Raw genomic sequence first — 105,051 nt, 5'->3', positions numbered from 1 at the left:
CAATAGTGGGAAAACGTGAACATCACAAATTAATTTAAAAGGGAAAAAAATTGATCAGTCATTTTAGAAAAATCTTAGAAGGACCACAAAAAAATTATGAAAAGGGCCAACATGCAACGAATTAACAAAAACAACATAAATTTTTGTTTTACTATTGAAGAGTGCTGGCTAAAAAATACTTTTAAGGATCAAATTGTAATTTCTTTTAACAATTCCGTCCCTTACTAACAGATAGAATAATATTTAAACATTTTAAATATCAGGAGACTAAATACAATATTGAAAATTTAAGAACTGACTAGCATAATATGATAAACCTCAGAAAATGATAGTTAGGAGTGTGCAAAACCGACCCAAACCGGAAAATCAAATCAATTAAATTTTTTTGGTTCGCTTCGGTTTCATATGATAATAAAAATTCAAATGCTCAATTCGGTTTGGTTATAACCTTGAAAATCTTTAGTTAAGTTTTAACATAAACTAAACCAAGAATTACAAAACCAAACCAAAAAAACTTACCGAACCGACCAGCTCGGTTAGAAAAATTATACTCTCTAAATTTTTTGGTTTGGTTCGGTTTGCGAAAATAGAAAAATTTCAGTTCGGTTTGAACCGAATGCACATCCCTAATGATTGTAATTAACCCCAAAAAATATGGAATTTTCTTTAAACTATTTCTAAGAGGAAAACATTAAAAATTTGAGAATTGAATGGTAGGATTATTAAAATATTCAAAGGAATAAAGAACACTTCAATTCAAGTTGTACCAAAATGATTTCAATGTTTCTGAGTTTAGCAAGAACCAAGAACAATTTGCCTGTGTATGGAACAATTGGACTAAATACAGAATCTAATGATAAAAACATAGTGAGCATCAAGCAACAAAATTAGTGCAGCAATGTCTCTAACTCATGTAAGTGACCCTAAATTTTGACATGTACATGATTAATGCTGAAGAACCTTAAGATGTAAAAATTATACATAGTCCTTCAAAAACTGGTGAATGCATACGAATTCAATGATCAATGAGAGCTTTTTTGGAATCCGATGTAGCTATATCTTCACTCAATTCACGTCCGCTGGTCTCGAATGGGAAGAACAGAATGCAGACAACTGTAATAGCAATTACGACCTCAAACAGAATAACAGCTGCCTTAAAATGGCAGTTGCTCACCAATGCAACTGCTACAAGAGGGCATACCATCCCACCAATTCTACCGACAGCATTTGCAGCTCCAGCCCCAGTTGACCTAATCGAGGTTGGATATAACTGGAAAAGAAATATAAGTATTAGATAGATTCAAATTAAAAACTGCGACATTTGATCTGGGTTATATACCTAAAGCTACCTCACAAAGAAGAAATGACGGCATAAAACAGTAGTAAAAATTCAACAGGAAGAAACAACTTGCAGCAGTTATCACGAATGTTATAGTTGTTCTTTGTACGATGCAAAGAAACAGCTCAAACCATAATTATGACTGATAAAGAGAGTGATAATGCAAAAGTGTAATGGAATGAACTTTAAAAAGGATTAAATGTCACAACTTCAGTTTTTTCTTATTTATAGATTGCTGCATTGTGTGTCAGGTTTTCATGGTAATTTTGATTAGAAAACTCGATGATGCCCATGGGAGTGAAAATAAAAACTAAAAAGAATTAAAAGTGAGAATTTTTAACAGGCATGACTGTTTCATAGAATTAGTTCCTTTAATATGTAGAGATTTAAACAATTCAGAGGCTTACTTCTGGAGCATATATGCAGGCAACAGTGAAGGTTCCCATGAAGAACATGCGTGCACCAAACAACAATCCTGTTGTTAAAATATTGGACTGAGGTGAAACTAGAGGTAAAAGTAAAATCCAAGCTGAGATGAACATGATTGCCATAGAGAGTTTGCGGCCATATCTATCCACCATTATAGCTGATAAAAGAAGCCCTGGAAGCTCTGCAGTCGATGAAAGTCAAAGTAGCCACTGGTTATAATAATACAGATAATTACCATAAAAACTAGTACACTTCAAATTGAGTTTCAAAATGGAAAAAGGGGAAATGCAGAACCTGCAAAACTAGTGATAAGCACATCAGTATAGAGGCTTTTATCCTGCAGATTTTCCGAATGTAAGATAGTCGAGCCGCATTTGCTTTGAATAGTACTTAATTTGGAGGTCAGCAGTATGATGCCATAATATGAGAATACATTTCCAAAGAACAAGACCCACAGGAGAAGCGTTGTTTGTATTAGATTTGGCGAAAAAAGAAGACCAAAAGATGAGATGCTTGATTTTAGGGTTGAGATCTTTTCTCTATCAATAAAGAGTAGAGGTTTATATTCTAATGCAGAAAAATCTGCAGCCTCTTTGATTCTCCCTAAAGAAACAAGCACACCAGGGGGGAGTTCCTTCTGGTTAACCAACGACATCTTCTCCAGAATCTGATGTGCTTGAGTTGTTCTTCCATTAAGGCATAGATATCTTGGGGACTCGGGTGCAAGACGGTAAAATAGCAGTAATGTAAATGATGGTATAGAAGACAGTGCAAGTAACCATCTCCAATTTAGTCTCAGCATCACAATCTGCAATAATAATGTAGAACATTAAAATTTTGATAAAAGGTCTTCAGTCTTTCTTTCACTGAGGATGATATCAACCATTCCAAGTAGTAAACATTTAATTATTTTGAACATCAGATGTACTGCTTCATGCTACCGTGTTCTTCCTAAGAGGGAAGCAGGCATAAATGTTTTCTGATCTGTGATGTTTAATCACCTTAATCTTGTCAGATCATTTAACATCTTCTCATAAATAACAAAATCATGTCATTCCCCAGATCCCTGTCCTCATAATATACAGTATTTAATGGTGTAGAAAGAAACTTAAAAACTATTAACTAGCTCAGGTGAAATTATCATTCTGAGAATGGATCGGAGATACAATTTCAAAGTTACAACAGTCAAAAGTCTACGGACACAGCAATGTAGAAATGTAGCAGAAAATTAATGCATGGTAAAAGGATTGAAATTACAATCAGAGAAAGACTTTAAATGAAAATTAACTTAATGAAGGATTTGGAAGAATTTGTTTTTCAAATGTGTAGAAGATTAACTAGTCCCAATGGATTTAGTTTGGTCATCGTGTGTGCTTCATGCAGAATATAGCAAGCAACTCACAGAATCTGACATTCTGCAACATGGCTCTAGCAATCATTTTACTTTAGAACATTAAGTATTTATTTACTTTTGTTTGCGGTTTGCCTTGTCAATGAATTGCAAAATTTCAACTCTTCTTGAATTCTATTTGATAGTTGTTTTCAGAAAAAAATTACTATAAGGATGACAAACAAATTAATCACTTTTTATTAGCTTATCATTCTTCTTCCCTTGCATGCAAAATTGTAAAGGCATGCTGCTTTTCCTATTGCCTAAAGAAAATATCTTATATTGAGATGCTAGAAGTACTTGGAAAAGTTTTGAAATATTATTTAAGATACTGACAAGCTACGGCTACGCGTGCATAAAACACTTCAATTTGAGCGTACATCATGCATCTGCCTATACTCAATAGCACTAATAAACTCCCCTACCAAAATCCAAGATTTTCACTAAATGAAAGTAGAAGAAGTTAGCTCATGCAAATCCACCAATCATATGGGAAGTCATGCAAAGTAACATACCGCAACAATATTCGCAATGACAAAGTAAATTCTGATTCATCAAGAAAAAGCACCTACACAAGGGGACCAAGACAAGTCCCCTGCAAATAAATTGAAGTAATTCAACCATTTTCAAGATGTTACTTTTCTGAAAGAACTTAAAAGGATAAACTGCAAAACAGAATATTCGAAAAACATATGAATGCCTTCTTTTTTTTTTTTTTTTTTTTGACAAATACTGGAAACTGGATCTCAAAGCAGAATTTTATGTCAACTCTTTAAAATAATTCATCAAATTGAAATTCTTTTTAGCCTATAATCTGGTAATCAACAATGTAAAGCCCGCATCTTTAAAACAAACACTTAGTAAAACAAATAGAATTTTAGACTGAAAAAGAAACAAGATTCTAACATATATGCCAGATTAAGAAACGAACGAGGGCACTACAGAGAGATAATGATGAACAATGTCTAGTTTAAGGTTGTAAACCAGAGTCAATAGAGATTAAAAGTTTCTCCTTTAGAAAGTGGCGATGTTCTCTTCATGAAAAACCACATGAAAGAAAATTCAAAGATTGAAGGCATAGGCAAAAAGGGGTAGGGGATTGGAGAACTATAACTCAATTCAACTCAAGTAAGCCTTAGTTCCCAAGTTAACTGGGATCAGCCATATGGATTCTCCTTTTCCATTCCAAATGAATTGTGCATAGTGCATGACTGGTGTGGCTAAAAATTGCTCAGATACAGTAAAAATAAGTCCACACAAGAAACATATACAGACTAGTAACGCAGAAGTAAGTGTTGATTAAATTATCAAAGTTATACCTGAATCACATTCCGAACCTTTATAAATTTACCTAGTAGCCAAAGTTGTGTTGGTTGAGTAAAGTTACTCTTTTATTCACAATAGGAGTGACATAGAACTTTTCATAAAAACACGATGATATTTTGATTTTTCAATTTACAGCATAATATATCTAGCAAACAGCATATCTAAATATCAGCAGTAGTTATACAATAACACATACCCATGCTAGCGAGGCCTCAAATAAAATTCCAAGAGTCCAGAAAGTTGAAAAGATAACCATCCACTTGCCTCTATGTGAAGTGGGAAGAAACTCAAGAAACCAAGATAAGAATACATGTGTACCACCCAGGCCAAAACCAACCAGACAACGGAGAACCACTAATGTTAAGTAATTTGGGGAGAAAGCACTTATAAATCCAGCTCCACTAGTAATCATTGTTATGCTTAAAATACCTTTCCTGAAGAAGTGTTTGAAGAGTGCTAGACATATTAAGAAAAAGACTAAGCACAGGTTGCCAATACACAAGTAGAACATACAAAAAGAGAGACGGTGATGGGATAATGCAAAAGCGCAAAATATAGCAAAGATTATCATCAATGCGGCCTGAATCAAGCAAAATGCTCAACTGATAGCTGGCCAGAATATACTATATCATACTGTTCTTGTCCTAGTTAACATCTAATTCCAAACCAACCTTAGCTCTTCTTTTTCCTTCAATCAACATATGGGCCACATTTAGAGATCTAGGTCAGTTTGGATTCAAAAGAGGCTAAATCAATAATGTATAATCGAATTGAGGATACAAATTAATGTTCTGTAACTAAATTCAAATTTAACTGCAAAATTCAGTTACTAAAAGTATGATTGATAATCATTCTAGCAACTAGCAGGCAAATTATACTCATATTCATTGTCTCAATAAAAGAAACCAGTACAAGTATGCATTTTACATCTTTAATATAAACAATCAATTCAAAGATAAGACTATGAACGATATATTCAAAGGCAGACATCAATGCAATAGTTAAAATCACACAGAATTCTCCTATTTTGCAATGTGATAACAAGAAAAACAACAGAAATGAACAAACAATTCTAATTCTAAAAGAAAAACTTGCCTTCTTCCAAAGTTATCTGAGACAAAACCCCATGTATAAGCTCCAAAAAGCATACCACCAAAAACAACAATACTCAAAAGGCTCTCTTCACCAGAGGAAAGTTCCCATTTGAGCTTAACAGCAGGACCCACAAACGAAAGAATCATAACCTCCATAGCTTCTGCAAACCATCCAAGTCCAGCATAAACCAGAACTAAACCTTGAAATTTCCCGAACCCAACAGCATTCAGTGCTTCATCAAGGCTGTATGCAAGGCCTTGCCTCTCGCTTCCCATCTGAAGAGAAACCCATTAGTCGTTTGACATTAATAGTCAAGAAAAACAGTGTATTTAAGAAGAATAAATATATAAGGATGACGAAAGGTAATACCTTTATATGAAATTTTGTTGTTATTATTGTTGACGATGATGGTTGTATGGTACAGATTTGAGTGAGTTTTTGAAAAGGGTAGACATCAAAATTGTAAAGAAGGATTAAGAGTGTCAGTGTGGGGATTGCATGTAGTGATGGCGTGTTTGGAAGTTGAAAACAATAGCAAGCAAACTGTATTTCTTTGCAACCACGAGAGTTTTTTTTTTCTTTTTTTAATGAACAATCACGAGTTTCAGCGTCTCTTAGAAATACTAGTCTCGCACGTGGCTCGTAACATGACTCGTCAATTCATGTATTATTATTTTAAAATAAAATTAAAAAAATCAAATTAATTTTTTTTATAAATTTACATATAATTAAAAAAAACAAGGATTTGGATAATATTAATTGTGTTGCTAGTATAGTCAAATTAAAAGATTGATATTTCTATTAATTTAGAAAAGATTAGCTATTTTTTCTATACTCAATTAGTTTTCCTCTATTATGATACAATTTTATTTTAACTAAAACTCTAATTACAATAATTTTTTAGTAATCAATTAAATAACTAATTTGTTAATGACTATAAAACCGTTATTTAATATAGATTAGAAAGGGTTATTCCGTAAATTTTTTTGTCCGCTCTCCCATCCGTACTTTTATATATAGTATAGATAAAATGATGCTTTACGTTTTTTATTAAACAATGGGTCCCACACGTCCCTGAACTTTTTTTTATTAAAACAAAAATTATATTCAAATTTGAAAATAAAAATGTATAATATTTCTCAGCAATAGTTGCAACAATTAACATAATTTAAAAAGGAGGATATAAAAATTTCGTAGCCATTTAATAGATCATCCAATTATACATTCGCTTAACATGTAAAAATTTACAAGAATTAAACAACGATGATAAGCGAACGGTATCAATAATTATAACTTCTATTTCTGTCGGCATATTCTTCTTGCATTGTGCTACAGAGATCACATTTAAATTTAATATAATAATTCACACCAAACTCTCCTCAAATTTAAAAGGCTTAATTCCTTAAAAAAAAAACCTCATCTTACACTTTTTTTTTCGTTTATACCCTGACTTGTAAAAACACCATTTGTACCCAATTTTGGGTGTTTATGTTCATCCATATCCGAAAGCATTAAATTGTATTATTTTTATTTGGAAAAGAGTTTAAAACATACTTTTTTCTATTTTTAAAAATACAAATAAATCCTTAAACTTAAAAAATAATCAAATACATTCAAATAATTAATTAATTTTTTTAATTTTATAAAATAAAAAAAATAAAAAAAGATATTATTGTTTTTAATTTTTTTGGCGGAAATATTTTAAAAAAAATAAAAAAAAAATTGGAAATATTTTTTAAAAAAATTATTATTATTTTTAAATTTTTGAAGAATATATTTTTGTACTATCAATAACATTAATATCTAATTAGTATATAAGTTAAAAATGAAGGATTGTTTTAAACTCTTTTTCAAATGAAAAGAGTACAATTTAATGTTTTTGGGTAGAGATGAAACATAAAAACTCAAAATTGGGTACAAATGGTGTTTTTACAAGGTTAGGGTATAAACGAACAAAAATGCAAGGTGGGGGTTTTTCAAGGAATTAAGCTAATTTAAAATTGAAATCGACCAAAAATCTTCTTTAAGCGAAACCAAACGGTTATAAAAAAATTTAAAATTGAACCAAGCCAAAAATATTTTATTTGTTAATTTTATTCGGTTGAGTTTAAATCAATTAAAAATCTGAGAAAATCTGTTTTAATTTCTTTTTTCAAATAAATTATCAAAAAAATATTCAATCATTCGATTAATTTCAGTTTTTTTTTTGAGAATCAAAATTGCATTTTATTAACGAACTAAATCAGAAACAAGTTCATTGACCGGAAAAGGAACACTTCCGTCAAAAATGCGATTGCTATAAATGAAACCAGACCGAATAAAAAAAATGTAGAGACTCACACCCAACAGACCTTTGATTTAGCCGAACTAAACGGACCAAAATTATCGGTTCGATCGGTTACCTCGTTCGGCTCGAAATTCTGCTAACCCCCAACCAACAAATGACCGTTTGCTAAATGTTTATCCACAATATATGTGGCCAATGAATAATACACCATTTCTCTCCATTTCTTCTCTTCCCCGACACAGTCCTTTTCCTTTCCTCCATCTCCATGGCCACCACCACCATCGCTCCCTCTCACCTCACCTCCACCTTCACTCAAAACCTATCTTTTAACCCTCCGTCACGCACACCCATCTCCTTGCCTCATCGTTCATTCCCCAAGAAATGCCAGTTTGCCACTCTTTCAACTCCTAAACTTGCCTCTCCCCCAAGAATTGCATGCAAGGCGGCGGAAGTATCAGTGAGTGAGCAGTCTCCCAGCTCCGGTGAGAATTGGGTTCCTGTAGTTCCACTGGCTGCTCTGCCTAAAGGAGAAAGAAGAGTCATAATTCAAGACGGGGAGACTATTTTGTTGCTTTGGTATAAAGATCAGGTTTTTGCTGTTGAGAATAGGTCTCCTGCTGAAGGTGCTTATAGTGAAGGTTTCCTTAATGCCAAGCTTACCCAGGTTTTGTTTTTGCTTAATCATAATTGTGCCACGTATGCTTATCAGTAAAATTGTCTAGTGATGGTTTGTCTATTTCTGTGAAGTATGGTTAACTTTTGATTGTAATAGTATTTGCTCTGCACAAATTCTGAAACTTTAACGTTTGCATAAGAAAATAGTTGTTGAAGTTGTAGTCTGTGGGTTATGAAGAATCATTAAGACACAGTTGATTAAAGAGAATGTGTGACAATGTGGGGATTTATAGCTTATTTATGGTTGAATTGTGATTGGGAGACTGGATTTAGAGGGAAAAATATGTATGGTTATGGCAAATAGAGGTGCTGGACTTGCCCTATTTTGACAAGAATGGTTACTCTGTTCCTGAAATCCCCTTTATTGGCAAAGAGTTTTTCTTTGTCGAAATTGTGATGATTGAACATTTGGACTTGTACACGCAAAAATTACGAAGTTGAAGGTTTTAAATCTTAATGTACGGCTTCTTAAGTCTCAGATGCCGAATAGTTTTCTTATGTACACAATTCTGCAATATAGTAACTCATACAGTCTAAGAATGTGCTTTTATTTGTCTTATGAAGGTCGACGGATGCCATTGGGAGTCTTGAGTATTCATTCTGACTGCAAATAAGTGGATAGTGTAACTAGCATCTTTGGTTCTTGGAAAATTGAAATCGTTTTCCTTTAAGATACCACATTTGACAAATTAACGCTTATATGCAGCAAGCGTGTGTGAAACATCCATAATTTGTATCAAAATTGATTTCGTTAATGGTTTTTTGTTTAAATCAAGAAGCCTATACTTGTAGTTATATATTATGCTTTTAGAATGAGTTAAATGCATATGTTGCTTCATGTTGTGTCGGATCGAGCAGTAGACTTGCTCTTGATGTTATTTTGTGTTGAATAAAGGAATCGATACTTTTTTCTGTTCTTTTTCACAGGATGGCTGCATAGTTTGCCCAACAACTGACAGCACTTTTGATCTTCGGACTGGTGCAACCAAAGAATGGTACCCGAAGAATCCTGTGCTGAGAGCTCTCACGCCTCCTTTGAAGGCACTCTATGTTTATCCTATTAAAACCGATGAAGAAAATATTTACATCAGCATGAAAGGAGGTCTAAAAGATGATGCATCTGCAGAAATAGTCTTCAGTGGGAAGGCTAAACCAGGTGTTACTGCAAGTGATGTTAATGTGGATGAGGTAATTACTTTAATTTGTTTTGCTAAACACCTATCATATGAAATGCTTCCAAGTGATGAAAGGAAGCTACATTTTTGCTGAATTTGCATGTTCTGTGACCGTCTTTTAGGTGAGAATGGTAGTCGACGAGAATTCTGAGGGGTTTGGCTTTATCCGCAAGAATGAAGTAATAAATGGGAAGGCAGCTGTAATTGGTTTCTTGTTGTTATTAGATTTTGAACTCTTGACAGGTAAAGGTATTCTCAAAGGAGTGGGTTTCTTGGACTTCCTCTATAGTATAACTAATTCTTTCAACTAGAGGCTCACATTTCTTTTTTCAAGATCGAGAAGACCTCCGGGATCATACAAAGGTAATTTTTGTATTTGATTATAATATATGTGGATGTATAATCTCTTTTTTCTTATTTAATTGTATATTGTTCACACACAAAAGACGAGTTCATTCATGTTTACTTTCTTTATCTATTAAATTAAGCAATCTGTGCAATTAGTATCAAATTTAACTGATAAATAGATACTGCTAAATTCAACTAAGCGCCATATTGTGTGATCTGCATCCTTTAAAACTTTTTTTAGTTAAACTTGTCATCAAGCTGTGTGTCAGCTGAGTTGCTAAATGGAGTTTTTCTCTAAGTTGATCTTGGCCAATCAGCTTTTAGAGAGGGGGAGACTACCCTTGTCATGTCACCCTTTGTCGCACAGAAACTTGTTGAGTGCTATGTTTCGACATTTCATTTTCATTTCGAAAATATTTCTGAAACTCCAAAACTTTATATTTATAACCTATTTTTTTAAAAAATATCGTTTCTTTGTTTCTCATTTTCCATTTATGCATTTTTTTTTCCGTTTCTGTGACCCTCATTTGTAATTAGAAGACTTGATTAGCTGCGAATAAGCTTTCCCGACTCATCAAATCAAGTAGACAGACTTCATTGTGGAGGATAGATATCTTAACATTAGTCTTTATTTAGCTACTACTGGGATGCCTATTCCTTTAATTTGCATCCATATTATAGTGTTTCTGCTAGTTTGTTTCATGATCAAATGATTTTCAAATTCAGTAGGAATTAATGTGGTTTACAATTATTGTGCAATTATAGTATAATCCACCAGAACTTCTTATATAGACTATATTTACCACTACATATATGTGAACAGGGTTAGTATGCATTTAGATATTAGTATAATAAAAATACTTCAGTCAGCTACCACACACGTACTAATATGAATTCATTTAAATGGGATTAGTTATTTTTAAATAAAATTTATTTGACTCCATAAAATCATTTTAAACTTACTTTTACTCTAGACAAATTTAGTTGACAAAATTTATTAAACTTTATTAATTTTTATTTTTAATAAATTGTTTAATTTGATTCGGATAAAAATTTCATTTTCCATGAAATATACACTTTAATTTGTAAAATAATGCAGCTATCTCCATATTTGAAACCAAACAAATAATTATATAGAAAATGCCATTTAATTAATTAATTTAATATTGACATTTTCAGCATTGGGGCTGAGAAATATATTCGGCCGGCTGAACTAATGACTTCTGATCGGTTCGATAAAAAATTTGGATTTGCTCGGTTCAGTTTTAGGATTTTAAAATTTCAATTTTTAATTGTAAGTTTATTTGAGATTTGAATTATTCAAATTAACTAAACTTAATAAATAAATTAAATATTTATTTTTCCATTGATTTCTCGTTGTATTTTTATCGATTTTAACCAAATCAACGGATTCACTGACAAATTCAATTCGGTTTGATTTAATTTTTTTAAGTCGATTTGGTATTGGTTAATATTTAGTGTTCAATCGGTTCAATTTTAAGCGTTTGGTCGATATGCTAGTTCGATTTTGGGGGTTTCCGTTCTATTTCTACCCGAACTGACTACATGCTTACCTTTAATGAGGGCTGTAAATGAACTATGTCGGGATGAGTTTTGAAGCGTTTATGTTTGACTTGATACATGAATGAAATGTTCATGTTTAGATCGTTCATCCGAGTTTTGAATAAGGTGTTCATGTTCAGTTTATGAATTTTTTATAATGTTCATATCCGGTTCATGTTCAGCTCTTGTTCGTTTGTTTAGCTATTAAATATACGACCTTGCGAATAAGCATGTGAACATACTAAACGAACTTGTTTCATGAGCTCCTTGTTTAGCAGCTAGACGAATACGAGCTAGTTCAAATATTTTATATTTAATTTAATTACGATTAGCTAGTTTGTAAACTATTGATCGAGTTCTTATAGGAGCTAGTTATTGGTTCTTATATTTGCTTGGACCAAATTTGTACATTTATATCTTACATCAATCTTATCCGAGCTTGTATTAAACCTTTAATTTTTTACATAGATCTTACACATTATTTATAAGTAATTAAATTTTAATATAGATTCAAACAATTTTGACTCGTAACATAAATTTAATATATTAGATGATAAAATTTAGTCTCAAGCTGGGCATGCACTGAGCGTGAACTTCTAGTGAAAAAGGACGAAGTCCGTTTCGAAATTGTCCGAGTCCGGCCTATAAAAAATATAAAACATAAATAATGATATAATAATTATAAGAATTAATTTCATATTATTTTTAATAACTATATTATTTATATTATGCAATTAAGCCTATATTAAAACTGAATAAAATTAAAAAAAAAATTCACATAATTTAATCTTTAAATGTCATATCTTAATTTAGTAATAAACTATAAATTAATTATGATCATAAATTTATTTATTTAACTAAATTTTTTGTCACTAAATCTAAAGCTTAATACTATTTTCAATTGGATTATTTTAGACTAAAAAATTAATTTCAGATTAATATAGTATTATGTTTTAATAATAATAATAATAATAATAATAATAATAATAATAATTATTATTATTATTATTATTATTATTATTATTATAAGAACCTAGCACTATTATTTTACTGCACCTTTTAAAGGATTGAAAAAATATAACTATAAAAAGGTGTTTTTTTTTTGTCCGAAGATATAAAAACTTTCATTAATAGAAAACGACTTAATTTTTTTTTGAAACTAGCAGCACCAATTGTACTAGCGAATTGTTACAAAAATTACTCTTGATTTATGAATAGTTTAATTAATATAATTAGTTCTTTATGCATGCTTTCATCTTTTTTTACACTTCACAATTTATGAATTGTTTAATTAATATGTTGAAAAACCGTTTGTGCAATTTTTATTATTATCAATGAAAAATTTAGTCTTTAACAATGAAAACAATTATTTTCTCTAAAATATTTGAGCAATCTCACTTTGTTTCTATAAATGTAATTTGACAATTAGTAATAAATATTTTTCATTTCTCTAGTCAAATAGGTTTTTCTTTGTAAGGAGAATCTTATTATGTTTTCAATTTCAAAAGCACCATTTATGACCAAATTGTGCACATAATTTTTGGGGCCGAATGGAATTTTCTTTAAAAGATACACAAGAATTCATAATTATTTTGACAATTAGATCATTTAAAATTGTACAAGCTGCCAAATAATTTCTTCAAAGAAGATACTCTCTCCATTTTTTTTAGTTATCACTTTAAGCAATTATATTTTTTTATCAATAATTGTCTTTTTAAAAATTTAAAATAATATTAACTATTATTTTTCAAATTTATCCCTTTTATAATTAATGAATCTATGACTCAATTTATAAAAACATTTATTATATAGTACGGTATATGAGTATTTACTCTCATAATTTAAGATAAAACTCCACTTTTTTAATATGTAGGACAATTATTGCTAAATAGACAACTAAAAAAAATGGAGGGAGTAATATATTCTTAAATGGTACTCCATCCGTCCCACTTAAAAAGGGACATATCCCTTTTACACATAGATTAAGAAAATAAAATTTACTTTTGATTTTTCTTATTTTACTTCTATTAATTATTGTCTTGTAGTTTGTGTGTAGAGTATTAGATTTAATTATAGAAAGAAAAAATGGGGATATAAAAGAGAATTCCTTGTAAAATGTCACAAAAATCATAATTTGATCTTTTTATGTGGGATAAAAAAAATTGAAGTATGTCCCTTCTTAAACGGGATGGTTCTGAGAAAATATTTTTTCAGAATAAATGGACCTAATCTCATTAAAATCTTTAAAGAGATTAGATTGCGCAATGAATGGACCTAAATTCATTAAAATCCTTAAATGAGTAGCTTGCGCAATAAATGGACCGACAAGTGATTATAATAACTCAAACTCAGGATAGTGAAATGAAAACAAAAGAAAAGAAAGACATAACTTTTTAAATTAAATGGAATACTTCATTTTGGGGAGTCAATTGACCAATTCAGCTTGGAAGCTAAATTAAACTTAGATTCATAAAAGAGAGACGGTGCGATAGACTATCTAGATTCCAATTTCTCAATTCCGAATTGCAAATAAAAAAATTAAAAAGAAAATTAGCTATAGCACGTGACATGAACAAATATATCCTAAATAGACTTCTCAGTGTATTAATTGTAAACAAACTTTAGAATTTTATTTATAATCTTTATATTTTTAATTGTTCATTTAGCTAATTTTATTTATCTACAAATACTTGTCCATTTAGAAATTTAATATTAGTTACTGTTTGCGTGTAAATAATACATCATTCGAATTTTTAAATTTATATATAGGTTCCGTGCAGTTTTGACGCTTCAATCGGATCGTCAAAAAATGGGTCAAAAATCACAAGATGTAATTCGGAAGTTATGTCCGGATACAGATTCATCCGGAAACCTAAGTCCAAGTGGGATCGATTCGCTAATTTAATAATCTTTGTTAATTTTATTTTGTAATTTCATTTCACTATCATTTTATTATATGCAACACCACCGTCTAAAAAAACTAAAATATAAATAAAGATTATCAATCGGAAATATAATCATATTACTGTTCAGTTTGCAATTTTGGAAATCATAAATTGTGTGGACATATTTTATATAAAATATAGAAACTAAAAATGTAACTTTATAAATATATTAAATGTATTGAAAGATGCCAACAAAAATTGCCATGTAAATGGTTGTAAGGTTGTAGGAAAAACTTTATTTATATTTAATTATGTACTTTTAAGGTTGCCATGTAAATTGCCATGTAAATGGTTGTAAGGTTTGATCGACTTGCCTCTCCAAAGCCGTCACTTCACTTGGAAGAATAGGAATTCGAAATCAAAGCTGGACAGATGCTTCACTTCGTCTTCTTTTCTAGCTACATGGCAGAATTCGGCATTGCAAGCTCTTCCTAGATCACACTCGGATCACACTCCAATTATCTTTAAATCTGAGGTGGTTTCAGATTGGGGGCCTAAGCCGTTTAAGTCGATTAACGCTTGGTGGGAACATCATGATTTTCCTTCTTTTATCTCCACGTCTTGGAATAATATTTCAAATAAGTTTCCTATTGCTGATTTGGTTGTGAAACTTAGAGAGTTGCATCTCAGAATTAAAGTGTGGAACAAGGAAGTTTTTGGCGACTTGAATTTGCGTCTATCAAATGTGGAACAGGCAATTCACGAGTTAGATGTTTCTTCGGATTTTAATGATCTCACAGATTTGGATTTATCTCGGTTGGCAATTCTTCGTGCGGAGAATGATCTTATTTCTAAACAGCTGGAGTCGTTATGGCATCAAAAATCTCGCCTTAAGTGGAATCTTTCGGGAGATAGAAATGCAAATTTTTTCCACACGACGGCATCGGTCCATTCAAAGATCAACCACATCTCTGAACTCTCAATTAATGGCACTCAATTCTCAACTGTTTCGGCAATAAAAGATCAGGTTCATGTCTTCTATAAACTGCTGTATAAACGCCCCTTTTATATTGAGTTTTCTCTTGATTTCCTGTCGGTGCTCACCTTGTCTGATCAACAAGCTGATTCGTTGGTGACTGGGTTCTCTAAGGAGGAGGTTTATCGGACTTTGATGGGTCAAGATGACAACAAAGCTCCGGGGCCTGATGGGTTCAATAATTTTTCTATAAGAAAGCTTGGTCCGTTTTGAAGCCAGATATTTTGTCTTTGTTCAAGCAATTTCAGCAGACGGGAGAAATCCCTAAAGGTATCAATACGGCTTTTTTGGTGCTTATTCCAAAGTTCAGTGGAGCTTCGTATCTTTCTGACTTCAGACCTATTAGTCTTATCAATGGAGTTCTTAAGCTGCTTAGCAAAGTTTTGGCGAATCGTTTATCTCCTCTGATGCCAGTCATAATCTCTGCAAACCAGTTTGGGTTTATTAAGGGCCGTAATATTCACGATTGCCATATGATAGCTTCAGAGATTCTCCACTTAGCTAATCGCCGCAGGGACCAACTTTTTCTTATTAAGATGGATTTCAAGACAGCTTTTGATAGCATTTCTTGGAATTTTATTCTTAAGATCATGGCCAGAATGAATTTCCCTAAGACTTGGATTGACTGGATTTCTTCGCTCTTCCTCTCTTCTCAACTTTCGGTTTTAGTGAATGGCTCTCCGACTCAAAACTTTTTTATGGGCAAAGGTGTCAGACAAGGAGATCTTTTATCTCCTATGTTGTTTGTTTTAGCGGCAGAGGGTCTTAAAGCAATGATTGATAAAGCTATCTCTCTAGCTTTACTTGATGGTGTTCACATTGATGGATACTCAGAGCCGGCTTCTATTCTCCAATTTGCGGATGACACATTGATTTTTGTTCCTAAAGATTTAAGTATGATTGAAAATCTTCTCCGGATACTTCGTTGTTTTGAATTAGTCTCTGGTCTTCAGATTAATTTCAAAAAGAGCTCCATTCTAGGGGTTAACGTTGATGAAACTTCTTTACAATCGGCAGCCTGCATCCTGAATTGTCCTATCGACAGTTTTCCAATCATGTATCTCGGCTTGCCCCTTGCTTTGAGACCGGTTAAAGCAGCTTTATGGAAGCCCGTAGTCTCCAATTTCAATGCCCAGCTAGCTTCTTGGAAGGGTAATTTGCTTTCCCCTGCTGGCCGTTTGATTCTCGTCAAGTCAGTTTCGAGCAGTCTCCCGGTTTACTATATGTGTTCTTTTTATATTCCTAGATCAGTCATGGTTTTGCTTGATAGATGCATGAAAAGATTCTTGTGGTGTGGATCTTCTGATGGCAAAGGTTTATGCAAAGTATCTTGGTCTAAGGTGTGTCTTCCCTACTCGGACGGAGGGCTGAACATTACTCCTTTTATTATAAAAAACAAGAGTCGTTTATATAAATGGATTTGGAAGTTGATCGCTCCAAATAGTTTGCTGTGGTTTTCGGTTGTTTGCCATAGTTGTTCTCTTCAATCTTGGCATTGCCTTCAGGAGAGGAATTATTCTTCTCTTTCCCATTCTTGGAGAGGAATTTTTAAGGCTTGCGTAAAGGATTCTTCTCAATGGGACAGCTTCTCATCTGCAGTTATTTTCAGAGTCGGAAGTGGAGAAACGATTAAGTTCTGGGACGACATGTGGTTGGGGAATCAATGCCTGAAGGATCGGTTTCCTTTCCTGTATAGAAACGGCAGATATAAACAGCACAGGGTGACGGATTTTCTGGGTTCTAGAGCTGCTGTCTTCCCGCCTTCGTCTTGGAACCGGCGTCTGCGTGTCGGTGAACAGGAAGAGCTGAATTCGCTGCTTCTGGACCTCCAGTCAGTTACGATTTCGGCAGCAAGAGATGAAGCTGCCTGGCAAAAATATGGGACGGTTTTTACGGTGAAATCAATGTCAACTAAGCTTCAGGAAGCTATGGGAAGCTTGGGTCCGCAGATTAACAGAGGTATTTTTATTCCTTCTATTTGGAATCAGAAAATTCCTCCGTGAATTCAATTTTTTATGTGGTTGGTGGCATGGGATCGTCTTTCTTGTAATGCTTCGTTGGTGGCGAGAGGTATTCTAGATCGATCTCTTATTGGGTGCTCGGTTTGTAATCATGATGAATCTGCAACTCACATTTTGTTGCATTGCACTTTTACTTGGAAAACTTGGAATTTCTTCTTTTCAAGGTGCAACATTAATTGGGTTACTCCGGCTTCAGTTAAAAGTTTTTTTATCTTCTGGAATGACTGTGCTCTATCTGCAAGGAATTTTGGAAGCTTATTTGGTTCTACTGTGTTTGGGATCTTTGGAAGGCAAGGAACATACGTGTTTTCAAAGGGGAATCTACTCAAATAGAGGCTTTAGTTCATTTGGCTATTACTAGAGCTGTTATGTATTTTTCCTCTTTTCATCCTCAATTTCCGTATTCGGGGAATGATGTCTTTAGATGTTTGGATTGTTTTGTAAAATTTAACTGAGGCCTCTTGCTCGGTGTTCCTTTGCCTTCCACTTCTTGTGATTGTGCTAATAAATTATCATTTATCAAAAAAAAATTATGTACTTTTAACCGAAAAACTACAAAATGGAAACAGATTTTTCAAGTCTATGAACCTTTTTAGACAAAAGGTAGAAATAAGCCCTTCAATTTTGATAAAAGAATATTATGTTTATAAAACTCTAATTCGGATTAACTTACATTTATAAAATTGGTGCAAATAAGCCCTTACTCTTACAAAAAATAAACGGAATTAGTTTAAATGGTTGATTTCCATCGATTTTATAAATTTAGGAGTCAGATGGCACTGAGATAAAAAAATTAAAGGATTAATTACATATAAAATCACCACCTTTACACGAAATTGCAAAAATAACACGACCTTTAAAACGTGGCAATTCAGGGCACCACCTTTCATTGCTTTTCAAAAATAACACGCGCACATTTTTAGTGGCATTTTTGCTGACGTGGTGTCACGACCCGATTCTCGGCATCGAGACCGGCGCTAGGGAATGGGAGTGGTTGCTCCGAAACCCGTAGCAAGCCTTAAAAATACATTAAAATCACTTAAAATTTTTCGCGGAATTCAAATCATTTTTGAACATTTTAAAATCGCAGTTTAAAACGTTCTCATAAAAATTACCATTTAAAAACATGCACATAATTTTCTCTTTAATTATTGCATTTTAGTTTTCAAAACCATTTCTCTATGGTTTATCATGCATCTCATTATGCATACCACCTTACTATGGTAATTACTGCATTTCACTATGCAGGCCATTTCTCTAATGGACTTAACTGCATTTCATTATGCAGACCATTTCATTATGGATTTTACTGCATTTCATTATGCAGATGCGCTTGCCGCATTTTATACTCGTGCAGTCGCTCGGACTTTCGCACAGCATTCACATATTACATTATATCAGAGTTTAAGCGTTATAATAAAATATAAAGCATAATCAAGTCCAACGACTACTAAGGTATCACCGTTCATTATTCTAGCTACTGCAACTCTAGACACATAAAGGAAAGTCATTCTCACTTATTCAAGCTAGGGATTTCCGGAACAAGAAATTGGAAATCCACACGTCAAACTACTCGCCTGTAAAAATATTAAATTCAACGGGGTCAGTTATAAAAACTGGTGAATGCGTACAACATGTACTAATAAACATTAATATGAAAGCAATGCATTCCAGATTACCGATTCATATGAAACCCTAAACCATGATTCATGTTCCTATATGCTTTCAAAACAGGAAACATAAATATTCCATTTTTTTTTTCCATTCCATTCGGGTTAACCTTTTATTTTTCTTTGGCCGTATTTATTTTCTCTTTTTGTACTTTTAGCCAGTCAAATCCGATTATTTTTATTTTACGTATTTGAAAGTCCCAGACTCTTCTTACAATACAACGGATTTCGGCAGTACATAAATACTGTCGCCAATTTCACTTTTTTTTTAATAAAAGGTTCAACCTCTCAGATCTCGGCAGTTTGCTGACTGCCTTTGGTCGTCTATATTCCGTTGCCTCTGAAGATCTGCCATATGTCTAGGCCGTCGCCTGACTTCCAGACCGTCGTCCAGATTTCCATATACCATTTTCACATGCAACCATTCTAAATGCAATACCGGTGATCACACAGCACTATTGCCGCCCAATAGTAAGCACGTTTCAATGAATCTAAATCGGTTTCAAAACTATGTATATAGTTCATGCGATTTAAATTCAAAATAAAATAAAGCATTTGCAAATCATGTAAAGCAGTTCGCAATATTTTTAATACTAATATTTAGCAGTATAAGTTGTAAACACACTCACAGTACTCGCTTATTCCAAATATATAAAAATACCACCCGTCGAATATCAAAACCTTTGCTCGCCGGTTTCCGCGACAAAACTCGCTGGATCTAATTTAGAGATTAAAACATTAATAAATGTAATAACTCTAAATTCTAGGATATACTCTAGACCGACTCAACCATATAAACCACATAATCACAAACCAAATTTGATTCCGACTATCTATATCCGCGTCATCGTATTTCTATACGATACACCACGTAGTTTATTTATTTCAATAAATAATCATAGAATTATAATTCCATATAATTCTATCACACATTCAATTCACATAATTTTCTAAAATACACTTTTAGAAAATCTCATCAAACATATCACAATTCACAAATATCCAAAAATATTTTTCCGTAAAATATTTTTGACCCGGGGCTCGGCCCCCCCCCCCCCCTTATTTTCTGCCAAAAACATTTCGGCACTAACTGCTGCCAAATGAGTTTAGGACTGAGCCAACATGCTCTATCCCCTCTACTCATACTCCGGTCACCGTATTCCGGTGGTTTTGGCCGGAAAACTCAAAAACGCTTAAAACGCTTAAAAATTCATTTTAAGCCATTTTAACACCGAAATTCACCAAAATCATTTTCAAATACATTTTTAATTTTTATCTTGTAAAAACAGCAGCCCAATATTTTTAAAATAATATTTTCCTTTATTTTAACCATTAAAACCGAAATATCAATTAGTAATCAAAACCGATTATTAATCCGTCAAAACACCACACAAAAATCATTTAAACTCCACAAATAATTATCAAACATATTTCATAATTTTTTTTATAAATAATTTCTGCCCAGAAATTAAAATGACAGTTTTACCCTTTTTAGAACAATTTTGGCCGAATAGAGTTATTAAAAATTAAACCCAATTATTAAACCGCTAAAAATTAACCATTATACATTTAATTAACATCAACCACAAATATAACTCATCCATGAACAAAATTATTTCCAGAAATTAAAAATCCCTTTATTTACCATTTTTAAGCTATTTTTAAGCTTTAAAACAATTAAAAATCGAAACCCAACTAATTAAATTAACACCCGAATTAATTAACATTTTTAATCCACAAAAATTTCACTTTTAAGCATATATAAATATCATCATTTAGATCAGCCCAGAAATTTAAATAAATAATTTAATTTTCACGGAAAAATTATTTTAAAACCGAAACCCATTAAACTAGCAATTAAAACCAACTAATTATTCATCAAACATCAAATATAAACCATCCTATGCATGTTTCTAACACTTAACCAACATCAGCAACTAAAAGTAAGGTTTTGAGCTTGAAATTATACCTCAAACGAACATGCAAACACACACACACGATCTACGCAATATTTCCGACGATTTTCGTGAAGAAAGTTTTGAGAGAAAATAAAAGTGTAAGGTTTTGTGTTGGGAGCTATGGAGTATTCGGCACCCACAAAATGAAGAAGATGAAATAGAGACTTGGGCACCAAGTTTAGCTTAGGAAAATATCTAGATATTTATTTGGAGTTTCAATTATTTACAAGTTTGCCATTATGGCATTCTTGTAAATAATTCGAACTCTAGGGGCAAAATAAACTCAACTTTACCAAATATTCAAAAACATTAAATCATATCATATGGGCTGAGTTAAAATATTTTTGGGCCTTTAAAAATATTTAAAATAATTATTTTTACGGTTTTTAGTGAAAAATCACAAAATTCACTTTTAACACGTAAAATTGCCAAAAATCACATTTAAGGCAAACACATAGAAAATCACATTTTCACCCTTATAAATTCATCACGTGAATTTATTCACTATTTTCGAGGTCCTAATTAATTAAAATCGGACACACACGAAAATAAACGCTAAAAATTCTACGGGGTATTACATTCACCCCTCCTTATAAGAAATTCGTCCTCGAATTTCAAAACAAACTATTACCTTGAGCAAACAAGTGGGGATATCGTTTCCGCATATCCGCCTCTGTTTCCCACGTACATTCCTCAATTGTACGGCTCCTCCAGAGCACTTTTACCATAGGTATTTCCTTACTACGGAGTTTCCTAATCTGGGTATCCACAATTTCTACAGGTTCCTCCTCATAAGATAGTTCTTCATCTATCTCAACCTCCTGAGGTTGAATAAGTCTATGAGGGTCAGGAATATACTTCCTAAGCATCGACACGTGAAACACTGGATGTACCTGCGACATCTCAGACGGTAATGCTAACTTATAAGCTACCTTTCCTATTCGCTCAACTACCTCGTAAGGCCCTGCATATCTCGGCGCTAGCTTTCCTTTCTTTCCAAATCGGATTACACCTTTCATAGGTGATATTTTAAGAAACACAAAATCTCCGACTTGAAATTCTATATCCTTTCTCCTCACATCAGCATAGCTCTTTTGCCGACTAAATGCAGTTTATAATCGTTGCTTAATCAACGGAACTTTCTCAGACGTAATCTGAACTATTTCAGCTCCTGTCAACTTTCTCTCTCCAACTTCTTCCCAACAAATTGGAGATCTACACTTACGTCCCTACAACGCCTCATACGGTGCCATCTCAATACTGGAATGATAACTATTGTTATATGAAAACTCTACTAACGGTAGATACTCATCCCAATGGCCTCCGAAATCTAAAACACACATTCTTAACATATCCTCCAAAGTCTGGATGGTCCTTTCAGACTGTCCATCCGTTTGGGGATGAAACGCTGTACTAAAATCTAAGCGCGTTCCTAAAGCCTCTTGCAGACTTTGCCAAAATCGGGATGTAAAAACTGATCCTCGATCTGACACAATTGACACAGGAACTCCATGTAAACTGACCACTTTCTCAATATAAATCTGTGCCAACTTTGCTGCCGTATAGGTAACCTTGATCGGAATGAAATGAGCCGACTTTGTCATTCGATCAACGATAACCCATATCGAATCAAAACCATGTTGCGACTTAGGCAATCCAACGACAAAATCCATGGTTATTCTTTCCCATTTCCATTCTGGTATTGGTAATTGTTGCAAAAATCCAAATGGTCTCTGATGTTCCAACTTCACCTGTTGGCATATCGGACACTTAGCAACAAATTCTGCTATATCCCTTTTCATACCATTCCACCAATACATCTCCTTAACATCGTGATACATCTTGGTAGAACCAGGATGAACACTATACTTAGATCCATGTGCCTCCATCATAATTCTCTGTTTCAATTCCTCTACATTTGGCACGCACACCCTTGTACCAAATTTCAGAATACCACTTTTCAAATTATACTCAGAGTTCATTCCATTTTGAACTTCTGCAATAACATGCTTTAGTTGAGGATCCGTTGTCTGAAGTTCCTTAATCTGATCATTCAATGTAGGTTTAATCGTCATTTGAGCTAACAAACTCCCCAAATACGAAACCTCTAATTGAACTCCTTGATCAAACAACGAATGCACTTCTCTAATCATTGGTCTCTTCTCAACTAAAGTAACACAATCCTTAAGTGTTGCGCATGCTCCTCCTCTGTGCGCGAATAAATCAAGATATCATCTATGAACACTATCACGAATTGATCTAGAAACGGTTTAAAAATCCGATTCATCAAATCCATGAAAGCCGCTGGTGCATTTGTCAATCCAAATGACATCACCAAAAATTCATAATGACCGTATCTTGTTCTGAATGCAGTCTTTGGAATATCATCATTTCTGATCTTCAACTGATGATAACCTGACCTCAGATCAATCTTCGAAAAGTACCTCGCTCCTTGCAATTGATCGAATAAATCGTCAATTCTGGGTAAAGGATACTTATTCTTGATTGTGACCTTATTGAGCTGTCTGTAATCTATACAGAGTCTCATAGATCCATCCTTCTTCTTAACAAACAACACAGGTGCTCCCCAAGGTGAGACACTTGGTCGTATAAATCCACGATCAATCAATTCTCCTAATTGATCCTTCAACTCCTTTAGTTCTGCTGGTGCCATACGATACGGAGGTATCGATATTGGACTTGTACCAGGAACTAGATCAATACAGAATTCAATCTCTCGATCTGGTGGTAATCCAGGTAACTCTTCTGGAAACACATCAGAATACTCCGAAACTACTGGTACATCATTCACATTTCCAACTTCCTTCTGAATATCTCGTACCAGAGCTAAAAATCCTTGACATCCTTTACTTAACATCTTTCTCGCTTTCAAAGCCGAGACTAAACTCTTTGGGGTTTCCAATTTCTCTCCCCGAATAGAGATAAGTTCAGTTCCAGGTGCATGGAACGTCACTATCTTTTCTCTACAATCCACATTTGCATAATGTTGCGACAACCAATCCATTCCTAGGATGACGTCGAATTCCAAGACATTGAGCAACAACAAATCCGCAAGCAATTCTCGCTCTCCAATTAACACAGGACACGACGGATAAACTACAGTAACGTCTATGCTTTCGCCTACAGGTGTAGCTACTAACAATGGGTTTTGCAAAATCACAGGTTGAATTCCTAATTTTAATGCAAAACTCGACGATACAAATGAATGCGTAGCACCGGGATCAAATAAAATTGATGCATCATGCGAAGATATTGAAAATATACCTTGCACTACCGCATTCGACGCATTCGCCTCTTGAGGATTGATCGCAAAAACTCTAGCCTGTCCTCCGCTAGCAGTTGCTCCAGATCCTCGTCCGCCTGTGGTCCTTCCTCCACCACGATTACCAAAACCATATCCTCTTCCACGTTGTCCATTAAACATATTCTGGTTCTGTGCCTGCCCAGACACTGCAGGATATACAGGTCTAGGTTGTTGAAACACTGGTTGAACAACACTAGCACTTGAACCTTGTGGTCCAGACATAGGGCATTCTCTTGAGAAATGACCTTGCTGCCCACACGTGTAACAACCTCTCGTCATAAAGCATACCCCAAAATGCTTCTTCCCACAAGTATTACATAGTGGTACTGTTCCTCCTGAACTTCGTCCACTAGAACTTGATCCAGACATACTGAACCTCCTATCTTTCTTTCCCTTCTTAAATCCTTTACGATATGGTCCAGTGAACCTGTTCGTATTCGAACTAGCAGTTCCTTCTCTTACGAGCTCACCAGTAACATTGATCTTTCCAAATTGGATCAAAGTACTTTCCATCTGACGTGCACTATCGATGATTTGCACCAAATCCTTACTAACATCAGATAGCAATCCAATATATTCGGGTCCTAGCCCCTTAATAAACCTTGAATTCACCCTATCTCTATCCAACATTAGATCAGGTGTGAATCGACTCAATCTTGTGAACTCTGTCACATATTCCTGCACCGTCTTTCCTATCTTATTCAGATTCAACAACTTCTCTCGATGATTCTCCGTTACTGATAACGGCAGAAAGAATTCCTTAAATCGAGTGACAAATTCATTTCAAGTCATCTCTCCCATACTTGGTTGAATATGCCTTTGAAACCAATCCTTCGCAGATCCTTTTACTGACATCTCCACCATCAGTATAGACTGTCTTTCACTAGCATTAAGACGTCTAGCATTCATCTCTACTTCATCTAAGAAATCTAATGCATCGTTTGATCCATCAAACTTCATGGGCTTGAGCCTCATGTAAGCCATAACGAGATCACGATCAACATTAGCACCAACTCTCTGCTGTTGATAATCCAACTGCTCTCTGTGCATATTCTGCACTTCCGCTTGATTCGTTTGCATGGCTGCTATGCCAGCTAAAAATTGTTCGAAATCAAAGCCCGGAATATTAAAATTAGGCCCACGGCCTCTACCACGACCTCGACCACGTCCACGTCCACGACCTTCGCCTGCTGCGGGTATCGCATCGTTATGAACGGACTCCTCATCATGAACATTCTCCTCTTGAATGTTTTCCTCATGCTGATCAGCCATTCTGATCAAAGCACGTCGTCTATTAAAAATCTATCTAAACGTTCTAATCGTATACTATCAGGCTCTACTTACTCCTAACAAGCATACAGACTCGATCCTAGAGCACAGCTGGGAATATTTAAAACAAATGATGACTTAACAAATGACATGACAGAAACTTATATGTTGCAGTAGACTCTATATATATTAATTTCCTAGGTTCACATTCCAAACGGTATTTTACAATGATACCACCTTTCACATATTAGTAATGGTTTAAGATTATAAACCATCACTTTGATATCAAACTCGACAATGGCCCGTTTTTCGACCATTGCTCTGATACCACCTTTGTCACGACCCGATTCTCGGCATCGAGACCGGCGCTAGGGAATGGGAGTGGTTGCTCCGAAACCCGTAGCAAGCCTTAAAAATACATTAAAATCACTTAAAATTTTTCGCGGAATTCAAATCATTTTTGAACATTTTAAAATCGCAGTTTAAAACGTTCTCATAAAAATTACCATTTAAAAACATGCACATAATTTTCTCTTTAATTATTGCATTTTAGTTTTCAAAACCATTTCTCTATGGTTTATCATGCATCTCATTATGCATACCACCTTACTATGGTAATTACTGCATTTCACTATGCAGGCCATTTCTCTAATGGACTTAACTGCATTTCATTATGCAGACCATTTCATTATGGATTTTACTGCATTTCATTATGCAGATGCGCTTGCCGCATTTTATACTCGTGCAGTCGCTCGGACTTTCGCACAACATTCACATATTACATTATATCAGAGTTTAAGCGTTATAATAAAATATAAAGCATAATCAAGTCCAACGACTACTAAGGTATCACCGTTCATTATTCTAGCTACTGCAACTCTAGACACATAAAGGAAAGTCATTCTCACTTATTCAAGCTAGGGATTTCCGGAACAAGAAATTGGAAATCCACACGTCAAACTACTCGCCTGTAAAAATATTAAATTCAACGGGGTCAGTTATAAAAACTGGTGAATGCGTACAACATGTACTAATAAACATTAATATGAAAGCAATGCATTCCAGATTACCGATTCATATGAAACCCTAAACCATGATTCATGTTCCTATATGCTTTCAAAACAGGAAACATAAATATTCCATTTTTTTTTTCCATTCCATTCGGGTTAACCTTTTATTTTTCTTTGGCCGTATTTATTTTCTCTTTTTGTACTTTTAGCCAGTCAAATCCGATTATTTTTATTTTACGTATTTGAAAGTCCCAGACTCTTCTTACAATACAACGGATTTCGGCAGTACATAAATACTGTCGCCAATTTCACTTTTTTTTTTAATAAAAGGTTCAACCTCTCAGATCTCGGCAGTTTGCTGACTGCCTTTGGTCGTCTATATTCCGTTGCCTCTGAAGATCTGCCATATGTCTAGGCCGTCGCCTGACTTCCAGACCGTCGTCCAGATTTCCACATACCATTTTCACATGCAACCATTCTAAATGCAATACCGGTGATCACACAGCACTATTGCCGCCCAATAGTAAGCACGTTTCAATGAATCTAAATCGGTTTCAAAACTATGTATATAGTTCATGCGATTTAAATTCAAAATAAAATAAAGCATTTGCAAATCATGTAAAGCAGTTCGCAATATTTTTAATACTAATATTTAGCAGTATAAGTTGTAAACACACTCACAGTACTCGCTTATTCCAAATATATAAAAATACCACCCGTCGAATATCAAAACCTTTGCTCGCCGGTTTCCGCGACAAAACTCGCTGGATCTAATTTAGAGATTAAAACATTAATAAATGTAATAACTCTAAATTCTAGGATATACTCTAGACCGACTCAACCATATAAACCACATAATCACAAACCAAATTTGATTCCGACTATCTATATCCGCGTCATCGTATTTCTATACGATACACCACGTAGTTTATTTATTTCAATAAATAATCATAGAATTATAATTCCATATAATTCTATCACACATTCAATTCACATAATTTTCTAAAATACACTTTTAGAAAATCTCATCAAACATATCACAATTCACAAATATCCAAAAATATTTTTCCGTAAAATATTTTTGACCCGGGGCTCGGCCCCCCCTTATTTTCTGCCAAAAACATTTCGGCACTAACTGCTGCCAAATGAGTTTAGGACTGAGCCAACATGCTCTATCCCCTCTACTCATACTCCGGTCACCGTATTCCGGTGGTTTTGGCCGGAAAACTCAAAAACGCTTAAAACGCTTAAAAATTCATTTTAAGCCATTTTAACACCGAAATTCACCAAAATCATTTTCAAATACATTTTTAATTTTTATCTTGTAAAAACAGCAGCCCAATATTTTTAAAATAATATTTTCCTTTATTTTAACCATTAAAACCGAAATATCAATTAGTAATCAAAACCGATTATTAATCCGTCAAAACACCACACAAAAATCATTTAAACTCCACAAATAATTATCAAACATATTTCATAATTTTTTTTATAAATAATTTCTGCCCAGAAATTAAAATGACAGTTTTACCCTTTTTAGAACAATTTTGGCCGAATAGAGTTATTAAAAATTAAACCCAATTATTAAACCGCTAAAAATTAACCATTATACATTTAATTAACATCAACCACAAATATAACTCATCCATGAACAAAATTATTTCCAGAAATTAAAAATCCCTTTATTTACCATTTTTAAGCTATTTTTAAGCTTTAAAACAATTAAAAATCGAAACCCAACTAATTAAATTAACACCCGAATTAATTAACATTTTTAATCCACAAAAATTTCACTTTTAAGCATATATAAATATCATCATTTAGATCAGCCCAGAAATTTAAATAAATAATTTAATTTTCACGGAAAAATTATTTTAAAACCGAAACCCATTAAACTAGCAATTAAAACCAACTAATTATTCATCAAACATCAAATATAAACCATCCTATGCATGTTTCTAACACTTAACCAACATCAGCAACTAAAAGTAAGGTTTTGAGCTTGAAATTATACCTCAAACGAACATGCAAACACACACACACGATCTACGCAATATTTCCGACGATTTTCGTGAAGAAAGTTTTGAGAGAAAATAAAAGTGTAAGGTTTTGTGTTGGGAGCTATGGAGTATTCGGCACCCACAAAATGAAGAAGATGAAATAGAGACTTGGGCACCAAGTTTAGCTTAGGAAAATATCTAGATATTTATTTGGAGTTTCAATTATTTACAAGTTTGCCATTATGGCATTCTTGTAAATAATTCGAACTCTAGGGGCAAAATAAACTCAACTTTACCAAATATTCAAAAACATTAAATCATATCATATGGGCTGAGTTAAAATATTTTTGGGCCTTTAAAAATATTTAAAATAATTATTTTTACGGTTTTTAGTGAAAAATCACAAAATTCACTTTTAACACGTAAAATTGCCAAAAATCACATTTAAGGCAAACACATAGCAAATCACATTTTCACCCTTATAAATTCATCACGTGAATTTATTCACTATTTTCGAGGTCCTAATTAATTAAAATCGGACACACACGAAAATAAACGCTAAAAATTCTACGGGGTATTACACGTGGCGTGACACGTGGCACTCTCATCAGGCATCCAAGTCAGCAAAATTTTATCAAAAAACGTGCCCATGTTGTTTTTGAAAAGAAATGAAAGGTGATGCCTTGAATTGACACGTTTTAAAAGTCGTGTTATTTTTAAAAATTCGTGTAAAGGTGGTGATTTTATATGTAATTAACCCAAAATTAAAATATATTACTTTTTTTTATAAAACTTTAGAGAGATATGTAAAAAATATATTCAAATGTGTATTTACAGTGTTTTTATTGTGTATTTATGTTATAGTATATTTCTTGTGTATCTATGTTTTATGGTGTTTTTCTAGTGTATTTATAGTGTATTTGCAGGGCTTATGGTGTATTTGCAGTGTTTTTATGTTATACATTATAAAAACACTATAGATACATCATATATACACCATAGATACACTATAAAAATACCATGGTTACACTAAACAACACCATATATACACTATAAAAAAACTCCATAATTACACTAAACAACACCATAAATACACTATAAAAACACCATAATTACATTAAAAAAAGAATAAAAAAAACAAAAAAAAAACACCACAAGAAAATCTATCAAAAAGAGTAGAATTAGTAAAAAGTGAAAAAATATATTTTAGAAATAAACAAAGGTATATTTTTGGTAAAAACAAAAGGCATGACCTGTAAATATATTTATAAACAAGAGTTAATTACATATAAAATCATGACCTTTGCACCTATTTTCAAAAATAACATAACATGTAAAACGTGTCAATCACAAACACCACCTTTCATTTCTTTTAATAAATAACATCGACAATTTTTAATAGCATTTTTACGGACGTGGCATGACACGTGGCAGACACATCGGATGTCCAAATCTCCAAAATTTTACCGAAAAATATGTCCATAATAAATTGAAAAATAATGAAAGGTGGTGTCTATGATTGACACGTTTTAGAGGTCATGTGTTTTTGTAACTTGGTGTAAAGGTCATGATTTAATATGTAATTAACCCTAAAAATAATGTAAACTTGAAAATTAAATATAAAATAGTGTACTATAGAAAATTTTCTCTTTTTTTAATTGCTAATAATTTTTTTAGAACCGCTAGACAACCTGGTTGGACTTAACTTTAATTGAAAACTGATTATTTATGAAGTCCAATTAGATATAAATAATATATAAAGAAGATCAAATTAAACTACATTTACCGATTTAATCAAAAAGTCTAATTAAATTAATTTTATTTTAAAGTTCAATTTAATTTAATTTAATCTTGAAATATGCTTATTTCTCAATCATTTAAGTTATAAGTGTTTATACATTGAAGATATTAAACATACATTTAAATTATAAGAGCATTCACAGTCGTTAAACTGTTTTTGAGATTTATAGTCATGCCACATCAGCTTTTCATTAAACTCATATTTATTATACAATCTTTACAATAGTTAGACTTAAAAAAATAAATTAATAAGGGTCCCATATTTTTATTTATTATATTAAATATAATTTAAAGAATAAAATAAAAAATAAAATAGAGGAGTGAGTCTTTATTGCATCAACCACTCAATAAATATTGAGCACTCACAATGGAAAGTGCTCAATACCAACCGGTTATTGAGTTTTAAACACTTTCTATTGTGGATGCTCTCACTTCTAACAAAACTCTATAGTTTTGCATTCTATTCTTTTTTATTATTCAAAATATGTTTTATTTTTTTCTTTTGAAGAAAAATTACTTTTTATATTTGAAACAATTTAAATTAGAATTTTAATTAAATCTCTACTATAAAATCTATTGTATATGTTCATATTAATGGAAATTTTAAAGATGCTTTGATACTAAAAAAATATTATACTCTAAATTATATTTAAAATTCGGCACAAAAATATTATTAGCAATTAAAATTTATTTATTGAAATAATTCGTAATTAATTATATTTGAAATTATGAATTACTCATTACATTTATGTATACTCATTATATGTGAAATAATTTTTATTTTTAATTAAATTTATAAAAGGTGTCGATACGCTCTTGAATAAAACTACGCCCTTAAACTTCATCTGAAAGAATATTTAAAGCTTTAAATTTTAATCCGGTTAAATATATAAAATCATTGCAAATCGGCCTTTTAGACTAGCGCCGGTTATTATTTTGTTAGGGTAAGGGCTTAGTTGCACAATTTTATAAATTTAGGAGCCGAGTTGAACTGAGTTAGATTTTCGAGACATAAATATCGTTTCATTAAAAGCTAAAGGGCTTATTTGTGCCTTTTTTTAACTTTTTATTTCTAATTGAGAAAGAAAAAAGATTCATTTTTTGCCCTCTTAACTCTATACAAAATATCATTAAGGTCAAGTTTATAGTTTTAGAAAAACACTATGAACTTGATAGTTTGCCTCGTTTTGCCCATTTAGTTTTATATTGTCGAATAATTATCTGCCACATTGGCTTCATTTTGTGTGTATATATATAGTAGATACTCTAATAATTAATACTAAATAAATTAATAATTCTAATAATTAATAAAATTTTAGGGAACCGATTTTAATATTACGTCGTATGAAGTATTTAATAAATTAATGATTCTAATAAATAATAAAATTTCAATCTGCTATGCATATTAATTATTAGTGGGTCAATTGTAGTCTAATTTTTTTTACCGCCTCATTTGAGCAAATAAAATGAGGCAAAATACTAAATTTGTGGTTTTTTTTTTCCAAAGTTATGAATTTGATCTTAATAGATCTTTTGTGTCAAGTTTGGGGAGGAAAATGGATTGTTGTTGAATTGAAAAGCATGTGCGTAAAACTATATATGGAAGTCAATTTCTCCAATTTCAAAGCAAAAAAGTGGATTCCAAATTCATATTTCTATTTGATTCAAGTGGGAGTGGAAGACCATTTCAAAAGCTCGTCCCCTATCATCCAAATATTTACTTTTTCCCCTTCTATATTCGTCGTATTAATAAAAATCAACCTATCATTTCACTTTCAAGTTGCATAATCTTAGTATTCAAGCATTTGGATTTCGGAAAATTAAATTTGACTCAATAATTTTGCAACATTTTGTTTTAAAATAATACGAAATTATTTTATTTACTATTATTTTTAAGAATATAATGTCAAAACAAAAAAATTGTCAATTACTCTATTCATCCAAAATTAATAGATAATATGTACTTTTAAATTATAATAAATAATCATTTAGTGCTTATCAATGATAAAAAACAACAAATTAACGATGAATTCTTACAGCATACTAAAATTCTGTCGCTAAATTTGTCATTTCTCGACGGATAAGCAATACATTTTTCTGTTGCTAAATCGCCGACGGATTAATGATGATATGCATAGCTAATTCAACGGAAAACTTCCTGCCAAACATTACCGGCGGATTTTAGCGATGGATCCGTCGCCATTTCGACGGGAAATTTCCTGCTAAAAATTATCGATAGATATTAGCGGCGGGTCGCTATTTTGATGGAAATATAGGCGCCAAATTTTTAAGCCAAAATAAGCTACAGATTTAGAAATATGTCGCTAATTAGCGACATATTACTTGTTTGTCGCTAATCCGGTCAAAATTAACGACAAATTACTAAATCTTTCGCTTATTAGCGACAAATTTTTAAAACCGTCGCTAATTAGCAACAAATTTCTAAAACCGTCGCTAATTTTTGACCGGAGTAGCGACGGATTTTGAAATACGTCGCTAAAAATTAATTAATTTAAATTAATTTTTTAAATTAATAATTATTAATAAAAAAGTAATTACTTGAAAAAAATTTAAAAAAAATTATTTACAATATAAATATTTAAAATGCGGGAGTAATTAAAATTGATATTAAATAATAGTTCAAATTAATAGTCTTTATAATTTAATAAAAAATCTATTTTTTTAAATTAAAAAAAATTGTCGATAATCCTTCGCTAAATAGTCGAGAATTTTTGAAAAATCAATATCTCAACCGTAGCTAATCAATTTATTGTTGTCGCTAATCTGTCGCTAAATTAGCAACATAACTTTTTTCTCGTCACTAACTGTTTAGCGACTTCGTCTGTCGGTAATTCGTCGCTAAACTAGTTTAGCGATAAATTTAAGCCTTTTTTTCGTCGCTAAAAAGTTGTTTTCTAATATTGATATGTGATGAATTGTCATATATATATATATATATATATATATATATATATATATATATATATATATATATATATATGGATCTAAGAGTGATGTGAGGAATCTACTGGCAGGTAAGATTTGGTTGCTGCTTCTCTTTGAGTTGGTAGATGAATATGTAGATAAGACAAGAAGATGGATTCAGGTTCTTAGGCCCATAATCTCCTCTGATGCTATGTTAGTAAGGGTAATTTTATGAATGTTAAGCAAGTAAGTAAATAAAGCGTAAAAAATTTAGAAGTATCATCGTTACCCCTTTCACAGACCTTTCATCGATGCCCTCTTTTCTTTAACAATGTGAGACTTTTACAGTGCTCCATCATTAATCCTCCTCCGAGAAGACAGTTAATAGATGAATGTATCTCAGTAAATTTAATCACAAAAGTAAGCGTACATAGAAATCAAATGCTCAATTAGTGGGACTAGGAGGACTATTTGTATGACCAAAAGGGGCAGCAAAGCTAACAGTTGAAGTTGAAAGGGAGAACGGGAGTCCGGAAGGAGGTTTGGAAGGTATAAAAAAGAAAATCAAAACACTTTTTACGGTGGTGGATATGCTACTAGCCTACAATGTCATACTAGGAAGATCGATGTTGTACAACACCGCAGCTGTCACTTGCATCAAATACTTATCCATGAAGATAACCTCAGATAAAGGGGTAGTGGTAGTCTAAGGGAGGCAAGATATGGCTAGACAATGCTATATGGTGTCGATGTGGACGTATCAGAAGCTTTAGCTATCGAAACTATTGAGATACCAAACTCTGATGAAGGGAAACTAGAACCACATGAAAAGTTAGAAAAAGTAGAGGTAGCAGGGGTGACCCCGAGATCAGTTATAATAGGAGCTGACCTCTTAGACTCGGCCAAATCATAAATCACCAACACGTTAATTAAAAACGAGATAGAGTTTGTCAACACTCCAGGCGAGATAGAGGAAGTGGACCCATCCATCATCTCACACAAACTGAATGTGGTTCCAAACTTTAAACTAGTGAAGCAGAAGAAGAGAGCAGTTGCTGTAAATAGACAAATAGCTATCACAAAAGAAGTAAACATGCTCCTAATAGCCGGGTTCATACGAAGAATATACTATCCGGAATGGCTATCAAATGTACTCCCTCCGTCCCGTTTAAGAAGTCCCATATTCTATTTTGGGATGTCCCATTTAAAAAGTCTCATTACTATTTTTAGAATATTTTTGCATTGAATACCCTATTTTACCCTTATTTTAGTTATCTTAAAAGAACTCTATGGAAAATTCCACTATCATTAATAGGGGCAAAACATGAAAAAACATGAAAAGACAAGAATAATTAATGTTTTCTTAATCTGTGTGTAAAGTCAAATGGGACTTCTAAAGTGGGACGAAGGGAGTAGTTCTTATAAGAAAACCAAATGGAAATGGAGATTATGCATCAACTTCACGGACCTAAACAAAGCATGCCTGAAAGACAATTACCCACTACTAAACATAGACCAGCTAGTAAACTCGACCAACAGATATGAGGTATATTCGTTCATAGATGCCGCCCAGGGGTATCATCAAATCCCCATGCATAAGGAGGACCATGAGAATACACGTGTCATAACCGACGGTGGAACATACTGCTACAAACAAGTGCCATTTGGATTAAATATTGCGGGTGTTACATATTAAAGGCTGGTGAATTTTGTTTTCAAGGATCAAATAGGTCGAAATATGGAAGTATACGTAGATGACATCATTATAAAATCAGGAAGATCATGCGAAGGACCTATAAGAGGTGTTCCAAAAGTTAAAAAAGTTCAAACTCAATCTAAACCCGGATAAATATGCATTCAGAGTACCAACCTATAAGTTTTTGGGCTATCTCATCTTCTAGAAAGGAATTGAGGAAAACCCAAAAAAGATATAGGCTATCATAGGTACGCAACCACCCAAGTCTGCTCGACAGGTACAAAAGTTGAACGCGAGAGTTACAGCGTCGGTACGTTTTATGTCATGCTCGATGAAGAGATGTCTTTCTTTTATCAAAACCTTAAGAAATGCCAAAACTTTCGAGTGTAATAGTGAATGCCAAAAAGCATTTGAGGAATTAAAATCATTCCTCAGTTCTCGACCATTACTCAGCAGACTAGAAACAGGTGACGTATTATACTTATATTTATCTTATATCAACAAAATTGTGGCCTCGGTCCTAGTCAAATAAGAAGAAGGAGAACAAAAACCAATCTACTACACCAATAAAGTGTTGAAAAGTCCCGAGCTAAGATACAACAAGATAGAAAAAATTATATTTGCACTGATATTGACAATTGACAAGTTGAAAAGATACTTCCAAGCACATGTAATTATTGTACAAACTAACCAACCACTAAAAAAAGGTTCTAGGAAGACCAGAAACCTAAGGAAGACTAGTCAACTTTTCGGTCATGTTGGGAGTATATGACATCAAGTATGAACCGAGACCATCTTTGAAGGCACAACTCATAGTAGATTTTATTGCCGAGACAACAACGCACGATCAGTCAGAGATAGTGGACAAAAGCATCATTGAGTGGATATTGCAAGTAGATGGGGCGTCAATGCAGCAGGTGATAGGAGTAGAATACTCCTAGTATTTAGATAGTTTTCGCATCGCTTTATTGCGTTTTGACATGTGTTTTTAGGTGTTTCGATACCTTATTATGTGTGTTGGCGTTTCAGGTGATTTGGAGTGTTTGCGGAACTATTTGGGCTAAAAAGAGTGAAGAATTAAAGAAATATCAAAGTCGGAAACTAAAGCAAAGAGTTAAAGAGAAATCAAGTTTTTAAAGCATGTCTTGGAAGAGAAGTTCATGAGCGAAAGAGAAGCTGAGAAGCAAAAGAAACATGTGTAATTTAACACATGTCTCGATCAAGACATGGTGCTTCTCGACCAAGACATGAAGGACCATTTTGCACGAAGGGTCATCAAAGGAGCTTCTCGATCGAGAAGCTCAACTTAAATGAGCTTCTCGACCAAGACATGGGAAAAAAAGCTGAAGACGAAATTTGTTTGAAGAAAGAGCTTTAAGTGGCCCACTTCCCTTTTTAGCCCAACATCTCTTGTACTAGGGTGTTTTTATTTCCCTTTTTATCCAGACTATATAAGACACTTTATATTTTAGGTTAAGGATCATTCACTTTTGTAGACAACAATTTTGAATCAATCAATTTCATTCCTTTTGCTCTCTATTTTAGGATAGAATCTATATAGTTCTTGGTGTTCTTCAATTATTTTTCCAGATTTTGCTATATTGGGAAACTTATTAAATACAAGTATTGATCTTTTAATTCAAGCTTCATTATCTTGTTCATGTGTTTTAAGTTCAATTATTACTCCAAGGTATTTATTCTTTACTCTATGCCCAATCTTTACTATTGCTTAATTAGTTATGCCATGATGATGATTAGTAGCTAAACCCCTTGTTTGGGGGTTGTTATGATTGCCATGATTGATTAGATAGGTGATTAGGGTGAGGGTTTATGGGTGATGTTGGTTGTTGTGCTTCTTGAGCTTAATGCTTAGAATAGGTTGGCCTCTTATTCTTTGCTATGTGGTTTAATTAGGAGGACGAGAGTTAACTAATTAGACTATACCTAGGGGAGTACATGCTATAGACCTAGATGCATTAGCATGATCTAGGGCTATTTTGGTTGTGGAGTTTGCTTGATTAGTTGGCTTTATTAACTCTCTTGAAATCTATGAGCACGAGAGTGGATTAGATTTCGGGATTGTTAATCAAGTTTCGACTTTTTCAATTCCGGCTTGAGAGAGCGGAATTGGTTCCGTAGAATAGCTTGACCCGACCTTAGTTCCCATCACCTTAACCCAAACTACTTAGATATGACTTTGGCATGACTAGCAACCTCTAAACGCTTTACCCTTTTGTTCAAATCGCGTGTTAATTAGTTGATTGTTGATTGTTGATTAATTGTTTTTAGTTAAGTAGCGTGTTTAATTAATAGTTGTTTGCAAGTTATTTTACGTGAAAATTCAACCATTTTGTGTTTTCGCTAGACGAATTGAATTGTAACCAAATTTCATTCTCATCAATTGCTCCTAACACACTCTCCGTGGGATCGACATCCGACTTCCGGATTTCTACAAGTTGGGTTAATTCTCAACAGCAGGTTCTAGAGCCGGAATTATACTGACCGGCCCACACGCCATGAAAATAAAACACTCGATGAACTTAAACTTTTCGGCAACAAACAACGCCACCGAGTATGAAGCTCTGATAGCCGGCCTAAGGATGGAAAAGGTAGTAAAGGCAGATTGTGTGCCATTAGCGGCGGTGGGGAATATTTTGCACAGAATAGCATCAAACTCATCCAAAAGCACCATTTTGTTGTAAAACTTGGTCATGTGATTCTCCGAACATCCAGTTCCATCAAAGTTGTCGTGATTAGGCATTTTAAATCTTTCTAACAGATTCTCTGTTAACACGATCGTGGATAGAGGTGATCGTCCTCCTGACCAGCTTTCCATGGTGGTGCGCCTTGCCACACTGTTCTTGATCGCCTCCTTCATTGCTTCGGCTATTAGCTTCTGCATCTCCTAGAGGGCGAGCCCATTGGTCATATCACTCAATCGTCTTTTCCATGTCACTGTGATTGTGGGTTGGTTCCTTCTCTAGTTGGACGGTTGTCTAAATCCCTCACTCCGTGTTCCTAATTTGCCCCCTTCAATTACCCCTTTTTTCAGTTCTCTTGCAACGATGAGTATCAAATCTTTCCTTGCTCCTGTGGTCCTCTCTACTCAGTTTATTCCTGTTATTTCTAATTGGGCGGACCTGACTTCCATATTTTTAGATAGAGATGTCAAAACATATGTTGCTTTTCTAATCTTTAGGACCACACTCTCTTGGAAGCTTTTTAGAGCCGTTTCAATGGTTTTGTTCATTACTTTTTAGAATGTTGATTCAATATTTTTCTCAACGCTCGTCCCCGGCTTTTCATAACCTTAGAACGATACAACCGATTTGGCTACAACAGTTTTGCGGATTGGCGTATACGGGTTGGGAAGTTGGTATTAGTGGATCCTTCAATGCTGTTGGTGGTGTATCTCTCTGCCCTAGCAGTAGTGGGGGATTCTCTTTGGCTATCGTGGGTGGAGAGTTTTTGTTAGTTTCACGCATCCTCAAATCCGATCAATAATATATTTTTTTTGGAAATTTTTCGCTCGCACAAATGGCACCAAATGATGGATTTAAGACTGATGTGAGAAATCTGCAAGTAGTTAGGATTCGGTGCCTCTCTCTTTGAGTTGGTAGACAAATCTGTAGATAAGATAAGAAGGCGGTTTCGGGTCCTTAGGCTCAAAATCCCCTCCAATACTTAAGCTAGTAAGGGTAAATCTATGAATGTTAAACAAGTAAGTAAATAAAGCATAAAATACTGAAAAGTGACACCGTTGCCTATTTAGAGACCTTTTATCGATGTCCTCTTTTTTTAACGATGTGGGATTATTCCAGTGTTCCATCAGTTTTAGTAAAATACATTAAACTAAAAAAAGATAAAAAAGGCCATATGACTAAAAAAGGCCAAATCTTTCATGGTTTTCGTTTTAATAATGTCTAGTTACGCGATTTTGCTGATGTGACGCCTACGTGGCGCTGATTTGGCATATGCCACACACCAGCGACACATAAGTAAGATCGCATAGTTGGACATAATTGAAACAAAATCATGCGTTTCAGGACAAATTGGATAAAATTGAAAATGTTTGAACTTTTATAAAATTTTCATAAAAGATTTGGCCTCTTTTGGTCATTTAGCCTAAAAAAACAAGTTAATTTAACTTATATTTATTTATGAAATAACATTTTTTACTCATATAATACTTATGTTTTGTAAAAGTTCTATCAACTTAGGGCGAAGAAAATATATATTACCATATTATTGAAATATAATAGTCAGGCCCGGCCCTAGGGCTAGGCCACTAAGTACTAGGGCCTCAACATTATGAGGGTCTCATAATTTTTGTGCCCACTTTACATTTTATTACACTCCTATAAAAAAATGTTATCAGCGTAATATATAAAAAACCTATGATAATGTCAACATAAATTTTATTAAATGGTATCAAATCTTGATAAATTTTATAAGCCAATGAAATATACTAAAGGGCCTTAAATTTTGCCAAAGTGTTAAACTAATATAATAGAAATTTCCTTAATAAACTTTGTTGCTTTTTTAAATATTTTTCTATATATATTTTTTAACTCAACTATTTTTAAACATACTTTTAAGTTAATTATCCTTTTTCTAAACAATTGTTTATAGTTAATTATTATTTTTATTCTTAATTAATAATTTGGCTTGTTACAAATTCTTATAGTAAGGTAAATTAATAAGTTTTTAGACAATAGAAATAATTGATTAAGTTTTTAATTATATTTTTGTGTTATTTTGGTCATTTTTTATTTAATTTAATTTTCAATTACATTAAATAAATGATTTGTTTAGTATTTTTTCAATCCAATATTGATGATATTATAGTTTCATTACAAGTTGGTTTTTAAAAATATATTTTTATTAAATTATCTTTTTTTAGCTTATGTTCATAAAAAAATGATAACAAGTCCGTTCAAGATTTTTTTTAATTTTAAAGAGTATTAATATTTTATAATTATAATTAAATTTTGAAATTTTTATGTATTTATTAGTATATTTATTTACATGCAATATATTTTTATTACTTATAATATAAAAACTTATCTATTATTATATTAAAAATAATTAATATGTAATTTATATTTATTTAACCGTCTAGGACCTCAATTCATCTAAGGCCGGTCCTGATAATAGTAGTTTTTTTTGTGATTATATAGTACTATTTATTTCAAAAAAATTATCTAATGGAATAATCTTGTATTCATAATTTACCATACATTGATATAAAATTATTTTATTAATTTTTTTTTCTTGAATATGTATTATCAATGTAGAAAATAAAATATTATGTTATTACATTAAAAATGTATAATAAGGCGGTACTAAAATATTAAGATCATATTATTTTTTACTTTGAAATAAATAACATGGGTCAATTCTTCCGATTCTCATATTTTATAGTACTAGTTTCGCATTACGTGCTATGCACGTGACTCGTAACGTAACTCGTCAATGAATATATTAGTAAATTTATTATAATTATATCAATTTTTTATTTATAATTAATATTAAATTAGTTAAGAATTTTTGTAAAAGTAAATATAATATATTCGGTTATTAATTTTTTTCCATACTGAATTTATTCTTCTTTTGATTTTATAATAACCATAATTAAATAATTAATTTTATTTTATTAATAATATCTTTAAAAATAATAAGATAGAAATTAAATAATATTATATTGATCAAATACAGTATTTTAATTTTGTAATTTAATCAAACTAAAAGATAGGTATTCCTACTAATTTGGAGACAATTTAATTATTTTTTACATACTAAAAACTAAATTGGAGATAATTTAGCTACCTATTCTAATTAGAACTTTAATTACAATAGTGATTAATTAAATAACCAATTAGTTAATGACAATAAAATTTTTATTTAGTAGTAAACTATAAAGGATTATTCAGTAAATTTGCCTGTCCCTCCCCCAATCCGTGCTTTTATATATAGTATAGATGTATATGACCTCTTGACAACTGTTATTACTTTTAGGCTTAACCCATCTAGAGGCTCTTGTACTTTACACTTCTTTTCCGTAGGTCTTTATACTTCATTTTTTGTATTATCTGGTCCTTCTATTTACCTATTTTTAATTTTCAGGTCCTTTTTAAGTTTTTTCCAATCTCTCTACTTACAATTTTTTTTTCTCCAGTCCCTATACTTACAATCTTTTTTTCCTCCAATCACACAAAAGGGCTAGAAAAATTATAAAAAAAACCTGAAAAATAAAAATAGGTAAATAGAGGGACCAGATAATACAAAAATAAAGTATAAAGACCTACCAAAATAAAGTATAAAGTACAGGGGTCTTTAGATGGATTTGACCTTACTTTTATCCTAAACATAGGCAAATGCATGCTGTGACCCGAATTTGAAATTTACTGTGATGCTACAATTTTGATTTAATTAACTTGCTTGGAATTTTTAATTATTGATAAGCGGTCAGAGCTTATCTCTCTTAGAGGAGAAAAAACCTTTCTATATAGAAAAAGTAGATTTTCATCGGTTTTCATCTCGTTTATTTAATACTTTTTCTTATTTTTCAAATAAATTGTTCTTTTTTTTGGAGGTTTGTGGTTTTGAATTGCCGTTTTGCTTGTATAAATTCTTGGATTATTCGAAATTTTTCTGCCCTTATTCAAGCTTTAAATTCAAAATTTTATTTTCATCGTTTAAGGTATATTAGTAGCTGAACAAGAAATCAGTAGAATTTAAAAGAAAGGAATTGGTGTTAGAGAAATTTTAACATTTATATTTTTAAATTTTTACTATTGTTTTGTTTTTTTGTAGATTCATCATAGCGTTTTAGTAATTGTGATCTACTATGTATTTCGATGTTTAGGTTCTAATACTGGTTTTTTCATTAATATATTAAACTGCTGTTCAAAAATAAAATTAAATAAAGAAACAATCCCGATTCATTTTCTTTGGATTTTCAGACTGGACATAAAAGGAAATATGAAGAGAGAGAACGGGACCATTTCATGACATCATGCATTAGGTAATGATCTTCTCTTTATCCACAAATCATAGATACTGTTTGGTAGAGGATGCATCACTAAGAAGGTTGACCAAAGACTGTATAACAATGAGCAACCATTTAAATATTAATTTATTTAATATTTTATCAAATAAGTTTTTATATTTATTAATTTTATTAGATAATTTTTATGCAATTAACTCATATTTTTAAAGTCATCAAAACTGATATATTTGATTTAGTTAATAAAAGCTACAAAAATTTAAAAGATTCATTAAACCTCCTACAAACAAGTCGGTATCTTCAAAAACCTTAATATTTTATTTTTGTTAATATTTTAGTCCTTCTGTATATTTTTACTATTAGTCAACTAAGTAAAAAATTTAATTCAGAGAATTAAAAATTTTAGATTACTTCTTATACATATAACTAAAATAAATATAAATATAAATTTTTATTTTTATTTTTATGAGATTTAAATAATTATAAAAAATTAAAATTACGAGAATTATAAATTAAAAGTAAAAAATATTTAAAAGTGAAGAACGGAATTACAATTGATTTTTAATTAAATCCTTTGACTTTATTAGTCGACTAACACCAATATCATACATATGGGTCTTTCTAATTTGTTGTTTTCGTTCAATGTCACTTAGAAATGTGTCATTTTTTTTATATTTATTTTAAAGATTAATACCATAAAAATTCACCAACTTTACACGTTTTCTCATTTTAACACGCTGTTTAAAAATCGTCATTTTCATACACGAACTATCAATTTTCCCAATTCCATACACCGTTTAAACATCCGATGAAAATTACTGAGTTGGCAACCGGTAGTAACATGTCATAACGAACCAAATAGTGACACATCAGCAATTTTCGCCGGATTTTGGAACGGTACATGGATTAGGAAAAAAAATGGTAGTTGGTGTTGAAAATGACAATTTTTAAACGACATAATTAAAATGAAAAAACGTGTAAAATTGGTGAATTTTTATAACATTACCCTTTATTTTAACATGTCAAGTGAAAGTATCATATTATATTAGATCATATGGTGTTATAAAGCTGGCTTTTTTTTTTACCTTTAAAAATTTAACTTAACTTTTACAGTTGTAAATTTATCTCAGTTTGACCAGTTTGTTGGAAATCTATCCAATTCTCCAAAATCGATTTAATATTTTTTTAAATTAATTTACCCATATTATTTGAATCTCAATTGACAATTCTTTTTTTCTAATTTTTTTAAAACATTTAGTTTCCATGCAAGTATAATTAAATTAATTTTAAAAATTTAGATATGTTTTCAATTAATTGATCAAATTTAAACTGATTTAAATTTTTTGAGAGGTTTTCTTTTAATGAAATTAAAAACATTTTGTATTATTTTAACAATTTTTGTCATATGCTATTATTATTTTCTCTCATAAATGGACATGAAAGTAGTATTCGATCATTATTAAACATAAAGTTAGTTTTGAATCACCATTTTCAATACTCTCTTGCAATTTACTTCATAAAAGCAATAATAAACCGGTGGCCGAGCCATTTACGGGACAATCCATGCGCCTGTCTTGACCGGAATTGGTCGAAGACGTAAATTCTTAACGAAAAAATATAATTTTTTTTTCTATTTTAATTAATATGAAAAAATTGTTGATCGAAATTTCTTTATTTATAATCATCTTTCAATTAAATTTTCTAACTACGCCGTGAGTGAATCTGTCTTTTTTTTTCTTCTAATCATATCATTAAATTCTCCTACTATATTTGCAATACCATAACACGTTTTATTAATTATGGGCAAGACTCAAACTCTAGTTAATAAACTAATTATACGCCAACTTTACATTAATTACACTCGCATCCCACGTATAAACCGTAGGCTTCTACAACATACCGACTTATCTTCACCAATAGAACCGCCCACTTGTTTACCCTTCTCCACTTTTAAAAATATTATTTTGACCCTTGAAAATTTTGACTTTGTAATATTTCCCCTTTTGACTTTCCCATTCCTCAACCTATAAATACCTTCCACTTGTTTTCTTCTCTTCATCATCCAACACAATCAAGTTGTCAAAGAAGAAAAATATGAGTAATCCTAACACCGATGATCAGCAGAAGAAATACAAAGGCGTTCGCCGCCGAAAATGGGGGAAGTTTGTGTCGGAGATTCGTGTTCCGGGCACGCAAGAGCGCCTCTGGTTAGGTTCGTATTCTACTGCTGAAGCTGCTGCTGTTGCTCACGATGTAGCTTCTTACTGCTTAAAATCAGGAGATGATGGCCGGTTGAATTTTCCGTTGATGCTTCCGGCGACTGTTAGAGCTGATATGTCTCCTCGGTCCATACAGAGAGCTGCATCGGATGCTGGCATGGCCATTGATGCACAGATGATTTTGAACAACGCTTCGAGTCAGAATGATGAATGCAGCCGATCTGTTGAGGATTATGGGAACTGGAGCGGAGGTGATCAGTCTAGAGATGGTGAAGAGGGTTTAAACATTTCTGTTGAAGATTATTTATAGTTAATTACATTACATTTTTCTCATAAAAATGCTGTGTGTATATATACATATCATTAAATTATTACAAAAATGATAAACTTAGCTCTACAAGTTATGATTCTATCACCGTATTTTGGTTTTGGAATTGAGAGAAATTGAAAGAGTGTATGCGAGGTCATAAAATGACAGAAATGAAACTATTTAAATCTTTTAACTATTCTAAATTTTAGTTAGGCTTATTGGCACCAAAAATCAGAAACTTTAGCGTGTTTGGCATATTTAACACAAACTTTCAATTTTGGCAATTTCAAACATAAACTTCCAATTTTTTGCAATTCGAGCTACCGACTTAAATTCCGATCTGAGACTGCCTACGTGGATGTCGGAGCTGCCATGTTGTACCTATTTTCTCCACGTATTAAACTCACCGTTTTAGTGAAAAAAGCTTAAAAGAAAAACGACACCGTTTAGCACATTTACCCTAACTTAATTTTACCATTTTCTTTCTCTCAAACTTTACCCTAGCCGTTTTTCTTCTCCTCGATTTTTTTTCTTCTGAAACTGAAAGGCCATTTCCTTTCCTTTTCTTCAATGTCGGACCGTAAACGATTGTTTGGCACAGCTAGGGATTTTGACGTAGGATCTATTGCAAGAGGCACAAATGAAACATTCTCGTACGCCTCTTCTGCAAGCTCAATTCCTATTAAGGAATGTCAACATGAAACGAGAGCTATGTGTTACGTTTCATATACTGATAAGGACCCAGGCAGGAGATTTTGGAAATGCCCATACAGACGAGTAAGTAAATTTTTTTGAAGTTATTAAATCTGTTGTAGTGAAATATTTGATGATTGCGACTTTGTGAAATATTTGTTTGCTTACATATGAATTGGTTTTTGCTTCTTGTAGTTTGATGATTGCGACTTTATGGAATGGGTTGATCCAGAAACTCCAAAGTATTTGCAAAAGCTACTTGTGAAGTTGATGGACAACAAAGAGAAGTTAGAAGGGGAACTGACATTGTCAAAGCAAAATGAAAGAGATTTGGTGAACAAAGCTGAAGCTGGTGCAGCGATAGCCAGAGCCTCTAGAGATATTGTGAGCACCATGTCAATTCAAATTAAGGAAGCTGAAAAGACGGCAGTTGATTTGCAGAGAACAAAAGTGGAGCTTGTGGAAATGAATACATTTCTTGATAAGAAGGTGGATAATTTGAATGAAGTGAAAGTCAAATTAGTTCGGGAAAAGAAGAAATTAAAGGGCAAAGTGAAAAAACTGAGAATGACTTGTTGGTTTTTTGCCATAATGTTGGCTGTGTTCATGATTATCACTGCGAGAATGGCATTTTAACATCTTTGTTTATTGATGTAGTCTATTGTTGTTGTTAGTGGCTTAATTAAGTGTGTTTGTGATGTATTTTGAACTTATTTTGGCTTTTGATGTAGTTTGAACTTCTTTTGACTTGTGATGTAATTTAGTTTGAAGATTGTTATGTTATTTGGGTGGTTTGTGATTCAGATATATCTTGTCTCATTTTATGTTGTATGTTTCTGAACTTTAGCTATGGAAGTGTAGGAGGTGTGAGTTAGTTTCAGTCTGGTGTCTGAATGTCAACACTGAAATATCTGTTAGGTTTAATATCTGTTTTAATATTGACACTGCAGTGGTTGTTCTCATAATAACCATAACCATTACTGCCATTATCCTTATTTTTCAGATCATGTTTTAATGTTGATACTGCAGTGGTTGTTCCCAGGAAAAAGGAAACTCCTGCATGAACACATTATATAATGACATATAAAACAAGACAGATACAACATCTAAAAATGTAAAGGCACGCTGCTATAAACAAGCATTAGTTAATTAATTACAACTATAAGTTAATAACATTCAATAGCCAAAACAACACCTTGTTCATTTGAATGCCTATGGCAATTCAATAGCCAAAACAACAGCCTGTTCATCTAAAACAGTTCTGTATCTACAAACTACTTTTGTATTAACAAGTTGTTCCTCTACAACTATAAGTTAATCACATGCAAAAGCAAGTTGCTGTATTACCAAGCTGTTCATATACAGCTACAAATTACAGCATATCAAAAGCAAAAAAGTAGTCTTCTTTTGTCTCTTTTCCAGCAGCAATTAATGGACGTTAGTGTTGCTCTCTTGTGAACCAACCACTCCTCGACCACCTCGACCACTTCTGCCTCCCCTGGCACCTCTACCACTTTTACCTCCTCTAGCTGTGACATTAGAAGCAATACTTGATGCTGTAGGCCTAGCATATGACGGTGTTCCAGTGATGGAGGATGAAGCGTTGCTTTGATTGTAATCACGTGCACGTGAATTTGATTGTGGAACCTGAAAATCAAACGCATTTCACAATATCAATACAAATACCAAACAGCTAAATACAAGAGGGTAATATTTGCTATTATAATCAAATCAGGTGCGTATATTGCTATTATTTCATACCCTCAAATATATATTTCTGGTGTCCTCAAATATTCTGACACCATACCCCTGTCTAACCTATATAAAAATGGCGGAAGATTCAAAATTCAGGTTATGACACACGATTTAATGCTGTTTTAAAATTCAAGTTGGAAACTATTAGTTCTCAACGTTTGTATATTACAACCATTAATTATAGCCCATCTTTTCATAGCTTCTTTGCACTGATTTGCACTTTCAAATCTCATACCAAGCTTCAAGTTGAACTCTTTAGGATCGCAATTAGGATCATATACAACCTTTCTTTTCTTCTTTTTAGTTTTTAGCTCACCAAGCTCATCATCGCTGCTATTTGAGTCCACATCACCATCAGAATCATCATAATCACTTTTATATCCACTTTCTAGATCACCACAATCTGTAGCATCTCTCACATTCTCAACCAGTACATTTGTTTCCCTGTAAGTAACTACAGACCCTTCCCCTTCAGCACGCACCCCTTCCCCTTCAGCAAGCACAGTCCTTTCCCCTTCAACATACAATCGAAAAAATCCTAACCATCCTTCTTTGCCTATAAACTGCAACATTTCCATTAGATCACTCTCTTTTTGTAATTCTCTAAACACAGAAGATAGTTTCACACCAGGAACTTGATAATATAATTTGAACTTACTATATCCTAACTTCTTAATGTCATCTTCAAAATTCAGCAACTTAACCCTATCAATATTAAATCCATCATTGTACTTAACTTCACCCTTGAAGTATATCGATTGACCATCAATTTTAACAAAGTAGCCATTGAAATTGTAATACACAGCAAAATTAGAAATCTCTGTTACCTGGGGAAAATTTGAAGTCTCCATTTGTTTCAAACTAACAACCAGCAAAACCAACACCAAGAACGGCAGTAGAAAACTCTAAAAGCGAACCAACATAATTGTGGAAGAGAAGAACTCCTGGTTTGCCCTAATCACAGAAGAGAAGAGAAGACCTAATTGCAGGTTTGCGTTTTCAATTTATGGTTTGCCCTAGTCATAGAAGAGAAGAACAAGTATAAGAAAAGTCTGGTTTAAGTTTTCATCAACAAGGAGAAGAAAAACGGCTAGGGTAAAGTTTGAGAGAAAGAAGATGGTAAAATTAAGTTAGGGTAAATGTGCTAAAGTACGGTGTCGTTTTTCTTTTAAGCTTTTTTCACTAAAACGGTGAGTTTAATACGTGGAGAAAATAGGTACAACATGGCAGCTCCGACATCCACGTAGGCAGTCTCAGATCGGAATTTAAGTCGGTAGCTCGAATTGCAAAAAATTGAAAGTTTATGTTTGAAATTGCCAAAATTGAAAGTTTGTGTTAAATATGCCAAACACGCTAAAGTTTCTGATTTTTGGTGCCAATAAGCCTTTTTAGTTAATACTAGTAGTTTGTTTGCACTGAAATATTTTAACTGCGCGGATCTTAGAATTTTTTATGGATTCATTATGATCTAATTAACTTTGAAGTTTGAACTAACTTTTGACCAAAAAATAATAATGATAACAAACAGTAATTAAACTAATCTAAGCTGAATTATACTCCCTTGGATAGGCAACTTAAGACAAATACGAAAATAAAAAAATTTATATTCTTTGTATAAAATGATTTAATACATAAAAAAAACCATATTTATCCTTATTTAATATCATGTCAACTTGTCTTTTTGTGATTTTTATTGTCTTTTCAAGATATTCCTAATTAATGCGAGAATTGTAGACACCTATTTCCTAGACAGGTAAAAAAGTGATAAGAGACTGAAACATACAATAACGATTTCTAGAGAAATTCGTCCGGGTGACAAGCTATCGATTTATTTGTTTGAATCTAAGCAGACGTGATCAGTGTATAACTGCGAACTTGCGGGGTTAAAACATAATTAGTCGTAAATAGCCTATTAAAATCCAAATAGATTATAGTCTACCTCTAAAAAATTGGACTAATTGAAATAGAAGTTTATGAGTAATTTGCAAGTTTGACGGACTAAAATTAACTATGCTCAAATCCGTAAGGTTCTAGAAGTCGTTTTTAACACTTTCGGGCACCAAAAATGACACTTAAACGTACTTTACTTAGCCAACAAGCATTGATATTAATTTAATTAAAATAAATAAAAGTTTAGTCTAATCCTAATACTAATAGACCTATCACTTCACACTTTTTCACCTATCTACAACTCTAGCTAATAAAAATCTAAACCGATACACACTTTAGTAAACCCTAGGTCCATCCAACCCCTATAAATAGAACTCCTAATCAGCCGAGCCAGAGGTGGCACTAGGGGGAAAAATTCAGCACCAGAAAAAGTACACCAAACTCTAGAAATTCATTGGTTGGCCGAATCCTTGTACACACACACACACGAATACCAGTTTTTCAAACAAGCTAGAAACGCTTTAATCACTTAAGAATATAGTGCTGCATATTGATCCGAAGCTGGAGTCCACATCCGGATCACCAGAAAACAAACCAGGGACTTAGAACGGTACTTCTAACGACCCATGACATCCCTTTATCACTCTTTACGTTGTCTTATTTATAATTGCTGAAATTTGTGTATTTAGTATGCATGTTTAGCTTGTTTGACAACTTTTTCCATGAAATTGCTATAATTTCCGTGGCTGCTAATTTCAATATTCTTGCCATGATTGCCATGAAAAATGATTAGAAACATATATTAAACTGATTTTAAAATGCATTACACGTCATATCCAGATTTCATTCAATTTCGATGCTTAGAATGCATGCTAGGTTCAAATTACCATAATTACCATGTTTTTGTATTTTTACTTGTTTTGCCATGATAGCCATAAAATCATCTTAGAAACTCATATTTTAGGATGTTTAATTCACTTTTAAACATTATATTTCAATTCCAATATATTTAGAGTGTTTTCCTTGTGCGTTTGACGTGCTTTTGAGTTGTTTTGCATGTTTCCCGAGCCAAAACGACGAATACGAGTCTTTCAAACAAGCTAGAAACGTTTTAATCACTCAAGAACAAAGTGTTGCATATCGATCCGAAGCTGGATATCATATCCGGATCACCAGAAAACGAGGTAGGGACTTAGAACGGTACTTCTAACGACCCATAACATCCCTTTATCACTTTTTTTGTTCTATTTATAACTGTTGAATTCTGTTTATTTAGCTTGTTTGATCACTTTTGCCATGAAATTGTTATAATCTCCATAACTGCTAATTTCAATATTCTTGCCATGGTTGCCATGAAAACTGATTATAAACATATGTTAGGTTCAAATTAACATAATTGTCATGTTTTTATACTCTTAGTTGTTTTGCCATGATAGCCATAAAATCATCTTAGAAACTCATAATTTCCTTTGATTTTCCTTTTCCTTTCTTTCTCATTTCTGTAATTCCTTCACTATAAAAACCTGTGACAGAGAGAGCATAAATACATCACATTAATCAAACCCTAAACCACATGAACCAGACAACAAGAGTAAAAATAAATCTTTCTCACTCTAAATTTCTGTTTTGTTCCTTCGTTATATTTTCTTCTTCACAATGCAAGAACACAGAAAGAACGGAAGACGAACAGACAATCGAAGAAACAATGGTGGTGTGAAAAGGAGAGTTGGAGAAGAAAGAGAGGGAAGGAAGTGTATGTCAGAACGAAGATGAAAGAGAGAGAAAAGTTACCGAGCGGTTACTTTTTATTTTATTTTAAAAGTTAAGAAGTCAACCTGCAACTCTGAGGGAGGAACTGCTGATTCTGACAGAGGAGAGGTCACGTGGGTCGACAGGTGGCGAGGAAAATGCATGCAAACGATTTAATCGTTGGTGGCGCCGCGATTTTGGTTTTTATTTGTCAGGAGGGCCGTGAGTGGCGCCGCCATAAAGGTCAGGGGGTTTAGGGAAGATTTTGAAAGGTCAGGGGGTTTAGGGAAGCTCAGTGCAAAGGTCGAGGACCGTCCATGATTATTAGCCCTCATGCTGTATCACCATTGAGAAAACCTTATTGATTGGAGGTAAAGGCTCAGTCATCAGTATCTGAGCTCTGTATCTGAGCTCTGGTTTGTGCAAAGTTTTCATTCAGTCCTCTTAAGAACTTGATCACTTGATCATTTGAGATTCTATCTTTCATAACAGTCAAAACTCCACAGGAGCATCTTGGATTGCAGGAACAGGTAGGCATAGCCCTAAGATTCATTAACTCATCCCATAAAGTTTTCAATTGAGTGTAATACTCAGTGATTGTGAGTGCATTCTGATGCAAATAATAAATTTCTTCTTGTAAATTCCAAAATCTATAAATGTCTCCCTGAGGGAATCTATCTCTCAGGTCATTCCATATATCTAAAGCAGAATCTAAACCAGAGACACTATCAGCAATTGTATAACTCACTGATCTAAAAATCCATGACATCACCATAGTGTTACATCTTTCCCATACCTCATACATTTGATCATTCTTGTCAGGAGCTAGAATTGATCCATCAACAAATTTGTATTTGTTCTTCGATAACAGAGCCATTCTCATAGCTCTATGCCATTTGTGATAATTTCCTCCTTCAAGTAATACAGAAACTAGCACCAGTGAGGGATTCTCTCCTGGATGTAAGAAAAAAGGGCCCGACATTGATTCTTCATTTCTGTGATTCATATTCGCCATTAAAGCAGCTTCAATCTGATCTTTCTTGTGAACTTGAATTCTGTTTGGTAACTAAGAAAATTTTGATGTTTGGAAACTGAGAAAATTTGATAAGAAAAACAACTATTTCAACATAAGAAGAGCAGAGAAAATCTCAAAGCTCTGATACCATAATAGAAACTAGAAAATCTATCTCTTTATTAATAAAAATCAATCTGTTACAACCTAATGCACACTTTATATTTATAGTGATGCATTCGAACTAAAACTAGCTAAAACAAGAAAGTAACTGCTATAGTCCACATCAACAAATTGCACACACACAATGTACATGACTCTATCTCTCAATCCACGAGCAACTACAGAATTGATGACATGGCTATTCTGAACCTTTGATCTTGGATGAAAGAAACACAAAATGAGCTGATCTTCACCACTGATTCAATAGCTTTCAGAAGAAATAAACTGCAGAATAACAGAATTCAGTAACTTGAATTCTATTATGATGTCAGGTCAGCAACATGCATAAGAGCATGCATAGAACAGTTGTATAAGCTCAGCATAAATCCAGTAGACTGTGATAAAATTCATGAAGAAAAATAACTGATATATATAAGACTTGTATCTAAATATAAATTTAATGCTAAACTGACTAAAGAAATGGACCACCGCCAATGAATAAACTGATTTACAAAATTATAAGAAAAATAAATATGGTTTATTTTTCAAATATACCATAATGTTAAAATCGTGGATCAATTGTTTATTAGACGTGTGTCAAATATACCAACAATTCATTTAGAGTATAAAAATATCACCGTTTTGGCATAATTTATATTATTTATAAAGATTCAAATCATGCTCCGAAGAAACCATGAATATATTTAACACACGTCGAATGAATGATGGAGTAAACCAACACGATTTTTAAAAAGTGTTGTATTTGACAAATAGACTATAGTTATATATGTATAAAAGTATTTTATCAAACTAGTTTCGCATTACATGCTATTCACGTGGCTCGTAACGTAATTCGTCAATGAACATATTAGTAAATTTAGTATAATTATATCAATTTTTTATTTATAATTAATATTAATTAGTTAAGAATTTTTGTGAAAGTAAATATAATATATTCGGTTATAAATTTTTTTCCATACTGAATTTATTCTTCTTTAATTTTATAATAACCATAATTAAATAATTAACTTAATTTTATTAATTTTATTAATTTCTATCTTTAAAAATAATAAGATAGAAATTTAAATAATAATATATTGATCAAATACAATATTTTAATTTTGTAGTTCAATCAAACTAAAAGATAGGTATTCCTACTAATCTGGAGACAATTTAGTTATTTTTTACATACGAAAAACTAAATTGGAGATAATTTAGCTACCCATTCTAATTAGGGCTTTAATTACAATAGTAATTAATTAAATAACTAATTAGTTAATGACTATAAAACCTTTATTTAGAAGTAAACTGAAAATGATTATTCAGTAAATTTGTCTGTCCCCCCCTTATCCGTGCTTTTATATATAGTATAGATATCAAGTTAAATGTTTTTCAAAAACATCAAAATTGATATTTTGAAAGTCTAAACGATGAAATTTGGTTGAAAAGTGAAAATAATCAATTAGATTCAATTTTTAATAAATAAAATAAATTATCCAAAATCATAGATTCAATCCTCTTCATTTTAAGGGAAAAAAAGTATAAGTATTCGGTGGAGAAGGATTCGATAAATATTTTCTATTATATACTTTCTGTTTTATTTAAAAAAAAAAATTCTAACTGCATGTTAAGAAGATTTAGTAACTTGATTTTTATATTATATTAAATGTATCATATATTTGAAAGATAAAAAATATTATATAAATAAAAATTATCATCTAGAATGTGACTTATTGAAAAAAGCATTTACTCATTATAAAATAATTACTATAAAAGTATAAAATAATTATAAAAATACTATGTAGGTTTTGTCTTTACAATGATACTTTTTGTTTAACCGAGATAGATAATTTTATGGCTTAACCCATTTTGAAGCCCCTGTACTTTACATCTTTTTTTCCGTATGTCCGTATACTTCATTTTTGTATTATCTGATCCTTCTACTTACCTATTTTTGATTTTCATATCCTTTTTGAGTTTTTTTTCAGTCCCTATATTTATAATTGTTTTTTCTCCAGTCCCTTTATTTATAATCTTTTTTTCCTCCAGTCACGCAAAATGACTGAAAAAAACTCAAAAAGGACCTGAAAAATAAAAATAGGTACATAGAGGGATCAAATAACACAAAAAAAAAGTATAAGGACCTACAGAAAAAAAAATGTAAAGTACAGTGGCCTATAAATGGGTTTGACCTAATTTTATTGATAATGTTGAAGTGGAAGTATCTCACATTGGTTGTGTGTGAATGGATATGTGTTTAAATATTAGTTGGGCGCCTACACTTAACACCAATTGATTTTAAGATGAAATGTAACACAAAATATATATACCATAGCAACTACAAAACGAAGTAAATACATTGAAATGCCACGTTAAATTGTCTTCTTAAGCACTGTAGGTATTTTGGACGATTTGAGCCCGGTTGTGTGCAGCCTTGTTGTATCGTCGAGAGACATGTTGGAATGTGGTGCATAAGAAGGTTCGTTGTATATGCGAAATGTCATCAAAAATACCATGGTAAGCAGCAATATAGCACTACTTGGAATTAAAAATGTCGATCAAACCACATCACCACCATTCTTCTATCTCCGCCGCCCCTCATCAAGCCCGCTTGCCTGCGCCGCTCATCAAGCTCTTTTTTTTGCCAGCACTCCTTAAGTCACTTGTCGTCGCTGCTCATCTCCACGCCACTGCTCCTCAAGCCATTTGTATGTATAGATCTAAAATTCATTGTATTATGATTTATAATTTCACGTTCCAAATTCTAATTCTTGATTACTAATTATTTATAATTTGCTGTTTGTTTTTAATATTTTTTACTGCAAAAAAGATGCAGAGAAGATGATAGCTATTGCAGCTTTAATATTTTTTAGGCTTAATACATGTGCGTGTCCCTGCACTTTTCATTTTTTGCACATAAGGTCCCTACACTCCAGCATATCTATTATAAAGCCCTACACTTCTGAAATCAGTCGCCCGTGGTCCCTGACACCAAGCGAGTGCTAACGCCGTTACAAACTTCCGTCCACCTATTTACATGTCAAATACAGCCCTTATGTGGCAGATGACATGGCAGAAGCGTATTTTTTTGAGTCTCCTCTTCTCCTCTCCAAACCTGACCCCTCTGAGTGTCCATTCCCTGTCCGGTCCCGTAGTGAGCTTCCAACACCAATACACGAGCTAATTATGGAAGGTAGTAGTGGCGATGGGGTTGTTCTGTGTGATTGTGGAACTCCGGCGCGAGTTCAGACCTCAACCACTGAGAAAAATCCAGGCGGAGGTTCTATTGCTGCCCAAAACCAAATGTAAGCTTTTATTTTTGGTTTATTTTGATCTCAGTGTTAAATTGGGGTTGTTATTATTTAGGGTTGTTGTTACTTTAGGGTTGTTATTAGTTTAGGGTTTTGAGCTCAGTGTAAAATTAGGGTTGTCATAAATTAGGGTTTTTATTGCAAATTAGGGTTTGTACATTGCTGATTTTTGTACATTACTGATTTGGTTGTTATTAGTTTAGGGTTTTGAGCTCAGTGTAAAATTAGGGTTGTCATAAATTAGGGTTTTTATTGCAAATTAGGGTTTGTACATTGCTGATTTTTGTACATTACTGATTTGGTTGTGTCATATGCATCTATGATACTTGATTGCAGAATCCAGATTGTAAGTTCTTTCAGTGGATTGACAAAGGTTTAGATGGCTACGCACATACGGTGGTCACTAACTTGAAGATGGAGGTGACTCATTTGCAAAACGAACGTAATGCAGTTCTTCTACAAGCTGGTGAAGTCAGAGCTCATTTGGCAGCTAAGGTGTTGGAGAATAGTTCACTGAAGGGAGAAGTTGATGCCCTAAAGGAGATTGTTGACATGTACAAACATGAGAACCAAATTCTGAAGGAAGAAATGGGGCTGGAAATGATGGAGGTGGAGACATTGAAGGAGAGGATTGAGGAAGTGCAGTTGCACCATGCACAAGCTAAGAAAATCAAAACAAAGCTGACCTATGGATTGTATGGATGTGGGGTAGTTACTGCTGGGGCAGTTCTTTATGCATTATATTGCTAGGCCTTGATCTTTAAGCTGGGGCAGTTCTAGTTTCATTTTGGTAGCTAATGTATTGTATTTTGTGAAACTGCTCTTATTTTGCTAGGATTTGTAAGACTGTTGATGTTCTCTTTTTGCTAACATTTGTAAGAATATTGATGTCATTGCAATGGTAATCTTATTCTAGTGTTAATTTGAATTGGTATATTGTTAGTATGTTTGCTTGACTTTTGCATGAAAAAGGGCCCTTTGATTTTGCAATAGAAATGCATGAAAATGACCTATAGTTTTGCAAGTATTCTGCATTGAAAATGACCTGTAAATATGAACTTGTTTAGCTTGAAAAACACCTGCATTGCACAACAGAAGGTTGCTTTCTATTGAACTTTAATAATACACATGTATTGCACAAAAATATAGCTTTTACTGAAAGGGTAAAGTAATTACATTGTTTAGATCCTTTCTATACAAAAAGTGTTTTCAAAAGCAAATCAATGCTTTACTAAGGGCCATATGGAAATGTTATCAACACATTTCACAAAAGTTATCAACAAGGGCATTTAAAACACTGCCCTATACCAAAAACACTGCCCTATACCAAAAACACTGCCCTATACAAAAACTGTCCAAAAAAATAAACACTGCCCAGTACCAAAAATTTCCCTACTAGAAACAAAAGATGCTTCCCATTCATTGAGTTTGCCTTATCCTCGACCTTAGCTTTGCACGTGCAGCAACAGTGGTGGAGGCATCTACCTGCAACCAAACAAATAAATGACATATTAAATATTGCATCTAACCCAATTATGCCTATCTCAACCAAATACAAACAGAAACTTACACCTCAACCAAACCATCAAGTGTAATGAAAATATTAAACTTACAGAAGGTTGATTCCTTTTTCTTTTTCTGCTTGTGTTTTGCTGTGAAGGTGTTGCCTCTGGTTGGCTTGCCTGTGGTTGCTTCTTCTTATTCTGCCTTGGCTTATACTGAAACCATAAACAAAAAGTTATCAAATAGTTTAACAATCAATCTTATATAAGCTGAGTGTTTGAGAATTACCTGAGTGTTTGTTCCTTTTTGAGGGCAGCTCCTGTAATTATGTCCAGTTCCCTTGCATATTCCACATGTCATAACTCTCCCATGAAGTGAAAGCTTGGCTTTCTTCTTTACTTCAAATGGTTCTTTTCGCCTATTCTTTTTGGGTCTTCCAGGTAGTTTTTTGAAGGGTGGTGGCTCTATTGTTCCCTTCTCACTCTGAAGCCAGTGCTGCTTTCCAGGAACTGGCTGGATGGTATAAGCATAAGCTTTCATATATGTGTCTCTGCTGTAATAAGCATGTACATAGGCCTCTGGATTGCCACGCTTGGCATATATAGCAGTGACACTATGCTTGCAAGGGATCCCAGTCAAGTCCCATTCCCTGCAAGTGCAGGTCCTCTTGACAAGGTCCACTGTATGCTTGTTCCTTCTATCTTGAAGCCATGCCACCTCAAATCCATCATCCCCATTACATTCCACCTCCCACTCAAAGGACAGTAGCTTATTCTTTTCAATAACTTGTAGGGCTCTTGGTGAAATATCTGAAATCCAGCCCCTTATGGAATCTCTCTTGTTCCACAACCTGTTCATCACCTTGATCCTTATATCCTCCAGCATACTAATAATAGACTTACACCTAGGCTCCAAAATCCAACCATTAAATGTCTCTGCTAGGTTGTTATCAACCACATCACATTTAATTGATGTGTCAAAGTACACCTTGCACCATGTCTCAATGTCATAACTTAAAGCATCCTTTGCTATATCCTTCCCTAAAGTCCCTAGGTGTTTAAGTCTGACTTTCAAATCTGATCCTATAGTTGCTTTTGCACAACTCCAAAATGCCTTCTTTCTCTCATCACCCCTCCATTTTTTGGCCCAGTTAGCATATACATGCCTGGCACATCTTCTGTGTTCTGCCTTGGGTAGTATGTCTTTCAAAGCACTTTCAAGACCCTGCACATACAGAAACAGAAGAATACAACATTTCAGTCCAAACACTTGCCACAATCACAAAGCACATACAAAACAGAAGGTAGCAAAACAATATCATACCTTTTGCATATCTGATATGACTGCAAATCCTTCTCCATCTTCAAGTTCTAGATCATATTGAATCATCCTCATAAACCAACTCCAGTTGTCTTTGTTCTCAACCAACACCACTCCCCAAGCTATTGGAAACATTTGGTTGTTTCCATCTCTACCCACAGCTATCAGTAACTGCCCTTTACAAATCCCCTTTAAAAAACACCCATCTATGCCTATTACTTTCCTACAACCCTGAAGCCACCCCTTTTTGCAGGCAGCAAAGCACACATAAAACCTATGGAATTCTTGTTTTCCCTCAGGGTTTTCAGAAGTGGATTTGACAAAACAATGTGTGCCTGGGTTGGTATGGCAGATAATCTCAGCATAGTCATTTAGCATGGCATATTCCTCCCTATAAAAACCCATCAATTCAGCTATAATTTTGGTCTTTGCATGCCTACACACATTCAAACTAACACTCTGCTTTAGTTCACTCCTGACAATGGACCTAAAGTCACTAAGTTTGATATAGTGTTGGTTGGTCACCATGGTCTTGTACCTCTTAGCTAAGAAATTACTGTCACAAAATGACACTCTATTGCTTCTAGTACATCTATGGTCAGGTTTGTAGGTCTTAATGGTCCAGTTGTGGTCTGCATTATGAGGGCTTACTTGTATCAACCATGGACAGCCAACAATGCATTTAGCCCTCACTCTTTGTTGATCATTCTTCACATAACTAATGCACATCCCTTTCATCACTGCATACCTGGCTATTGCATCTCTAACCTCAGCTAAGTTACTGAAAAACATGCCTACTGCAAACTGAGGAATTTCAGTAGTGGTATCAAACTGCACCCGTATACTCACCTCCCTCTGTGAGTCATCACCATACTCATCTTCATTCTCACTAAACTGGCTACCTACATCAGAACTACTGTAATACACACTCTCATTCTCATAAGTTAAGTCTGCCGAGTCACTATCTCCCTCTTCATCCCCAGCCACCTCTATCCTAGGTTCAGGTACCTCCCTTTCACCCTCACCCTCATCCATAACCCCAGAATCCTCATCAATCTGATCCCCAGCCACCTCATCAATGTTATCCCCAGCCACCTCATCAATGTTATCTCCAGCACCTAGTACATCAATGTCATCCCCTGCCCTAGCATTTGCCAAACCTGCTAAATCCTGCCTAGATTCTAAGACATTTTTCCAAGCCTCCTGTAATTCTACCTCATCATCATCACTATGATCTTCTATATCTATGCAAATATCATCAAAAGTCAAGTCTTCCCCAAGATCTATTACCTGTGCAGTTTGCACACTGCCACTAGCTTCACAACCCCCCTCTCTGCTAGATTGTATGCCCTGAGAATCTAATATTTTTGAATAATCAACATAGACAAAAAATTTGTTCTCTTTGTTGTCTAGAAGCAGTTTCCAAAAGGGAAGGACACATCTGTCATTCTCAAATTTTGTAAACTCTATCCTATCAGATTTCAAATATAAATCCCCCTTTTCTATCTCAAAGTAATGCAGATATGACAGTATGTTAAAATATGAAAGTTTGTCTAAGCTAAACATGGGATCACCTATCTCCTGAATCCCTCCCACATAAGCTAAAGTACCCTCATTCATCTGTATTCTACCCCCATAAAATAAAATCATTTGGACAATCTTTGCCTCCAACCTGTCATTACCTAGATAGACAAACAAATAATATAAATACAAGCTCAAACACAGGAGCAAAAATGTAACCATAACAGACTAAAATGGCAGACAAAAATGAAAACAAACACATACTTTAACTTACAAAAAGCAGACAAAAAAGGCAGAGAAAAATTGGTCTCATACAACCACTAATGCATACTTTAGCAACAGAAATGGGGACCAGCAATAAGAGCAAAGAAAATATAAAAATATTAACCTAGGTGATGTCAATTGGGACCAGCAATAATAGCAATAAAAATCTAAAAAATTAACCTAGCAGACAACAATGGGGACCACCAATAAGAATCAAAGAAAATCTAAACAATTAACCTAACACACAGCAGTGGGGACCATTTGCATAACAAGCATTTCGCAGGTTACAAATTAACCTAAGAATCAGAAAAATTTAACCCATTCACATTTAACCTAACAACCAGCAAATAATCAAAATACAAAAACCCATCAACCCAAACGCTTTCAATTGCGAAAACTAACCTGGTGCGACCTCAATAACGTTTCCTTTGTCCTTTTCTTTTCCAGAAATCGCAGTAACTTTTTTCCTTGCACTCTTTTTTTTCATCTTCACGTCGATTAGGGTTCTTCTATTGCTAACTGTTTATCAATTTCCTTGCAACCTTCACCAGCAAATGAATCTTCAATTTTGTTTTTCTTCAGGGTGAGGGTTAGATTTAGGGAAAATCAGTTTCTATCTAAGATGAATTAGGGCAAAATCTAAACAATTAATTTTGTTTTTCACTTGAAGCGTTTTTCACTTTGGGTTAAATGAGATAGCTGATGTGCCTAAGTGATGTGGCAACTGTATGATGAGGTGGACGAATGGGTTTGCTTAAGATTCGCAGATAACAGTCCGTGAAAGACACTCGCCATCTTCTGTTAACTGAGGGACCACGGGCGACTGATTTCAGAAGTGTAGGGCTTTATAATAGATATGCTGGAGTGTAGGGACCTTATGTGCAAAAAATGAAAAGTGCAGGGACACGCACATGTATTAAGCCTATTTTTTAAGCAATTTTATATTCGTATTACATATGAATTCTATACAAAATTACAGAATTATATACGTATGCAATTCGGATTTTATACAACATGTGTAATGAATATACAAAATCGTATTTTCGTATATATAGTTTTTAAATAATTGCATTTTTGTAATTAATTTTAAAATATTGTATTTTTAAAAAAAGGAAAAGTTTCTATAGTAGTTTTATAAATATTTTTTATTTTTCTAGTATTTATTTAAACACCTCAGAATAAAATTATCAAATAAAATCAAAATATATATTAGGAAAAGGTCGAATATATTTTTAGGATAACGTAAGGTTGCAAGTGAGGCTCTATAGACCGAGTCAGATTGGCCAAGTTTAAGGTTGAAATATGCAATCATATAATCTGTCATCTGAACTCAAAAAAAAAAAAAATATAATCTGTCATCTTCATACATTTAATGATGCAATGAGGCCCTTGATGATTACAGTTGAGCCGACCTCAACATCCAATATTTACTCAAGATATTGATGTAGGTGAGGCCCTCGATCAATTACTATTTAATTTTGGTACAACTTCTCAGTTACTTGATATTTGGATTTTGTTAAGGCATGAAATTAATTTAAGTAATTTGCAAAAAATACTTATATTTTTTAACTTATCAGTGATGCGTATTTCATTTTTGAATTTTTTCTATTTTCTTGTACTATTATTTTCAATTACATTCTCAATCAAATTTAACTTATTAATATTTTTAATATCCTTATTTAAAACTCTATATACCTTATTCTCTTTCTTCCTTTTTTCTTTCCTTTTTCTTCTTATTCTCTTTATTCCCCCTCTTCCTCTTTCTGTTCTTGCCCCTATTATTTTATTTTTGTTCTTTTATTTCATTTCAATAGAATTTTTAAAAAAAAATTATCCAATATTTCTATAATTAATTTAATATTTTCGATCTACAACAAACAATCAAAAATACGAAATAAATAAGGAATTTCCGATAAAAAAAATCGATCGTATTCGTCTTAAAGAATCATGAAATTTCTCGCCATCACCACCACCATATCCTCTTATTATGAATCTTTTTCTTCTTCCTCTTTCTATTTTTTATCTGTTAATTATCAATGTACTGATGATTATGTTCATATGTTTGAAACCATAATCAACTGTTTGAAACTGTTTTTAGATAAATGCTGCAAATTGTGTTTTTGGAATCTTTTTGAAACTATTTGAAATCCTTTTGCAAATTATTTGAAACCCTTTTATAAACTGTATATTAGAAACCATTTAAAACTCTTTTATAAACTGTATTTTCAAAAGGATTGTCAAAGTTTTATTTAACAATTGATTTAGAAACTGTTTTTATAAACTATTGAAAAATATTGTTTAGAAGTTGTTGAAACTAATCTAATTTTTATAGAGACTGTTTGAAACTGTTTTTTGGTAATCATTTTAAATTGTATGAAACTTTTGCAAACTGGTGGAGACCTGATGGAACACTAGAAAACTCAAAGTCCCATATTGCTAAGAAATACAAGGCAACGCGGAAAGCCAATAAAAGGTAACGGTCTCACCACTTTAGCATCTACGTTCATCAGATAATATACCTTATACTCAAACCATACTAACTTAAGCATCGGAGTGTACCCAAGGCTAGAAGCCCATGGCCTATTTGTGTTGCTACCTTTTGTGAAGTTTTCTAAAATAAGCAAAAATGATGAATGAAGGCTCTGCTCATTTCATTGCGTTCTCAAAGTATACATACACAAGATACATCCATGGTTAAAGGAATTTACAAGGGAAATATCAAATACTTATATTCTATATTAAATAATGATTGTAGAGAATCTTGCAATCATTCCTTAACTGTAATGATTGTAGCATGATTAGTGGGATAACTATCTTCTTGATTTGTTGAGTCATAATGAGCCGTTGTTGTTTCCTTAACATGCCCCCTCAAACTGGCGTGGGTGGAAGAACAGACACCCAGTTTGTCACGAAAAAACTGAAAGACCTGCTTAATGAGAGGTTTGGTGAAGATATCAGCTAGTTGGACTGATGTTGAGACATATCGAGTAACAAGCTGTCCCATGGCCACTTTCTCACGAACAAAATGGTAGTCTAGTTCGATGTGTTAGGAGCGACCATGAAACATAGGATTAACGGACATATGTAATGCACTGATGTTGTCACAAAATAGTTGAGGAGATTGAGGAAGCGATACGCCGACGTCTCGGAGAATAAAACTGAGCCAAGTAAGTTCGGCAGCTGTCGATGCCATAGACCGATACTCGGCTTCTGAACTTGAGCGAGAAACTGTTGGATGTTTCTTCGAACACCAAGAGATACAATTAGCTCATAAGAAAACACAAAATCCTGTAGTGCTTCTTCGAGTTATTTGACAGCCTGCCCAATCCGAGTCGCTAAACGCATATAGTGAATCTGGGCTTTGAGAAATATATCGAAGGCCAAAATGTTGGGTACCTTTTAAATACCGTAGGATACGCTTTACCGCTTTAAGATGAATTAAAGTAGGATTCACAAAAAATTGACAAACCCGATTGACGGCATGAACAATATCTGGGCGAGTGATTGTGAGGTACTGCAAGGCCCCTACAATGCTACGGTAAAGAGTGGCATCCACAAGCTCAGAGTCACTAGAAGTTGGTTTTTCTTTTGTGGTCATTGGCGTGGCAAAGGGTGCACTTTCCAGCATCTTTGTTCTATGAAGCAAATCAGTAATATACTTCTGTTGACCAAGAAAAACACCACCTGGGAACTGTTTTATCTCCACACCAAGAAAATAGTGAAGAGATCCAAGATCTTTAACGGCAAACTCATGACTGAGTTTTTGAATAAGCTCTTGAAGAAAGATTTCATTATTTCCAGTTAAGAGAATATCGTCTACGTAAATAAGTAGAACAACTGTAATATCACTTGTTCGAAGCACAAATAATGAAGGATCAGACTTACTGCAGTAAAAACCCAACTGAAGGAGATATTGAGAAAGCCGATCAAACCACGCGCGAGGTGCTTGTTTTAGCCCGTAAAGAGATTTTTTAAGAAGGCAAACATGATCTGACTTAGTTTTATCAACGAACCCAGAAGGTTGTTCCATGTACACAGTTTCTTTGTGATTTCCATGAAGAAAAGCGTTCTTAACATCGAGTTGCTTCATGTTCCAATTAAACGAAAGAGAGATAGCAATAACCAAACGAATTGTAGTTGGCTTTACAACGGGGCTGAAAGTTTCGTCATAATCAAGTCCAGAAACTTGAGTAAACCCTTTAGCAACTAACCTTGCTTTGAAACGATCGATGCTGCCATCTTTCTTTGTTTTAACTTTGTAAACCCATTTCGATCCGACAATATTAATATCAGGTGGTCGTGGAACAAGTTGCCAAGTATTGTTATCTCTTAGTGCTTGTAATTTATCATGCATAGCTTCTACCCAACGTGGATCTTGTAGCGCAGTCTTGATAGTTTTTGGTTCATGAGGCAGAGAAGCTGATGATGCTTTTGTGGCAAGAGTGGCATAATCGTGCAAATAGGAAGGTGGCCTTCGAGTTCGAGGTGGTAGAGAAATGCCAAATCCTTCAGAACAAGTGATATCTTCATTCTTTAGATTGTTGGTTCCTGAATTAGAGCTGACATGTTCACCCAAGACTTGTGAATTTGGCTCAGCTGATGAAGTAACGTGCTGATCTTCAAGAATGGCATTGTTATTGTTAAAATCATTTTCAGATTCTCTAGCAGGTTGGTCGACAGAGTAGTTTGTTGGAGACGATTGTGGAATGATTGTTGTCTCCAAAAGTATATTTTGATCAGCTGGATTAATTTCACAAGTTAGAGATCCTTGATCATTGTGAGAATTTCCTGCAACAGAATTGTCAGCACAACAAAAAGGAAAATTTGTAATTTCACATATTTCTTTATTTGCGGAGATCAATTCCATGGATGATTTTACCCACTCATCAGCCTGCGGATATTCAATAAATATGCAAGAGTTTGGTTTTCTTTCAACCTTTGTAGGTTTAAAAGGAAATACATCCTCATCAAAGACTACATGGCGGGATATGTAAACTCTCCTTGATTTGGGTTCTAAGCATCTGTAACCTTTATGAATAGGGCTGTATCTGATAAACACACATGGATACGTCTTTTTCATAACTTTAGAGCCAGGTTGATGCCTTAGCGAAGGGAAGCAGAGACACCCAAAAACCCGTAAACCATGGTAATCTGGATGATGATTGTATAGTCGGAAAAAAGAAGTGTCATCCTTGATAGCAGAAGAAGGAAGCCGATTAATGAAAAATACAAAAGTGAGGAAGGCTTCAACCCATAACGATAACGGGATATTTGCATGAAACATCATGGTGAGTGCGGTTTCTACTATGTGTCGATGTTTTCTTTCGGCTACTCCATTCTGTTGCGGTGTTCCTGGACATGAAACATGGAGCTCAATGCCACTATTCTGAATATGATCAAGAAATTGGTTAGATCCAAACTCACCACCACCACCACCGTCACATTGAAATATCTTTATTTTTCGATCAAATTGATTTTCAACTAATTTTTGAAATTTAATAAATTGATCGATAAAATCAAATTTTCTTTTTAACGGATACAGCCACGTAAATCTACTAAAATCATCAATGAAAACTGCATAGTAGCGAAAATTTTGTTTGGAGGCAATAGGGGATGGTCCCCAAAGATCACAGTGTATCTTTTCAAGAATAAATTTTGAAGCTTTATTATTTCTTTTAAATGGAAGTTTGCAACTTTTTCCTTCTTGACAACTAATACAGACATTGGTTTTAATCCAACTTGAAAAACCAATAACATTTTTCTCCTTTAGCAGAGATAATAACTTTGTATTAGGATGTCCGAGTCGTTGATACCAAATCGACGATGAAGTATTGTTGCTCCTTATTGCACTCAAAGCTTCATGAAAAACACCATCAAGAGCGTATAATTGTGTCACGACCCAAAACTATTGAGCCGCAACCGGCGCTAGGGAACGGGAGTGTTAGCTCCGGAACCCGTAGCAAGCCTAAATCACAATTAATTTTTTGCAAATAATAAATGAATACATTAAACATTAACCAACGGAAGCGACACATTTATATATATCACATAATCAAACATATACACTAACTGTTTCAAAACCTCGCGGGCTCTAGTTACCGTACTATGTACGAACTGGCCTCGCGGTACTATATACATCAGTTAGTGTCTCGAAGCATCTCACCGGCATCTGGGCCGTGGATCATATACTAAGCACGTAGCCTATCAAAAAGCATTTAAACAATGACAACAGTTAATATATACAATCAAAAATGAACTGCTATCTAGGCTACTATTCTATTGACGCAGGACTACTACTGCAGCATTCACAGAAGTCATAAACTAACATATACAGATGACTTCTGCACTTCAAAATTGGCTTCTAGCTAGGTCCACAAACTAAGCACCTGTAAGACATCAAAGGTGAGGGGTCAGTATTTGGGGAAATACTGAGTGAGTTTGCATTTACTAACGGTATTATTATAGAAATATAGCATCGCATTTTAAATCAACATTAATACAAAAATACATATGAACAAGTACTCGATCCTTTCGAAACTAAAATCCTGAAACATAACGTAACTCACTATTATTCAAATCATACTGATTCCAATAGTCTGACCCGGGAGCGTTCACGTTCAACCACGTCAGTCAGAACATATCTCTTAATCCCAAAGTGGCACTAGATACGGGGCTCAGGTTACTCTAACCGAGTTCACTCTCGTGGGGCTCAGGTTATTTTAACCGAGTTCACTCTCGTATCAAATTCATATTTTAACTTTCATAATCATATCATCCATGCATATCAGATCGTACCTCATAGTCAGACACGCTAGACTGACACATTACTGGTGATCACACAGCCTATTGACACCCAATAGGTAGCTAGTTTCGTTGGATCGTATACTAGGTCCTTGTACGTAAAAACTCATTCAAAACATATAACATATCAATAATTCAAATATATATAGTGCGATGCATATCAACAACATATAGATAATAATACCAAAATTGTATCAATTGATAATACACGAAAGTAAAATGCAACTCACAGTGACCGCAATCCAAGAAATGATATGATCGATCTGATAGTACGCTCTCGCTAATCCGCTTCTATTGACTCCACTACTCGCTGACACGTCTGATAAATTGTAAATGATTAGACGTGTACCTTATACTTTAATACATTTAATACTTTTAAGTTCTAGGGTTTAGTTCTATTTTTAGCGTTATTTATGATCTCATTATTTCTTAATCAAAACTACGATATCTTGAACTCTGTTTCTCATGTTCGAGAAACGCATAATATCCTTAACATTTTTCGTTATCATAGCTCACGTAAAACGTCGAGCTGAAACTTCACTTTTTAATTTATCGGGGTCCTTAATCGTTTTTAGGGTTTAGTATTCAAAAATGTTGAAATCCCACTCAATTAGGGCTAAAAGCCCAATTAGGTCCCTGCGGACCCACTGTGTGCGCTCGCACACTTCATTGTGCGTCCGCACACTAGGTAGTGTGCGTTCGCACACCACAAGTGTGCGTTCGCACACTTGTTCAAGTGTGCGTCCGCACACTTCGGTGTGCGATCGCACACCGAGTGCAGCTCACGCACAGCCCCCGGAAACGTCGTTTCCGGGCTTCCCGTCGTGCTATCACTTGCCATACACACCAAACACTTCGTTTCCGACAAAACCCGTATTTTAGTTTTTCCAAAAACGCTAAAACCGAGCCTAAATCGATAATTCCAAATTCTAAACTAAAACAGCCTATAAACTTGCTTTTAGCACCAAAAATCCGAAAATTTACCTTGAAATAAAGCTCAAGATCAGTAGAGGATTGAATTCCGGAGAGATGGCCGCGAAAATCGCTTGAATCGGACGTCGAATGGCGAAACGGCGGCGAAACGATGTAATCGGCGATAACCTTTCCCTTTCTCTCGATCCTTCCTCTGCTTCTTCATTTCATATTTCCTTTCTTTATATTTCTTGGCTAAAGTGCCACTTTAATCCTTGTTCTTTTTGTTTCTTATCATTTATCCTTTAAACTTTTCTATCGTACAATTTAGTCCATAGCTAAATCGTTAAACTCTTCTATTACGATTTATACGTATTATTTATATCCGATAAATAATACGAAACTCGATATTAACACTTTCCCGTCAAGCTCCAATATTTCTATTTTCGATACAAAGTGGCTAAATTACCAGTTTGGTTCCTATACTTTATTTTAGACTTTTCTTAACATTTATTTCCTGAAACCGACCTACCTGAAATTTATTTATCTTAATTTATCAAAATCTTTCCGATTTCGCCACTCTAGCTAATCTAAACTGAACACGTGGTCCAATTAGATAATTATACATTTTGGGGTATTACAAATTGCCCCTTCTTATGACCTTTCGCGATTATCCTCTTGTTTGGATCCTTAACAACAAAATCAGATGAGGTAAATTCAAAAGTACATGAATTATCAGCTGTAAATTTACCAATTGAAATTAAGTTTTTGGTTAAATCTGGAACCACAAGGACATTTTTCAGTTTAATATTTCCTTCTTTAGTGGATATACGAGTATCACCAACATGTGATATATGCAAACCATTTCCATCCCCAACATATATCATGCCATTCCCTTCATAGCTCTTTGGAGAAGATAACATACCTGGATCATTTATCATGTGGGTGGTAGCACCTGAATCCACATACAAGGATGGATCATGATCGTTGCCCAATGTAAAAGCAGCAAGTGCTTGAGGAAATTCTTTGGATTGATACGAGTAATCGAACATGTACCAACAATCAAGAGCAAGATGGTTAGTTTTACCACATATTTGGCATGGATGCTTGTTGTTGTCGTTCTGTTGTTGTGGTTGTTCTCGGACGTTTCCGTCTTGCCTCTGTTTGTAGCCTGAATTGTTGCTGAACTGGTTTCGATTTTGATTTGGTTTGGCTGCTGCAGATTGTGCTCCATTGTAGCGACCAGCTGGAGTGAAAACCTCTTCCGCGAGAATTGAATCTGCCACCTCCTCTTCCACCGCGTCCACGGCCTCCTCTGTGGCTGAAGAAGGCTTGAGCGTGCTCTGTGTACCTTTTCTCATCTTCTCGATTTGACACTAAAGTTTTGATCATGTCCTTGAAGAGCCAATACAAATTGTTGAAAGGATGGCATTGGAGGTTTGCTTAGCATTGCAGTTCAGAAATCCATGTATTGGTTTCCAAGGCCACTTGCAAATTGGAGGGCTTTGTCAATGTCAGCAGCAGGTTTCTGAATTGCAGCAAGGTTGTCACAAATGTTTTTGAACTCTTTGAGATATTGGTCAATTGAACGGGTTGCATTCTTGATTCCCATCAAGAGACGCTTCAAGTTGCTTTCTTTTTCTATTGTAATGGGGAGTAGGAGCTGCTCAAGGGTCGTCCATACACCAAAGGCTGTCCTTGCTTCGTTGACAAGACTCAGAACATCTTCATTCATGGTTCCTAGCAGCCATGAAGTAAGGAGTCCATCATAGGTGTTGGCTCTAATACCATGTGAATTTTTCTAAAATAAGCAAAAATGATGAATGAAGGCTCTGCTCATTTCATTGCATTCTCAAAGTACGTATATATACACAAGATACATCCATGGTTAATGGAATTTACAAGGAAAATATCAAATACTTATATTCTATATTAAGTAATGATTGTAGAGAATCTTGCAATCATTCCTTAACTGTAATGATTGCAGCATGATTAGTAGGATCACTATCTTCTTGATTTGTTGAGTCAAAATGAGCCGTTGTTGTTTCCTTAACACCTTTATCCCTGAAAATCAACCTGATGTGAACCTTATGTGAACATGATGTGAATTTATATCAACTGAACTATTTAAATTCAGTTTTTAATAAAATTTATCTTATGTACAATTTTAACTGACATTTTATAATGGGAGAATTTTTAGATTGTGTGTAATATAAAAATTAAATATCTCTTTTAAGTGAAATGTGTTTGAACTAAATTTTTAATAAACGTATTATAAAATTAAAGTAAATCTACTCAATTAGTAAAAAAATGGAAATGCAAATACGAAAAATACCAAAATACTTTCATAACTATTTCAAAAATATGAAAATAAAACTAGTAAAACGTATAATTAAATTATCACAATCACATGGCTTTTAATTTTTTTTAAATTTGTATTCATACAAGTTGATTAAAAAGAATCTAAAACAATCAAATTCTTTAAAAATCAAGAAATCAAAACTATGTCCCACACCCAATTACTACATTAGCAACAATTTGCTAACAAATGTTAAATTCCGTTCTCAATAAGACCTTGCTTTCTTAGCTTTGAAGCTCACTGCACCGATTAAGGTAAAAAAAGGCTCGCCGAGAAAGTCACGCGCCATCTTCAAGTCATTAGCATGTTAGCCATCGACAAGACGCTGTGAAACTCCAGCTTGATAATCAATTGGGAAAATATGTTTTCAGTTCCAAAATTATCGAACACCGTCATTTTTTCTGCTATTGCGTTTGTGTAAGAGAGAAAGGCAGAACAAAGAGCGACAAATTGTGCGTGTCGAACCTCCGCCAGACATTTAAACCATCGCTTTGAATCTGAATATCTTAACGGCCGGACCTTCACTTGACCATCGCTGGACGCCGCTGGATCTCCATGGAAATTTTGCCGGACGCCACTGGACCTCCATGTAATTATGCCCAAGACAATTGCAGCATTTAAGATTAACAGACCCAATTTCTTCTTCTCTGGCAATGTTGGAGAAGGGGGCATAATGTCCAATTTTATTATAAAAACAACCAATTTGCGAAAAGTTTTTTTTAATGAGGGATTACGGTCAATATAAAATTCTTGAGGTAAAAACAGTAGAAAAGACCTCTTTTAGGGAATTTATTTAAATTATCCAATTTTTGTCTTCGTTACTGTAGCTTTTGGTTGGAAATAGAAAGATGTATTGGTATTTCCCCCCTTTTAACCACAAGGCTCTTGAATTACACCAAAATTTAAAAAACTGAATCAAGATATCATTTTTTTAGTGATAGAACTATTTGCTATCAGGAAAATGCATTCATTAACTTCTAATTCATTAAGGGCCAATTTTATGAACCCAAAAAGCGAATAACACCCTACCACTACATATATTTTTCCGTCCAATTTGAAAATTTTCTTAAATATATGTTATGTCTTCTTACATGTAATTTGCAGAGCATATTAACTATTAATTCCATTGACTTTAGAGTTTATTAAGTGTATTCGAGTCCTTTTCAAGGCCATCATCAGCTTATAAAATTTGATTCCATTTACATCAAACATTTCTCAGGTCAAATTTATCATCACTGAATTTGAAATCATCAAACTTTAATTTTATTTCAAAAAAAAAAAATCGATCTAATTTTGATGATGTGGCCATTTGAAAAAGAATATTTAAATAGTTTATTTCACTTTGATAATTCGATTATATGCTATGGCCTATGAGCTATTTTTTTTTATAAATAATAATTATATTAAAAGCAACAAGAAGTGACAAAATGAAAATCTCTACACTTTCGCACAAATGGCACACTCAAGATGGCACACTAAAGACTACAGAATATAAATTTGGCAAAACAGAAACAAGTCACTGACTAGAATACAATGTAAGCTTGTATTTATTTTTCAATAAATATATAATTTGATAATATTTGTCAACATGACTTATATTTTTAAATTTTAAAATATTTTAAAAAAAGATACCGAATTTTAATTAATTTTTGTATGGTCATCAAAATTTATTTTTTCATTCAAAACGACATTTCCAATCTAATTTTGATGATGTGACAATTCGAATTAGAATAATTAGATAGTATTTTTTACGTTAATAATTCACTTATACGTCATGTAAGTTGATTTTAAATAAAATATACAATTTGATAATGTTTGTCAATGTGAAAATATTTTTAAAGTAGATGGCCACATAAGTAAAATAAGATCGGAAAAACCTTAAAGAAATAAAAATTAAAGTTTGGTGACCTTAAAGAAACAAATTAAAATTCAGTTTCCTTTTAAAATAACTTGAAAGTTTAGGTACCTAAAAAGTATTTGACCAGATATATCTCTCTATATATACACATTACTTACCAATTCGAAAAACCAAAACAAAAACTTGAGAACAAATTATGGCAAATTACCGAGTTTTGGTAGTTTTAGTGCTTATATCAGTTCTATTAGATGCAGCTCTGGCTCAAACAAAACCTGGTTGCCCTAATCATTGTGGGGACGTCACTATTCCATACCCATTCGGTGTTGGAGAAGGGTGTTACCTTGATCAAAGCTTCCAAATAAGCTGCAACTCCTCCTCCAACAAACCCTACTTACATCAACATACCAATGCGACTGTTCTTGATATTTCAGTCGAAAGCGGAGAGCTTAGGGTTTTATCACAAATGGTGTCCGAATGTTACGACGATTCGTATCAGACCAATTGGATTCTGCTTAATTTCTCTCCTTTCACAGTTTCTAGCACCAGAAATAAAATGGTCGCCGTAGGATGTGATACTGTTGCTGCTGTCAGCGGATTGGAGTTTTATAACGTCACCGGTTGTTTTTCTCTGTGTTCTAATCTGAGTGATGTTAATAGTTCTTGCATTGGTAAAGGTTGCTGTGAAACAACCATATCTCAAGGTAATATTGACTTTCAATTAGTTTTGCATACCATATTTTAATTAGTTTGATCGGGTTTTTTTTATACTGTTTACATTTTGAAAATCGGATTTTGATAAATTTAGTTGTTTGGTGATCTCTCTAATTTTTAGTTTTTTTTATATTCTTATTCAGGTATCAATATAGATTAAATTGTTTTAAAAATTTATTTTTATTTACTATATATATACTCCCTTCGTTTCGTTTAAAAAAGGACATATCTCAATTTCTTTTGTCCCATATAAGAAGGCTAAATTATGATTTTTGTATCATTTTATAAGAATTTTTTTTAATAGGTATAATTCATTGATGAAGAGTAACTTACAAATGGAAAGTCATAACAAGAGTAATATATGATCTTTTAAAGTTTGATGTAAAATACAAACAAACAATCCAAGATACAAACAAAAAAATAAATTGAAATAAAACAAATCTAGACATCGATTCCGCATAAGAGGACCGAAGGAGAATTTGAAAGCAGAGCGGGTATTTCGATTTGTCCTTCCGATTTAACTGGCGAACCGCTCGATCCGTTGAAGTCTAGTATTTCCTTCCTCATTTTCAATGAGATTCTAAGAAGTTAGAATAATAACCTTCCAAAAAATTTAAATCTACAGAAAATTGACTATAAAACTTGAACGACCCCTAAAAATTCTTGAGAGATCTAAGAAAACAAACCACAAAAAACATAAAATCATAAATTCTCATTCAAGAAAAAACATTAAGATCCATTTCGGATAAACTATCAAAAAGGAGGCGATTTCCGATTGAAATCGGATAATCACCTTCTCACACCCGTCAAAAGATGAAGTAGTGAAGAAGTTTCTTCAAGAGAAGTGAGAGTAAAGTTTTTAGATATAGAAGAATTATAAAGAATATTCTCTTATATCTTTATTTTCTCAACCTATAATTAAAACTAATAGTCACACACACAAATTATAAAATAATAATTAATAGGGATAAAATAAAAAATTAAGAATAATTATTGTCTTTTTAATCTATGTGAAAAAAAATATGTCATTTTTTAAATGGAACAGAGGGAGTATATGTATTAAGTTTTGTTTTCTTTTATTTAACAGTAAAAATAATGTGATCCACACATGCCCTCAACTATGTAAAATACATGTAAGCTCTTTTAAAAATAAAATAAAAGGATATTTGTAAGAAAATCATTTTCATATGAAGACATAAAAAAAATCTTAGACATCAAATTGGTATGGTTTTTTGAAATAAAATGTAAATAAATGAATTATTATATCATTGCGTGCTGAACTTTCTAAAAAGAGCATTTAAGAGACTCATTTAATGATAATAAATTTGTAATAAGTCATGAGTCTTCTTAGGGTTTAAAAGAGTTTGTCTCCCACTGTAAACATTTAGAAATAGGTAAAATGTACATGTTTACTAAACATACACAACTGTTAAAGTATGCAATACACACTCATTTAAGTACATAGCTATATATAAACAGAAAAATTCTTGTCATTTATGTTAATCTTAATGTTGGTTGTGGGGGAAAAACTGTGAACAGGAAATACAGAAATTGCTATCGTGACCAATAGTTATCAAAACTACACAAACGTATCGACATTCAGTCCATGCAGTTACGCATTCGTGGTTGAGCAGGGAAACTACACTTTCTCTTTTACCGATTTGTTGAATTTGAAAAATGGAAAAGAATTTCCGGTGATTCTCGATTGGGGGGTTGGAAATATAACGTGTGAAAAAGCTCAAAGAAACAAAGAAAAGTATGCGTGTAAAGAGAACAGTGAGTGTTTTGATCCTGATAATGCTTATGGATATCGGTGCATCTGTTCTGTAGGTTATCAAGGGAATCCCTATCTACCACATGGTTGCCAAGGTACGCGAATTATATCTGAAAAGTTATATATATATATGCTATATATACAATAAATATTTTAATATTATTTTAGCTTTTTTGGGAACAAAAATATTTTAAAAAAATTAAATTTAACCATATTAATTGACCTTCGCAATCAAAAGAGGTAACAGATAAATAATAATAATAATAATAATAATAATAATAATAATAATAATTATAAATTTGATCAAACATCTCTAGAAAAATATATTTGATTTTTTTTAAAAAAAAATTATCCAAACTATTGGGTATTCCGTTGAAAATATTGGGTTTAGTTGGAATTGCTCAAAGAATTTTTTAATTATGAATAATCTGACATTTTCAACTCTAGAATTTAAAACATCATTATAATACAGAAATAGTTTTTTTTTTTTTTATAAATAAAAATATATTAAAAGTTACAAAGTGTGGTAGTAATACAAAAATAGTTTGAAGAAACTATTATCAATCACACACACCTGTGTGTAGTCAATCCAGATAGCATAGCTGACCTTTTGTTTTGTGTGGGTGCAACGTGTGTGATTAGTTGAAAGAAATATTCTAATTTAATAATCAATAAAGCTCAAACATAAAATAAAGGCCTAATGTCTTAAAAAACCCCGACCTTTTAGCCCCTTTTCAATCATACCCTGACGTTGAAAATTTGTCAATTTTACCCTATTTTGCATTTTTGTTTTTCAATTGTACCCTGAAAAATTAAATTAACGTCTTTTGCGTTTGGAAATTTGTTTAAAACATTCTTCATGTCTCGCATATATTGATTGTATATTTTTAAAATTTATTTAAATTTAGTTAAATTAATTAAAAATTTAAATTAGTGTTAATTTGATTATGGTTTTTAGTTAGTTTTTAAAAATAAAGGAATTATTTGTATTTTTTTGAATAAAAAAGAATTTAATTTCATGTTTAGACTTAATTAATTGAATGATTTCATTATTTAAGTAAAAAAAATTAACAAAAATTAAAAATTAGGGTACAATTGAAAACGGAAAATTCAAAAGTGGGTAAAATTGACAAATTTTCAACGTCGGGGTGGAATTGAAAAAAAGTTTAAAGGTGAGGGTTTTTTGAGTGATTAGGCCTTCTTAATTTAAACCGCTATAACCCTTCATAAACTGAAATAAAATATCAATTGTATATAAGAATTAATCATAGAATCACAATTTTTTAAAAATAAATTCTGAAAATAAGCATAATTTGAAAATATGATCAAAGTTGGGGATATAATAAAAAATCATATACCTAAAAAAATTAACATAATTAATTAAATCAATTATTTAATATATAATTATGATTCTATATATGAAATGTGGGTTGAGTACTAACTCAATTGCAGTTAGTGTATTAATATTCAAAATTAGAAATGAAAACTGGAATTCCAACCAAATTCCATTTTGGATACCAAAATTAATTAGCTATACTGTAATTACATAGCCTATAGACAATACTTATTTATTTTCAATGATATTCTGTTTGTAGGTGTAAGTATAGGCATCCTTATCCTTCTTTTGGCTGTATCTTGGCTATACTTTGTATTAAGAAAAAGGAGACTTCTTCACCTTAAAGAAAAATACTTTCAAGAAAATGGTGGTTATTTGTTCATGCAAAAGAATTCTGGTCAAAACTCTACCAAAGCAGCAAAAATATACACTGAAAATGATCTGAAAAAAGCAACAGATAACTTCCATGAAAGTCAAATTTTAGGTAAAGGTGGACAAGGCATAGTCTACAAAGGTACATTACCAGATAATCAAATAGTTGCTGTCAAGAAATCAAAAATTGGAGATGACACCCAAGTCGAAGGGTTCATTAATGAAGTTATGATTTTATCCCAAATCAATCATAGAAATATAGTCAAACTATTGGGTTGTTGCTTGGAGACTCAAGTCCCGTTGCTCGTTTATGAGTTCGTGACGAACGGAACCCTATTTGATCATATTCATAGTGATAATGGTACCAACGGGAGAATTTTAATTCCTTGGGAAACACGTTTAAGAATTGCAACTGAAGTCGCGGAAGCACTTTCTTACATGCATTCGGCTGCTTCTACTCCTATTATTCATCGCGATATTAAGTCTGCAAACATACTTTTAGACAAGAATTACACTGCAAAGGTATCTGATTTCGGAGCTTCGAAGTTGATTCCTTTAGACAAAAGTGAGTTGACAACACTAGTGCAAGGAACTTTTGGATATTTAGATCCTGAGTACTTTTATTCGAGCCAGTTGACCGAAAAGAGCGATGTTTATAGTTTTGGAGTTGTTCTTATAGAGCTATTAACAAGAAAGAAGCCGATATCTTTTACAAGAATAGAAGAAGAGAGGAATTTGGCAATGTATTTTGTTACTTCAATTCAAGAAAATCGATTGCTTCAAGTTGTCGATTATCTATTAATAAATGAGAAGAATAATGAGGACATAAAGAGAGTGGCAATGCTGGCAAAAAGGTGTGTAAGTGTAAGAGGAGATGAAAGGCCTAAAATGAAGGATGTGGCAATTGAATTAAGAGGATTATGTTCAACAGAAAATCATCCATGGGAGAAAAATGATTTATTATGTGAACAAGAAACTCAAGGCTTGCTTCCAAATTCATCTAAAAACGCTATTGATGCTATGAATGATAGTATAGTAAAATCTGTCATTTTCGAAATTGGAAGAGGCCGTTGATTGTCTTTTGACATCAATATGTTGTTTATCCTGGATAAATATTGTTGTTTAAAGTAATTAAGTTTTTATTTAAACTATCAATTTTTTTAGGGTTAATTACATATAAAATCACCACCTTTACACGAATTTTCAAAAATAACACGACCTTCAAAACCTGTCAATTCAGGGCATCACCTTTCATTTCTTTTCAAAAACAACATGGGCACGTTTTTTGATAAAATTTTGCTGACTTGGACACTCGATAAGAGTGCCACGTGTCACGCCACGTCAGCAAAAATGCCATTAAAAATGTGCCCGTGTTATTTTTGAAAAAAAATGAAAGGTGATGCCCTGATTTGCCACATTTTAAAGGTCGTGTTATTTTTGCAATTTCGTGTAAAGGTGATGATTTTATATGTAATTAACCCATTTTTTTATTATACATTTAGTTCAAATGAAATCTACAAAAATTATATGAAATTCATTAGGAAGCAAATATATGTGTATTTGATTTACACAGAATTTCATTTAGTATTTCTATTTTTTATTTTTGCATATAAATTAGTGACATTGATTGACGGAAATCGAATTACAGAATAAGTACTATAAATCGAGGGGTTAATTACATATAAAATCACCAACTTTAAACGAATTCTAAAAAATAACACGACCTTTAAAACGTGTCAATTGAGGGCATAACCTTTCGTTTCTTTTCAAAAACAACATGGGCACGTTTTTAGATAAAATTTTGCTGACTTGGACATCCAATGGGAGTGCCATGTGTCATGCCACGTCAGTAAAAACACCACTAAAAATGTGTGTGTGTTGTTTTTGAAAAGGAATGAAAGGTGGTGCCCTACATTGCCACGTTTTAAAGGTTGTGTTATTTTTGCAATTTCGTGTAAAGGTGGTACTTTTATATATAATTAACCTTAAACCGAGTCATATAGGATCTATTCATCCGAGTGAATCCAAGTACTCGCCCAAGGCGAAAGCCCAAAAATAATAGCACCCGAATCCTAGAGTCTTTGTCGTGACTGAAGATTGCTCAAGGGATTCACTCGAATCCCATAGGATTCGGTAAGATCGCAAATTAAGTCCAAAGTGCGTCAACAGAGACCTGATTACACGGAAATAGAATAATATTTAAAAGACCAGATCTTATGAAATCACTTTCCTATTTGGAAATACGTTTCTATCTGGGAAAATAAACCTAATTAGGAAAACACTCCTAAATACTTTTTGAAATATGGAATCTTTTTCCTATTCAAACATATATAACTAAATCAGAATCACTTTCCTCTTCCAACTCTTAAAGGTATTTATCATGCTCTATATAAAGACATGAGGTATGCTTATAATCACAACTGAATTCAATACACAAATATGTTACTTGAGACTAAACTGACTTAAGCATCGGAGTGTTAATCGGACAACTACCGTCCGGTTGACCATCTATTATATTTTGCAGGTTTAATCTACGATCGAGAGGACATAATCCATAAATTTCCACCGTCTGTGGGAAAGAGTATTTTACTCCTATCACGCACAGCCAAAATGTGCGGGGGCACATTCAGAGTGTGCGGGCGCACACTATTTTGATAAACTATGATGAGATTAGCTTAAACATTATAAGTTATATTTCGTTTGTAGAGTTTAGACTTGAAAAGTCTATTCTTAATATGTGTGCGACGTTTTGATTATGTCTAGATGCAACGACTGTCGATCCGATGAGTTAAGATACCGAGGTGTTTGACTAGTAGACTATTAGGAGCATATGTTTTGGGAGCGGGTTCTGTGAGTTTACTTTGTGGATTTTACTTTTGAATATTTATATTTAAACTGTTTTTAAATAACAAATCGCACTAATATATCTCAACCATGAAAGATCTATTGGAACAAACTTCCTATTAGTTGTCAATAGGACTGTGTGATCACTAGTACAAGACTGTGTGTGATATAGAGGTCAGTTAAGTCATTGGGGTTTGGAAGTGCTAGCGACCCTAACTTAACAGTCTGAGATGGCCGAACGGTTACAGTCATAGGTAACACTGTGATGGCAGTTTCACGATTACGGTTCAAACACCGGCTTAGACGACAGTGATTTAGTTTACGGTCTAAGGCCCATGTTGTGTAGGTTAAGACCCATAGAATAGTATGTTTTGTAGGGTTTCATATGGATCAAGTAATTGGTAATATTTTATATATAAGAATGTTTTATATATATGTGATTTGAATATTCAAATGTAAATGTGCAGACTCACTTAAAAATATTTATATTTCTGACCCTCCCTAATGTTTTCCCTTTCAGGTTATCAAGTACGAGGTCGGACTTCCACTATAATTTAGAAAGTCGTCGTTTGTATCTGTAGAGCTGCAAGGGTTGTACATGGTTTGATTTGACTGGTTTATCATTGATATTTTAATTCAAACCAACTATACTGGTTTGAAAAATTTCTAAACCAAAATCAAACCACACATTATAAACCAACAAAATTGGTTTGGTTTGGTCTGATAATTTTGTATTTGAAACCAGTTTAAACTATCATTGAAAAATTATTTATTTAACTAAGATAAAAAAAATATAAAAGTTTAAAACTATTTATTCATCATAAAAATAAATGTTATATTTATATAACAAACTATAATAATGATTAGTAAATAAAAAAATTATTTTATAAATTTTTAATAATATAAATTTTTATATTTTATTAATATAATGTCTTAATATTATAGAAATATAATATTAAGATATTAGATGATAAATATACAAATAGTTATTTCATTAGAAGATATTTAAATATATTATAGCGATGAAAATTACATTTTTAAGTTATAATATTTATAATTTTAACAAAAATATGTACTTATGTATATATATTGGTCTGTTTTGATTTATGTTGGTTTATAATTTTTGAAACCGCAAATCAGACCAATAATTACTGTTTTTTTATTTTGTAAACCAAAATCAAACCAACAATCTTCTAAACAGCAATATATGGTTTGGTTTGGTTGAATTGGTTTGACTTGGTTGGTTTGAATTGTTTCTGTACAGCCCTAGCTGCAAGTAGTTGGGTATCGGGAAGTCTGTCTTTCTGTGTACAGTAGTTCAAACTATTTTGATAAACTCTGATTTGAACTACAATATAAGATATATGTTTTAAAAAGCTGAGTGTTTTCTAAAATGCTTAGACCAGTTGTTTGAGTTGTACACTAGTTTTATGTTTATAGCATTTTAGCATTGTATTGGAAACATAGCAGGTACGCCATAAGAGATTGATGTTTGCGCTCTGATTTCTTAAAATATAATAATGATTTTGTGAACGCGTTTTCAATAAAGGTTTTAAAGTGTTTGAGCAAAGAGGTTGCGAACCTTTTTATGTTTTAAACGCAAAAGATTTGTAAAGGTTTTTAGACTTGCTACAGGTTTTGCTCGAGTTTCAGGTGGAAATCGGGTCGTAAAACTGCAGTTAGCGGATCACTATCTAAAGAAGCCACATGGAATTGTAGAAGATGTGCTAATCAAGATTAAAAAATTCATATTCTCTGTGGATTTTGTTGTCCTTGACTATGAGATGGACAAAGACTGTTCAATGATTTTAGGCCGGCCACACTGACAGGCCCTTATTGATGTACATGCGGGCAAGTTGACTTTGAGGATTAGTAATGAGAGTGTTGAGTTTGACATGAAGAAGATCACACGCTATCCTAGTGATGAAGAGGAGTGCATGCAGATTAACATGGTGGATAAGATAGTGCAAGAACAGTTGGAGGAAGACATTTCCATGTTGAATTCTGATCTAGACCATGAAAATGGTCTAATTTGCAACCTTGATGTGATGTATGACTGTCCTATGACTTCCCAAGATCATTGTATGCAAGAGTTTGAGTTAAAAGGGCAGGTGGGAACGCATACTCTTACTTGTGTGAACGGACAACTAGTCTCTATGGCTGAAAATGACAAAATCAGGGAAGAACCGATCATCGAACCGTTGATCAAGGACAAGAACATAATTTCTTTTTCTTCTTCTTCTTTTTCTTTTTCTTCCTCTTCAACTTCTTCAGTAAAACCACCAAAGGTGGAACTCAAGCCTCTCCCATCACATCTCTGCTATGCATTTCTGGGAGTTGACAACATATTGCCTATCATCACAGCAACAAATTCGCAAGGAAGCAAGAGCAGAGCGTCATTGATGTGGTCAAGGGACATGTCTTGGCCATAGGTTGGCAGATTCCTGATATTTTAGGGATTAGCCCTTCAGTAGTGATGCATTAAACAAATCACGAGGATGAGCTTAAGGCATCAACACAGAGACAAAGACGGATAAATCCCAACATGAAGGAAATGGTTCACTGTTAGCAATTTTACTTACCAACTTGTAAATAGTGGACTATAAATCCGGATTATCGTACCCACAAGGATGAGAGGTTCAAAGTGAGTGAATTGGATTTTGATCTTCAATTCGTTTAGCAAGAGAATAAGTGTTTTTCTTAATTAACCAATCAACCAACTACTAAAAACTTATGCTAATCTAGGAATTAACAAATTACTAATTTAAAGAAACGAGTAAACACTATAATAATTAACGAAATTCAAGTGATAAAGAGGTTTGGGAGCTAATAATCCTCCTAGGTCATGCAATCAAGGGTATCGGGTTTAGGGTTCTAAACGAGGACCGAGTGTTCTAGACCGCAACTCCCGCTCTCTCGAGCCTCAAAGAGCTACAAAACCGCGACTAAACGAGCTTAACCTACTCTCGTAGCACTAAACGCAAATAGAGGCAATTAACAAATAATTCACAACTCATAGGCCACCTAATTACTAACCCACTCTCATGGTGTTACTAATTAAGTCTCTAATTAATCAAATCCAACTAATAAACCCTCTCTCAAGGTGAGAATTAATTTAAGAACAATACTTAGGTAGCTAATCTAAGCAAGCTTTAGGCTCCTTAATTAGAACAATCAACACAACCCCAAAACCCTAACCCAATCATACACAACTAAGATTCAAATTAACCCCCAAACATGGGGTTTAGCCAACCATGGTGAAGATAACAAGAATTACTAATTTATCAACAAACATTAAACATCTATTGCTATTCATAATGAGTAAAAGACAATTACCTTAAGTAGAGCTTGTGTGTAAATAAGAGTATTCACTAGATAATGAAGCTTGAAATAATAATAAGACTTGTAGTAGAAGAAAAATCATAAAGAAAACTAAAATCTGGAAATTACTTCTCAAGAACAATAAAAACAATTGTAGATCTCTACAAAAGAAAATAAAAAGTACTATATTAGGATTGAGGCTAAAAGTGTAGAATGTTTTACCCTAAAAACATAAAAGGCTTTATATAGCCAAGCCAAAAGGGGCTAAATGACAAATCCACTAGTACAAAGGTTTGGCCAAAAGGGAAAAATGGGCCCACTAGCACACGGACCCAAAAAGATTTTTTCTCCAGGTTTTTCTTCATGTCTCGATAGAGAAGCCTTTGTAAGAAAGCTTCTCGATCGAGACCCTATTTTTAGCATGCTCTCGGCTTCTTTTGTAACACTGGTCTCTATCGAGAAGCTCATCTGAACATGCTTCTCGATCGAGACATGCACAAAAGTTTGTCTTGAAAGAGACACTATTTCTGCTGCGCAACGACTGACTTCAAAACTTCATAACTCTTTGTAGACACCTCCAAATGAGCTGATTCTTGAACCATTGGAAAGATTAGGATGTCTACTTTAACGTTCATGAAGAACACAAATTCATTTGAAGCTTCTAGCTAGTCCATATTCGTCAATTAGTGCAGCGGGGTCAGATTTTCAGGTTTGCAAATGTGCTTTCGGCATCTCTTTACTTCGGAAACCTTCGGAATGCTCAAATTAAACCAAAAACTCATTGATTTCCATGTATTTAACCTGAAATACTAAAACACACAATAAGACCTATAATAGCTCAATTATAACAATAAAAGCATATTAGAAAGACCAAAACTGATATAGAAAATAGGAGTATTTCTACTCCTATCAAACCTCCTCACACTAAACCCTTGCTTGTCCCCAAGCAAGAAATGAAACTTACTTAAGAATACATGCTAACTAATGAACTAATATTTGAACATGTATCAAACACCCATTCCAACCAATGAATACTCGAACAAATGCTTCAAGAACCAACAACTAAGAGTGACGCAAACAAATGAGGAATGCAATTTCAATGACATGATCCAATGACATTAAGACTACAATCACGCAAGCACTTTATCAAACAAGTTACATCACGAGGTTGCTATCATATGCGGGACATGTAACTATCACAAGCTAACATGGCCAAAGCATGGCATAGTTCTTTAAGTTTCAAGCAATGGCACAATCCTCTCTAGATTTCACTCGCTCAAAAGATCAAGGTGTAAAAGAACGCATGCAAAGTCACCATAAGCTTGCTCATAGTCCGGACTCCACTACTTAGTTCGGTTTCCGACAATTATCATATGGACTTTATTGGGTTGTAATGGGGTTAAGGGTTAGGGTAGGTAGAAAGGTAAAATGTTGCTTAACAAATAACTTGATGACTAACTCACAAAATATTTCAAATTGATCTAACTTGGAATTTTGCACAATGTGAACATTTTCTTCTCTTTTTTTTTCATGCCTCTATTTATTCTTTTGTATTCAATTTTTTTTTTCTTTTTCTCTTTTTTTCTAAACTTTCTTTATTCTTTCTTTGTTTTTATTTTCTTTCTTTTGTACTAAGGCATTTTGTTCACTTTTCTTTTTCTTTCCATCAAGTTAAGATCAAGTGTTTCTACATTAAATTCAATCAAGTCAAATGTGGTGTTCAAAGAGGTAAATTGTTGAAAGGTTGAATGTGTGAAAATGTGGGTTAAAACAAGAAAAGTCTTTGGTTCAAGTTTGTGTTATCTAGGGGTAAAAGGGTAGGTTTTTTAAGTGGTTTAAGGAAATGTGTAATCCTAATTGCCATACTCATCTAATTGTCAAAAATTCAACAATGCAATCTTGAACGGACACCGAGCAAGTTCTAGGACTAAGTATGCAAAACACAACAAGAAATGTAGGCTCAAAATATTCAATCAATGAAAGAAATGTGTGTTTTTGCCATGTACTAGAAGCTACATCAACTATGTCAAGCATGCCCAAATTTTGAAAATTACACAATTTTATGACATACATATCATGAATCCGCATCAAGCTAAATCGAGCATGCATCGAGGGTTAAAATTGCTCACTAGTGAGTTCACCCTAATCCTATCGAATCATGTCATACAATTGGCATTTCATTAGACAAGCATCACCCAAAATTGTTAACTCGATAAGCATCATTCTAAGCATTCATTAACCGGAAAATCGACAATTGATACGGTTCAAACATTTTATTCAACTTAGATAACATGCTCACAAAATTAAGCAAAGACTTCATGCACTAAAGGCACCAAATTCCCAACCTAAAATAACACAAACATCCTAAAACAATCTAAACACAAACGAGATTCAACTTTCCAACCCTCCTCACACTATTTCTAAGCAATGCCCTCAATGCTAAGAAATAAAACATATATGAAAATTGCATGAGTTTGGGTTAGAGAATCAAATCTTTTCCAATTAAACGCAAAATAACATAAATGAAATACTAAAAATAAATAACAAAAAATAAATGACAAGAAAGAAAAAAAAATCGAAAGCAAAAAATCTAACCTCTCGGGATTGCCTCCCGAGTGCGCTTTAGTTGGAGTCCAAAGCTAGACTCTTCGCGTAAAATTGTTAAAAATACAATCTAACATGCGGAAGACGTCTTGGTAGCATTTTCTCCCTCTTGTTTCTTGTTGGCTCCTTCAAATACAACTCCAATAATATAGAGTATGCTTGTACTCTATAACAAAGAACATGAGGAGTATGAAGCATCTTCATATATTTGATATTATTTCCGTCATACTCGGAATCAAACCCCTCCAAGAATGGATCTTTGTAATCAAAGGATTTGCAGATTTCCTCGTAGAGTACCGTAATATCAAATTTCTCCCCACTTTTATCATTTACGCTCTTGGTACAAGTAATTGGCTTGGAAATTGGAGTTTTAAGTTCAACATCCTCACACCTTTCTCTTTCTATCTCTATGTGAACCCTTGTGGGAGGATGTTCTACTAAAACATCATCATCTTTCAAATCTATGGCCATAGCATGTTGTGTTGGAGGAGCTTCAATTGCGGCTAGTAATCCTTCTTGGTTTGTCTCTTGCAAATCACTAGCTAACCGAGCAACTTGTATCTCTAGGTTATGAAGATGTGTAGATTGAATTTCATGATGTACCTCCATTCTATCTAACAACTCCATGATCTTGTCGATTTTTCTAGATTCATCAAACATTTCATCTTGTTGAAAACCATGTGATTGTTGTGGTTCATTGCTAAAATTGGAATTGAGGTCCCATTGGTTTTGATGTGGGTGATAGCTTGAATCGAAGTTCAAGTTTTCATTGAAGTTCTCCCAATTGTTGTCCCAACCATAATTCGGAGGGTTGTGCCACCTCGGATCATACATGTCGGAACAAGGGTCACTATCTTGCCATTGATCACCCACACAATTAACATGGTCATTCCAATTATAGAGTGTAGGACACTCGGCTCCGGTACGACTAAAATCCCCATAAATCTCACAATTCGGATCCCACGCCATTACTTTTTCCCCAATAGATTCACAATAAAACTAATATTTGAAGATAAACCAACAAACACGCAAATTTCCTGCACAACCACAAACAAGAACACCGAGCGTAAACCACGAAAAAATAAAAATTACAAATAAAAATAAAAACCGAAAATAAGGCTAACTCGACCGAATTTCAAAATACTTTCAATCAATTAAACACAACCTCATCCCCGGCAACGGCGCCAAAAACTTGTTAGCAATTTTACTTACCAACTTGTAAATAGTGGACTATAAGTCCGGATTATCGTACCCACAAGGATGAGAGGTTCAAAGTGAGTGAATTGGATTTTGATCTTCAATTCGTTTAGCAAGAGAATAAGTGTTTTTCTTAATTAACCAATCAACCAACTACTAAAAACTTATGCTAATCTAGGAATTAACAAATTACTAATTTAAAGAAACGAGTAAACACTATAATAATTAACGAAATTCAAGTGATAAAGAGGTTTGGGAGCTAATAATCCTCCTAGGTCATGCAATCAAGGGTATCGGGTTTAGGGTTCTAAACGAGGACCGAGTGTTCTAGACCGCAACTCCCGCTCTCTCGAGCCTCAAAGAGCTACAAAACCGCGACTAAACGAGCTTAACCTACTCTCGTAGCACTAAACGCAAATAGAGGCAATTAACAAATAATTCACAACTCATAGGCCACCTAATTACTAACCCAATCTCATGGTGTTACTAATTAAGTCTCTAATTAATCAAATCCAACTAATAAACCCTCTCTCAAGGTGAGAATTAATTTAAGAACAATACTTAGGTAGCTAATCTAAGCAAGCTTTAGGCTCCTTAATTAGAACAATCAACACAACCCCAAAACCCTAACCCAATCATACACAACTAAGATTCAAATTAACCCCCAAACATGGGGTTTAGCCAACCATGGTGAAGATAACAAGAATTACTAATTTATCAACAAACATTAAACATCTATTGCTATTCATAATGAGTAAAAGACAATTACCTTAAGTAGAGCTTGTGTGTAAATAAGAGTATTCACTAGATAATGAAGCTTGAAATAATAATAAGACTTGTAGTAGAAGAAAAATCATAAAGAAAACTAAAATCTGGAAATTACTTCTCAAGAACAATAAAAACAATTGTAGATCTCTACAAAAGGAAATAAAAAGTACTATATTAGGATTGAGGCTAAAAGTGTAGAATGTTTTACCCTAAAAACATAAAAGGCTTTATATAGCCAAGCCAAAAGGGGCTAAATGACAAATCCACTAGTACAAAGGTTTGGCCAAAAGGGAAAAATGGGCCCACTAGCACACGGACCCAAAAAGATTTTTTCTCCAGGTTTTTCTTCATGTCTCGATAGAGAAGCCTTTGTAAGAAAGCTTCTCGATCGAGACCCTATTTTTAGCATGCTCTCGGCTTCTTTTGTAACACTGGTCTCTATCGAGAAGCTCATCTGAACATGCTTCTCGATCGAGACATGCACAAAAGTTTGTCTTGAAAGAGACACTATTTCTGCTGCGCAACGACTGACTTCAAAACTTCATAACTCTTTGTAGACACCTACAAATGAGCTGATTCTTGAACCATTGGAAAGATTAGGATGTCTACTTCAACGTTCATGAAGAACACAAATTCATTTGAAGCTTCTAGCTAGTCCATATTCGTCAATTAGTGCATCGGGGTCAGATTTTCAGGTTTGCAAATGTGCTTTCGGCATCTCTTTACTTCGGAAACCTTCGGAATGCTCAAATTAAACCAAAAACTCATTGATTTCCATGTATTTAACCTGAAATACTAAAACACACAATAAGACCTATAATAGCTCAATTATAACAATAAAAGCATATTAGAAAGACCAAAACTGATATAGAAAATAGGAGTATTTCTACTCCTATCAAACCTCCTCAAACTAAACCCTTGCTTGTCCCCAAGCAAGAAATGAAACTTACTTAAGAATACATGCTAACTAATGAACTAATATTTGAACATGTATCAAACACCCATTCCAACCAATGAATACTCGAACAAATGCTTCAAGAACCAACAACTAAGAGTGACGCAAACAAATGAGGAATGCAATTTTAATGACATGATCCAATGACATTAAGACTACAATCACGCAAGCACTTTATCAAACAAGTTACATCACGAGGTTGCTATCATATGCGGGACATGTAACTATCACAAGCTAACATGGCCAAAGCATGGCATAGTTCTTTAAGTTTCAAGCAATGGCACAATCCTCTCTAGATTTCACTCGCTCAAAAGATCAAGGTGTAAAAGAATGCATGCAAAGTCACCATAAGCTTGCTCATAGTCCGGACTCCACTACTTAGTTCGGTTTCCGACAATTATCATATGGACTTTATTGGGTTGTAATGGGGTTAAGGGTTAGGGTAGGTAGAAAGGTAAAATGTTGCTTAACAAATAACTTGATGACTAACTCACAAAATATTTCAAATTGATCTAACTTGGAATTTTGCACAATGTGAACATTTTCTTCTCTTTGTTTTTCATGCCTCTATTTATTCTTTTGTATTCAATTTTTTTTTTCTTTTTCTCTTTTTTTCTAAACTTTCTTTATTCTTTCTTTGTTTTTATTTTCTTTCTTTTGTACTAAGGCATTTTGTTCACTTTTCTTTTTCTTTCCATCAAGTTAAGATCAAGTGTTTCTACATTAAATTCAATCAAGTCAAATGTGGTGTTCAAAGAGGTAAATTGTTGAAAGGTTGAATGTGTGAAAATGTGGGTTAAAACAAGAAAAGTCTTTGGTTCAAGTTTGTGTTATCTAGGGGTAAAAGGGTAGGTTTTTTAAGTGGTTTAAGGAAATGTGTAATCCTAATTGCCATACTCATCTAATTGTCAAAAATTCAACAATGCAATCTTGAACGGACACCGAGCAAGTTCTAGGACTAAGTATGCAAAACACAACAAGAAATGTAGGCTCAAAATATTCAATCAATGAAAGAAATGTGTGTTTTTGCCATGTACTAGAAGCTACATCAACTATGTCAAGCATGCCCAAATTTTGAAAATTACACAATTTTATGACATACATATCATGAATCCGCATCAAGCTAAATCGAGCATGCATCGAGGGTTAAAATTGCTCACTAGTGAGTTCACCCTAATCCTATCGAATCATGTCATACAATTGGCATTTCATTAGACAAGCATCACCCAAAATTGTTAACTCGATAAGCATCATTCTAAGCATTCATTAACCGGAAAATCGACAATTGATACGGTTCAAACATTTTATTCAACTTAGATAACATGCTCACAAAATTAAGCAAAGGCTTCATGCACTAAAGGCACCAAAATCCCAACCTAAAATAACACAAACATCCTAAAACAATCTAAACACAAACGAGATTCAACTTTCCAACCCTCCTCACACTATTTCTAAGCAATGCCCTCAATGCTAAGAAATAAAACATATATGAAAATTGCATGAGTTTGGGTTAGAGAATCAAATCTTTTCCAATTAAACGCAAAATAACATAAATGAAATACTAAAAATAAATAACAAAAAATAAATGACAAGAAAGAAAAAAAAATCGAAAGCAAAAAATCTAACCTCTCGGGATTGCCTCCCGAGTGCGCTTTAGTTGGAGTCCAAAGCTAGACTCTTCGCGTAAAATTGTTAAAAATACAATCTAACATGCGGAAGCCGTCTTGGTAGCATTTTCTCCCTCTTGTTTCTTGTTGGCTCCTTCAAATACAACTCCAATAATATAGAGTATGCTTGTACTCTATAACAAAGAACATGAGGAGTATGAAGCATCTTCATATATTTGATATTATTTCCGTCATACTCGGAATCAAACCCCTCCAAGAATGGATCTTTGTAATCAAAGGATTTGCAGATTTCCTCGTAGAGTACCGTAATATCAAATTTCTCCCCACTTTTATCATTTACGCTCTTGGTACAAGTAATTGGCTTGGAAATTGGAGTTTTAAGTTCAACATCCTCACACCTTTCTCTTTCTATCTCTATGTGAACCCTTGTGGGAGGATGTTCTACTAAAACATCATCATCTTTCAAATCTATGGCCATAGCATGTTGTGTTGGAGGAGCTTCAATTGCGGCTAGTAATCCTTCTTGGTTTGTCTCTTGCAAATCACTAGCTAACCGAGCAACTTGTATCTCTAGGTTATGAAGATGTGTAGATTGAATTTCATGATGTACCTCCATTCTATCTAACAACTCCATGATCTTGTCGATTTTTCTAGATTCATCAAACATTTCATCTTGTTGAAAACCATGTGATTGTTGTGGTTCATTGCTAAAATTGGAATTGAGGTCCCATTGGTTTTGATGTGGGTGATAGCTTGAATCGAAGTTCAAGTTTTCATTGAAGTTCTCCCAATTGTTGTCCCAACCATAATTCGGAGGGTTGTGCCACCTCGGATCATACATGTCGGAACAAGGGTCACTATCTTGCCATTGATCACCCACACAATTAACATGGTCATTCCAATTATAGAGTGTAGGACACTCGGCTCCGGTACGACTAAAATCCCCATAAATCTCACAATTCGGATCCCACGCCATTACTTTTTCCCCAATAGATTCACAATAAAACTAATATTTGAAGATAAACCAACAAACACGCAAATTTCCTGCACAACCACAAACAAGAACACCGAGCGTAAACCACGAAAAAATAAAAATTACAAATAAAAATAAAAACCGAAAATAAGGCTAACTCGACCGAATTTCAAAATACTTTCAATCAATTAAACACAACCTCATCCCCGGCAACGGCGCCAAAAACTTGTTAGCAATTTTACTTACCAACTTGTAAATAGTGGACTATAAGTCCGGATTATCGTACCCACAAGGATGAGAGGTTCAAAGTGAGTGAATTGGATTTTGATCTTCAATTCGTTTAGCAAGAGAATAAGTGTTTTTCTTAATTAACCAATCAACCAACTACTAAAAACTTATGCTAATCTAGGAATTAACAAATTACTAATTTAAAGAAACGAGTAAACACTATAATAATTAACGAAATTCAAGTGATAAAGAGGTTTGGGAGCTAATAATCCTCCTAGGTCATGCAATCAAGGGTATCGGGTTTAGGGTTCTAAACGAGGACCGAGTGTTCTAGACCGCAACTCCCGCTCTCTCGAGCCTCAAAGAGCTACAAAACCGCGACTAAACGAGCTTAACCTACTCTCGTAGCACTAAACGCAAATAGAGGCAATTAACAAATAATTCACAACTCATAGGCCACCTAATTACTAACCCACTCTCATGGTGTTACTAATTAAGTCTCTAATTAATCAAATCCAACTAATAAACCCTCTCTCAAGGTGAGAATTAATTTAAGAACAATACTTAGGTAGCTAATCTAAGCAAGCTTTAGGCTCCTTAATTAGAACAATCAACACAACCCCAAAACCCTAACCCAATCATACACAACTAAGATTCAAATTAACCCCCAAACATGGGGTTTAGCCAACCATGGTGAAGATAACAAGAATTACTAATTTATCAACAAACATTAAACATCTATTGCTATTCATAATGAGTAAAAGACAATTACCTTAAGTAGAGCTTGTGTGTAAATAAGAGTATTCACTAGATAATGAAGCTTGAAATAATAATAAGACTTGTAGTAGAAGAAAAATCATAAAGAAAACTAAAATCTGGAAATTACTTCTCAAGAACAATAAAAACAATTGTAGATCTCTACAAAAGGAAATAAAAAGTACTATATTAGGATTGAGGCTAAAAGCGTAGAATGTTTTACCCTAAAAACATAAAAGGCTTTATATAGCCAAGCCAAAAGGGGCTAAATGACAAATCCACTAGTACAAAGGTTTGGCCAAAAGGGAAAAATGGGCCCACTAGCACACGGACCCAAAAAGATTTTTTCTCCAGGTTTTTCTTCATGTCTCGATAGAGAAGCCTTTGTAAGAAAGCTTCTCGATCGAGACCCTATTTTTAGCATGCTCTCGGCTTCTTTTGTAACACTGGTCTCTATCGAGAAGCTCATCTGAACATGCTTCTCGATCGAGACATGCACAAAAGTTTGTCTTGAAAGAGACACTATTTCTGCTGCGCAACGACTTACTTCAAAACTTCATAACTCTTTGTAGACACCTCCAAATGAGCTGATTCTTGAACCATTGGAAAGATTAGGATGTCTACTTCAACGCTCATGAAGAACACAAATTCATTTGAAGCTTCTATCTAGTCCATATTCGTCAATTAGTGCAGCGGGGTCAGATTTTCAGGTTTGCAAATGTGCTTTCGGCATCTCTTTACTTCGGAAACCTTCGGAATGCTCAAATTAAACCAAAAACTCATTGATTTCCATGTATTTAACCTGAAATACTAAAACACACAATAAGACCTATAATAGCTCAATTATAACAATAAAAGCATATTAGAAAGACCAAAACTGATATAGAAAATAGGAGTATTTCTACTCCTATCATTCACAAGGAGATTGTGAAGTTACTTGATGCATGCATCATCTTTCTAATTTCAGACAGTTCATGGGTGAGCCCTATTCAGTGTGTACCTAAAAAAAGGGGCATGACAATTATTAAGAATGAGAGGGGGGGGAGAAGATATCGACTTGCCCGGTTACTAGGTGGACAAAAGACTAGGAAGGATCACTTCCCACTTCCATTCATTAATCAAATTATGCTAGAGTGGGTGACATAACATGCTTTTTACTGCTTTCTTGATGATTATTCTGGGTACAACCTGATTCTTATATACTCGGATGACCAAGAAAAGACTACATTCACCTGTCCATATGGCCCTTTTGCCTATCGTCACTTGCTATTTGGTCTTTGCAGTGCACCTGATACATTCTAGAGGTGCACGACTTCGATCTTCAATAATATGATTGAAGACATTATGGAGGTATTCATGGATGACTTTCCAGTCTTTGGTAATTCCTTCGAGGGGTGTCTTTAAAACTTAGACAAAGTCTTACAGTGGTGTGAGGACACCAATTTGGCGTTGAATTGAGAAAAATGTCACTTCATGGTGGAAGAGGGTATTGTTTTGGGGCACAAGATCTTTAAAGAGAGCATGGAGGTTGACTGAGCAAAGACATAACTGATTGAGAAGCTGCCACCTCCACTCATAGTGAAGGGAACTCGCGCCTTTCTCAGACATGCAGGGTTTTGACGTCGTTTTGTTAAGGATTTTCCCTCTATTGCTCGTCCTTTGACTAACTTACTTGTCAAAGACGCGCCTTTTATGTTTATTGATGCTTGTTTAGCTATTTTTTCAAGTTAAAGGAAGCACTTGTCACTGCCTCAATCATATCTAGTTAGGATTGGGATATACCATTTGAGTTCATGTATGATGCGAGTGATCAAAGATTGGGAAGCGTACTAGGTAAAGGAAGAAGAAGAAGCTGCATGTGATCTCTAGATGTTAGAGGGTGCTCAGTTGAACTATACTACCATAAAGAAAGAGATGTTAGATGTGGTGTTTGCTCTGGATAAATTTAGGGTGTATCTGTTATGCTCGAACGTTATCATTTACACTGACCATAATGCACTGCGATACCTTTTTACAAAGCAAGATGCAAAACCTAGATTTGTCTGGTGGGTTTTACTCCTACAAGAGTTTGATTTGGAGATCAGGGATAAAAAGCACACGGAGAATGTTGTAGCAGACCACTTATCTAGATTGGAGGTTCATGAGCCATTTCTAGAAGGCGAGATCATCATTGAGAGGTTCCTTAATGAGGCACTTGATTCTTATTTTTAGAAAAAGATGAATCCATGATATGATGACTTCGCTAACTAACTCTCTACTGACATTATGCCTTTTGACTTGAGCAGTCACCAGCGGAAAAGGTTCGTGTCTGATGTCAGACGATATATATGGGATGAGACATATCTATTCAAGATTTGTGGAGATGATATGATCTGAAAATGCGTCCTAGAGGAGGAAATGCTACCTATTATGACCCAATGCCATGCTTCATACTATGCAGGTCATTATAGTATATCGAGGATTGCGATTCATTTTTTTGAGAGCGATTTCTTCTAAAGGCTACACTTTTCAGCAATGTTAGAGAGTTTGTGGAGCACTATGATAGATGCTAGAAACTGAAAATATTTCGAGGCAGGATGAGATACCTCTATCCACTTTATTTACTTTATATGATTTATGTGGATAATTTATATTTTTATTGCTTTGATTATAATTATCGGTTATTTTCGATTGTCCTCTAATCTGTAAATAAAGACAATTCATGATAATAGGGGTATAATTAATAGGCTAATTCGAACGAGACAAGCGGAATTAGCAATTTTTAATTTATCATACATTTCATGTAACAACTAGGTTTTTTTTGATATAATCTAGATTTATAAGACATTAATAATTTATACGAAAACAATATTTTAGGTTGTTTGTTATTATTGTTATTTTCCATTATTTATATTTTATAGAGAAAATAACAAGAAAGCAAGAAGAAAGACTCCACTTTTCACACAATACAATTTTATTAAATTTGTTTATTTTATTACCAAATATGTATTTTTTATTTCATCCAACACCACCTTTTTCAATTAACCTACACGTGTCCTATTAAATCATGATTTAATGTTTTTTTATTTTTAAAAAAAAATCTTCCCTTTTCAGTAGATCTGACGCGTGCGTCAGGCCTACTGCACGTGGAACAGGTGCACCATGCACCTGTTATCACAATTGCTTTGGGAAACATGTGCATGGTGCACCTGTTTCCCATATAAATCATAAAATGGGGACCTTTTTTTCAAAGGTCCCCATATTTTTTTAAATCATATATTATATATTTTATATATATTTATGTAAATGTTAAATATTTAAATTAAATATTTTAAAAAATTTAAATCGAGACCGGCGTTAATTTTTTTTTAATAAAGCGGATACATTTCTGATACATCTCTAGTATATCTGCGATACATTTTTGATACATCTCTAATTTTATTATTAATAAATTGAGTTTAAATTTTTAATTTTTGAGTGTTAGATAGTGCATTTCGAATATGTTATTGCTGCTAATGTTATTTTCTAGTACTTATTGAATTCTAATCGACTACATTTAATTGTAATTCGAATATATTTTTGATTCATCTGATACATAATTTATACATAATTGATACATTAATTGAATTAACTGACTAATTCGATTGATTCGTTTTTATATATAGAAAAACTTATAAACATATATCTAATTTATATGTATGTGATACATCTCGAATACATGTTTGATACATCTTTGATACATAATTTATACACGTTAGATATATTTTTAAATGTATTTGCTAGTGAATATAAGAATGGTGATGTTACTTTTTTTATTCTTATTTTTTAAAAAACTATAGTGAAATTTTCGATACAAATTTGGATACATATTTGATACATCTCCGATACATATACGATACATCTCCAATACATATTTGATACATCTCTAATATATAATTTAGATTGTTCATACATTTTTTTTATATATTTTTACTGATTTAATTAAATCAACCGACTAATTTGATCGGTTTGTCATTATATTTAAAAAAATGGATACATCTCTGATACATATTTTATTAAATTCTAATCGATTATATTTAATTGTAATACTAATATATTTTTAATACATCTCTGATACACAATTTATACATGATATATACATATTTGATACATTAATTGAATTAACTGACTAATTCGATTAGTTCATTTTAAAATTTAAAAAAGCTTAGAATTAGTATTATTATCCCTAATATATAATTTATACACGATAGATATAATTTTAAATATATTTAAATAGATACATGATAGATACATTTTTACTAAATTTATACACGATAAATATTTAAATAGATACATGATTGATACAATTTTATTATATTTATTTTTTATACATATTTGATACATTTTGCGACGTATCAAATTTTTATTACATGTATATTATATATATATTTGATACATATTCGATACTTAATTTATACATGAGAAATAATATTATCCATGCATTAGACCCTTGTTCGGTATGTATGAATACTATATCCGATAAATAATTAATAAAATTATTTTTAATACATATTTGATAAATCTCCGATACATAATTTATACATAAAAAATATAGGGTAAATTAGGATAAATACTCCATTTTTATAAATAATTTGATTTCCTACCTCCATAAGAAAAAGTTAAAGAAAATACCTCACCCTTTTATTCATTTTTATTTTTTTACTCTAACACATATTTATATTATAATTTATACCTAACTTTTATTATTATTTTACGTTAGTCATAATTTTTTTACTCTCAAGTGACAACTAATGACAACTGTTATTATTTTCTTTTTCTCTCTCTTTTCTCTTTTCTCTCTCCTCTCTCATCTTTCTTCTTCTTCTTCTTCTTCTCTTTTTCTCTGTTTTCTTCGCCATTTTTCTTCTTCTTCTTCTTTTTCTTCTTCTTCTTCTTTTTCTTCTTCTTCTTCTTTCTTCTTCTTCTTTATTTCTTCTCTTCTTCTTCACTGTTCATTCATCGATCGTCGTCACTCCGTCATCACTCAACCGTCGCTCCGCCGTACTTTTCATATTTGATTTTAGTTTTTTTTAAATTCGTGGTGATTAATACGATTTATATTAACTTTTATATTTAAATAAATTGCTCTTTGATTTTCTCAATTTTAGATCTAAAAATCTGCATGAAAAATAATTTTCTGCACAAAAAACGATTTTCTGCACAAAAACAGCATCTGATTATCATATGAGTATTACTGCATTATCATAACACTGCAGAAAAAAAATGATTTTTTTTAAAAGACAACGTCTGATTATCATATGAGTATCAATATATTATCATGTTGTTATCATGACACTGCAAGAAAAAAATAATTTTCTGGAGAAAATAATGTTTGATTATCATATCGTTATCATAATATTATCATGTCGTTATCATAATATTATCATATGATTCCGAGATGATAATATTTATGGTATCTAGATGATAATGTTATGATAATATCTATGATTATGTTATGATAAAACAATGTCTGATTATCATGTCAGTATCACTATATTATCATGTCGTTATCATAACACTGCAGTATGATAACTAGATGATAATGAAGTATGATAAGGTTATGATAATTGTATGATAACCTACGAAAATAAATAAATTATATAAGTGTCTATGATAACCAGATGATAACGGAGTAAAATCATAAATATTTTAAAACCCAGAGTAAAAACATAAATCTGGAAAAAACATGAGGTATTTTCTGTAACTTTTTCGTATTGAGGTATAAAGTGCAAATATTTTCATTTTTGGAGTAAATACCTAAACTTCCCAAAAATATATTATTCATGCATCAGACCCGTATTCGATATGTATCAATAATATATCCGGTAAATAATTTATAAAATTATATTCTAAAAAATTATATTATTTGTGTATTTTTAAAATTTAATATATTTATTTTTCTTAAAATTAAAATTATGTTTTAAAATTAAATAAATTATTTTCAATTTGATATATTTATTGTTTTAAAATAAAAATAGAAATTAATATTTTAAAATTAAATAAATTATTTTATTACTTAAAAAAAAAATTAAAAACCATGTTAGCAGGTGCACAAAAATGCAAATGCTAACATGGTTGGGCTTTAAATGAGCAGTTGCACAAGGCAACTGCGCACATGGTATCTATGAATTTTTTTGTTTAAAAGTGGTATCTATGAGATAAGGGTCAATTTTATTGTAAAAGACGAAAATGGTAGCCATTTTTATGGTAATTTTATTATCTTCTCTATTTTATACTTTTATTAGTTTTAATAAAATCCAGTCAACCAAATTTCGTTAGTTTAAATAATTATTAGTTAACTATTTTGATAGTAATTTCAATTCTCTATGGTTTCTATCTTTATATATCACTTTGTTACTTGTTTTAATGATATTGTTGACTTGATATTTCAAGCATCATTTGCGTCACCACTACCCACAAAAAATCCATCATCATTCTTTCAAATCAAAATTGATAATTTCTAAACTCTTTGGGAATAAATAAAATTTTCAAAATTATGTGAAATTTATTTATAAATTTAAATTTCTGTATTTGAAATAAATAAATGAGTTAATATAAATTTTAGAATTGAAAATTTGAAATGGTTCTAGTTATAATTTGAGGATTTAAAATTTCAATCAGAATAGGTGATATTTATAAGGCGAAATCTTCAAAAAATACCAAACCTTTGCGATTTTTGTCAGTTATGACCAAACCTTTCAAAATTTCCAAATATAACCCGTTTTGGCAAATTATGTTCCTTTTATAGCCATTTTTGAATCGATTTGATTTTTTATTGTGATTAAACCTTTTATTATGACATAACACGTAAAGATTTGGTATTTTATTGTGATTAAATATTTGTTAATCTTATATACATGGTTGTTATATTGGCAAAAAATCAGTTTTGATTTGAATTTGCCTATAAAAAGAACATAATTTGGCAAAACGGGTTATATTTGCGAATTTTAAAAGGTTTGACCATAACTGACAAAAATCACAAAAGTTTGGTATTTTTTGAGGGTTTAGCCTATTTATAAATGAATGCCACACAATTAAAAGAACAATTTATTTTGACTGAAATATTCTCATTTTTCAAAGACTTTTTTTTTCACTTTTTTTTATTTGCGTTAGTTTTTCTTTCTTTTTGTCTTCTTCCCTCGTATTTTTCTTTTATCTTTCCAAAACATTTTTTCTCTATTTGTTTTCCCACTTTCTCCACACTTTGACCATTAAATTATGTACAACAACAAATGTCAAATTACAAAGATTAGTTTTGTTAACTCATTTCATATATTTTTTTAAATGAATTTTTTCACTTAATCTTTTCAAAATAACATTTTTCAGTTTAATTGTTATATATTCTATAATAATATATACTTATATTAGTTTAATAACTATATAATTTTTAATTTTTAATAAAATAACCATAAAGTTACTTTAGGAGTAAAATTAAAAGAATTAAAATTTTGAAATTAATTCTAAATATAATATATAAAGAAGTTATTTTAATTTACATTCTTTCCTTATTCATTTACAAAGAAATTTCATGAGACAAATAGAATTGTTCTAAAGAATGGCCCAAGTCATCAAAACGTTCCCACTATTCTCACCGTTATTGTTATTATCAAAAAATGCACTAAAGCTTTTTTTTTATCCTTCATCATCGTCAAAAAAATAGCTTTTGACTTCATGTTCTTATAGATTTTGAGTTTTGATGTCAGAATGACGGCACAAAGTGGAAGAGCAAAAGTAATTTTAATTTTATGTAGGCTGAAAGTTTATGGGTAAATTTTGTAAGAACCGTTCTAAAGCTTTAACCGGGTTTTTACTGAACCGGAAATTTGAGTCTTTAATTAGGGAGTATTGAACATAACTGGGTTTCGGTTTCCGGTCGAATCGAATTTTAATACATTGATTGAAACACACACAAAGTACTAAAATACACATAAAATACGTCTAAAAAATATAAAAAAAATATCTAAAATTCACCTTAAATACACTTGACGTGACTGTCACGTCATCTTCGTTGTCTTATTCAACTTGTTTTTTTTCTAGTGTATATTTGATATATTTTTAAATGTATTTTTTTAGAATAAATAGTTGTATTACTTATCATGAAAACTTCAACAATTCTAAACTATAACATTGCTAGGTACCGAGAAACATCATCAGTGTTTTTGATTGATTTTTAGTATTTTCCGATATAAATTTAATGGTTTGAAACAATATAATTAAATATTTTTTGTCTTAAGAGTTTTTTTGGGTGTTTTTCGGTGAATTTTTAGTATTTTTTGACATATTTTTAGTGGACTGGATGAATATAATTAAAAAAATATGGTCTAAAGAGTTCTTTTTTTTTGTTTTTTTTCCAGTGTATTTGGTGCTTTTTTAGCGAACTAATAAACACCGAAAAACACAAAAAATACTAAAAATTCACTGAAAAACATGTATGCTTTTGGTGATGATACATATATACTTTCAATGTATTTTTCGTGCGTGGTTGTCTATGAAGACATGTATGCTTTCGGTAATGATATATATGTATTTATGTGTTCAATGTATTTTTTTGGTGCATAATTTTCAGTGGGTTGGACGAATCTAACTAAATTTTAGTGTTTTTTTTGATATTTTGTGGATGTAATTTTAGTAGTTGGAATAAATATAACTGAATTTGATAATGAAATGAGCAATTGGTTTTCATAACTGATTTTTTGTTATTTTTTAATATATTTTTGATTTTTTTTGTTATTTTATCAATGTATTTTATAAATTTATACTTTGTGCAACAGTTGTGTTTCTTGACATGTCAAATTTGGACTATGAATCTTCTAATTCCTAATTTGTGTATCTCTTTAGAGTTAGAGATCATATTTCCATCTATGTGCAACTATTTTTCTGTTATCACATTGTAGCTTTGAATATTCTTTTGAAAACTTTGTTGAATAGATTGCACAAACATTTATTTGGAAAAACAATAAGGGGCTGTTTGGTTCGCCATAAAAAAGGGAGAATGAGAACGGGTATGAGAATGATTCTCATTGTTTATATTTGTTTAGTCAAATTGCACTAGGGAATGGGAATGTGATTACCCTCTAATGAGAATCACCCATTCCCCTCTTACCCCATGGGAATGGACTTTTGGGAATGTGAATCAAAATTTTACAAAATATTTTAATAATAAATAATAAATATATAATTATTAAAAAAACTTTTTTAAATATTTATTTTAAAAAATATACTTAAAATAATAAAAACTTAATATTTTTTAAAATTATTTGTTTAATTTTTTAAATAATTTTTATTTTAAAAAAAAATTAATTTTTTTTAAATTTTTTTTTTAATTTTTTCGAAAATATTTTTTTTAAATTTTTTCTAATTTTTTTAAAATTTTTTTTAATTTTTTTTAAATTTGTTTTTAAATAATTTTATTTTTTTATATAAAAAATATTTAAAAAAAAATAAAAAAAGTATTTTTAATAAATAATAAATAATTTTTTTATTAAACTTTATCCATTCCCATTCCTACACTAATTTTGAATCAAACAAAAAATGAAAACAATCATTCTCATTCCCATTCCTTCTCATTCCGATTCCCATTCCGATTCTCATTCCCAACCTTAAACCAAACGGCCCCTAAAAATAGATTGGATACAGGATTGAAAAGTCTAATATTGGCACTATGCTATTGGTAGCCAGAAAAAACTACATTCTAAACAAAAATGAATCTAGAGGCACATGAACATGAGTCATGCACTCTATTTTCTTCCGGATTCGAACTCATTGACTAATCAACATAACTGAAGCGAGCAAGCTAGCGAAGCTATTTCTGCGATACATCAAAATTTCATTTTCTTTTAACATCTAAACCCCAAATCAGCAAAAAAGAAGAAGATATAATTAGTCAACAATGGCTTGCACAAATTAAAATAAATCAAAAATAAATCAGTATAGTTAATATGTAAACTAAAAATAAATAATTTTTTTGAATATTAACCGAAAATAAATTAATCAAGTTTTTTTTATTGAACATAAACCTAAAATATATCAAAAGTAATTGGTGCTCAAATAGATTATATTTTCTCTAATCAAGTGTATTACATTCAAAAATAAATTATATACACACACTTGGCTAAAGATGTAAAAATATTTTCTTTCAAAATAATAGATAGTCCTAGTGGATTGCCTCCGTGGCACTATGCTATTGGTAGCTAAGAAAAAACTACATGATAAATAGAAATCAACCCAGAGCCACACGAATATGAGGCCATCAGATTTTCCTCATTTAACATCTACCCCAAATCAGAAAAAAATAAAATTAGTCAGCAATGGCTTGCACAAGTAATAATCTTTATTAAAAATAAATCGATTTAATTTCACTTAAAATTTTTCCAAATGTTTTTTAAGTGTATTTTTATGAAATGTTTTACTGGACTTTTTCTACAGTTACTTTGTTTTTTAGTCTAATTTGATAGTTTCACCATTAGATGAAGATGATAATAATTCATCCGACGGTGATAAATAGATCAAGTAAGATTTACTTTATAAAAAAATAAAGTAACGGTAGAAACACCTGTTTTACAGTTATATAACGTTAAAGTGTTTTTGATGTATTTTTAATATTTTTACTTTTGCATACTAATACTAAAAAATAAACGGAAAATTAATTGAAAGTAAACCACAAGAAAACTCTAAAAACTTAATTACATTTTGATTTCATTTTTGGTTTACTGAATCAAACCGAAAATAAACTAACTATTTTTTTAGAAAATAAACTGAAATAAATAAAAAGTAAACCAATTTAATTTCTGTTTACTTTAAATTTTTTAATTGTTTTTTTAAGTGTGTTACAAATATGATTTTTGGCATATTTTATTGTTATGTGATGTTTTTAGTATTTTTTTAGTATTATATTTTATTATATTTAATTAATTTTATTTTATGTATTTTATATATCATGGAAATTCCAACAAAGTTTCGTTGAGAATTAACATTTCTCTAATAGAGAATATCTTAGGAAGACATTGCTCGGTTGGACGGTAAACAGTCCATCCACATTTAAGAGCAAATTTTCCGGTTACGTTCGTTTTTTCATAATTTAGTGGCATTTTCAAACATATGTCACCATTATAAACATTAAGCAAGATTTTTACACTAAAAAATTTGGATTTGTGCTTAAAAAAACCTCATAAAAATAAAAGACCCATAAAACACCCCTAAAATTTATTAACTAATTATAATATAGGGCTATTTTCATAAAAAATCACGAGTTTTATACGAAATTTCATTTTAATCACGACTTTCAACAGTTGCTATAAAATCATGACTTTTTTTTTTATTTCAAATCTATCATTTTAATGTATTTTTCTGATTAAATCATTAATTAAAAACCCAAATTATAAATCGACACCAAATATTATTATCTTTCGGATAGAGTATGTAGGATTAGTATTTTTTGTTTAAATACACCGAATTTTATTTTACTGATAGATTTGAAATAAAATGAAAGGTCATGCCTTTAAATGCGAACTTTTAAAGTTTGTGATTAAATTGAAATTTCGTGTGAAGGTCATGATTATTTTATAGAATTAACTCTATATTATAATCACTTAATAAATTTTAGAAGAAGAAAAAATAGAGATAGATTAGCTAATTTTCAACATTAAGTATTGAATGATAAAAGGAGAGAAGGTTGCTTGAACCGATCACCAGTCTAGTGATCAGAGGATTCATCACCGTCTAGTAATGATCTACTGGCATCCACATTAGATCAGGACGAGCGACATTTACATCATTATTGTTATTATTGCTGCCAAAACTAAATTACGTCTATACTTTTTGACTGTTTTGGTGAGAGTAAGTCAGGTGTTTCCAACAGGAAATTGTGTCATCACTATCGAGTCTGATGATTAATCCCCACTTATAATTTATGTGAGTAGAAATCCTCCTATATTTTATGTGATTTCTGAGTTATTTATGTATGTTTAATGACTATATTTGAGCATTTTAAGTTTTAATTTGTTGTTTGAGCGTTTCTAATACTATCGCACGTATTTCACAAAATTTCAAATTAAATCGCTATGAATCGGAGAAGTTTGTGAACAGTTGAGATTAGGATTGAAGTAAAGTGGAAGGTTCTGAAAAGAAACAAAGAAAATCGACATTGAGACAATGTTTTACTTGCAATCTCAACATGATTTGGTCTACGGTAGGCATATTATAACTACCTCTTCGCCGTACGTATCTAGCGATGTAGCAACCTCCTCCACCGTCCATTCTTGTTTTCGAATCTCACTCTAGAAATTTGACTCTCTCTTTACCATGAACTGATCATCGACGTAGTTGTGTCGTGATCTACACCTTCAAATCTGGACAAGAATGAAACTCTGGATATTTTTTCTACCTCTTCTGCCTCATGTGGCGGCTCTTCTTCTGACCTTCAAATATTGCATGGACAACAAGCACTAAGTCGGTTCTCTATAGTTTGCTTGTTTATTGGTATGTATTTTTATAATTATTTTTTAAAATTAGTATATGCTCATTAAAATTTTTAAATAGTACGGAATAATAAAGTGGACAAACTATATTGAGATAGAGAAGGTATAATTTTTTCACAAAAAAATATTGTTTTTAAAGATATACTCCTGCTATTTTTTCAATTGGCCATTAAAATAAATATGTTTGTCTATAAATATTTGTCTTTTTTTAAAATTTCTAACGGCTTTAACAATCTTTTAAAATTTGTCCTTCCTGTTAAATCATTCTATTGAATATATGATTTAATTTACAAATTTTTTTTATCACTTTATAATCATATACTCCATATAATATATTAAAATTTAATCAATTAATGCCTTCATAATTAGAATTATATTAATTTTTTATATATATAATTGGGAAAAAGAAAGCGCTTGTGAGAGAATTTGAACCCAACATCTAACCGTTTGCTACTTAGCGATCATAACATTTGAATTTTAATTATATTAGGTTTCGTATTTGTAGTTTAAAATGAAAAAAAAAAATACTTGCGTAACATGCACAACTATTAATTTCATTGACTATTGACCTTATTAGTCCTTTTCAAGACCATCCAGCTTTACAAAATTTGATTCCATTTAGGCCTAATTATTTAAAAAACCCTCATCTTGTAATAATTTTTCGTTTATACCATGACCTAAGAAAAAATTTATTTGTACCCTATTTTTGATTTTTCATTTTCAACTGTACCCCGAAGTACTAAATTGATCTCTTTTCATATACAAAAAAGGCTAAAATAATCCTTAAAATTTAACTATTATTCTAATAAGATATTAATCATATTAATTGTTCAAAAATACCTTCTTTTCCAAAAAAAAATCAAATTGATAATAAATATTTAATTTATATAAATTTCTTTTTTTTTAAAAAAAAAAAATCCGGGCTCCTCCTCGAAGGAGGAGCACGAGCTGCTCCTCCATGGAAGGAGGAGCAGCTCAGCTCCTCCTCCCATGGAGGAAGGAGCAGATCTGCTCCTTCCTCCATGGGGGAGAGGAGCAGCGTGCTCCTTCCCCCATGGGGGAAGGAGCAGATCTGCTCCTTCCTTGGGAGGAAGGAGCAGCTCGCTCCTTCCCCCATGGGCGGAAGGAGCTCCTTCCGCCCATGGGGGAAGGAGCAGATCCTCCTTCCTCTATGGGAGGAAGGAGGGCTCCTCCGGCATCAACACGATAAAAAACAAATT

The 105,051-nt window shown here is 32.7% G+C and overlaps 6 protein-coding genes and 2 long non-coding RNA genes across 9 annotated transcripts; 4 read left to right on the top strand and 4 right to left on the bottom strand.

Moving 5' to 3' along the window:
* Window positions 1–755: 755 nt before the first annotated feature.
* On the bottom strand, window positions 756–7,079 carry LOC126668620 (organic cation/carnitine transporter 7-like). The gene is made up of 7 exons (XM_050361809.2): window positions 7,052–7,079; window positions 5,949–6,157; window positions 5,580–5,854; window positions 4,681–4,918; window positions 2,063–2,576; window positions 1,747–1,949; window positions 756–1,270 (listed from the first exon to the last, which is right to left on the bottom strand). Exons 1-7 carry the CDS (start codon window positions 7,077–7,079, stop codon window positions 1,016–1,018), a joined length of 1,722 nt encoding a protein of 573 aa, XP_050217766.1. The 3' UTR covers window positions 756–1,015.
* Window positions 7,080–8,047: 968 nt separating this feature from the next.
* Window positions 8,048–10,227, top strand: LOC126670228 (uncharacterized). The gene is made up of 3 exons (XM_050363908.2): window positions 8,048–8,530; window positions 9,469–9,729; window positions 9,839–10,227. The coding sequence occupies exons 1-3, from the start codon at window positions 8,132–8,134 to the stop codon at window positions 10,025–10,027; spliced, it is 849 nt and encodes a 282-aa protein (XP_050219865.1). The 5' UTR covers window positions 8,048–8,131; the 3' UTR covers window positions 10,028–10,227.
* Window positions 10,228–14,436: 4,209 nt separating this feature from the next.
* LOC126668619 (uncharacterized) lies at window positions 14,437–17,551 on the top strand. Its single transcript, XM_050361808.1, has 4 exons — window positions 14,437–14,509; window positions 14,872–15,668; window positions 15,764–16,888; window positions 17,054–17,551. The coding sequence occupies exons 1-4, from the start codon at window positions 14,437–14,439 to the stop codon at window positions 17,549–17,551; spliced, it is 2,493 nt and encodes an 830-aa protein (XP_050217765.1).
* A 1,081-nt stretch (window positions 17,552–18,632) lies between these two features.
* LOC126666915 (uncharacterized) lies at window positions 18,633–21,377 on the bottom strand. Its single transcript, XR_007638016.2, has 3 exons — window positions 21,209–21,377; window positions 19,869–19,957; window positions 18,633–19,146 (listed from the first exon to the last, which is right to left on the bottom strand). It is a non-coding gene; the product is annotated as an uncharacterized LOC126666915 (long non-coding RNA).
* Window positions 21,378–26,566: 5,189 nt separating this feature from the next.
* Window positions 26,567–29,226, bottom strand: LOC130015057 (uncharacterized). 2 transcript variants are annotated; one of them, XR_008790070.1, is made up of 3 exons: window positions 28,816–28,984; window positions 27,483–27,571; window positions 26,567–26,759 (listed from the first exon to the last, which is right to left on the bottom strand). It is a non-coding gene; the product is annotated as an uncharacterized LOC130015057 (long non-coding RNA). The 2 variants fall into 2 exon arrangements; XR_008790069.1 differs by lacking the exon at window positions 26,567–26,759 and having other exon boundaries at window positions 27,421–27,571; window positions 28,816–29,226.
* A 15,080-nt stretch (window positions 29,227–44,306) lies between these two features.
* On the top strand, window positions 44,307–44,862 carry LOC126670426 (ethylene-responsive transcription factor ERF019). Its single transcript, XM_050364149.2, has one exon. The coding sequence runs from the start codon at window positions 44,326–44,328 to the stop codon at window positions 44,758–44,760; it is 435 nt and encodes a 144-aa protein (XP_050220106.1). The 5' UTR covers window positions 44,307–44,325; the 3' UTR covers window positions 44,761–44,862.
* Window positions 44,863–56,465: 11,603 nt separating this feature from the next.
* On the bottom strand, window positions 56,466–62,944 carry LOC126668618 (uncharacterized). Its single transcript, XM_050361806.1, has 8 exons — window positions 62,720–62,944; window positions 62,427–62,582; window positions 61,183–61,264; window positions 60,343–60,459; window positions 58,159–59,837; window positions 57,124–58,059; window positions 56,946–57,050; window positions 56,466–56,817 (listed from the first exon to the last, which is right to left on the bottom strand). The coding sequence occupies exons 1-8, from the start codon at window positions 62,942–62,944 to the stop codon at window positions 56,752–56,754; spliced, it is 3,366 nt and encodes a 1,121-aa protein (XP_050217763.1). The 3' UTR covers window positions 56,466–56,751.
* Window positions 62,945–72,058: 9,114 nt separating this feature from the next.
* LOC126668617 (putative wall-associated receptor kinase-like 16) lies at window positions 72,059–77,321 on the top strand. Its single transcript, XM_050361805.2, has 4 exons — window positions 72,059–72,571; window positions 74,121–74,472; window positions 75,051–75,057; window positions 75,887–77,321. Exons 1-4 carry the CDS (start codon window positions 72,067–72,069, stop codon window positions 77,135–77,137), a joined length of 2,115 nt encoding a protein of 704 aa, XP_050217762.1. The 5' UTR covers window positions 72,059–72,066; the 3' UTR covers window positions 77,138–77,321.
* Window positions 77,322–105,051: the final 27,730 nt, after the last annotated feature.

The sequence above is a fragment of the Mercurialis annua genome, linkage group LG2, assembly GCF_937616625.2.
Source record: "Mercurialis annua linkage group LG2, ddMerAnnu1.2, whole genome shotgun sequence".
Classification (NCBI taxonomy): Eukaryota; Viridiplantae; Streptophyta; class Magnoliopsida; order Malpighiales; family Euphorbiaceae; genus Mercurialis; species Mercurialis annua.
This window is presented reverse-complemented; position numbering and strand designations above follow the sequence as displayed.

Coding starts and splice junctions, on each gene's coding strand:
- LOC126668617 (XM_050361805.2), top strand. CDS start 72,067: ATGGCAAATTACCGAGTTTTGGTAGTTTTAGTGCTTATATCAGTTCTA. Junction 72,572..74,120: donor TGAAACAACCATATCTCAAG/GTAATATTGACT, acceptor AACTGTGAACAG/GAAATACAGAAATTGCTATC.
- LOC126670228 (XM_050363908.2), top strand. CDS start 8,132: ATGGCCACCACCACCATCGCTCCCTCTCACCTCACCTCCACCTTCACT. Junction 8,531..9,468: donor TTAATGCCAAGCTTACCCAG/GTTTTGTTTTTG, acceptor TCTTTTTCACAG/GATGGCTGCATAGTTTGCCC. Junction 9,730..9,838: donor GTGATGTTAATGTGGATGAG/GTAATTACTTTA, acceptor ACCGTCTTTTAG/GTGAGAATGGTAGTCGACGA.
- LOC126670426 (XM_050364149.2), top strand. CDS start 44,326: ATGAGTAATCCTAACACCGATGATCAGCAGAAGAAATACAAAGGCGTT.
- LOC126668620 (XM_050361809.2), bottom strand. CDS start 7,079: ATGGATGAACATAAACACCCAAAATTGG. Junction 5,855..5,948: donor CAACAAAATTTCATATAAAG/GTATTACCTTTC, acceptor GTTTCTCTTCAG/ATGGGAAGCGAGAGGCAAGG. Junction 4,919..5,579: donor TCAGATAACTTTGGAAGAAG/GCAAGTTTTTCT, acceptor ACACTTCTTCAG/GAAAGGTATTTTAAGCATAA.
- LOC126668618 (XM_050361806.1), bottom strand. CDS start 62,944: ATGGGACAGCTTGTTACTCGATATGTCTCAACATCAGTCCAACTAGCT. Junction 62,583..62,719: donor ATCATGCTACAATCATTACA/GTTAAGGAATGA, acceptor TGAAATGAGCAG/AGCCTTCATTCATCATTTTT. Junction 61,265..62,426: donor TGAACGTAGATGCTAAAGTG/GTGAGACCGTTA, acceptor TTTTGAGTTCAG/ATGACAGATTATATGATTGC.
- LOC126668619 (XM_050361808.1), top strand. CDS start 14,437: ATGGGTCAAAAATCACAAGATGTAATTCGGAAGTTATGTCCGGATACA. Junction 14,510..14,871: donor ATCCGGAAACCTAAGTCCAA/GTGGGATCGATT, acceptor AATGGTTGTAAG/GTTTGATCGACTTGCCTCTC. Junction 16,889..17,053: donor GCAAAGTATCTTGGTCTAAG/GTGTGTCTTCCC, acceptor CATTGCCTTCAG/GAGAGGAATTATTCTTCTCT.